This window comes from Notothenia coriiceps, unplaced genomic scaffold, assembly GCF_000735185.1.
Source record: "Notothenia coriiceps isolate Sejong01 unplaced genomic scaffold, NC01 NC01_scaffold00009248, whole genome shotgun sequence".
NCBI lineage: Eukaryota > Metazoa > Chordata > Actinopteri > Perciformes > Nototheniidae > Notothenia > Notothenia coriiceps.
The window spans coordinates 415,202-552,767 of record NW_011341949.1 but is presented as its reverse complement, the minus strand read 5'-3'; the positions used below and the strand labels follow the sequence as shown (position 1 = coordinate 552,767).

Sequence of the window (137,566 nt, the reverse complement as noted above, 5' to 3'; positions counted from 1 at the left end):
CAACTGACGAGTTGAGTGCGTTGGAAAAAAGTCGCAACGAAAAGAGTACATTGGCGTCAACCACCTGGGCTGTCAAATGTTTCAAAGCGTTCTTAAAAACCCAGGAGAAAATGGTGGATTTCGGAACAGTGTCCAAACCGTTACAATGGGAACTACTTTCTAGGAACTACTTTCTGACGGATTTAACTCAAGCAGAAAGCGTAGGTTTGGGAGCAAATTAGCCCACATTATGAAATTATTTTACGATATTGTTGATTACATTGAGAGTTTGTGTAATAGAATCGCAATCATACACTTGAGGCCTTTCTTGAACATCATTATTGGTACTCCAGTACAGGCGTACGGACCTCGGCGCTTCAAGAACGGCCTCTCGTGTATGATTGCTTAATTCAGTTTAATATTTAATATTCCATCTGTCACATACTTATGTATATATATAATACCATGCTTTATATCTTGTTATTGTTAATTTGTAAATTCAACATGTATATTTTCTACTTTCTTGCTAATTTCTTGTCTTTAAATTGTTATTGTACAATGCCATGTCTTTTTATGCTGCTGCAACACAAACATCTCCCAAATTGGGATCAATAAAGTACTATCTTATCTCATCTTATTATGTACCTGTTTTTATTCTGTATAATTTCCTGTATGCATATCTTAAGTAATTCAAAGCTAACCCCGCCTTTCAATTCAAAATCCCACTTGATTCCACGCCTCATGTCGACACAGTAAGAGGAAGCCAGCAAAGCAAAGCCATTGACCTCTACGGGTTTGGGGGTCTCAAAATTATAACCCCCTTTGGTTCTTCACAAAGCAGACCCCTGCTGCTGCCGCCTTGGTACTGCAAGGCCAACACCATTGCACTAGATTGGATTAGAGACACAACTAACTGAGATGGAGCCCAGGCTCACCACCAGTCCCATTTCTCATGTAAATGCCACAACAGTTGCCATGTGGTGCCCTGGATAATAGCATGGATACAACACAGCGAAGGATTCTTTGTCTGCAAAATTACAGACGGTGACATCAGTTGGTGTGATCTTTTCCTTTTTTGTAAAATACTCAGAGTGTCTGGGAAATAACCATAGGAGTGCGTCCCTGTCTCATGTCACAGTGTGTTACTCTTCTGGAGGTTTTCTTGGAGCGGATTTGTTCTCAGTTTCCTTTTTCCTTTCCGTCCTGGATTCGGCGGTGTTTGCTTTGGAGCTGACATTTGACGTTTGAGAATTCCGGAAATCAGCCCACCAGCAGCCATGAAATCTTAACCTGTAACAACAAAGTCGCTATGATCAGCATTTTCACTAATGGCAGCAATGACAACCGGGCCCATGGAAGCTAAAAACATGTTGGTATGTTAAAAGTTTAAACGTCTTTATTTCTAATCAGGATAAAGCGTTTTGCAGCTGGATTTCTCCAATGCATGGCTTTAAAAACAGACGTGGAATGCAAATAGCGCAAAAACGCTGAATAAACAGAAAGAATAAGTGCAGAAAGAGCCAAAGAGGCTCAAGCACAGGTCATAAAATCCAAGAATTCACACCTCATCACTTCAGAAGCCATAAGTCAAGAAACTAAGTCTCCAGCTGACAGAGGAGTTAACTTCCACTTAAATATTTATTTGTGTTTAGGTGTCTGCATAAACCTGCTGTTCCTTTCCAGACGAGGTTTGTGTAAGATAACGGCGGCACATCTTCACATGACCCCTCGTCACTCAAGACCTTTCTCGCATTTACATAACAAGGTCCACCTGGATCCCATCACCACAAGTCACCAGAGCGCTTTGTCAAGGAAAAATGTAATTAAAGTTTGTGGTTTCACGTGTAATTATCACAACAAAGTCTTGGCCTTGTGTGCCCTGAGTACTTTCTTGAAAAAATAAACCAATGTTTGTGTTTATCTTTTCGAATTAGCTTGAACCAACTTTAAAATGAGCTTGGATCTCTGAGTCTTTTTTTTTTTTTTAAATCATCACAAATCCTCTCACATGCCTTCATGCTTCATCACATGACTGTGGTGAAGCCTTTCTAAATCCTCAAAAACTTGTAGATTGTTTTAAGTGAGGAGCAATATAATAAGACGTCTCCTGAGAGACGGGAGTGAGCTGCATGGTCCCGTTTCAGTTAAGTGCAATGGTGTGTATTAGTTAAGCTGGTTTTGGACCATCTCAAATTTGCCCCTTGGTGTCAGATAAGCATACGCCATGCCCCCCCGCCCCTCAACACACACACCCACACACACTGCTAACCGCTCTCCAAACAGCACCCCCGCACAGCTGTCTCCCTCCTCTGGGAGACTGTGAAGGCCAACTGTGCAGCCACTGAAATGAGCTGCTAATCCCTGTACAGGCTCCCAAGCATATTACAATGCACAGAGCCGCCGGTCCAGCAGCCACTGTGTGAGTGTGTGTGAGTGAGTGTGTGTGAGTGTTTGTGCTGCCAGTCTATGTGCATGGCTGTGTATGTTTAGGCATGTGTCAATCTGTTTGAGTGTCAGCCGCATAAAGCAGTGTGTGTACATGAGAAGGTGAAAATGATTGTTGTTCAAGTCCTGCATGACCTCAGTAATAGCTATATATCCACTTGCAGTGTTTTCTAAGAGCACAACCAATTGCCTTTGCAGCAAGAAGATCCCACTTCTCCCTAACAAGTGTCTCGGCCTCGTCTCTGTCCCTTTCGAAGTCATTACTGGTGCTTATGAAAGTGAAATGAATGAGAGCGTAAGGGTATGGATGGGGGGTCATGGCCCTGGGGCCTCAGGGGAGTGAGGACACATAAACTCATCACCTGGTACTGATGGAGGACCACTCACCTAGACCGTCATCTCCATCTGCCTGCCTCATCACCTCCACCAGTTCTACCCTTACTGCACAAGCATACACCAAAGGTATGAGGAAGGAGCCATTTTTCTACTCAAGTAAAGTTCACAAATAACACGTATAAAGGGCAACTCAGTGGGAACACCTGAAATCAACGTGATAAAGGAAGTGAGATGTTGCCTGAATACATCAGCCAGAGCCAGCATGCCCTCGCTTTGATATCCCTCCTGATTGGTGTAATTGCAAATGTGAGCCTTTGTTTGAATGGGTTAATATTGTTATCACAGAGCTGTTATAAAATCATGCATTTTTAACAAGGAGAGCTGATTTTAGTCCCCAAATACAAATTGAAATGTTAATCAGAGTGACTGCGGCTGAGTTTTTTTTGTTTTTTCAACTGTTCAAACTGATGTTTTGGACGGAGAGTGTAAGCAGCTGCTGCTTCAATTCACGCAAACCTATTCTGCATCAAAAGAGATCTCCCTCGATAGAAACTTGTCCTGTTACAGGAAGGTCACATGTTCAATACCCAAAACAAGACTTTGTTCTTTCAAAGTTTCCTTTAGAAAGGCAACGAATATATGTTTGCTTATTAACTGTTAGTCTCAACGAGGTTGATTTATGATTGGACAGTTGGCTTTTCTCTCAAATAAATAGACTTTGGACAACCGAGGGGAAAAAAACAAGCAACACCTAGCAGACCTAATATAAACCATTGTTACCTCCACTAAGGAGGACAGACTGTCAAAAAAGCCTGCAAGGACTTTTACCGCTTTGAATTCCACAGATACCTTGACTGTCTCCTGGCATAACAAGGGCAATTTTTCACAGTACCTGTCTGTGACACATTGTCCACTTATCCATCAGCAGACCTCAAAACGAGGCATTTGCGGTGAGTGTTCATCTTGTGCCTGCGACGTCTTGCCGGTCATATCTCCTTGGCCGCTCAGTCTGTTCGAGACGGAGGGGTGTAAATATCTCACTAAACGGGTCAGAGCCAAACAAATTATGCCATAAAAAGAAAAAGGACACAATTTGCTGGAGAAATAAGAAGTCAACAGCCTGAACAATCTTCTTTCAGGCCATTCATTCTGAATGTAAGACGACCTAGTTGTGGATTGATGGACGTCTGGAAGAGTTGGGTGAGACAATTGTGCGCGTAATCAGCAATTACGCTAATGACTGTGCTGACATACATTGTGGTGTAGGGTTCGAGCGTGTGTGTCAGGGGGCTGGTGTGGGGAGAAGGGCCGGGGAGGACGGGGGTCTGCTGAAAGCGCTGTCGGGGTCTCAGAGTGATGGCTTGTCAACGAAGCACTCCTGTTTCAGACGGAGTCAAGGCTCAGGTGGCTCCAGCGGGCCCTCCTGCCTCCACATGGTGTTCCTCAGGTCACGCCCGTCCAGAGCACTGGCACGTTTCCACACTCCCCTCCATCTGCAGCACATTTGGTCTCCTCTTTCCCTGCATATAGTAGCCTTAATATGCTCATTTGCCCTCCAAAACTCCTTAGTTGTGCAACATAAATCTGGAATATGAATGCTCAAGGCTTTCATTTAGCTTGTTGGTCACACCCAAAAATACTGTTTCCCTCTATTGCTTCAGCTGTGCTGTATGCTAGTCAGGTATTAAATACGGAACCTGCTTTTTATATGTTGCAGTATGTGCAGTGGTAGAATAAGTATTTGGATAATATTCTAACAGTAAGAATGCTACAAAGTGAAAATATTATGACAATTGCATTTGATATTGTAGTTAATTAAACTTCACTATTATAAACATGAACATAAAGAATAACAACTCAAATCAGTTGTGTGAATACAAAATGCTCCTGTTGATCAATTACTTTATATTATGTTATTTGATTTTTGTCTGGTGCATGATGACATATCCGGGGGGAAATGAGCTCATTTATTTGGTAGGAAATCAAAATTATTTCTGAAAGAATGGAATAATATACTTCTCCGTGCCTAAAACATCTAAATGGACCAATGCAAGATGTTTTTCTAGTGACAACGTCTCGTTGGTAGATCTGAAAACAACGTATAGACAGGGCTAGATTCAAAGTGGGGAATTCATCTCGTTAACATTTAACTTGTATTTCCTAAGCTGAATATTATAATTTTTTAACTAAAAACGAAGAGCTACAAGTAGCTAATAGACAAAGGTAGTGGAGTAAAAAGTAGAATATTAACACTGATTGATGTAGTGGAATAGAATCTTTTTTGATACAGCCTTTATTATGAAAATAGTAAGCACCTTCAAATTGTACTTGATTAAATGTATTTAGTTGAACATTGCATTTGTACAGACACACACACTATGCAACAAGGTCTCTAAGAAATGATGTATACTACTAACTACTTTTGATTTTGTAATGAATACAAACATAATTGCTGCCCAGCTTAGGTTTGCAGTCAGTGTTTTTGTTCAAGGGAAGAATTTGGGTGGATGGGGTCAAAATTGATTTGTGTTCTGTGTATGCACTTTGGTAGGATATAGCCTACAGTACATTTTATTAAAAAATATATATATTTGACCAAGACTGCAATCTTTCACTAATATTAAGGATAGACTGTATAAACCTTATCCAAGTGCTACAACAAGACCAAAAACATATGTAATCATGTTTTAGCTGCTCAGGTTTGAACTGCATTTTCAGTGAACATCTTGCTAATACATTTAGTATTTACAGATCAAATATACTATTTAACAACATTTCCTTTTTGTGCTGATAGTAGATGTAATCAGTCAATTCTGTCAAAACGTATTTGCTATTGCAAATTAGTTTTATATGAACGCAATTTCTAGCATAACGGGCACATGGGAAAACTGGAGGTTGTTATCTGTTCATTGTGCAATTCTTGCTTTGTATTGGTTATAACAGGTTTTAGCTCAAATTAAAACATTACAGTTTGGATATACACTCATTCATTGTTAGAGTAGTCGTTAGGCTGAATTTACACATGGTGAACTACTCTAGTAGACTGTATGTAACTATTTTGAACCAAAAAACTGGTAGATATTGATAAGAAATACTAATTGGTGGCTCATATCAGCAGTGTGCTGTTTGCTGATCAAACATCACATGGTTAAACACATACATGACAAAGTATGAGAGATCTATTGGCCTTAAAAAGCTCTTGACAGCTAAAGCATAACTATTATCATACAGACATGTGTGCAGCAGTACTTCCAATTAGTACATGTAAATGAAAGGGCCTAATAACGGCTGCTGAATTATTCAGATGTGACACCAGTTTCACATTGATTTGTTCATACCAAGAGTTGTGATAAAGCAGCCTCTTCATAATAAATGACCACTGGAATACTCATTTGCGTCACATGCCTGAAGAGTGATGCGGGCTTCAGCATAGTAAGTACTCATCAAGTTACATCCGACCTTCAAATTGTATCCAACAGACATAAGTTTATTTACTGACTCGCAAGGAAAGTATTTGAATATCAACAAAATAAATCCTTGAGTCCATCTTCCCAGGTAGCTGCGATGTGTTTTGTTAAACATACAAGCAGTCTTTTGAGCTGTGTGTTCTCGTAAGCCTGTCCCTGCCGTGCATGCATTCATGATATTTTTGGGAAAGTTAGGATACAATTGCGGTTGTTTACCATGCTTTATGCCGATAGCTTTTTCATATTGAATTTAGCCCGCTGAGTCGGAGCCCATTCGAAAGTGCAGTGTGCTGCAACAAGAAATGAGGGGATACTGAACCGAGCTAATGTGCATTTCTATTGGCCAACGCAGTGTAGCAGTCTTTGACTTGATAACATCATTCTTCTGCCTGTGCTTCACAAAAGAAGTCTGCATGCCCCAAGGTACCCAATCCAAGGAGATCATTGTGTGGAGGAAGAATCCGAGTGCGAAAAACACAATGAGTTGTTTTAATAAAAAGGATGTCGTCACTAAAATATAACCTCACTTTGAAAAAAAATAACAAGATTCTGCTGCTGATTCTGATGTCTCACTAGGAGTGTGTGTGGGAGGGAAGTTGTCAAGCTTTGACTGTGACAGAATTTAAATAACAGATTGTTTCTGACCTAATTATGGTACTTCTGCATTAGTGTGTAATGTGCCTGAACCGGCGGAATGATAAATTAGCAGTTTGCGTGCTGACTGATGAGGCTGCCTGAAAGCCAGTCGATTAAAGAAAAAAACACACATGGATAGTCACTTCGTCTGGAGCAGAAATAGCTTTGTTAGCCAGTGAGTCCTCACAGCTCACAACAGGGGAGGCGTGTCATAAGGGTTCATAGGGCTGTATATGTCAGATAAGACGAAAGTGCTTACTGGATCATGTAGTGTATTACACGCTACGAAGCCACGAAAACACCACCGAAGACAGGATGCTTGGCTGGGCAATTCTTAAACCTGGTAAAAGTGGAGGAAGAAGCAGAAGAGATATAAAGCATGAACCATTGGAAGGCAGAAAGAAGTGCTGGAGGTGAGGACTGAAGAGAGAGACAATTAGAGAGAGAGAGAGCAAGAGCAAAACCTTCCAGCATGAAAGACCCTCACCACTATATCTCCTCCCTGATAAGACTTCAGAAGCTTATCAGCCAATGGGTAATTTCAATTAAAAGGGGTTTTGCAAGACAAGTGGTTAAATACCTCAGAGGAAACCTGTCACCACAGGAGAGATGTCAAGCTGCCTCCACAAGTCAGGGGGAGAGAGGAGAGGAAGAGGAGCAGAGTGCTGCTTGAATGGCTGGACTTGGCCCCGGTAGCGGCACGTGATGAGCGTTATTGCATTAGCTCCTCGCCAATCACATAATGAACTCTCTGTCAGACGAGACAAAAGTCCGGCCACACCCCTGCAGCACGGCAAAAAGCTAGAAGAATGCGATCGGTAGGATTAACAATGAAGGAGCCCTGAAGGGAGGCAGAGAGAGGCCTTTTGCCAGGGAGAGATAGGAAGATTCAGGAGCTTAGCGTTGTCAAATGTTTTATTCAGCCATGACCGTGAGTGCTGCCAAACAGATTAGCCTGTTTACCACAGGTTCTCATTTAAGAGATAAATCTTTAAATGTTGGATTTGGCAGGGGGAGGTGGCGAGGGGCAGCATCTATGTTATACTAAGTTGAAGGGGGAGGGGGGGAGCATCTAATGCCACTGAGTAACAAAGAAGAGGCCGGAATAAAACTTCTCATTAAGCTCTGACTTGTCTGATTTAATGACAGCTGTGAGTAGACTATGATCAATATGCCTCAGTATATCTCTCTCCCAGGGTGAGATGAGGATCGAGCTATTTTCACGGCAAGCATGTTGAACGGCTGCCGTAGTCGGTGTGAGGGGGGTGAAGATTTGACTGTGTTCTTTGTTGTGGCTTAGTGGAATTCTTGCCTTTCTCCTCTCCTTCGCTCTCCACTCCTTTTGTTCTTGTCTATTACAGCGGGGGTGATGAGGCTCCCCTGGGTGTGTTCAGCTACAGAAGCCCGATCGTAGTGGATAATCATCTTCAAGATACATCAACAGGGCAGTTGTAATTTTGAACGATTTGAGAGAAACAAAAAATCTGGAAGGAAAACAGCAAAGATAGAGAAAAAAAAAATCCAACAAGGCAGTATATTCAAGACAGCTGCATGTACAACTACCCTATCAAACTAAAATGATTTCCCTTTTTCATCAAACATTGCACATTCCCCTCACATTTGCTTTCCTCCCTACTGTGTCTGTGCTTAACGCACCCACAGTTTGGCTGTGAAGCCTCAGTTCTCAGTCAACTTGTTAGAAAAGGACCATGCCAAGCATTCCACACCATTTCCAATTAATGATGCTGCTCCTGGCAGCAAAGTAGTAAATGACTACCAAGAGGGTTGCTTTATTTCCCAAGATGAAGCATACACAGCTTCCGTTCCACACTCAAGAATTGATAACTACAGGATCCTCTACGACCCACTTTCTTACTAATGAGAGGTCATCATCACACACTGGGTGTAAATGTCAGGGGGAAATGCTGTCATTTCTGTCGGGCAATTCTTTAGTGTTTTATTGACCTTAAGGGACGGACCAGGTATTCCTGGCAAGTGTCAGGTGTGTGAGTTAGGGACCGAAAAGGACAAACTACTGTAGGGCAACTTTTAATGGAACCAATGGGACCCATGAGTGTTTCGTGTGCACGTGTTAATGCTCTGTCCCAGCATGTGCACGTACACACACTATAATAGAGACGGCAACTGGCTGATGATAACAACGGACAATGATTGACAGATGTATTGTGATGTTGATGAGCTGTGGATGTTGCTGACCATTCTTGATTCAGAATATTAATGTGTCCACTGTCATTTCTCCAGTGACACGAGAACTGGAGCACAATATATCCATGTGCAAAACAACAGCATTCTCTGGAAATCCCATTGGCCACCTGGCTATCTTGTTCAAATCAATAACATCTCAAGCTATCACAGCTGTATCCTGAGTGACCCTTCAGTATGGCAGCCATATGTCCGCTGAAGCAAATAAATAACTTGGTAAATCCACACTCTGGATGTTTGGTATATTAGATGAGTCTTGCAACTAAATATTTTCATTTCGGCATGGCTAAGGTTGTCAAACTGGCTCTCAAGAGTACTCAACATTTGAGGTAGTGAAGTTAAAGAGTTTCAAGCAGGCTCAAATGTGCAAATCTTAGAATTAACATAGGTCTTGACATGGAATAGCAGGGAGTTGTCATAGAGGATCATGAATATTCAAGCCTGTGACCTAGTTTGATACGCTAGAGCAGGACAGTGGGGTGCAGGGTAAAAAAAAATCCATCTGAACTCAAATGTACTACAGCAATGTGGTAATAAGAATCAATGTGGGAGGCGTTCCATTTTAATTACTCAATCAACTGTTGAGCTACCTTCTGCTTTGAAAAAAAGGCTGCCTATCTTTGCTTCACATCTTTGCAATTCGACAATCTTGAGCAGTGAAGTAACAAACAGTAAAATACATTTTGGAATTAGGACACAAAACGCTGCGCCTCTCAACCCGGTCCACCACGAAGAGAGATAAGTCCCTCTAAGACAAAGTGTGAACACCCTTCCTCTGAATCATGAAGCAACATACTGAAGTACACAAATGAAAAGTGTTTCATTCTTCCCAGACCATAAGTTAATAAAAAATCCACTCTGTTGGCACCAGACTGTCTGACACAAACTCAAATTGATTCATAATTGAGTTTGTATAGATTTTTATCCAGCTTTTGCTGGTTACATTAGGGCTTGACTAGTCTCATTTTGCAGTGGAGTGTACAGCAAAATGCAACCTATGCTCCAGGCTCGCTGTGCACCGTGCATCGCAATAGCTTGCTCAAATAATAACAGGCTCTGAAGGACAAGTTTGCTTCCTTCCACTCATCAGCGTGCAGACACTGAAGGATGTATTTAGGGTCACCTTTTTCCACTGACACAAGCCTTTTCTGACGATTAGGATTTCCATTTCGCAATTCAGTGTTAAACGGGACTCCGAATAAAATATGATTTTCGAATCAAGTACTGTAAAGCTTTTCTCGAAAACACATTGCAACTCTGGGGTAAACAAATAAAACATATAACAATAATTTCACATTTATAAAAAAACTCAAACATTAGAATTGTAAACGGCAAGACTGATTTTGATCATTTTTTATGTGTACCAATACTTTTCCATAAGCCAATTCATTGCTTTTTAATTTGGTCTATTCAAAATACTGAAACAGCTAATCACTTTATCTTTTAGCAAACAATTTCCAGTCAGGAATAAAACATACATTTGTCAAGGACACTTTTCCAGCTTGGCATTAAAAAAAAGGCCTTGCAGCGGTTAGTATGTGCAGCAGCGGGAGAGTGTATGGGACTGACACTAACGTTCTAGTAAACACTATAGCAACAAAAGAAATGTGTTTTTCGGCAAACATGGCGCAGAGGAAATCAGATTGACAGTTATTGTTATTACAATTAATCCACTGTTGGATTTAGTTCGTTCATGGGTAATATGGAATAAAAATATCTGAACATCACCAGCTTTATCCAGTAAATGATTTTTTTATATGGGTACGAAATGAAAAAAACTCAAATAGGAACGTGGAGTTTTTAAACTGACTGAAGGGGACTGGTCATTAAAAACTGTGTTCATATAGCACAAAAAGTCAGTGTCACCAAAGGGATAATTAGAACATTGTACTTGCCTCATGCTGCCACGCCGCTGGTGTTTGTTGGTGTCTCACTCGGTGCGAGTGCTTTCTGATTAAGGAGGAGGCGGGTCATTCATCAGACACCGCTGTCCATTCAGTCCTCTGTGGGGCCTGTCATATAGCTCTGTATCCAGCCCTGAGCCATGGTCAATCTTCAGCCAGACACCAACATCCCTTTGTGATAAAAAGAAAAAAAAGAAAAACCAAGTTTAGGATTTATGGTCGATCTGCAACAGGCCTTAACATCTCCTAAGGGAGCACATAAAACACTGAGGAAAACAGAGTGTGAGCAGTAACACACACATTTGTCTTTTATGGCTCGATGTACTGATAATGATGTTTGATTTTCCATTATGTTCCAATGAAAGGTGAGAGAAACCAGGGCCGGTACTTTGATGTCCTGACCCATGCTGCAAATGCCCATGTTCACAATGTAAACTTTTCCCATTAGTTCCAACAGGATCAGACACCCTGAAAAAAGATAGCCAAGTCATACCAGGTAGGTGCTCATTAAATCCACCTAGTGAACAATATCACAATAATCAAAAGGATGTGGGCATCTTATCTGTATGCAATGCTGTTGTTTTTCTTATGAGAAAGGACCCAAGGCGCTTGAAAGCAGCTCTTGGGTTGTAAAAGGCAAGTCAGCTACCATCACTTACCCATCCTTTTTATAATATGTCTTTGAAGGATCTTTTGCATATTTAAATAAGGGCATATGTGGTTCACATTGACAGTGCTTCATTAAAAGGCTGAAATATTCCCATTTCATTTGGTGGATTCCCCCGTGCTGTATTTATTGGTTGTCCTTGGCAATACCGGGGAACATTAATAAAACACACCAATATCATTCAGCTCGTGGGATAATTAGGCAGCCTGTCCCCGAGAAGACGGTATATGGCACATAAATTCTATTAATAAGCTATATATTAGTTTAAGATCTAGAGGTCCCGGATCTAAACTTGTCATGAGAGTAGAAGAACATTATAGCACCTTTGGTTCTGTGGAGACAAGAATTAATGGATTATGTCCTTAATTAAAGTTGAAATAGGTAAACATTCCCCTCCTTACTGTTTCATTTTACTGCTCAAACATATTTAAATCATCCACAAATATGGAGTCATTCTTTAATATTATGTTGCCTTTAAATTGATTAGCCTGGTTTTGTACAATTGGCTATGTAAATAAGTCCTGTGACTGCTCCGCTATAACAAAGCGTAATTTCCATTCAATGTTTAATATATCTGCTATGAACAGCTTGTTGCAGCAATCATTACCGTACGATTTTGTTTATTGCTATTATTGTATTGTTTGTGTCTACTACTTTCCATGCCCTTCTACCATCTTTGCATATAAAAATGCTGATAACATATTGTTCAAAGGCTATCATTAGTCATAGCACTACAAGGTTTATGGAAAATTATTAACACCCACAATCGTGTGAGTGGTAAGGCAAAAAAACAATCACTGAGATATTTTCATATAACTAAATTTAGCTACGGTCTATCAGGCAATTATACAACATATTAGTAATTCCACCTACATAAACTGATATTAAAAGTTCATAGGAGAAAAGTACACAAATGACTCGAGCCAAGAACAGCATTGAAATATATTAAATGTATTGCTGTTGACAAAGGTGGACTTATTTAGGGGCACTTTTGGCTCACTTTTGGCTTGGTCCATTGTTTCTGAAAGACCAGGAGCAGGGTCATTTACAAAGCTCAGGAGACGGAGAAGGTGGTGTGGCTCAAAGGTTCGAGGCTAGCCCTCCGGCACTGACTCTCTCTCACCGCTCTGGTCATAATAACCTCGCTGACAGAAGAGGTAAGAGGCAGGATGCAGGATGGCACTGCAGCTGCAGCACAGAGGCAGGGAGCAGCAGAGAGGTGGCTAAGTGGAGCCAGGAGACATTCAGAGGTAGCCTGAATCTCATAAATCTCCAGTTTCTATTCCCCCTCCTAATTGTTATTAAGTCCTTTTAAATAGTCTGCCATTTGTATGTTGTGATTATCAGACAAGGACATTGGTCTATGAGACAGCTTTTCTAAACGTCATTGTGGTTTGGACCAGGAACACTGCATCCTTAGTCAAAACTGATCCCGGCCATCACAGTAGCAAATGGCTGCATATAAACAAAGGCTGCCCACAAATTGTTAAGCAAACAAAGTGCTGATTTTCTAAATGCCTCGACTGCATCCTCAAAGGAAACTGCTGCCACTCCCATGAAAAATGGCAAAACTCGGTTGATTAGTGGTCATCAGTTGGAAATAAACGGAAATTAAAATGAGATGTACTTTGGTGGATTGGGGCTTTGAACCAGCAAAGGGGTTTTGGATATGGCACTTCCTTGAAAACATTCAAATAAATCAAAAATAAGCAAACAGACCTAAACTCTTAGCGAGAAGCCACATCGTTATGTTTGTAAGTTGGTTTAGTCTGTATCTATCTTTGTCTCGCCCACACACCCGTGCAGACACACTTATTCAAACCAAGCTATAAATAAGGATTCTCTATTCCCTTACCTGCCTGGATTGAGCCTTTCCCAGCATGCATTAAGCAGATGTTTCATGGAAACGAACATGACCTGGGTTAAAAGAAAACGAGACAATTATAAATATCTACCTAGATAAAACAGATATCACTTATCTTTTCTTTTACATTTGCACAAGCACATGAGGGTGGTCGAGAAATGTAAATCGATTAACAATGAGTGCCGTGCCATGCATACTCATGGGCTCGTCAGAGAGTGAATAATATGCTTTCTGTGTGACCCACTTCATCTCACAGAACACTTGCAGAAATACTTTTTCTTTTAGTGAATGACTATTGATCACTCGTTAGCTTTCTAGCTACAATTGGCAAATATATAAATGTCTGTTTTGAAAAAGATCATCTCGCCTAACTTCTTATTTTAAGATTGTGTAAACATTTTCCACCAATTGTTTTTTATTTTGTACCTTTACCACGGGTAACACTATAATATGATCAGTATTTCTTCAAATGAAAGCTTAAATGATTAGTCATTGATTAATGAAGCAACAGAGAATTATTAGGCATTTGTATTAACTTGATAAATCGGATAACAACATTTTTTATTTTCTTCAATATTTTAATTGTGAGGATTTTCTGCATTTCTTTGACTGATTAATCATCTCTGGGTTGATGGAGAACACTTTCATGAAATGTTGTAATCTAAATGATGGCTTAATGATTAGTCAATTAGTGTAACAATAAATATGAATATTAATTGAAATCAGTGCATCAACATCCACGAAACATTATAATTTGGCCTTTAAAGTATCTGCACTCAATAGGCAAAATTATATATATTTGATAGTAATAAAATATAAGTGAAAATAAGTCCAGTAGTGATAAACATTTTTTAAATTCTATGTTATAATGATGCCTCTAAGCCTAAGTATAAGGCATGACTACAACATTACAACATTTAAAACCAAAGCTTGGGAAAACCAACAACTTGCATTTCCCTTAAATTCTAACAATATTTCCATTAAGTTGTTAAATTCACTGTTGGGGGAGGAAATTTTTTTAAATGTCATTGTATTTATTAACAATTGGAAACAAATACATATAATGTAAAAAAAATAGTAATGTATCACACACATATTATACTTCAAATTGAAGTTTCCTAGTCAGTGAGATCTTCAGAAGGGAAGCTCCTAGATTTCAGTTAAAAATAGTGAAACGACACGAGGCTTTGCCATGATTTGGCTCTCCCTCTATAACTGGGCCGTGACAGCTCCCTGCTGAAGAAGAAGTGTCCTGTCACAGTGTCCCCAGCTAACACGCTGAAGCCCCTCTTACTACAGGTGTGCAGGTTTCTGGATGACCATACCTTCTGATCCCTCAGGAGAAAAACACAGCTCGAGGTTAGAGAGACATCATAATCTCTCAGAGCCATGTGAAGACAGAAACCCTGAGAAACCATGTGAGTAATGTGGTAAATGGAGTGCTTTCAAAACATTCCTAAAATGACTGCAGAGAAGTTTACAGTGACGGGATTTGCTTATTGCCTTCACATCAGCCTTGACGCAGGCAGCAGAGTCACGTCTGGCTGCCAAATGGGTTACTATCAGCAACAGTGAAGTGGCAGAGGACCCACTTAAACACAGGCAGAGCCAAGAAACTGATCTCCTGTGTGAAGAATGTCTGGCTGTCTTCCCATGTCATGCAGTGGTGCTGATGGGCTGATAAAGGTATTGCCAAGTGGATTCTTCCTCTTCCTGTGACACTCCTGATTGGCCCAAAGCAGAGAGAGAGCTCCAGGAGACACAAGTTATTTTTTTTCTCTCTCTCCAATCTGGAAGTTAAAGGACCTCAAGGATAATTGTGACAAGCTGCTGACCCCCGTGCCCAGGTCAAATTACCCTAGGACGGGGGCCACTTCCTGGCCAAAAACAAACTACCCAATAAGGATTCAAGCCCACTCCTCCATTTCCAGACGACTCGCTCCCCTGAGACTTATTTACTTATCAGTTTCCTCAGTAAGATAAACGTTACACATAAACTGTGAAGACACCGACTGACAAGGCAGTGATACCGCAGGATGGGCTCCTACAAAGTTGTTTGTCATTCGAATACCTGATGAGATGTTTGTTAGTCGAAGCTACTGCTTGCTGACTAACTGTGTCAAAACACACACTCAAAATATAAGAGAACTACTGTTTTATGGCAATATCAAGCTCAAATGGTTCCTAACAAATCAGAAAATGCAGATGTAAATACAGGATTGTTTAAAAGAAAACTATTCTCTATGAAAAATGTGATTTAAAAAAATGCGTAGTGGTTTATGGGCGATATATACGTATCTGGCAAGGACAAATAGCTTTCCATTATAGCATAGTTAAGAATAATGATGGTCACCAATTGATTTAACAGCAGGGCACCCTCTGACAACGAAAACCCAGGCAGATTTAGCCAAAAGCATGACTTTAACAAATGATTTCCCAGGGAATGGTTTGTTTAAGGGCCTAATGTATCTGAGCTATGTCAACAGCTAGTTTCACATGTCGGCAGTGTTGTATATTTAAACCTTTTTACACGTTTGATTGATGATGCTAATGAGTGATATACAAGGCTTTCATTTGTGTAGTCTTTATGTCACATGTCAAAACAAGGGAGATACACAGACCATAACACATCTGGAAAATTAGACTGACCGACATAAATAATGTAAAACAAACTGTTCTTTTGTGTTATATGATACACCTTTGTTTAAGTCACAGCAAACAGTGATAGCTGTGTTAAACAGTTGTAGGTGGATACAATTAGACTGCATCCACCTAGTGAAGGCCTTTTGGTTGCATTCACCTTAACTTCAAATTTGATTTGGCAAAATCTGGACTCTTCAAAGAAATGCAACCTTCAAACTCTCATTTGGTAATTTCAACAGTTTTGTAGTTGATTTGATGCGACAACAAAAACGTTCACAAAGGAATAACATTACAGACCTGGCCTGCCAGGAACACAGATGGTGAAAGCAATTTTACACTTATCCCACAGAGACTGTAATTCTAATTTGAATAGCTGTTTGTCTAATTTATTTGCTTCGGCCATTTATTAAAAAGAAAAGGATCATTGGGGTTTGGTGAATGTTAAGGCAAGGGGAATAGAAAATAATACTAATATAAATAATAGTGCAACTTGTTTTTTATTGTAATTTAAAATAAAATGTCCCTTTCCATTTGATGAACTTATTTGAGAAGTGTGTGGATGAAAGCGGAGAATGAAGGGGATTATTCAAAGGTTACTTAGAATTCTAAAATAAGTGATAAAAACATCAGATATATTAAAAGGTCCTTCACAGGCATCGTTAAATTAAGAGAACGGGTTGAGAAAAACAAATACATTAGAGCACAATTACCACCTTCTGCAGATGTAAACAAAAGTTTTTGCAAACAAAGAGCGTCCCTAACAATTTCTACAACCCACCGCCTGAGAGTAAAGTCTGTTTTGTTTTGACGGGTTCTTTCAGTTAGTTGCCCCAAATTTGATTAGATGCATTTTTATATATATATATATACACCTGAGTTTAAGAGTAGTGATACAAACATTTAAAAAAGGTTCAGAACAGAAATATGTTTGTTTTTTCCAATAAAAGTTTTTCTCACCCGTCTTTAAATGAATACACACAATGTGTATTAACATTACAGTTAGTTAAGTGTCACAGAATTCTCACAACCATGCCAAATGCAGTAATGTTGCAAGCTTCTACAGTATGTAAAGGCTTCATTATGTTTAACTTTCTTAAAGGTGCATCATTAATTCCTTTTAGGTAGTTGGTGGAGACCAAAACGGAGCTAAAAGAAGAGTTGTTGTAATTCCTAATTTGAATTACGGTACTATGATTTTCTCCCAGCATTATTTTGAGTCACAACTATAGTAAACGTTTTAAATGTGTGTTCATACAGTATAGGAACAATGAACATATCAAGCAAAAGGGCAAAGCAGCTTTCTTACAGCGAGCATTCTTGAAAGTACTGCTGCTACAGCCAGCACTGAAGAGAACATCTTTTAATATGGTTTGTCTGTGATGGATGTTTTCTAAACCTCCAGTCGCTGCAAGTACAAAGCACGACTTCGCTCTTATGTAAACATTTGAGGCACAACAGATGGGTCTGAATCCAAAGGTCATGTTTTCATATCACAAACGGACTTGCTATGCAGACATATGCGGCTCTTCAGAGCTTATTAGTCATGTTTTTTTGGGGTAGCAGCTAAACGTTAGCCTTGCGTATAATCCACGGCGCTCAGCCTCTTTTAGGAGGAACTACAAAGTACCTTGTCGGAGCACATAAGCACTAACCCCAGCTACACATGAAGTCTGTTAACTGTACTCTTAAGGAGGGATGATTCTGGCTACAGTAGCTGATTTAGAGAGGAAATCTATGCTAAACTAAATCTAATCTCATGCTCAGCCACAATTTAGTGCTTTTGCAATTCATTGAGTAAATCCATCCGCACCTTTAACATTGTAAAATAGTAAATAACAGAGTCGGTGGATTATAATGGGTTTTCTATGCTTGGTTGTCATGTTCGATCAACATTTACTCAATTCTAACCTTTTTTCCTCAAGACGCGAGTTTAAAAATGTTCTATGAAAAGTATTGATAAAACTATTGAGGTCTAATATTCCAAGGACTCAGAACATTTTCATGGTAAAAAAACAAGTCTGATGATCCTCAGCGTGGCCCTTTAACTCTGCAACCAATATAAGAAACTCCAATCACCAGAATGTTCTTCCAAATCTCTTGCTATGTATTGACATTAAGGATGTAATCCTAGTCTACAAATATTATCCTAAATCCTTTTTCACAAGATCATTAAATAATCTGAAAATGATGCAAAAACCTACTTTAAGACAAATCCCGTGGTAATCCCATCATATTGTCATGTATGGTTTTATATTAAAAGTGAAAAACTATCTGAAACCTTCTTGTAGTTGAAGATTGAAGATAATATTCCTTCATATAAATCATTGACTACAACTTGTGAAATAAAAATTATTTTTATATTTACAGTTTGAAAAATATTAACAGTAAAGGAAAGAATAATTCATGTTAACAAATGAATACTCAAAACACCTGTTACATTTTTTTAAATGCTCATATAATTACTAATTCATGTTTGGTTTGAAAATGAAATGAATAAAGCATGTTTGAGGCTTCCTCGAGGGATGTTTTAAAATATATTAACAACACATTAACCCCCGTGCCAACTCTATTCACTGATGAAGACCATGAAATGCAATTGGAAGATAAAACAAAAAAACTATGGCCATTATATCATCACACAAGACATTTTCCATCTCGTCTCAATGTAAGCGTGGCTTCAAAATGACTGATTGAGCCTCAATGGTTGAGTAAAAGCTCTCTTTTTTTTTTTCTTGTGAGGGAATTAATATATCCCATAATTTGCTCCTCCACTGAAGAGACATCACTACGCCTTATGGAGCTGCTGCCATTAAAGAATTGCATTAGTATTGCCCGGCGGCGGCTCAATGGCACTGTCAATTTATAGAGAAGTTCACGAGTCTGTCCATGTTGCTTTCTATTTCCTGCAGGTGCTCCAGTTTCCACACAGTCCACAGACATGCAGCTCAGGTTGACTGCATAGCCTAAATTGCCTAAAGGTGTCAATGTGAATCTGTGTGTGTGTGTGTGTGTGTGTGTGCGTGCGTGCGTGCGTGCGTGCGTGCGTGCGTGTTGGCCTTGTGATAGACTGGCAGGTGTTTTCCTGTCACCCAGTGCGTGCTGGGAAGGATTCAGCCTTGCGTGTAGGATGTTATAATAGATATTCTTAATGTCCCATGATGGATTTAGTCATGTTTCAAGGGTTTGACTTGAATATTTGATATCAAAATTCCTCCAAAGTATTAAATAGAAAAGAAAACTAGGTTCATATCGTATTTCAGATTTAGCGTCCTTCACCAGAAGTATGTGCTTATAGGATTTTAATCTTTACACAGTTATTTGCCCTTCAAAGTTGAAAAAAGTTACTATTTTCTGCAGTAAGTGTCAGCAAGCTTTCTACCACATCACCATAGAAACGTAACATGGTCTTTAATAGTAATGAGTATCATGTGTGGTGATGCCGGGTAGCTATAAATGCTGTAATGTTACTTGTAGGACTCAAGGGCTTAGTAAAAGCTATCCTAAAAAGGTGTCAAAGTATGTGATGCCCCTTCTTACCAAGAAGACAGCAATATTATAATAAGTGTACTGTATATAACAGACTGATTATTAATGTTTTTTTACTTTTATCTCGCAAGAAAAATGTTGAAGAAATACTTTTGAAGCAAATTGGAGCACCATGGATTCTTGTTTTTTATTATAAATGATAATATGTTTATTCCTCAAGTACAAATTTGAAACAATTTTGTTTTGTTAATTTATGCTGATTAATTGATTCCCCGGTAATTGTTCTCAAGTAATTACTACATTAATCTCTTGTGTGTCAATTTCTCGCACAAACCTCTCAACTAAATACAGATTCAGTGACACGAAGGTATTAAAAAGGAGAAAAATGTTTTTAAATTGAAGGAAATACATCTTAATGTGTAATGTTGCTGTGGGAAACTAGAATTACTGAAAAGTGATGGGGTGAAATGAGGGCTCACCCTCTCCTAAACCACCTATGATCAAGAGCTCAGATGGCTATCTTTAGAAAAAGGATAAAAAGGGGGGTCTCTGTGTGCAAGAAACCATCTGCGGGTCTATAAAAAAAAAAAAACAAGAGGTCTGAGGTGAGCTCATCTACATTCCCCTGACACCTTGGGACCCCTGGGGGGGCGGACAGGACATAAGGAGCCAAAAATGATTTTCTTAGCACCGCAGGTCTTTACTGTGCTCAAGGAAATGACCAGTGTCCGAGATAAAAGCTAACTTGCTTCAGAGCCCCAAGAGTCGGTTTGACGTGAATGACAATATAGAGGTTTTAAGCTGAAGGAGGGGAGGGAAAACAATGAGGAGGGGGAACAGAAGCCACTGTGGTTTCATACAACTATTTGTGTATATGTATTGATGCCTAGGTTTAAGAATATTTTGAGAAAAAGTTTTAATTGATGAATACCTTCTTGACTGAAATTTTACAAAAAGTAATTTCTCTATTTATTATTAAAACAAGTTATAGACATATGACTTCCCGAGGTATTGACATCCGCCCCGCTTCTCCCCTCCCCCCCCTCTAACTCAACAAACCTAAATTGGAGAATCGTTGAACAAACTTTTGCATGTAATCATACACATATTTTATTCATGTAATGATATGCAATAATACCTCGATCCTATTGCGTCAGCAGTTCCTGCGTGCATCCTGTAGCTGAATAGATAAACAGTGTGTGCCAATACATACCAGAACCAGACTCGAAATGTAGGACACTTAGGAGGGCATATTTCTCTTTAGTTAAACTCACTGCACATTTTGTCCAATTTAATTACACAGAAAGTTGTGCCCTACTTCTATCTGCACACTCCAGTTTGTGTAGTAGGGGACCGAACGGGCAGTTATAATACATTTCAGACTCTCCTCCTTGACAGACGACTTATCTAACTTTGAAGGCAGTAGCTCCAAGATGGCTAAGCTGCTCCAAAAAAGTGGAAACTGTCAAGTATGACTTGTGTGTGGTGAGGAACGAGGTGGAAACTGAATCGCACTGCAAGAAAAATATTTCACATCCACTGTATCGGATTCTAATAAAGCACATTCCCCACCAGTGGGGGGATTATGACTGTCCATTTGTCTTGGCTTGGCCACCACTGATAGGGAGACACTCCCTCTGCGTGTCTACACCATTCAAAGTTAAAAGCGACGCAGGCGACTGCTGCTAGTCATTTGTCTCTTACATTGGTTCGTAGGAAGCTGGGACCTCAGCTCTAGTGGATGATCCATTATTGCCTTTGCTTGCCCCTTGTTTAATTACATCCATGTATGGGGTCTGGTATCATATCCTTCAGAGTTAATCCATCATGGGAAACTTAGACCAAAGTCTGCATAATTCTGTGATGGACAGAATATGATAACAAATATGCAAGCAATAACTTAAGAAACAGCTTATCCATAGATACAGTTTATCACATCCATAGAATACACAATTAATTATTTAGCCTTTAACATATTGATCTTTCTTTTAACAGCTTTTTAGTTTTCTTTGACTGACGCTGATTGTAATGAAAGCCCAGTGTTTATTATCAAGCCATTCAATATCTTCACACTGCCTTCATGTTATAATTTAACACTAAATCCAATCATTTCATATGGTACATATAGATGAAAGAGAATGTGTTAGAAATGCTCTTGGCCTTAAATCTGAGAACATGTCAGATGATATCAAATCGATATGCAGCACACCATTATGTATGTGTTACCTCTGTATGTTTCATATTTCTCGGTATCTTTTTTGAGGTGTGGGCTTTGAAAAGACCTAAAGGTGTATTGATACAAATAAAATAAGTAATCCAACTTCAAAATATATATAAAGGAACTGGATTTAATTGAATTTGGTTATACATGCTTTTGCAAACCTTGTGAAAAGAAGTAGGGAAATATTTTCCATTCACCCCCAAATAATGCAGACGCTGGGGATTGTCCATTGTGTCCGTATTCAATTTCTATTCAAGCTCTTCATTCTGTTGAATTTGGTTTATTTTTTGTATTACGTGTTGGCCTGGTAAGAATTATTTACGTTGTATTGCCTTGGACCAAATAAACATACATTTAAGGTTATACCATATATATCAGTATTTGTGTGACAGTTTGTTAGTTTATATAGCATGAAATATTTGTGTTTGTGTTTGTGCTTATTCAGCCCCCCCCGTAGCCCATCAAAACACATACACAAACAAACTAAAGTGAGCTCTGCATTAAGGCTGATACATCTTGCTTTATACCGCTGCTGATGGACGATTGATAGTGCTTAAGAGACTCAAAACATTTCTAGTTCATGGTAGCTTTAGCATTAGGCTCACTATCATGAATAAAAGTGACTCAAAGTAAGCCACATATTTGTCTGACATGGCAACGCTCTAGGGAACACTTGGTGTGCGACAGGGAGCTTCTTTGTGGTTTACATAATCTGAAACTAAACAATCCGAGATATTCTCTCTCTGTTAACAACAGAGATATGTTTGGAGAGTTAGGCTCTTTCCCTACAACTGTTTCATTTTATTCACATTGCCCATTTTACATTTGTAAACATTAACCATGCAACAATATCCTTCTGTATTCATACAAGAATGTACTCTACATTCAGCAGCTGCAATCTTAAGTCTGGGCTCTTTTCTTTCTTTCCCCTGTTGATGGATTGAATAAGAATATCCCTCATCGTTTCCCCGCGGAAGATATTTTTTCGAGTAGCAAAATGCAACGAATCCACAAAGGAGGATATATGAAATCAATCTCAACTGATACTCTTCCCTAATATCTGCTTGAGAGAGTGAGATAGATCTACATTTTTTTGTTTGCCACCAAACTCGATGGCTCCCTGGATGACTAATGTGTTGCTGCGACAGACGCTTTGCAATGTGTGCTGGGATCTCCCAGGGGCCTTTGTGGCTCTCACATGCTGGACATCCCCATTGAGACAGTAAAGAATAGGTGGTCACTAGGTAAGGACACAATGAAACAGAACTCAGGGACTGGAACAATTGCTTGAGCTGTCAGAGGGTGACAGAAACTGTAATTAATGGTATTTTCTATTTTCACGGAAGAGAATGAGCATCTGACAGAAGCATTATTAATGAGCACAGCCTTGTTGGAGGGAATAATGGCAGTTTATTAGCAGCAAGACAGATTTAACAGATCTGTCTCGAACAAAGAGTTTAGACACTTTGAAAAATGGAGACAATCTGCCCTTAAGATCCAATGGGAGAAACTGTTCAATACAACTAAAATGTTGGTATTGTTATCATATTCTTTTTTCCTCTCGAAACCATCTGTTGGCTGAGATGAAAATAAAAGAAGACTTTTTTCCCAGATGCTTATCTCTTGAAAAGCAAAAATACTGATTGCAAAAGAGTATCAAGCTCAATATTTATCTTACTACTCACACTGCTGTAATTTATCTGCACAGACTATTGTTTGACAGGTACATCGATAGATATTCTTTGCTTTAGATAGAAAAACATACATGACTTTGGGGTGAAAGGATGATTTATTTGTCCGAATTTTAACAATTGCTTTATTGGTTCCACGCCTAGCTAAGGTTTAAGATGATGACCATATATTATACAATTGTATTAAATAAAATATGCGTCCTTTTGGTTTCCTTCACCAATTAAACATCCATTGTATGGTTAGTTACTTCAAAACATGTGGTATTTCAGGTTGATAATTAGTCCAACCTTAAAAGATATATTGAATACACAGAATTGATTGAATTAACTAGGGCTGCACGATTTGGGGAAATAATGTAATTGCGATTTTTCTGACAAATATTGCGATCGCGATTTGATTTGCGATATTTGTTTTTAAGCGACCCAACGGATGTTTATTGTAAAATGCGGCCATATCTCCGGCTAGGAAGGTCGCATCAACATGCTCCCGTCTCTAGCACCCCTGCAGCCCGAGCTACGAGTGAAAGAACTAAACTTACANAGCACCACCTGCAAAAAAGTCTGACATGGAGTTCATGGAGAGCTGTTTCAAGAATTGCACTTTTAATTGCAGCATGAACATCCACCTTGGGTTCAGAATGAAGGTGGATGTTCATGCTGCAATTAAAAGTGCAATTCTTGAAACAGCTCTCCATGAACTCCATGTCAGACTTTTTTGCAGGTGGTGCTGTGGTGTTCACGGGTCTGACTACGTTATAGGAAGAGCTTTCCTCCAGTGGCCGTTTCATGGCGTGTCCCGGACCGGCAAAAAGCGCGTTGCTCCACATCTTTCTGTTGTCTAGAGATGGAGCCCAGTAGCTGCGAAGCGATAACTCGTTTTTATGTCCGCTAACGAGAGACAATGTATAACAGTGTAACAGCTGTGTGTCGCTAAACGTCGCTATGGAAACCACACGATGTAGGCTCATGGAAGTAATTTCGGTAGGCTAGTGGCGTGTGTAGGCCACTGGATACTTTGTGATTAGGCACGTTCTATTTGATCGTTGTTTGATCGTGGAATCAAACACGCCTATTGACCAATCAGAGAGCTTGCTCAAACCTATGTGTTATAGAATATATAAATGTAAAATGTAGTGTGATTTAATTCCAAGAGAAACTATGGAGTATCAAGTAAAGTTTTGTCCATTGATTCTGAACTTGTCTATTGGACAGGTGGAAACCTTCCTGTTTCTAACATTTGTGAAACTCGAAGATAGACTTTTAAAAAATCTGGAAATCATACAATGGATGTCTCCCATATGTTTTTCAGAGCTATCGTGATGCTTAAAGTGGGAGGCTCAAGCTGTCGCCATCTTTTCAGTGCAAAGGCAAGCCCAGTGTTGAATCAGAGCAGATTTCAATACGCAACTTTAGGCCTTATTATGATGTAATCTGGGTTATATAAGAATTCCCAGTTGTCATGTACAAGGAAATTAGCTATTGAGACCAAACCCTTTTTATGAGACCGTAAACCTTTTTATACATGCTGTAAAGTTGGGAATTTTAACACTGGCCTCTATGGAAAATCACTTTTGGAGCCAGCCTCATGTGGCCATTTGAGGAACGGTTGTTTTTGGCACTTCCGTGTTGGCTTCATTTCCAGCACTGGTGGTTGTTGCTTGAAAAAAACTCATAAATATTTATGAAGTCTTTAGAGACAAAGATAAGATACAATTACTTGTTGCCATACCTCCACCTATTGTCCCCCCCTCTTTCTACAGCACATCCTCAGCTGAGTTTAATGTTTGGGTGCTGGAGAGGTTTGAGAAGAGTCCCTGCCTCATTGTTCTGAACACAACAGCTGTGACTTAATGAGTCCATTTCAGAGTGCTCACCCTTTGCCCAAGTCTGAGCTGCTTCACTGCTGCCTCCTCATTGACCACATGACTATTGTCACCAAGGTATTCACTGGGTCTTAATGGTAAGACACACAAGAATGCAGCGATGGCTGAGCCTTTGCCACCTCGGAGCGATGGTGGGAAAGCTCCTGAACTCAATTCCAACGGCTTATGTTTACCATGACAAACCACTGACCTATGGGTTCACTATAGTAATTTGGGGAGAACCTCCCACACACACCAACACAGACATCACCAATCTCTCTCTCTCCCTCTCTCTATGCAGGTCTATAAAAACGCACTCAAACAGAAACTGGGTCCTCTGTGATCTTGGCGGCTGCAGTTTGTGTCAAGCTGAAAAGGAGCAAGACATGTGATGGAGTACAAACATGCAACCAGACAGGGGAAGTTGGGATGTTGCCATAGCAATTGAGATGAAGCATCAATAAGGTTGAAACTCCATCATTAGACACATTTTTGTGGAACCATGCAAGTCAATGCATTTTACTTCCACACTGAGGCGATTTAACTGGGACTGGAAACAAGCTTTTCGTGAATGAATTATTCACACAGATGTTTTGTTTTTAGCTCATAGCGGAGGTTTAAAAACAGAGTCTAACATGACCATAAACCCTTCAGCTGAGTTATAGTTGTGTTACAATGCTAATCGTGCTGAGTGTTTGGTTCCCATTTATCCTTTTGGACGGAAAGTAGCGCCTGTCAGCCCGTCTTATATGCATACAAAGTGGTGTGCTTCTTTATTAAGGACTATACAAACACGACTGTATTAAGAGCCGTGAGCAAAGATTGTGTTGAAGAGCCTGGAGCTACACGCCCTTAACCCCAGGAACAACACAGCATGGAGCTGTCATTCGAGTCAGGTATCATTATCGCGGCAGGTCTGACTTCTTATTAAAGGCTGACAGCTTTATGATTTGCTTCACTTGTGCTATCAAGTAATTAAAAAGGAGGGGAAGCCTCGGAAAAACTCGAACATGAAAAGTAAACGACTGAAGAGGTATTAGTGCATGTCCGTGTTATGATCTGTGCTGTAAATGGATGTCATGACAAAAAATTCATTGAAATCCCTTACAGGAATCTGTTCTGTTACACTTACCTAACATTTTAAAGATATATTAATTAACCATGCCGGTTTTCGATCGCCATCGTAATGTAAGATCATGCTGTGGATTGTATTCCAGTCATGTGTTCTCCATGCATACTTAGAATTAGCAGGGGCAAAAGTCAGGGTGTTTGACCCTCGACACGAACCTCAGGGAGAAAAAGCTTGTTGAAAACCAGACAGGCCAAACTCAAGATAACCTTTCCCCCCTCGAGGTTGTTCCTGTGAGGTACTTCTCCCTGTCCCCCCCGCCCTTCATCTCCTGGACATGCCATGCAAAGGGAATGACATGATATTAAAGCACTCACTCATCAAGATTGAAAGGCGTACATTATTTTTTTGCCTTCGAGCAGTCAATTATTTGACAAGTACACATAATGAACAATGCAAGACTAGTCAGAATTTAATCAAAAGGCAGAGACAGGGGCTCAGTGCAGATGGGAAATGATTAACACAGTTAATCAAACATCCCAGCGTTAGGTTAAACATGGCAAGCCTATCCCATCATCGGGGAAAAAAGGGATGGGTTCCATTTCCATTTTTCCATTTCCTTTTGCCTGAGGAACAGTTATTGCATTTATTATGTTGACCCCTATTTATTCTGCGTCTCTCATGAAGGTATTTATGTTAGTCCTGACATCTCTGACTAATTTCCTCTCTTTGGGGAACTCTAATGCAGAAGAATGTGAGGAAGCGAGCTTTGAAGAAAAGGAAAAATACCGTCTAATCCGAGTGGTACTCCTGTAAAGGTTGTTTGATTCTAAGATATTGTGACTGTTGAGAAACTTTTGTGAAAAACCACCCACAGTTTATAACACTAGCTCTTCTATATGAGACATTTGTCTTTCATTCATAATTGACCGCAAATTAAAACTATCAAGACCTAGGTATCTTCCCAGCTAGCGGGGAACGTTTTCACAACTTTGGCTAACGTTACCTATAGGTTCTAATAATGTTTTAAAGAAACTTTTTAATCTGATGTTCAAAGAACCTTTTTAGGATGTTTATTATTTCAAATAATGTTCCTATAAGGTTTAAGGTTAACTAAGACATAACGTTTTAACTGCAACATTCAGAGGATGTCTTGAGGATGTTATCAAGGCCTGAGATGACGGAACGTTTTTTTTATAAAACGTTCCTTTAGTGTGATATGTTAACAAAGGTGGAACGTTTTGCCTGCAACATTCTAAGGATGTGTTTTGGACGTTGTTGGGGTAACACATTAAAGATGTTCTTTATAAAACGTTCCCTCAATGTTACATGATAAAAAAATGAAGAAAATTCTCCAAGCAACTTTCTGAAAATATTTTCAGGATGTTATTCTTTTTTTATAAAACGTTCCTGTGATGGCAAATATTAACACGGTCATGGTCATCGTCAGATTTATTTGTAGAGCGCTTTAAAAAACAAACTTTTCCCATTTGTTTGAAAATCATGTTTTAAAAAATCTGATGTCACCATATTTTCCTTTTGAAAAAAACAAAACAAGCACGTAATTCATGATAAGTTGTAAGCAGATATTGCATGTTTGTGGTGGCATGTGTGAGTTCCCAGCTAGACATTTTTGGTTCTCAAAAAATGTGGAGAATGTTACCATTCATTGTTCTAGGAATGTTTTCAGCGGGACGTTTTATTTTGGTTCCCTGAATGTTCTTCTGAAAGGTAGGATAACGTTCTTTAAAAACATTCTTGAAATGTTTGATGATAGCCTTCTTAAGATGTTTTTGATAACCTTCTTAAGATGTTTTTGATAATATTGTTAGAACATTATGCCCTACTGTTCTTAAAACGTTTTCAGCGGGACGTTTTATTTTGGTTCCCAGAATGTTCTTCTGAAAGGTAGGATAACGTTCTCTAAAAACATTCTTAACATTTTTGGTGATAACTTTCTTAAGAGCACATTGAGACAATGAATAGGACGTATAAAAACGAATTTTGCATGCCAATATTCACTCACATGCACTTATAATCACACTAAGGTATGGAGGCCCACAGTATTCATAATATCATATGTGTAAAATATCAGAAAATAAACAAACTTTTTTCTGACTATAAAGGTTGTGTCTTGTATGTAGGTTCTAACTGTTGGATAAGCTATCTGGCCGTGTGTGGTTTGTGAGGGCTGCGTATAAACAGTGTCTGCTGTTTATGCATATTGGATCAAAATCGTTATTGCACCCTTTAGATTTGAGACCGACAGATATACTGTNTTTAAGTGGGAGAACTTGCACAATTGGTGGCTGACTAAATACTTGACAGATATACTGTATAGAAGAAAGGACTGACTGTCACTGCCCGTCCCTGAAACCCCTTTTTGTGTTTGTATGTGTTTGTTTCTACTGTGTGTCTCTCTCTAAGATAATGTTCGAACAATGTTATCAAAAACATCTTAAGAAAGTTATCACCAAACATTTTAAGAATGTTTTTAGAGAACGTTATCCTACCTTTCAGAAGAACATTATGGGAACCAAAAGAAAACTTCCCGCTGAAAACATTCCGAGAACGGTGAATGGTAACATTCTCAGAATGTTTTTAGAACCAAACATTTCTAGCTGGGTTATCACTGTTTCAAACCGGCAGTGGTTAAAAACATATACCATACAATCGAGTACAGTACCAAAGTACACATTTGAGGTAGTTGTACTTTAACGTAGTGTTTGAATTCCTCGCCATCTATTTCACATCTTCTTTCTTACAAGCATTCTTTTTACACAAAATATGAACTTAAAAACATGAGTCACTGTTATAGATATAGATACAGTTTAATTGAATGGTACAGAAAATAGTCTTTTTGGACAATAAATCATAAATGTCACCTACACTCTGATGAATTGATAATAATAATAATCCAGAAATAGAAATACACAGCAGTCCTTAATTTACTTTTAGCATGAATACTTCCTACTGCACATTAATATATTGAATGTTTACCAATAATTGACTGTCTGGCAAATTCCCGAAGTGCAATTGTACTTATCGTGTTGTTTTGAATATCAACAGTTAAAAATGAACAATTCAATGAAGATGTGTTTTTACTTTTCGCTCACTCTCAGGTGTTCTGTAATAGAACATTTGTCAATATTCAAACTATTCCTTAATTTTGCAAGCATGAGTAAAGTTTGAGCAACGACTATTGTTCCTTTCCCACTTTACCATGCAACAATAATTAGCTGTGATTACAAAGTATCTCTTGAGAAATTGGGACAGAACAATTTAGTTCATCGTCCTCAGAAAATTAAGTTGCCCTTCCTTTCCCTGTCTCTTTTCCCCCTATTGGATTCATCTGTTCTTCAGTGTGCTAGGAAAAACACACCACTAATCAGGCAAACTATTTGATTGGCTTGGAAAGATTTCATTCTGACTAATTTGGCTTAATAAACAGTCATCAAATGATTTGGACGAGTGCAATTCCAGTCCTATTAAAGGGTGTGTATTAAAGGATGTGATTTTCATATTGGCAGTATTTACATACGACCTTGCAGATTTTCTAAAAGCTTGTGCTTCTTGAGGCATGTGACTAGAAACACACATTTAAAAGAAAAAAGTAATCAGCACTCAAGGAACAAGTTGTTTAGTCATATGAACAAGTTGACGAATTGAAAGACATTCAGAGATTGTTGTTGACGCTGTAATAAGCATCTACAGGACTAGCCAGGCCATTTGTAATGCCTTGGTGAGCAGCCTCTGTATTTAGAACAGTCATGTTTTATGGAAATAAGCTATATGTATTTAAAACTTATAATTGTGTTCTTTTATACTAGCACAAAGCAGTTACTTTTAAATTAGTGGAATTAATCGGAATGCGAAATTGAAGGGAGGAATGTCTGTCCACAATGATGAATGCTTAAGTGAGATTTTGGTTCAATTAAAATTTCAGGCAATTATTATAAAAGATTATTGACCTCTAAAGGGACTGGTGAGGTCACATATTTCCCTCTGTCTTCGCAGGATAATATTCATCTTCATTAGAGAGAACAATTGAAGGCGTTTTCCTCTCGTACTAGAGGGTATTAACGCAGACAGATTATCCTCTGCACACTTCACTAATAAAGTTGATTTCTATTGTCTGTCCAGGTAAAGGCCAATTTTGAAGCATTGTCCTCTCCACACTGACCTGCTCCTCCTTTTCATCAGTGCTTTCAGACTTTCTTTTTCTTTGCCAAAGGAAAGGCATTTTTGTTTTGGTTGCTATGGGGTTGTTGCTTACGGAAGGTCATTATGTAGGGCTCTATTGAGTTAAAGTACGACTCTGATTATATATCCATTACTTTATTTATAGGACTATTGAACATATTCAAAATTGGGTCATGTTATGAATCTGAACTACAGAACCAATCTTTTATTTTCATTTGTAATGCATCTGATAGATACTATATTGCATCTGACCTAAAATGACTAAAGTCTTACACTCTCTCAGCTCTTTGGGAATACAATGATGATATATTAATTTTAAATCTGTGTAAGACAATTGTAAAATAACAATGATGGAAAAAAAACGGTCGGCTTATTATTTCAGACTTCCTTGAAAAAATGATCACAGATGTTCTCTGCTGCCGCACAACTCGTATTATAATCCATCAACTTGATGGATTATAATTGTGATAACATTGTGCTTGAGAGAAAACCTGTAGTTTCAAATGTGTTGCGACCCTGAATAAATGGATCCTTCTTTCAACCCAGTCATTTCAGAGTATTCTGAGCATTCACTTGGTTTACACTGAATGCCACATCTTTTGCTTGAAAAATGTGTCTGCATTTACACAACACAGAGCACAACATGGCAAAGTGAAGCAAATTGGAACCGTTGGCCTCTGCTGAACCGTATTACTTGTGACCATAGATCATTTTTTTATAGGTCACAAGTGAGGCACATCTGTTTCCACTTGGCTAAGTTTCCATACAAAACATTTGAATAGAGATTCTTCACCTATATCCGCTGCTCCACTATGCTTGTTTAAACCAACATGTGTCTCATACATCAAACCTCAGAAAGAGCAAAGGTTATATACCAGAGAGTGTATTTCTGAAAAAGGTTTGATTACACAACACACTTCAGAAAATTCTTTAGTGTTTACTCCATGATACCATTTATTTTTAAAGGATATGTTTATGTAGTGTAGTCTTTTAACACTCAACTTATTTGACAGTTGTGCAAGCCAGAGCCCAACATGCCCACACTGGACCTTGCTTTTTTCAAATTTGATCTCAAAGCCCCTCATGTGTTTGACTTCTTTTTAATTGTTTCCTGTCTGCTGGGTCAATTATAAGTCCTGGGCTTTTTTAGGGGGGACCGACTATGGCAGCATTTTTGGACAGACGGAGTGATTAAATAACTGAAATTTGAGCAGAATGATGAGATCATTCATTGGGACTTGATTTGATAATATTGTACTTGGTGTGCATGTCGCAGCATACATATGCTGATATACGGTTAGACAAAAGTTGATGGAATGGGCATACCTTTCTTTTTGTTTAGTGAGGAAAATAACAGAGAAAAAACAACACAATATTACTCTTTTATCCATTATTGATTTTGAATCAGGTTCATACGTGTGTAAATACCCATTGATATTTTTATCTACATCAAAATATGGGATTTGAGACAAGCTCAAAAGAATCACCAGTAATCAGCAAGCAAATTAAAAACGCATACAACTATTTTTATTTACATACAGTAATCCATTCCTTTCTACTTAGCTAAACAAAGTAAAAGCAACACAATTTCCGTGTCAACCTAGTCTCTAGTTTCACTTGTGAAAACAGTGACGGTTTATGATAGTTTTAAAAATACTTTAATATGCAATCTTCAGATATTACAAACTTTGTTATTCATCCATCCATCCATCTTCTCCCGCTTATCCGTGGTCGGGTCGCGGGGGTAGCAGTTCAAGCAGAGAGCCCCAAACTTTATTTTCCCTGGCCACATCAACCAGCTCTGACTGGGGGGATCCCAAGGCGCTCCCAGGCCAGCGAAGAGGTATAATCCCTCCACCTGGTCCTAGGTCTACCCCTTGGTCTCTTCCCAGCTGGACGTGCCTGGAACACCTCCCTAGGGAGGCGCCCAGGTGGCATCCTAACTAGGTGCCCGAACCACCTCAACTGGCTCCTTTCGACGCGAAGGAGGAGCGGTTCAACTCAGAGTCCTTCCCGGATGACCGAACTTCTCACCTTATCCCTAAGGGAGACACCAGCCACCCTGCGGAGAAGACCCATCTCGGCCGCTTGTATCCGCGATCTCGTCCTTTGGTCATGACCCATCCTTCATGACCATAGGTGAGGGTAGGAACGAAAATGGCCCGGTAGACAGAGAGCTTTGCCTTCTGGCTCAGCTCCCTTTTCGTCACAACGGTGCGGTAAAGCGACTGCAGTACCGCTCCCGCTGCTCCGATTCTCCGGCCCATCTCACGCTCCATTGTTCCCTCACTCGAGAACAAGACCCCGAGATACTTGAACTCCTTCACTTGGGGTAAGGACTCATTCCCTACTTGGAGTGGACAGTCCCGGTTTCCTGCTGAGAACCATGGCCTCAGATTTGGAGGTGCTGATCCTCATCCCAGCCGCTTCGCACTCGGTTGCGAACCGATCCAGTGAGTGCTGAAGGTCGCAGACCGATGAAGCCATTAGAACCACATCATCTGCAAAAAGCAGTGTTGCAATCCTTAGTCCACCGAACCATTGTTATTCAATGGATAACATATGAATGTCAATATATGAATACAATTATTTATGAATAAATCCTTTTGGAAAATGCTAATATTCAGCTGTCCTCTCCTGTCAAAATCCATATTTACAAGCAAGACTAAGAACTGAATTTCAGTCCAGAGCTTAAACTGGAATATTATTTATTATTTAGCTTCATGCAGAACTTGCACAAAAACTTTTTTAAATATTCTTAAACTTATAAAAAATGTAATGTTTTACACAATGAGGCTACGTTTTTTTTTATAAGTCTATGCAAGCCCTGTGGCTTCCCTAAATAAACTCAACCAGTTAAACCAGTGCAGAAACATGGCCGCTGCGAGAGGTGCTGCCGAAGTGAGGTCAAACTTCACACTGCACGGTTGCCCATGGCTACATAAATATTAACCAAGCCTCCACGGCCTTCTTTGATTATAAGTCTACTCCCAGGGTTTGATATCCAAGGAGACCGCCAGAGCCAGCTTGAGTAAATTAATGAGAGAATACGGAGAAGTCGGTTTAGTAGCGATGTGGCGGACTTTCACTTGGTAAGGAACAGATCAAGCTGCTGGATTTCATGCAAACGAGGCAGGGAACGAAACATCACTAGTCTGCAGTTTGCATACTTGAAGCTTCACTTTGAACTTATGTGGCTGGTAGAGATGTGAGAAAGAGAAAATAGAAAAATGAAACCCTCTTTCAGAGTCCTTAAGATGAGTCTCTGCGCGCTCACAACAACATTAAGTCAACTTGATGTTTAAATTATGTCTCAATTACAGGAGCAGTTCAACATATTTTGTTTATTTTGGTCATGTCAATAAGTAAATGGCACAGGCAAACTCTGTAGGTGTATATAGGTCAAGCCGAGTAAAATTCAATAGAGCTTTAATAAAAGGTCAACAACTCTTAATGAACAAATGATTGAGTGATCAAGGTTAGACGTGGCTTTGTAAATTGTGCTCTGAAGCATATAACCTGGCCAAATCTGTGTCCGTCATCAGGCTAAAGGACTCTGATTTGTTGGGGGTCAGCAGCGGTCCTGTGACTGGTCATGTGTGCCTGAAATGTCAATCATGTGCAAATATTTTTGGAAGGAACCAATAAGCATTGTTTGGTGAACAATTGAAGGTTAAGAAGCAGGCTCAGAGCCACATGGGAAATGGGGAGACATGTTTGCTCTCACCATGGATGACTGAGGTCTGTCTAAAGCATCTGCCATCTTTTTCAACTGATATAAAAACTTAAAAACACTGAGGTTAAATTTTTGCAATTTTATTTTTTTGGGGAAAGTATATATATTTAAAATTCTGCCATAATTCAGTTATTGTTTTCACCTTTTTGAATGTTTTCTGGACTGCGCAAAAGAGCCAGCATTTATCTAGCACCATTTGGTGAGCGATTACGTGCAATATTGTGCCGCCTATGCAAGACATGATTATATCACAGTTTATCATAAATGCTTGCACATTAACAATTTATGTGTAACCGCTGTGACTCGTCAAAGAAAAGACTGCAAAAGCCTGGGTTTTGCACACAAGGTGGCCTATAATTTACAAAATAGTTGTAATTACCCTGTGAATCAAATGGGTATCTATGTCTTCACCTGCATATATTGAATCTGCCTGTGAATTTTACAGTTCAATGATTTATGTTCATTCAGAGAACAGCAACACAAGTCTAATGCCCTCTGTTGACAATCTGAGGAAGCAGATTCAAATGAATTCATGCAAAATGGCTGTTTAAGCTGTTCAACACTGCAGCCATATACACCACATGTGTTTTTAGTCTGGGCTTATAAATAAACATTTTCTCCACGTTTTATTACATCTGTTTTCTCTTTTTCTGTCCCGCAAAAGAGATGGCTGTATTATTATGTAAAATTATGCTTATGAAAACATAAATCTGCCCCTCTGCTGCGTTCACCTTCACCTGGCAAGCATGACTCAACTTCACATTTCCACATTGTGGGTGAAAGACAGATTTTATTGAAGCCAGGTGTGTACCCACGTCCTGCCTGATAATGTTTCTGGACAGAATTCCTCAGCCAGATCATAACATGCCCTGAGTCTTCCCCAAATGCAAAAAGAAAACTGCACGTTTTGTTTATGTCTAGATATTCTGATTTAAAGATAGAGGCCCTAATGAAAACATTTCTTTAAAAAACAGCAGCTGCTTGAAATTTGGATTTTTTTACTTTGAGAAGAATATTTGAGTTTGGAGTGTTTTAATAAAAATGTGAATCCCATACTTATATTGCACAGACTGAATTGTAATCACCTGCATTGTAAAGTGAATATGAATGGTGGACCACCAACGTAACATGCAGCTACAGTAATGAGTCAAAGGGTCAAAGCCACAGCAGCCTGACAAAAATCTGCTTGACTGCCGAATGCTATCATGAATCATGTAGAAGCAAAGTGCAGGGAGAAAAAAAACACACCCACAATTTAGGAGAGACTTGGTTAGAAAAACTGCTTGGCACTACACACACACAATTGGCTCCACGCACCAGCAGCAGCTTGACCACCGCTGCCCGGGCCAGTGTGTTATCCTGTGGGGCCAGTTGAAGTGAGCAGGGGGGGTGGCGAAAAAAAACCTCTCCCTGTACTTCCATGTTTCTTTTGAAGCTTGGTAGTATTACAGTAGAATAAGTCCTCCGTCATTGGTTGAATGGGCCGGACTGCCTACTGTGACAGAGCATGGGCCTCTCATGCCCAAAAGGGAAGCAGTGATGCATTTCTAAGCAGAAAAAAGGAGCAAATAGGAGAGGAAATTATTGATAACCTCTCTGTATGACGTGGCTAAATATTCTCTTGAGTTTAAGAAAAATACCTGAACTGAATTCTATCGGGCATGATAATAAGTCGATGTGATTAGTCTCCTTGCTCAGAACTAGACTCCGAGTCAGTGCGGATTTGGATTCCATGTCAGGTTTTGGTGGAGTCCTCCGCTCAGACTGCTCTGCAGACGGCAGCCTGCTCTGCACTGGCGCTGTTTACTGGAAGCCCGCTCCGCGCCGCTTCCACCAAGTGAACACTGTGAGCGGGATCTCTTCCACAGGCGAGCCGCTGAAACTTGTCTACACACTCAGAGGAGAGCAAGAGAGCAGCGTCGGCGGTTAAAGTAGCGGAGAACGGTGTTTTCCCCCCAACAGACACTGAAATCCCCACACTGTCCCTCTCAGCCACTCTTTTTTTCACCTAGTGGGTCCCCGAGCTCTGCTACTTGTTTGTTGTCGCCGCTTCGGGAGGCACGAGACAACCGAGAATAGCCGAGCCGCTCAGAGGCGCGGATGAGTCAGGACTGAAGCGCACCTTTCTGGCCATGGAAGTGTGTGTCCGGAGCAGGGGGATGTACGGGCTGAGAAGGGGACCTGCCAGCCTCTGTCCCAGATAAGGAGAGCATGCATCAGAGCTGCAGACTCAGTCTCTTCGCTGCAGAGGAGTTCCCATCAGACTGTCTTTCCACTATCTGACATTTTTACTTTTCACATCCCTTCTGACTTCATTTCAGCGTCGCTGCTTTTTCAAGAAAGGTACGTTCTTCGTTTGCACCTTACTCTCATCGACACTCAATTGGACACGGCCATCAAGTTGTTGGTGGCGTGTGTAACAACTTTTCTTACGTCTTGCATTTGTTTCCAGCACTCATTTAAATAATAGGCCTCTCTAGACATCATGCAAGTCTCGCAGTGTGTTTTAACTAGTACTACTTTTGAAAAGTAAAAAAAAAAGTGTCATTTTTTATTAGGTTGAAAGTCAGTTGGTTTGATCAATGGACACAGCTTCAAAACTGGACACCTCTGTATATTGTAGTAATTTAAATGGTCCAAGAGATAACGTGATATTGAAAAATGGTTAATCAAACATAACCAGATGTGGATTGATATGTTCGGCCGCCGAGTTTGGCTGAATAGAAACTATTATAAAAAGTGGAGAGCTGCGCATTTTTGTGACCCAGAACATGTAAAGCACCATTTAATTGGTATGTATGCCCCCAGAGTTGAAGTGTAGTTGTTGGTGGTGCTGGTCACCGAGGCTTTTTTTTTAATCTACTGATGGTCTTGTTGGTCTGAATAGGGATTTATGCTGGAAGCTTTGACCTTAGAAGCGATGTCGGTGTGATTTTAAAGAGCATTCACAGGCTAATCCATTATAATTGGGACCGAGCTATTTGTCCAAAGAAAGAAAATCAGTCAATGCTCGCCTAGCAATGTTATAATTACTTTTTTTTGCCAAACAGAACTCGTGATGCAACAAGCGTTATGGAAATCAATCACAAAAAAGAGAACGTGTCACAAATGCGTAATATGTGGCTGTTTGACTTAACTCGAATCAAGCCGTCGCAGAGTAGCGGTAAAATTAGATCCTTTTACTGCACATGTATAATTTAGGCCCACCGATTCCGAACGCGTCTTGTCAACCATGTGTTAAAGAGTAGCCCGGGCGGCAGGAGCGCACATGCGGTGTGAGAGGCTCCTCTGGCCCGGGAAACACAGCGCGGACAGCCGCTGGTGCATGGCAGCCCGGAGCTCAGCAGCAATACACAGAGATCGATCAGCGGATTGCGAAAAATGTATTCCCAGTCTTCACATGCTCATTTTTTTGTTGTATGTTTGATTTTAAGAGAGAGCGAGCTACGAATTCCTGCCTGGATTAGAGTCCATGAATGTGTCTCACGTCTCTGTTTGGTCTCTAATATCCTACAACACATTCATCATAGGTGTTCACCAGAGGAATTTACACTTACACTAAAATGTGATATTTGTTGAGCTTTTTTAAATGTAATTGTATTTCAAATTAGCATTTAAAGTCCTGATTGAATAGGCACAACCTTTGAGTATTTTCTAACAACAGTGGTTGGAGGATGAAGTGTCTTTATCTGTCTCTCCATGCATTACAGCTAAATACAAAGGCTATTTGTGTTGAGTTTTCAGGAATGTGTCAGAAATAAGCTAATACACACTTTAATCAGGCTCCAGGAGCTGAACTTCCTTTTCAAGCCTTTTCATTGGGAACTCTGTGCAAAAAAAATGTTTAAATTAATGCAAGTGCAAATTCCAGCTGTTTGTAAGGACTACATTAGCATATCAAAGTGGTCAGAGCCCTTACACAATAGAACGACGGGTTTTTGACTGAGCCTGAAAGGCTTGAGAATGAGTGTGAGATGGTAAAACTGAGAGACTTGTGTATCTCCCCCCTTTCTTGTAAGTACGTCCGTGTGACATCTTGTGTATAACATAATCTCGCTTGTATTTGTTTGTGCGTTGGTGTGAGAGAATATGTCAAAGCGTTCACACAACAGGGTAATTGTATGGTGACTCACAAACAGTAAATAGTGGGGGGTTGAAAAACCGTTTGAATAAAAAATAACACAAAATTATAAATTCTTAAACATCTTTGAATACATTTTTCATAATTAACATAGTAGCAATCGTATTTCTTTGTCAGCGCCTGTAAAAAACAGGTGCTCATTGGAAAATGAACAAAAATAGATAGCGGAATAAAGAATGAAACTATCTGCTCGGATGTCTTGGTGTTTGATTTCTTCAGCTCGAGCATGCCATTATGAGTCCCATGTGAGAGAGAGTACCTTTTTCAGTCTATAGCCTCGTTTCAGTTGTAGTGCGTCCGGTTTCAAAGAACTGCAGCTGCTCTTGATCTGCCAGAGCACCAGATTGCTCCTCTTTGCTTGTGCGTTCATCTCTACTCGTAGATCAATACAGCCCAGCACACTTCTATATGGGTCTGGGGGGGACAAAGTGATACATTTCACTGTATTCTCAACTCTTTATTAGACACTCTCGCAGTACACAGCACTCTAAAGGCTCAGTCAGTGTGATTGGGTGAGTAAGGATGATCACATCTGAAAATGTGTGACATTGCGTGTTGTTTAATTTCTCGCTGCTATATCCCCCACCCTCAGATCAGCAGCTGAGGTTTTGTGCAATCTACAAATATTTGACTGATGCATTAAACAGATCATAACACAACTTTTGTATTTCGAAATTATAACAACAAGCCAGGCACTTCCACTCTGGCTTTATTAAGGTCATTTGTTACTGAAATAATTCACTAAGAATGCGCGCACATTGACCGTTGGCCACATTTGCTCACTTTGTTTTAGTGTCGCACTCTCTCTCTCCAGCGTGGATTCCTTGCTGTTGTCTTTGTCTGAGCAGCGATTGTCAATATGACTGATTTAAAGATGGCACTGTTGCAGAGTGGATTGTTTGTGTCGTGCCTTTATTCATGGTGAACATCACCATAGCTGCTCCCTAGCAAAATCAAGCAAATGATGGAGGTTGTGAATGCGTCAGAAGTAGAGGATTGCATGGAGTTAAATCATTTAGATTTACATCCCATTTCTTATTTGGCGTGTAAATTGTGGGTTTGTGTTTTCAGATGCAATCTATTCTGTTGCTAAACCACCTACATGGAGTCGTACTGTGCGGATAACTGCTCGCCATTAAGGGGAAAAAACAAGGCAGTAAAAGAAAGCTATGGCAAATTTGATATAATGGGCAGGCCTTTGGTGGGCCAAAAAACCTCCCCTTTCATGACTGATTTTATTTTACGATTGGCAATCAGTAAAACTGTGCGCCAGTGTGTTTCCCTCCCTGCCATTTTGTGAAACATTTGTTTCCACTTGCCAAAGGCCTCTGGTGCGGCAGGGGATTTGGTGCCCCTGAAATGGCAGGTGAAACTTTCTGCTTGCCTAAATAATTTCGTAGCAGAACATTACACAGCAAGGACATAGGCAGCGGAACGTAAGGGTCAATTCAAACTCTGGTGACAAGAACAACAGGGATATGAGCCGATGGCTCTCACTGCTCTCTGTGCTGGTTAAGTGGCAGCGTCCCTGAGCCTATCTTGCATCTCTTCTTTTTTTTGTGCGTCACTCATTTTATGCTTCTCTGAGAAGTGTTTAGAAGAAAAGGAAGTGCATAGTGCAAAACTATGTCGTAAAACGGTCCAATGGTCATACAACAATTGGGTGTAGCCTATTGGCCTGGTCGTAACTCTGTATCTTGCTTCGTGTTGAAAACACCACCTGAGTTTATCATAAGATATGCTGTGTGTTCTTAGCAGTGTTTCGGGCACTCCCCCCAATACATATTTCAATAAGGTGTTGTGCAAAAAAACATATTTATCTTACAAATTAAAAATCGAATCTGCTAAAATGTGTATTTGTCAGTTGGATAATTTTTAAACTGATGGAGAAATTACAAATACATTTGTAATCATTGAAACATAAAAAAAAATATGATTATTACATTTTTCTCATGATCGTTTTTTGCTCTCCTTTAATTTTTTTCATTCAGTATTTTTATAACTAAATTGAACCATACATATGACACACACAGACGTACAAACTCACGTACATGCATACACAATGACCCCGTCTTATTCTTTGTGCTATGTGAACAGGACTTTTCCTTATCTGTGCGCAGCTGCAACCCTATTTGGAAAAATATTCAATTTCTGTGTGACAGAGAGAACCTAGGAGGCAAGTCTCTAAGCAAACAGCAGTTATTGCGGCTCTGCTATAGCAGCCGAGAGCAAGGCCTGGCTGGGAGAGAGGGGGGATCTGCGGACGTCTGCCAGGGGAAGGAGTGATGTCTCGGCTGGATTATAGGAGAGCGAAGCACTTCCACACTTAAAAGCCCCTTTTCCAACAAGACAGGGCTGTTATTTAGGGATGGGGAGGGTAAACACACCAGAGCAATATATTTCCTCTATACAGGCTGCTGCTGTCCTTGACAATTGGGACTGAATGCAAGTAAGATAGGCTTTGCTCCTCGTGGCTTTTTTTTTTTCAAAGATAATTTCATGTTGGGCTGTGGATGTTCTTCAGTATATTCAGAAATTGTTCCAGTGAGGTGCAAAAATGGTAAGCCGTTTTTCAACATTACAGTATAATTGTATTTTGTTCAAATGGCAGTGTTTAAAAGGAACTGTAGGCTATAAATTGATGTACGTACCTTTGTTGAGTTGCTTACTATATGGCCATCAAGCGGGCTACGGCACTCTTTCAGAATACTGAATGCAAAAGAAGGAAGTAGCAACCACCAACTAAAATACATCCATTTTTTTCATCCACCAATAGTATGTCTTCCAATGGGTGACATTGGAACTGAGAGTGCGTTGTGATTCGCTAGTTCTTCTTACGTGTGTGCATATTCAAATACTCAGCGCTTTGATTCAGAAAGCTACAGTAACTGCTCATTTATATTCAGGTCCATATATGAATGTAGTTTTCAAAGCAACATTGATTTTTGAATGATCAAAAACAGTAAAGTCAAACTGTAATTAAATAAATAAGCAACATGCTAAATAAATGCACTGTTTACTGGTTACTTTGCTGCTGAAATCCTGCCAGAGGCATATACATCTAATGTTGATGCTCACTTTTTGAACTATTTGCATCGCCACATACTTTATTATATATGCTTATTTGGTCATGCGGTTGGTTTGAAAGTCTGAGGCTTTGGAAAATTATATTTTATTGTACTCGATTTAGTTGGGAAGTGTGGAAGCTTTGTTCTTGCAAAGTAGTTGCCAAGTCAGATGGAGTTGAGCGTCTGGCCTGGGAGTTTCAGAGGAATATCACAGGCATGGTAACTTGCTAAAAACTAAGCTAATCAACAAAATAATTGTCTGTTCAATTGCTACCATGCCAGAGACATCAAACACAGCCGAGGTTGAAAAAACAATCAAATTATCTCTTAATGATTGCTCACGCTGACAGATGAGCGCTTGTGTGTTGGGTTTGTTTGTAGGAGACATATGTGGGGAAGAATGCACTTTGTGGTTGCTCGCTCATAAATTCTGTGTACATTTTCATAATCTGCATAGATATCCATCATCACCTGTAATGAAAACAATTTTATCTTATTATGTGGTTTTTGGCATTGAAACAGAGAGAACTGTATTAGTCTATTAATTTCCTGCAGAGAATCATGATTCCTGCTGCTTTTTTCCTCGCACTACCCTCCATGTGTGGTCCAAAAAAAATGTTTCTGTTTCCTCTACAGACTTAAGTTTGGCCCCTATGTCTGCTCTCTCTCTCTCTCCCACTCACTCTATCCCTCCCTCCCCATCTCCCCCCTCTCTCTCTTTCTCTGTCTTTCTCTCTGTGCGTAGATAATGTCTCTGCAAATGATTTAACCGCCCTCGTTGAGGCTCCTTCCAGTAATTGAACAAGCAGAGACTGGGTGCTTTACAGGAAAACAATAGTCATATTATCTTAGATCTCCACTACACCACCTTGGATTTGACTGCGCAGACTACATGGAGGGTCTCAATGGAAGAAAGAAATCAGGTTTGCTTTCTCTCTACAAAATCAATGGATAAATAAATAAATAGGATGCCATTCATTTTGTGTAGGCGGGATATTTTGAAAGTGTCGCATGATTGGAATGCATGTCTTGCGAGAGGCACCTGGGGGCAGAGTGCAGCATTGGGTGGTACTTGGATGACTTGAGAAGCATGCGCGCACGTGATGCTTGGTAATAATTATTCAGGAAACAGAGGCAGATGTTGTTGCAATAATTATGAACAAAATGTGTGATAAATATGTATTATTGAAATTATTCAGTCCTTTTTAAATCAGCACATTTACATTTTTGTAGAATGTACGCGCAATTATTTTTTATTTGACTATTTATAAAAAATAAAAATAAATGGTAAGACAAACCTTTTTAAATGAGAATATGGCTCTAACCAACATATTTCAGCTTGATTTATCCAGGTTAGAATTTGTTTTGTTTTTTGGCCGAGCAAGGGGCGCTTTGATTGTGTTGCTGTGGAGCAGAATTGACCTTGTGTCTCAGAATGAGGTTTCTCTACGCCTTGTTTCATACAGAGCACTCTTAGACTGAAATGGCCTTAGGAGGAGTTGTTCTTGACAGAGATACATTGTTTCAGGCAGCCAATAAACCACTGCACTGAGTGGCTACATCTGTGAACCTCATCTTGACTACAGTGAGGGGCTAGCAACAACACGGCAACTGTCACAGCTGCACCTGCTGCTGTCTCAGTACAGAGATCCCCTCTCTGTTGCCCGTAGAACCGTATCACTCTCCTCTCCGTGACAAGCCAGAGGCAATGGTCTCTGCTTGGGTCAACTGGAGAGAAGCTTCTTGGGAAAACACTTGAAAACAAGGGACAAAATGTCAGTCCCGAAAAGAGATGTTAAAGTAAAATTTCTGCCCTGAGGGCCGGGATTTGGCTTAGTTGGAGCTTGGGTATAAAAATCTTGTCTATGAAGCGATGGTTTTAAGAGCGCTGGCTTAGTAAAACTGACCGCCACTTGAGTGTTCATTCTTCAGTGAATTTGTCGAGCTACAGAAAGAGTCAGGTTTGATATGACGGCGAGTTGTCTCTCCCTAATTTTATAAATGATGAATAGAGATAAATGGAGCTGACTCTTCTGTACAGACACAACCCTGCTTGTGTATCAAGGCCATTGAGAACATGATCTGATCAGCTAAGAAGAGATTCAGGAGCATTAAAGGATTTTAAATCTCATATGTACTCATATGTGCTACACTGCTGATAAGTCACACAGCTAAGGTTTGGTATTAGCATGGTTAAACCTCTATTTTTGCATACATTTCATTGGTTCCAGTAAATATCTGAAAGAAGAAAAACAAGAGGAATTAAATATATTGCAGAAGGAAATAATTATTAGATCATCACGCTCATCTCAGAAAAAGATTAGAGGAGGGGAACAATGCCGAGAGGATTCTTCAGCAAACAGAAGTGATGCAACATGCCCACTCTCCTGCCAAATTGAACTTAGGAGTGTGAAAAGCAATGCAAGGACATGAGTAGTAGGGCTGACGTGAATGCAGATAAGTGTGGGATTAACACAAGGGAAGATTGAGCGACAGTGGCCGGTGACGTCTCTTTACAGCTTTGCTTGTACAGCTGTGCCAGGCCTGGCATTCGCTGCTGCCTTTTGGATCCAACTCCTCCTCCACTGCTGGGGCGGTTAGTAATGAACATCTTAAATACTGCAGATAAGGTGTGTGTGTGTGTGTGTGTGTGTGTGTGTGTGTGTGTGTGTGTGTGTGTGTGTGTGTGTGTGTGTGTGTGTGTGTGTGTGTGTGTGTGTGTGTGTGTGTGTGTGTGTGTGTGTGGAGACATCAAATTATTCATGTATTTATAATGAAGATTGGACTGCTGAATATTGACACCTCGGTGTGTCTGTAAGATTTGATCTTTTTGGCATTTGAACAGGAAAAATAGCGTATACAGGCTGCCTTAGTAATTCATCATGCCTCCTTCTAAATGAGGTGTGAGGCGGCTCTGCTGGTGTGAATTCTGCCATAAATCACACATACCCTGACTGCTTTATCCATTAGACCGACCTGTTTGTCTTATTCAGCTACTCTCCAGGAACTGGTTTTAATAATTAAGACGAGTGTTAGAACTGCAGCTTCTACTTCACACCTGGTTTGACACATTGATGTGAAGAAGGAAGAAAAAATGAAATTAGCCACAAAATGACAAAATTACAATTCCGTTGAGTATAAACTTAATTATAGATTCTAGCAAATCAGTCTTAGAGGAAGGTCATTTATTACAAGTCTTGACTTGCTGGTCACCTTTATTTCATGACAGTGATAGTTTGAATTTCAAAGATATTCTTTATTTAGTAACTTTCCTTTGAAGACCAGGTAACTCCACAATGTTGGCTTTTTTCATGTTTTATTTAGCTGGAAAAAAGGGATTGTTTTCCCCAATACAATAAAGAAAACTGTTTATCTGGAAAAGTAAATATCCCCAAATGTTACAATACATAGTTTTCTTAGGATAGCAAATAATGTATCACTTCATTGTTTGTCAAACTATTTTTTAAATAATTATGTGTGATCGGTCACGTTGCGTAGTGACCCTTTTAATGAGCAATAAAACGAGGTTCTTTACTCGTACTGCTTTAAAATAAAGTCAGGTTTCAGGTTTAACAGACTGTTTTATGTAGCTGACTGCAACTGCATAAAAACAGTCCATAAAAACAGAAATTAGTTTTTGAAGAACCTTCGTTCTTCAAGAACATCGTCTAACAAATGAAACATCGAAAAGCCAAACTCGGCACACAGATATGACATTTTAAACTTAATCTGCAATATACCTGTTTACGCTCTCGTAAAAAACAACAAATAGTCCCATTGAAGCTGGGTTAAGTGATGACAGCGGGGCTGCTCGATTATGGCAAAAATCATAATCTCGATTATTTGGGTCGATAATTGATATCAAGATTATTTAAAACGATTATCCATTCACATTGAAAAAAAATGTGAACAGTATGTTTTTAACAGTTGATTACCCTGAACTTTAAGTATAATTCAACTGAAAAACCCAAAAATAATTAAAAAAAATAATAATAAAATAATTATCGTTTTATTTCGATTACGTTGTTTTTGTAATCGTTGCAAGCCGTAATTGCGATTTAAAATACGATTAATTGAGCAGCCCTAGATGACAGGACAGGGAGCTCTGAGCAAGCTGCACAAATTCTCAAGTACTGCATCTGAGCCCGGCAACACGTTTCATTTTTAGCTTCAGCATCAGCAGCTGAACCAATGTGATAAGTGCTCTTCTCTAGTAGTTCATGGAAATAGGGAAAAAAAACAGCGTAAAGAGGACAGTCAAATAAGGAGGGTTTTTTGTCGTTGTAAAGAGTGGACCTAGTTGCATTTCCGTCACTCATCAGCCCGGGCTGATTACACAGAGTCTGAAGTGAGCGGACAGGAAGCGGCTCCGGCAGCCATTACCATCAGAAATAGGTCCAGCAGGCCCGGAGGTAGACGAGGAGCTGCAGCTCGAAGAGGCCGAGACCTGCCTAAAGGATACAGAAAGTTTGCCATGTCTTGCCTGAAAACATCCATCTATAAAGGTGAGGTAGTACATGAGATATTGGCTCTAAAAGATCTGCCGATGATGAACCCTAGGAACCGATGCACTGTAAATGGTGCTGTTGAAATGGAGCTAGCAGAAACTGAGTCTAACAATCAGCCAGAGATGGTGAATGTTGCAGACACCGCAACGCCTACTCGCATTACTGAGACGGCCCAAAAAAGAGATCTTTTATTCTCTCACCTGAATAGGCTCGTAGGCTTCTGTGCATAATGGAAGCAGTGTAGCTGAGGGAAGAGTGTGAAGACTTCACTCTGGAGCGATATTCTGTATTCTCTGCCACAGGATACTCTCTGCTGCAGAGTTGGTATTTAAACTTTAACAGAAGTCAAACATTTTGTGCCAGGACAGAAATGTGTAATGAAGCTTTCCTAACACGATTCTTCCAACTGGAGCATGCAGTGATCGCCCCAAAAAAAGTGCTAATTGACGCTGAGGGTATTACGGTGTATAAAACATAGAACGATGACAGAGATGGGAAATATTCACAGGACTGAGCTAAATATTTATAAGCTAGATAAGAATATCTCCTTTGAAGTTCCAGTGAATCACTTCGTTTAACCTATGGTTGTTATTCATGTCTTTTTTTTGTTGAGTCACATTTTAGTTAAAGTTATCTTGAATGTGAAAATGTGACTAACGGAAGGCTTATTTTTGCTTTTAAAGCTGATTTCTTCATTTTTTAAACCCAGTAAATAATTAATTTTGACCGTTTTACACCATTGTATTTGAAAAACACATTGGGTGCTCCCCGTATTGGGAATTGTACATCCACTTTTTCACACATTTTGAGCCTAAAATATAAAATGTTTACTTTGTATAACACACAGTCTTAACACACAAGTGCGTTTTCTTATTTTTCAGGATTGCTTTTCAAAAAGGGCGGCAAAAGCTTTAACTCTGACTATGTATAAATCAAAGTGTCTTTGTATAACAAAACAATGTTCATATTTTGTTAAACTCTTTGGGCATGAGGTTCTCCTTTTTATCGACGCGGCTTTGAATGCAGCATAGTGTTAAGAAACCTCCTCACAGAGACGCTTGTTGTTCAGAGGAGAATGTCCCTTCCCAGCAAGAGCCCTTGTCCAAGTATTACCTTCTCTTTCAACATGGGACTTTGTTATCACACTCACTTCATATTCATAGTGAGCCTTCTTCTCCTGTCATTATTTTGTGTAACTTAGAGCTGTAGCAATTACACTTCAGTGGATTACCTATGCAGAGATATAGAGATTAAATCTCTGCTTCATACTACCTCCAGTGCGACGGTTCAAAGGTACGACCCGTACTGCAATGCGCTATCGTTTAGCAGAGCACGAAATTGGTCAACCTTTCAGAGTTTGTTTGGGGATTTGAATCCCTTTGGTATTCAAAACAGGAGGGCCTTATGACAGGGAGATAATTTCCTAGTGAATGTTTTATCGCAGTCTGCTTGACAGTCTCCTGTATCCGTATGCTCGCTCTCCTGGTGTCTTTAGATTCCCTGACTTTGGTCCAGCTATTCAGAGAAAGAGAGGGGAAAAAAGGAACAAAAAAAGAAAACCCTGTTTGTTCCCCCCCCCTTTTGTTATCACAAAAGAGCAAACACATATTAAACATACACAAGGTGCAGAAGCAGTGATTGCTGTATCTGCTGTCCCACTGTGGGTGGCAGGGGACGATAACATAAGCCACAGACCCATTTCCATATTTTTTTTCAATTATGTCAAGCCTGAATCATGGTCAGTTGGAAGCGGGCATATTCTTAAAAATAGATATTTTGACTATGACACATAATTATATTTTGTAACCTACCGTTTTGATCATATTTCTCCTGTGGCAAGCCATATGCTTATATTTGTGCAAACCTAAACTAAAGCAGCTTTCGCTCTCATCTATTGAATGTAAGCCAAGTGTTTGCTTGATGACATATCTGACATCAAAATTGAAGTTAAGACTTATTTTAGGAAATGTTCTCTATCTCTCTCTCTCTCTCAGTCCCAAAGAGTCTGATCTATTGTACAGTGAGATCCAGTGGCACCTTAGTTATTAAAAGAGGAGGTTGGAATGAGCCAATCTGGGTTAGTTTGCATCACAATCCCCCACACTGTTCTGATGTTATGCTAATGAACACTATGGAGAAGGCTCAGCCCCAAAACTGTCCTCTCTCTTTCACAGCTGAAAGTGGGGAGAGGGCAGGAGTAGTGACACCGAAAGTCTAATGATGTAGCCTTGAAAATTCAAAGCAGCTCAAATGACACTATTTTGTAATGTAGCTGTGTATGAATGTAGTATTATATGCTTGGCTTTCTTCTTTCTTTTTTTTAAATCACTTTTCGTTCAGAATAAGTTTCATGTTATTGTGCAGCCTAGCGTGTAAAGCCTTCATTCTCTGAGCAGCGGTTAAATGCCTTTTAGACATTTTCTCTGTCTTTGAAAAACACTAAAACCATTGCCAATATGCCGTCATCAGGTTGAACAAGCACCATTACCTGTCAAGGCAGTAATGATTGAAGATTTAGGGCTGACAAGTGATTGCATTCAGGAAAGGACTACACCCACTTCTTTTGTCTGAGTTTCTTGAACGAAACACAGTGCTAGTATACTTTGTTTTAAGTTGACATACGCCGCTTCCCCTGTCTCACAAAGGCATTCAAGCTATCTGTTAGATTGAAAATAGATACGACAGCGCATGGGTAGAAATGTGCTACGGTGAAGTAGGCTACAGATCCACTCTACTGCGGAAATAATTTGTGTAGGGTTGCTTCTGCTGTAAGGGTAAGGTCCTTGTGCTGTTTTCTATTTTAGTGAGGGCTGAGATTGTGTCCCTTATTTTGGCTTTGTTTGTCCTTCCTCCGAGCCACAGAAAGGTTAAAAGCCTCAATTAGACACTGAGCCAAGGTTGGCCACATTATGCACAATGCCTCTAATCTCAAGGAATTAGCCCCCTTTAAAAATCTAAAATATACACCACTTTAGAAACAACAACCACTGTTTTCCAAGCTTGTGCATCTTAAGCATTATTCCGGGTGATTTAAGAAACATTTAAAGAGCATCTTTCTCGATGCTTGAATAAATGTGTACTGAGAAAAAATATAAAATGGTGCATTGATGAGGTGAATCCTGTTTACAGCGAGTACTAAGCCATTGTTAAATATACCAGTCACAAAGGAGGAGATATAACTGAACGAGCAAAGCAAACAAAGAATAAAAAGGATTTTGGAGCTTTTAGAAATTGAGATGTGGATTGTGCGAAACAGGCTCAATATCAGAAGTGTACGTTCAGCGTAAGCCGAGGATTCACTTCAGGACACATCTTTTATTCAATGTGGCGTTAGAACATTCCCTCGATTTCTTGTTCCAACAGATAATTGCTCAGTTTTGTTTTTGTTTTCTCATAGCCAACACCACATGACATGGATAAATGGTTATTTCTTAACGATTTTGCTCCGTTGCCGCTTTAAATGCATCTCTTCCAAGTCATCGTCTCCGTTACTTTCGTCATGTTTTGTGTTGTTGCCCACTACCTTAAAAATTAATCATCCTGTTTATTAACGCCTCACGATCACAGTGCATTATTGATGGTGAGGTCATTAATAGAAGGATAGAGCCGGGTTTTTAACCATTCGGCTGCTCATTTTAAAAGGGGGGAGGGAGTAGGGTCACAGAAGCTGCTTACTGGTGCGTATCCGAGTAAATACAGCACATTATTATCGTAGAGTAAAACCACAGTGCATCCAAAAGGGCTCGGTGCCTTTTCTGCAAACACACATTGTTGTTTTAGATGAATGGCAATACTCAAAATAAATAAGTGATACAAGCTGCTGAACTCAATCACAGTTTTTCAGTGATTGTGACCTCGCAGAGCAAATCTCTGACCTCAACTGTTTATTTGTTCGCCATAGTACAGTTTCAAGCATGTAAACACCATGAATGGCTCGGACACTTTTACCACACACGTTGGCTGTGTGTTGATGTGAATGTGCAGTGGCTCATTGCCCCCACTGCTTGACTTTACTTGGCCACATTGTATTATTTTTGCATGAACGCAACAATGATCATACTCATGCTGAAATAGAGAAGATGAGTTTGGGAGAATATCTGGGCCGACTGCCGAGCTCAGTTTGTATAATCCCTGATTTTTTTTTTTTACTTATTTAGTCATGGCAAACTGGATCACACAACAAATATTTCCTTTTCTGGTGTCCTAATGTTCTCTCAGACAAACAACCCTGCAAAGTATTTATGTGCACGTACTAATTGGATTGGGTTTCTGGACTGGGGAGTATACGCTACATATTGAATGCTCTCTGAGTATTCCAAGGTGAATCTATATCGTGTCAAGGAGTTATTGCACTTGATTGGCAGTTGCTATCACCATGAGATGCCCATATAATGGCAGGGCTCCCATTCCTGACCTTCCTATTTATCTAGCTGTATTAATGTCAGCCTATTAATTCCTAAGCGGAGGAACATTTGGCAAAGACACCGTTTAACGGCCCTGGCTGAATCATTCTTATCTCAACAGACCTGAAAGGAATAGTTTTGTGCTATCAGCTAGTGGAAATGACATTTTGAAATTTCATTTGAGATAATCCACTTCACTTCCCAGTAAAACATCAAAATTACAACTAAAAATGTATGGAACCTGTATTAAAACTTTGTTACCGTGGCAAATCATCTGGCTATAATCCATGTGGACAGACAGGTGTAGGTATCTTTCAGCGCTAATAGGATTTGTGTTGCATTGCTAAAGTGATTATGATCCTAAAGATTAAATATATATTCAGGCAGAGGGCAATGTAGCACTCAGTGCCTGGGGTTACAGTTGATAAACAACATGTGAGACTCAAAACACACATTATTGGCGTTTTTAAATTAGGAAATATCCACATAAACATGGGATTCTCTGATTTAAAATTAGACCTGAAATAATTATATATTTCATGATATCGTTTTTGACACTGCTTCCATTTTTGTTTCCATAAATGTATTGACGAGTGTGAGTGTTCCAGCGTTTGGCTTGTGATTGCTTTATTTAGTAGCCTTATGTCCTGAGGGGTAGTACTCTAATCGATTAATTGAGTGGCTCATAAATATGATCAATGGTGCAAACCCTAAGAGCAATGAGCATGACAGCCCCGCGCTTATGTCACACTGCGGCTCTCTTTTGCTTGCTTCGTATTTTCTTTGAAAATGTGGCTTGCCTAAGAGCTACACTAGGTAATGATTCATTAAATCCAAACATTATGATCCACAGATTCAAAAACACTTGTTTTTATGTACTCTCAAATGTTGAAATGGGAATATAGTCAAACAAGGCATATTTGTCCTAATCAGACATCTCAGAATACGGTTTATTACCAAGGAGGTTTTTATATACAAGGAATTTGCTTTGGTGTAAAATGGTGCAAACATGAACACAGTTACATTAAACTGTCAAATAAAAGCAAATATTAAACAATCTATTATGAAATCAAGAAATGTGTAAAAATAAACATTAATATATAGAAACAGAAAAAAGGGTTAAAACTACCAATTGTTTTGTGAAGCAATGTGAAAATTAAAGTATGCTTGACAATTAGGAAAACACTTTTTTTCCCCATTCTCCCCCCTTTACCTCCTACACCACCCCACCCTCCTTTCCCCCCCCTTTCCCCCCTCCCCCCCCCCCCCCCCACCCCCCCCCCCCTCTAAACTCGCCCAACTGTCCTGCTGCGCAGCATGCATATTTGACCTGGTATTTCTCTGGCTGAGCCCCCGTCAGGGTCATGGTCTGCGTCGGGGGCACCAGCAGTCACACAGGGTTAGGTTGGGTGTCATTCAGCTCCTCTGGCCCGGTGCTGCTCTCAATCATTCCCTCAGCCGAGGGGTCATCCTGTGATTCCTCCCCGCCCCACATCTGACTCAGTGGGGCTCCGGACTCATCCCATCACCAGCCCAATCTCTCCCCTCTGGAGTGCACATTTTCAGATTTACGCTTGCAAATTGTACATCTTCAGCAGTGTCAAAGTAGGAACACAATCTCTTTTGGGAATATATTTCCTCCACAGCTGAGGCTGAATGTTCTGTGACTGAGCCCAGTGTCCCCAGGTATTTCAGCTTTTCCCTCAAAGTGGGTAAGAGAAACAGAGATAAGAGGAGTCTTATAGTATGTATGAATTCATGTATGAGTATGCTGTTGGGAAACCCAACAGAAACTGAGTGTCTTGCTTCCATTCAACATGTGGTGGTCTGTTGGTTCTGATTTACATTTCAGCGAATCTCCGGCCCCATATTTCCCTTCCTTTGCATCCCTGTGATGTTCCGTGACAATTAACATCCCAACTCTTTCTTGAGGTTTGTTGAAAGCTCAGGGGCTAATTCAAGGGTCAAGCAAGACTTGCAAGCTGTCAATCTCTCATTGTAACTCAACTCCCCCTCCCAGGTTCTTTATTCTTAGCCCCCCCCTCTATTCTCCCAGACTTCGTTTTATAGAATGGCCCGACTCTTCTTCTATTCTCCTGTGGCCCTCTAGCAGCTAGAGAGGGACAACCAGGAGCTTTGTCTAAGGAGCCTGGCATTCTTTGACATCTGCCTCTTGTTTTCAGACCCCCGCTGCATTCAAATTTCAAACTGTCCTTTTCAATCAGCCCCCCTCCCCTTCCCTCTAATAACCCCCTTCCTCCCAGTTACCCAGCCTTTTCTTTTTTTTCCTTAAGAAGTCCAACTGGGCTCCTGCAATTCAAAACTTCTGCCACTCACTTGTCGATTATAAAGCATTCTGTTGTTTTGCGAATATTTAACCCACACATATGTTTACCGCCTCTGGGCCCAAGCCCCTGTGGCTTCTCCATTTTTAGAGTACTTAAACACATGTCTGCAATGACTTCATATTTAGCCAAAGCAGTGCGATACATTTTAGCAATCTGTGCTTAACAATCACGGAAAATTGCCTTCATTATCTGTCTGGTGCATTAGAAGCAGCCATGTTGAACATGATGCGCTTCATCATCTGTCCACCCACTCTCCCTCTCTTATAAACTCCCAATCCCAGCACAACAACACATTTCTGCAGATGCTAAAACCTGTTCTAAGATCACACCCAAGTCGAGGGCGATGTAAGAAAACAGTCGAGACATGATCGCCGTCGGTTTCTGTTTCAAGGCGGAGAGAGAAAAGAAACCCCCAGCTGAGAGGGGAGACCTCGGCACGTTTAATGAGAACGGCAGTCTTCCTTCAGTGTGCGCCTTTGGTGTCTCAGCATGTTAAACACTCACAGCATGATACAAAATATATTAAAGTTTAGGACTGTTATCATCGATTTACAGAACAGCCGTCCCCACGTACTAGGGATCTACATTCTGCATTTCTTCTTCGTAGCAGGGGGTCTCGACTGCCTGGGAGGCAAAGCTGTGTAAACGCATTTCGTCTTTGTCTCTACATTCTGACACACAAGGTCCGTAGAGCACGTTGCCTCTTTTTTTACACTATGATGACAGGCAAGCAAGAATAATCATAATGATTTAACACTATTATCTCGGGATAAGACTTATAATAGTTTGTTTACATTTGTAAACCCAAGCCCCTGCAGCCACCGAGAGACACACATGAAATGCACACTTTTTCACCTGCTCCTAATATAATTAATATTGTAGGTATAAGGTATTTCATTTGCAAAATAAGAATGAAAATACCACCTCTTCTAATGGTTTGGAGGTTAAAGAGGTCATGTGTTTTGATGGAAGACTTTTAATTGTTAAACAAGTGATGGGCACAGCATGCATCTGTATTGGGACTATCAGTGTGTGTCTGTGCACTCTAATCATTAGATTACAACCAGAGCAAGGCAACACACTAATTAATGCAACTACCATTATAGACCTTAACCAGGTTATCTTACCCGGTGTCAAGGTCGTAAGCCGAGCAGGCGTAGCATCAGTCTTTGAAATTGCACTTGGCAGGTATATCTGGAAGTGCCTGTGTTTTGATTCTCTGCACGCTCCACAGAGGTCACAGAGTGAACCTGATGCAAAGTGAGACTATATTCGATAAAAGAGTGACAAGGCTAGGGTTGGTGGGAAAATGGAAGTAATATTTTTGAGTGACAGTGATATAAATTGTATGCTGCTAACACCTAAGGTGCCTGTAAACATGTTAAAACAATGATTACAGAGTATATCTCTTCATTCTTTTATTACATTGCTTTTTAATGTTAGCCTGCTAGTAAATTTAGTTTAAGTAATTTAGTTATGCCTTTGGAAATAGGGTTATTGTGAACCAAGTAAACAAACTTTTACTCTAAGGTAGTATATTATTTTGTCCATGATAATATAAAGAGCACATTTTGTCATTAACACTTAAACGTATGGGTGATCTATGTATTGTCTGTCTTAGTGGACAAAAGAGTAAGAGCTAAGACTTTGTGCGCACGGATGAAGCTACTTAAGCCTATATGTGCACGATACAGCTTATTTGTGGAGACAATCTGCTTAGATCCTTGTTATACTGTATGGACCTGTGTAAGCTGTAGGCTGATTATTTGTAGCCACTTGCTTGATGAACTTAACTTGTGACCTGTGCACTGATCAGCCAAAAGACTAGGCTTAGGGTTTTGTTTGGTCTCCGTGATCAACTTTGATTTGTCGAGTCTCATGACTGCATATTATTCCATTTAGGCTAAATACATTGTGACTGTGTGTGCTGTGCTCCTGTTAACCTTTTTTAAATGGTTCTAAAATTAAAGGTCTCAGGTGAGGCCCAATGTCATACTAGATGAGCTGATTATGGCAGGCCTAATTATAACTTTGTTGGCTGATGTGTTCGCCCTGCATTTCTCGGCGATGAATTATCATGCTGTCTGAGAACTCAGACAAAATAGATCAAAGACTCTTCTGGCCGTGGATCATCTCTAGAGTGGAGGAACAAGCCGAAGCTAATTTGTGCAGGTCTGGCTGTACATGACATGAAAAACATAATTCCTCTCCTTCTTTTCAGTTGAGTTCTCCTTTTAACTCCTACTGTGATGGAGTACACTCTGTCCCTTGCTTTCTAACAAACATTTCCAAGCTGAATGCAGAAAAGAAAAAATGGCATGTTGTTTTTGAATGACTAAAAATTATTTTAAAAACATTTTCTAATGGGGTCCTATGTGCCTTGTTGCCAGAGTGATGCCAAATCCCATGGTGAATGTGCTAATGGTGCATGGGAGTGAGAGAACTGAGCTAAGCCCAGCAGTGTAAACATGCAGACAAAAGGGAGCCGTTAGTCGTGTGAAACGCATGCCTGGGCGAGCAGGTAGGCATTAGGTTTCACCCTACACAGCCAGAGCACTGTATCCGTGACTGGGAGGAGGCCATTTGCTTTTGTAGCAAAAGAAAGCAAAAACAAACACTCAAACAGACGAGTACTAAAGGGACAGGTATGGATGAGGTGGGGAGAGAGGAATTCTGGGGAGTAGAGTTGTAAGGGAGGGGATTGAGGAGGGAAGGGGCCGGGGAGATAAGGTGGTTTGTGGTCAGTCACAACAGAGAGAAATGACCATTTGCTCTGCAGTGTCTCTCTATTTGTTTGTTTGTTTGTTTGGCTAGGGCGCGGGGGTGGAAAGAATCACAATACATCAGTCAAATAGAAGGACTGTTACATTTAAACCTCTGCTGAGGGAAAGGTAGTTGGAAAGTCTACTTAAATAAACAGTATCATGTAGCTAATTACAAATGTTGTTGTTTGATTGACCATGTCTAAAAATAACTAAACTACAAAAATGACATCAGTATTTGACCAGACAAGACAAAGTATACATCCTCCGCTGTTATTAAAAAGTTTTTCCTTTTATTACTCAGACATCAACAAAGCTAATGCAGACCAATGCAGGATGAAAAGCTTTTTGGCTAATGTTCACCAAGCTATTACCATCGATACTTTTTGCATTTAATGTTGCTGTCAGTTAATTTAACATTTCCGCCATGTGGTTGGAGAGTTTTGATGCCGTGTCAATTTACAGTTGTTCAGTTCCTGAAGCAACTCTTCTGGCTAGTTGACAAAACTTTTTCTGTAGGGCTGATTCCAATCTGTCGGAAGCTTTGTTCTACAATGGAGGGACTTTTGGTGATTGCAGTATTAATAGATGGAGATCTCCAATCAAGATCACTTTAAAATCCTTACTCATATGTCAATTTGTTTTACTGGTTAGACAATTCCTACATGTTTTAGAAGTTCTAATCAAGATACCTCTTTGTATAAGGTACAGAAAATGTAATTTGACACAGCACTGATAAAGTTAGCATCACGAGGAGACGGACAGGGCCTTATCTGTTTGATGACAGCGCTGATCCCGCCCCTCCCTGCCAGTGAAATGGTTAGCATTCAGCAGCAGCCATTAAGGGATTTCCCTTCTCAGGATTATTGACCTTATGGGCTTATTTAGGTGGCTTTGCATTGGTTTGTAGCATTTCACAGCTTAAGGTTTGTCACATTTCTGCAGTGGAATGCAAATGCAGCATCAAGTGTGACAGGATGGTTTCCTGTGTGAAATTGCATAGGGGCAGAGCTCACCACGTGGAATACATTTCACCCCTGAACTGAACGTCTCTCTTGTTCTGCTCCACAGGTGACAGGATCAATGATGAGCATCTCTGAGACCGGTTGGCTTGGACTTTTCTAATCAGAACCTTTTTACTCGCAACACAATCCTGCCACAAACCATCAACCCCGGGCGCCATGGCATGCTCCCTGTTGAAACTACAGACCTTCTGCTGGTTTCTCATCACACTAGCACAAGTGCACTCCACAGAGGGTAAGTACTCATGAAACTTTTTCCTTTGTAAAACAGATTTTTTTTTCTCACATGCCACTGTTCTAAAAGCATCTTTTCAATGAGTGTCTTTTCAGGCTTGACAAAAGCCAACGCCGGCATATTATTTGTTATTGTCTTATTTAGAAATATATAATGAGCAGTGAAATTGTGACTGAAGCCAGAGCTGCTCCTCTGAGTGCAGGCGGTGCTTGTGTAACTAATGCAGCTCTAAAGACAGTGGGCACAGGCGGATGGGGGATAATCTTGAGTGGTTTCATTAGTTGGTAAATTGTGATTTGTCTGAGATTTTCTGCTTGATAGCGTCAGTTGTTCCCAGTGGCATCAGAGCTGGATCCATTTGTAAATTCCTCTCTGGAATGTCTCATGGCAGACACACACAGATTTCACACTTCGAAAAATATAAAGCTTGAACGTGTTTTAATCATAGTGCATTTAACTTTGATTAAATCACTCTCAGCTGTCTCATAATAACAAGATGTATGCAGCCAATCCATATCTTATAAAGTGTATCCTGTACATGTTAGTGTGTAATCACGAGAATAGAGGTGATTTAGAAAAACTAGAGTTGGCATCTTTGCAATGCAATACATCAAAAGCATGATCAAGGTTGTTGGTGCCAAATGTTCACTATACCTGTTTTACTGATTTTTAAAACACTCAATAATGTAGGATTATTGATTGAAGTTTGAAAAGGTAGTGATTCATCAAGATGCTTAATTTACACTGCAGCAAGTCCCACTGCCATGATGTGTTTTACCATATGTTCTCTTCTATCATCTGGCTTGGATCTTTCATATAAGATTTTTTTTAGCACGTGGTTTCTATGGGCTTCAGTAATACACATTATACAGTATGTCTGCACCCTGACATATCATTTTAGTTACCTCACGCAAAGATAAGAGTTTGCCATTTCAAAGCCTAGGTATCTATACGTAAGCGTATTCAGGGGGCAGGAAAGATAGTCCCCACCCTAGAGAGTTTCTGTGCATTGCAGTGCTCCTGGTTTCACCCCACATACCATAAAACTCAGTGTTTTTAAAGATGGAAAGCCAGTTTGGGATCTATATGTTACATGACTAACTCCCAGTGATTGGTCAGGGCGCATACTGCCAAAGTGGATGAGATAAGGTTAATCTCTGTATGGTATGAGACTGTTTGCTGACAGGTTACATGTGACTCACAGGGGACACTCCTCTGGTAAACGGAGGGAGTTAGCAATCACTGTCGCACAAGAAGAAACGTTTATTCCAAATCAGGGGGAAGGAGAAAACGCAACAAAGTAATAAAGCAGGTTATTGACGACATTTATCATTCACCTGTTCCTCTTGTTGGTTCCGCTCCGCCCTCACCTCCCTCCCATTCCCCATCCCAGCCACAGAGATCAGCCCAGAAACAGTTCATTACAAACAATATCCCCAAGTTACTATGCTTCATTAAACTGCGTCTACCCCTAATATCTTTTTAATGCATTTCTATAATTGAATTAAATGGGTTAGTAGAATGCTGTAAATAGTCCTAAATTTAGTCCTTTTTTCTCTCTTCGCTTTCTTTGCGTTTGAAGGAAGATATACACAGCCAAGATTGAAACTGTAGCTGTGGGGGATTGTGTTTCTCTCTGTTCTCCTTCTATTCAAATCATGCCTCATCCAGCACATTTTACTGCATCAGCCCGACAACTTTACATGACTCTGATCTGTATTTGTTCAGCCTACTCACTGCCATTCCAGGCGTTTCATCTCCCATTTTACTTATTTTATTCACATCTGGGAACAGAAAGGCTTGTATGTATCCACAATGGAGGCAGCCTAGTCAGTGACATTAGTTTCTAAAATTGATTTGACTTATTATTCTAATTATGCTATATATAGATGAACTGCATATATTTCACGATGTTATACATATCAAAGGGGCCCTGGGTCTCTGAACCATATAATATAGAATTAACCATGCTATACTGGAGATATCATTCTATGTTTCTGTCCCTTATGTGAACAGCTTCTCCTTAAGTGCGACATTGTCTACAGTCATGGTAAAACAGCAAATATTATAACAACTATTTCAAATACAGGCCTGTTTTATACCCTGTGATTGGATCTGGGAACATACATTTGAGCCAGTGCTCTCGCAGTATGTCCGTGAAACTGCAAAATCCCAAGAGGGCCTTGTTGTGACATAGATACTGTAATCAAAATCAATATCAGTATGGACATAATGGTTTGAGAAGAAACACTATATGGGATTCCGGGTATGACATGGAACTCAACATATTCCCAGTTCTAAGGGGTTGTCACATTTAAAGTCTAAAATTCAAGAAGAAATGTCGTTAAAGGACACATGAAGTTCAGTTTGCTCATTATTAATAGTAGTAAACCCAGGCTGTTAAAACAGTTGCATCATGTCTTCTGTGGCTCTGGAGGGAGATTTCCAAAGTCTAATGATGCCATCCGAGGTTATCTTGGCTTGGACTTGAGACTTTATTCTTCTTTTTTCTCACAGAGTTAGGTTTTTAGTAGAAACTGGGGGCAGGAAGTTCAAGGGAAATAGGTATTTAGCAAACAGGGAGAGTCTTAGCAAATATATTATTTGTTGCATTAGTCAAGGGGCAGAAACCAGTTTTGCCGAAGCTTGACCCATAATATAGACTAAAATACAAGATATCTTGGCCTCTGCTCCATTGATTTTTCTTTTTAAATGTTTACCTATCGGTAAAGCTGCTTATGAAATATTGAATGTTTGGGAGGCCTCTTTCTCAATGCACTACTTTCCTCTATTGAGCAGTTTTTAACACACATTTTTAGATGAGGAAGTACAAGACAAGTGGACAAACAATCTACTAACATCCTGTTTTTGTCTTAAGTGGGAAAGGATTCTATTGGCATTCATTCCTGGGACAAATCACTCTCAAGTATCACAGGCAATAGTCAAAGATTTCCCTGCGTAAAAAAATCATATACACGGTTATTTTGGTTGAGAAAGAGAGTATCACTTTAATCAGTATGTTTTACTCCAACCAGCTTTGATATTGTTTGCCCTCTGGCATTCAGAGTGATCTTCTTTGATGCTGCAGGTTTATTTCCTTTTGTCCTACTAGTGTCCTCTACGGATGTCACCATAGCAACCCACCAGAAATGAGATGAAGGTGTAATTTTGCTTTTTTGCAAAAATGTAAAAACTTTGGTCATTGCCCCCTTGCAACACATGGTTAAATTGGCTCACATGTCTTCCAAAAATAATTACGTGAAGTCTGGTTGGGTTGGAGGGATTTGTCTGTATCAGCAACAGAATAACAATTCTCACCAAGCTCAGGCACACGCTCTGTTCAAAGGATTACAGGGACAGATTTAGAGAGCAGAGCAAGATTCTTTGTCAAGAGGTAAGGAGGGCAAAGTGTGCAGCTAGCTGGACATGCTTCAAAAAAAAGGAGAAAATGTGTGTGTTACATTGTTTATGTGTTGATGATCCCCATTTTACTGGGATGTTCTTTACTGTTTTGAAATCAGTGTCATTGCTGCATGGCCTTTACAGTATGGAAGCTTTACAGTTATTATAAAATCAGTCTCTACAATAAAAGCGAGGCAATGTTAAGTAGGTAATGGAGACTTAATGAAACAATGATTCAACGGAAATTGTTTTCCCTAGATTGCATATTGTCATTCTATTACAACGGAGCCTGGGGTGGTTGTATCTGTAAGGTTTGGGGGGTACATGAAGAGTTGGCCATGATATAAAAGCTGCGTTTCAGTGGCAAGACTTGTTTGAACAAGTCTGACACTGAGAATGTCTGTTCCGTCTGTACACCCTAAAACCACACTATTGTTTCTCCTCAAAGCTTGAAATGTTTGAAGTACTTGAGATTTCTCAAGGGCAACAGGGAAGGGCACCTTTAAAAGTCCTCTTTTTGTACCGTGTGAAAGGGAAAGAGAAGAGACTTAAAGCCTTCATCTCAAAGTGAATGGAGAGAAATAGACAATCAAGGTGTTCTGAAAATGTAATTACTGGAAGTAAAAGCCCAGGGCTTATTGTGAGACAGAACCTACAAGGACAGGACCGGCACTTCCCAGTGCCGCGCCAACACCTATTTGCTCCGGTTAGCCTTTTCCTTTAACCATGTAAGCATATTTATATAATTTTCTGAAAATGGCCAATCCCTCAATTTTTTACACTCAAAAAAAGACCTTTGCTTTTTTCAAAATGAACTGTTAAAGGGTTAATACCCAGCAGGTAAATCCAATCAGTTCAACATCCAGATATCACAAGCCTTCTCTTCTGAGGCAAAGCAGTATCTATGCTTATAGGTGATGTACTTTTCATTTTCTCCACGAGGGGCCTTTTTCTCAGCAATTTGGCTTGTACATGTTATCTTTAAAAGAAAGAAAATCAAAATACTATCTGTCAAGTGTCAATGTGAAACCACGGGCAGTAGGCCTGTTCTTTTGAAGTACTAATTTGTGCCAGAGTTGTGTCCGTAAAAAAATCAAATGAAAGCACCCCACTGCGGCACCACACGCCACTTCCCTGACCTCTTTGAAAACGCTGGCCCATAGCTCATTTGTTAATACAAACAAATCATTTATTTGGTAATTATTTTACAAAATGGTTATTTGCCAATTCAGCTAGTTTTTCTACAGCTTCCAATGTATTTTATTTTGGAAAGGGCACTAAAACAGTTAAGGCTAAAGGGGTGAATCTTTCCTTTGTCTCATGTGTCTTTAGTAAACAACTTCTGTCGGTTTTGTATTTCAACCTTCCGCTTGATGTCATCCTGGTTGTTTGCGGCAGACTTAGGAATCTGGCTTCCCGTGGAGCCAGGCAGGCGTGGAGCCTGTGTACGTAGGCCCACCATGCTGTCATGTCTCTTTTGTCGCCAGCCAGGCTTGGCCAACAAGGAGACAATGACAGGGAGAGCAAGCAGTGGCAAGGTGTAACCACAGCCCCTGGGTCTCCTCCCTGCCGAGCACTTCAAATCCTCATTAGGATTTTCAGCAAAGGAAGGAGGGATTTTCAGGATTAGGGCTTTGTCACTCGTGGCTCCAGGTTGGTGTTTGTCATGCAAGAGCGTGGTGGAGCTCTTGACATCTTGCCACCCTCCCACCCAAACACAGACCCTCCCTTCACCCGGCTACTGAGGCAGTTAAAATATGTTCCACTAACCCACAATGTATGAATCTCATAATTATTGACTCAGTGCCCTTGGCAAATGTTTTTTAATGCCATCCTAGAGGCCTATGTTTTGTGTCTGTGGGTTGCTGCATCAGCATTCTTCTTAATGGTTATTTATGCAGAGATAACCTTGGAAAGAATCATTAGTTTGTTGTGGTCTGTCGCCGTCCATAACTCATGCTGGCATCTCGGCCGTGACACAGATACGACTATTCAGACAGGAGGCACGGTGCCTTGTTGCAACTCCAGTTGCACTCCTCCACTTGCTGGTTATATAAGGGATACTGTATATAGTATTTTATGAGGCTTTTTATCCCTTAACCTCTTACTTAATGGAAGTTTCCTCTGCTGTTTATTTTTTACTCTTGCAAGGATGTGGCCATTTGTTTAATTAAGTCTTGCAGACTTCTCACACAAAACAACAGGACTGTGGTGCTTGACATGGCGCTCAAGCTCTAACATGCTCCCTAATTGGGTTTCAGAATTGTCTAGGAGCGTGTTTCAGCGTGACAGAGCCTAAGACTTAGTGTGAAACCTACCTTCTCCCATCATTCTCGGTGCTGATCTTTGTGGATAATGGGCATTCACACGGGTCTCACGAGGCCCTCGCTGGGTGGGATCTCACGCACCCTAGATAAGTCATCTACCCACATGTCCCAATTTGCGTGGTATTTTACCGTCATGCTTTGTCTCACTTTGTTTTTGCTCAGGTAGAAACATGTGGGCCCCTAACAAGTATATCCCAAACAATCCTTCAAATATGTTCTTATAACCCATTGAGTCTCCTCTGAATCCAAAATACAGATAAAAAACAAACATGACTTATCAATCTCCAGTGCACTGGTCTATAACCAAACAACTATTCATTCATAGTGTTGTTCACTTGTCTCTGATCGAGCCATGGCAGATGTGACTAACAGTATGTGGGCATCTTTTTGTAAGTAGGCTTCAATTTGTCAGAGATGTGCCTCAAGTTTTAAACTTTTAGTTTTCTCTTATGTTCTATATTTGTAACTTGCTGAAGCAGAATGAAAAAACAGTGCCGTTAACTTGCTGCATGATCAGATTTGAAAGGGGCTGGTATATGTACCATGAAAGGCATGTGTATTGAGAAACTACCAGTATGATTATAGAACAAGCAAAGGCTCTTTAGTTCTGATATATCTTCATGTTGCTAGAGCCTGTGTAGTTGACATCAAGGACTCCAGACAGACCTCACGCAAGGACCGCTGATGAAGTCTGGAGGGGGCAGATGAGGAGAATGTTTTTGATTATCCAGTCTAGATGTTTTTTTTAAACCAGGAAGCAGTGTGTACCCCTATGCCAGACAAATGAGCAGGCTCAGCTGGTTTGCTTCTGTAATACTTTTGAATTTTAAGGTGATTAGACTGCAGTGTTCAGGTCACACGGAGTGCAATATTTCAATTTCTACATACATAGGCCTCAGCTTCTTCTCTGAAATGGAGACGGATGCCAAGATTGTAAACTGTTATGAATTAACTGTTATTGTGCACGCTGTGTCATACTGTGAATAACATGTTTTATCAATGTGAGCAATTCAGTCCCTCTGCTCCGTCTGATTTGAGCAACAAGCGCAACAGAGGGATGAATGCATTGAAGTGGAGTGGAGAACTGCTATTTATGAAACCATTGAATCATGCCAGTGGGTTTTCCATCCCATATCTGCTGAAATATCTAATGTAAACATCAACAATCTGCAGGTGTTCAAGGGGTATGTAATCACGTTTTCATTGTGAGGGTGCTGTTGAAAGGCATGTTCTCTGAAGCTCAGGAAAGAGTGGTTTTGGTTGAGACGTCATGCAATGAAAACCGATTGCGGAACTCGTAATGAAAGATTCTGTCAGGAAGGCAAAATATATCCAAAGGCTTAAGATTTTACAGTTCACTCTAGAGAGTCAGATGCAAGATATCCCTGGCTTGCCCTTAGTGGAATCTTCTTTGTCCTCGTGCTTCAGTCCTGATTTAGAGCAGCAGTAAATCCTGAAGAGGCTCCTGTAAACGAGGGTTGGTGAATCTACGCCCATAAATATAAAGGATTTAGAACCAAGGCCTTTTGAAGGAACTCTGAGTGCCCATTTATGAAGCTTGTTAACTTAAAGAGCTCCACTGGTACATTCAGTATTTTCCACTTTTGTTGAAACTTCCTACATCCTTTTCTTTGCAGTAAAGCTTCCCCTAGCTTAAGTTAAAGATGGCGTATGTAATTTGGAGAAACCAGCTCGAGTGCGCTAGGATTTGAAAGTACACAACCGGAAAAAAATCTGCCTCTTCCTTCAGACTTCCTTACAGAGCCCCTCCTCCAACACACACAAACGCGCACATGACCAATGAGGGCACGAGATAAGTTTGTGCACAGATGGAAGGCTGACAGGCAGGTAGGCCATCCAGTTATTTTAGCCGGGCCGGCTAAAATGATTGGTTGTGCTTTTTACAGCGCCACGGCTTCCACAGATAACATTTTTCTATGTATTTATTGTCAAAGCATTTAATATATGTGTGTGTGTGTGTGTGTGTGTGTGTGTGTGTGTGTGTGCTATCGGGATGTTAAGAGCATTCCATGGAATATAACAAAAAGTGTTTCTGAAATAAATTACATAACCCACCTTTAAGCAAGGCTGCTAATACTTCAATAATAAGATGTTACAGCTCATTGCTCCATTTTTGTCGGCCATCATTAAGTTATGAAGTGTGGGTTTACTTGCTGACACACATAATACACGTCAGGTCCAGCCCTTTAGGGCCTGGTAAATCACCCCGACTTGACCGTGAGTGACTCGGCTTTTGACCTTCTGAGTCATAATGACCCCTGAGTGCAGCCATATGTCAAGGGCTTGGGCCTCTGCTCTTAAGCCCACCTCTCAATAAATGATGGGGCTGAAAGAAAAATAGTCTTTAAAGGCATGTTTACTTGGTGGGAGATGTTATAAATCAATATGTGTCCACACTTACTTGGCCATTAAGCTAATTCTGATTCTGGATATCCGTCATTTTGAATCAGCCCATTTTACTATGTAAGGATTTCTCAGATTGACTATTGCCTCTTGCTTAATTGTTGCTCTTGTTATTTTCACTACCCCTCCTCCCATTTCCCAACAAACACACAATTCCCCAAATTATTTTTTAATGGCTTACAAGCAATAATTAAGGCCGATAAGCATGAGGGACATCTGACAAGTCTTTAAATGCAAAGTACCCCTGCTGTGACATGTGAGGGCTGGCATTGTATATGGATTGGACCAGTTTCAAGCGAGCTTAATCCACATTTGAACATTTCTAGTAAAAATAAATAAATGGCGAACCTTATTTTGCATGTCATAATAATCCATTCACCTCTAGGAAAAATACATAGAGATAGACCTTTTTTTATATAATTTTCAGCCTCTGGAATGAATAGCTGCCAATCAATCCTTGATGAAATAAAGTAATATAATTTCACTTTGCTTTGCCAGATTCTTCTCAAAGTATTATGGGGTGGAAGAAAAACTCCTTCAATAAATAAATACTATTATTTATTTTTCTGGCCACCGTATCAGAGTACAATAGTCACATAGAAATCAACCTAACCTAGGAGCAGGCAGGTCTGCAGTCTAGTCGGAATAAGAGCTGCATAAAGAATTCAGTTGGAGCAGCAGTCGTGTCATCAGGCCATGACTACCCAGTTGGTCAGGGAATTTAAATGCCAGGTGGGGGTCAGTAGAAGCACTAGCTGAATAATATGGCACAAATGCATACACATGAGGGCCGAGTGTCGGTAAGAGGAACCACTGCTGTGGTCTGCTTGAGGAAGTGCACTTTGGGAATGCAAACCAAGCAGATGGAGCCTTCCCATTTGTGTGTTCTGCCACTGGTGACCCATTGGGAAATGCTTCCTTATTGAATTGAGGAGCATCAAACGCTTCATTGGAGCAGAGAAGTAAGTCTGCGCTACCCAATGAATGTTTGACCATTTTTTTTCATTACTTGAAATGGAAAATGTTGAAATAAAAAAGACCAAAGGAAGAGATGATAGGCACATAGCCATTCCATTATGAACATGCTTTAGAACAAAATATGACTCACATAATGTTTAAACTCTAGATCTCTTGATATCTTCGGGAATTGTGTCAATGATAAGGCTGAGTAATGAGGGTCAAAGGGCTTGCTGTTGCTAAAAGGCAGAGACTGGGACTGCACTATATCAGTTCTCCTGAGCAATGACTCATAGGATTAGTCCTCTGCTAACACACTGAAAGTGCAGGCAGCACAACTTTAAATGTAAGGGTTAAATTATCTATCATAGAACCAAATGTACCCTAAACCAATGGGCACAAAACCTTGACCTATCGTTCATCATTTTAAAATGTTTTGTAATTTAAGGCTCAAATATGAAAGTGATCATGTGTTTACTGTTTCTCAATTTACTGTTTGATGGTCATCGCAGCCATTTCATTACCAGAAGGGTGTCCTTGCTTTTTTTGTGTGACCTAAAAAGCACTCCCCACTTCTCCCTCCCTCGCTCACACACACACACACACACACACACACACACACACACACACACACACACACACACACACACACACACACACACACACACACACACACACACCGCCTGGCCCCAGGACTATCCGATATTAGACAGTGAGATGACATTGTGTGCTTGTGTGAGTGCAGTCAGCCGACATGTGCAGATGATGTGAAGTCAATAATGCATTATGAAAAAAAAACGGATTTATGACCTTGATGATCCCCATAGAGCTTAATTAGGCCTTAAGGTTGATTTACATACAAGTGTACATGGAATTTGATGAGGCTTTGTTTTCATGCTGGTGCAGCGCATTTTCATTTTTTCTCTCGGCAACACTTGATGCTTATATTTGTTCAAAGTCTTCCGGATTAGAAAAGGGAAATTAGAAACCTTTCTTTCCTTTTTGACTGCCAGCCTCTGCTGGTGTCCATGTTGTTTCTCTAAACATAGTAAAATGATAACAGCAAAAAAAATATTTTCTTTTATCTGTGCAGGCTTATGTGTCTACAAGTGACAGTGGTAGATGATGAATAGCGTTAATCTAAGAAACAGTCCCTTTTAGAGAGGACATTTCTGCTTAAAGAAGCCCACTTTAACACCAAAGGAGCGATGCGTGTCTGTGTCCTGGAGAGTCTTTTTTCATTGCGTCTTTTCAGAGAGAAATGACAAGATATTTTTCAGAGTCATGTACCTATATCAAAGATGCTCCTGATAGCCCCCCTGCTGTTGCTATGGAAGTAGCGGAGATGTAAATGAACTGGAGTGAATTGGATGGTGGAGAATACAAATGAGGCTGGAATGCTCGTTCCCCTGCTGCTCTTTGCCTCCTCTTCTCCCAATATCTCTCTTTTCCTGTCTCCCTCTCTCTGTGCGAGTAGGTTTCAAAGACCAAACATTTCTGAGTATTCCACATATTTTGACACTACATAGCTCGCAGCCCTGTTTCCTACAAAAATAATCTCAAAAAAGGCAATAAACTGCATTCTCAATGATGTATGCATGGAATTATCATGATAAAAAAACAACATCACCAACTTATTTCTTAGGTCTAGTAAAAGCTCATGGTTTGTGTTAAGATAATTATGTTTTTTGGTTTGGCTCAAAGATTGGCTTCATCCGATTATCATCCCATTTTCAAAACGTCCCAAAATATTCCAGGATAAGTGCATTTATTTTCAAACGTAATTGACAATGCAGTTTCAGTTTATGAAACATTTTTAGGAGACTGAACTTTTATGAGGGATGGGTGGATCTCCTTTTTATATGATTATAATTTGTTCAAATGGCTAGAATTTCCTTAAAAGTTTTATTATATTAAACAAGACCACTATGGCTTTGTACACATTTTCAGTCTGGTAGCATTTATTGTGCTGATGGATATTGATGCAATACAAGAAACAGTAAAAACTATATTTTTTCCCCCTACAGCACAACTGTGGGTTCTCACTGATCATCTCTGATACAACATGAGCTAATATGTCACTTCAGTGTAATCTGTTCCGCAGAAGTCATAGTTTTAACATCAGTTGTCCAAGCGTTTAATACTCTACAGATGTTATGGTCTGAATTACAGAGGAGAAAAAACCTCTACATAAGTGACTGTCGATTGCTGTTAGCCATGCCCAAAAAATGAAATCAGCTTTCATCACACAGTGGAAAAAATAGAAACACAGTTTTGAGTCAAAGTTAATGTTAGGAAATTCAAAAGAATAATATATGTCGAACCCATAGTGTAATTCTTTTGCAGAACGGCCACGCAAAGTCAGCAGTCTACCTCATACCCTGCTGTTTGCAGGATATATGCAATATTTTCTTTCTTCTCCTCCTCTGTGTGGACCTGACTTTTTAAGAATACATGCTGTTGTAAAGGATGTCTCTGGATTATAGAATCAGCCCTGTTGGAAGAGTCTTGACTTAAAGGTTTCTTTTCCTTCAGACACTTCCTTTGCTTTTACCATAGAGAGGAGGGGGTAAGGGGTGGGGTGGCAGAACCTGGAGGACTCAAGCTGGGTTTCCTGTTGCTCCTAGCTAATGCTATAGGCCACACTTTTCTTTCACCCCAAATCCCCCCAGCAAGCGACCTTGTCGGCTCAGGACTGCAGAATAATGGCGTGCCAGGCAGAAATGCTTGCTCATTTACAAGCAGCTGTTTAGTTCTCATCAGCAAAGGAAAATGAAAGGGGCCGCGTTAACGTTAGGCGACAACCATCCGGAGCGTCCCCGTCACATTTCTCATTGGCTCTCCGACAGAAAAATTATCTGGTTTCACATCAAAAATAATCTGGAGACCTCTTTTGTGCACCAGCCACAATGATGGCAGCGTGAGTGGCTGAATGGGCCTTTTGATCAGCCTCTGCTATGCCCCTGGACTCACTCTTGAAGCATGTGTAATTCAAGTTTCAAAGGGTCATTTTGATTAAAAAAAAAAATGTACTGGAGGCAAGATAGTCCTGATGAAAAACTGAAAAGTTTATTTTTATTCATGCCGCATAAACAGCAATAGGAAAAAGTGGGATGCGTCTTGTTGAGAAAGATTCAAGTTTGTTGCCCTCATTAAACATATGGCTGCATTTTATCAGTGTGTACTCGACATGTTCTCCATGTCTGTTGTCCCTTTGGGTTTGATCATGGTAATGTCTAGTTTCAAGGGACTACATGGGAGAAGGTCTCTGCATGGCTGATGAAAATCCTAATGACACCTCGTTTGTGTGAAATAGGAAGACATTTTGTTCATTAACTCTGCTTCAGTGACACTCATATCCTACCAGATGGTCACTTTCCAATTGATTTGGCTCATCTGCGGAGAAAAAAATGAATTAAAACATTACAGCACCAAAGAGACGGAGTATAATGGATCCACTTTACATACTGGAGTTTCATGCGGTTCTTCAGCTGCAGATTCTGTACGGGTTTAATGTAATCGCAAAGGTTACACATGGTAGTAAATGCCATTCTGGGAAGCTTTAAATTGAGGATCCTCATTGGTGTAATAAAGTGCTATAACCCATGAAAATAGAGGTCCTGTGCACCAATCAATGTCAATTACTATCATGTACAATAAGCATGTGTCAAAAGGTTGAGTGATCATGTGCTTTCGAGACACTAAGCAGCTGCTTCCTAACGCAGAGAAAAGTGTCTCTAATTCTAATTTCAACGTGTTGTTAAAATATAATTTCTGTATGTGGGTGGAAAGAAAGAATAGTTAGGATTGTGCAATGGCACTGTCCATTGCTCCGCTAAATGCTCGCTACATAGAAGATGAAGAGGAATTTAAATGCTATTGTAGTGGTGGTGGGTGGGATGGGTGACCAGAATGCGTAATTAGTATTGGCTTGGCCATGATAAGGATCCGACCAGAAATGTCTCTGGTGCACGATGTTGCCATGGTCACACAATGAGCTTCCCACATAATATTGTATTGACGATGCCTTGATCCTTTTGCTCCCTGGCGTTTAATTAGTGTAGAGAATGTAAAACTCCTCCTTTTCAGGTGTTCGATTGATAAGCATCGCTCCTTTAAGCCCTTGTCATTGGTTCGGATGCACAATCAAAGAGTAGAGGTATATCAAAGCTAGCGAAATAACATCTCATATTTCAAGGAGGTCTGAAATGTGTGCTACCGAGGAGAGGAGGGTGCCGAGTTTCCCTTTGAGTCTGTGTGTGACAAACACAAGTAAAGATTCCTCTCAGTCATGCCGCTCTGTTTTTGCACCCATTCACCAGTGGTGCGCGCCATTTTGTTTGCTCAGAAGCCTCTTAAAACACGCTATAGCAACAAGTGATCATCAGAACGAAAGGAAAAGTGATGTTCCATATTTTAATATCCATCTCATATTGATACTCTTGGCATGGTTGACTTTTACCGTATTGAAAGTAAATAATTTTCATATCATGCATTCATTGATTAATTATGCTAATGACCCCATGAGCAAATAATGATTACTTTTCTGGCTCATTTGAATAATTAATTAATTGTGTTAAGTGAGACAGTAAGTATTGTATTTTGTTTGTGTGGGATTTACTGTGATCACATTATTCTCTTGTAATTGCAATGCCTTGTCGTGCCAAAAAATGATCAATGGTGTTTTTGTGTCTTCATAATGTCTGTATGAAAACTGAGGAAGAGGATTCATATGAAGTTGTCACATTAACCCTCCATTATATAACACAGAAAAACTTATACAATCATTATAGAAGGAGCTGATTTAGATTTGTCAGTGTAGCAGTATCAACTATGTTTGCCTTTTTCTGAGGAATCTCCAAAATTAAATAAATAATTGTACAAAACATGTTGAAAACACCAAAACATTGCTGACTTAATTGTAAACATTAACTGAAATATTGGGTGTCCTGTATAGATTTGTCCTTGTCACTCATTTACCATGGACCAAAAATACCATCCGACACCAGAGTGAAAAGTAGTCCAGCCTCGGGTCTAATCAACGGGGAGAGGCTTTTTGAGGTTGTTTACGAGTGTGCTTTGGTCCATGATGCCCCCACCCAGCTGGCTAATAAAGTGTGCTTAGATGACAGCAATTTAGTTTGATTTCCAGAGATTTGAACACAGAAATGCACCGTTATTACAGGGCCTGTCACGGGCATGGTTGAAAAGTTGCTTAGTGCATTTCAGTATCCTTCAGTACACATTTATCTCCTCATTGCACCAGGCTGTTTTCCTACTCAAGCAGAGAGACCGCATTCATTCTAAATCTTTAAACCAGAAGCTGAGATTGTGAAGGCTCTGCCGAGGAATTTAAGTGTTATAACAGTGTTCCTGGGACGCAGAGCATCAGTGGGGTTCGGCTGCGGATTTGGAGATCAAACTCGGAGGTCTTGCATATGGGCAAAGAACCAGTTGACTTCCAGCCTCAAAATAGGCCAGTGCAGGGTAATGTATCCCACCCAGTCATACGTAACTGCTGCACAATTGATCCATGTAGTGTATTTGACCTCTATAGCAGTACAACAAAGGAGTCAGTCAATTTAATAGAAATAAATGCACGGTTTGTTTAAGAAAATAGATATATTTAAATGTACATTCATTGGTGGGATGTATTATGTGTATGTATTTCACTTGTGCATTTGATAGCTATTTCAATTATTAAAATTGTATTTTTTCACTATACAATGATATGAGTATTACAAATGTTGCTGTGCCATGGGTTAATGTTTTACATAGGTTGCTATAGTTACTTCCTAAACAACATATTGCTCGCTTTTGATGTGCATTGACATCAACTCAAGGTTGGCTGTCAAGTCTTGTTCCAAACATGTGGTGTTTTTATATTTCTCCTCCTGGGTTTTGTTCTCTCGAGACAACATCTTTGATACATTGTGTATCACCTTAAGCGTTTCTTTTTGACTCTAAAGGGAAAAGTTGCTGAAAAAATGAAACCTATCATATGTGAAAGCCTTTATCTTTTCATGCCTATTGGTCACAAGTTTCCTGTCAACATGAACAAATAGAGAAAAAATAAAAACGTTTTAGAGTGTTGTAAGCTCTCAGACAAATGAAGTCTTATGGAGGTTAAATAGGCAAGCTGCCCTCCTCTATGCAGATATATCCTTTGTTCACCCTGAGAGTAAAATGTTTGCCTAGTTGGTGCACAAACGGAGGCTCATGCAATACAAACTGACATTTATCTTCCTTTATAAAATGCCACAGTAGTATTTCCTGACGAGGGATACAATACAGAATGCTAATCTAGTGCCATTATAGCATAACATTTAATCAGACTAAGATAATTATATTGGTAGTTAATTGATGAAGCGTCCAACAGGGGAAAATAAACCTGGCCTTGTTAGGTCGATTTATCAGAGCTGGAGTCAAAAGCTTTAAGTAAACTGTTGTCACACTGAGAGTGTCTCACAACATGGCAAATATAAAAAAAAAAAAAGCTTTGTAATTGGAAAAACTGCATAAATTGATCAGTTTGACTTGTCCAGGTGCCAAACAAATTAGTGCACAAGAAGTAGGTTAAATCTTTTATGTTCTTTGTTGTCCTAACTAGAACCTAAAACTAAACCTCATTCTGGACATAGGCTTTTGAGCATGTTTATAAAGCTGTATTTCATGTATGTAGTTGACACACTCCGAACTCTCAATATCCCGCCCTTCGATTGTCAGAACTGCAAGCTAAGTGGATTGAATTGTAGTCATGTTGAACAGATGCTTGCTGTACTTTTTCATTTATGGTGGAAAAAGGAGCTTTTCAAGATAACCACAAGTCTCTAGTGATGTGCTGTGTGGTCCCTTACTGATATGAAACACAGGACAAATTACACAACTGAGGTGGCAGATTGTTTAAAAAAAAAAAAAAATAAGCACAAAAATAATTATATAGTTATATATTTTTCTCCCCATCACAGAAGCTGTTGGGTTTTCTTATTAGTGTTGTGTCAGTGTGCTTACTGTACATAAACGGTCGTAAGGGGTTACAATGCTCCAGACATTTTAGCCGACAAACTAGACTTTAATGACAATTATCGATTTTTTCCCGGACCAGTTGGGCGCAGGGATGACATACTAACACCATTAGCTCACTGGTGCGGTTGAGATCTGAAATGTTCACTCAATATACTGATGTATGTCAAGCTGGTGGTCCAATCCAAGTTTCACTATCCTCATATCAGCGTTAGTCATCTTGCAAGTAACAGCGTTTTAAATAAAAAGGGTGGCACATACACAAAATGCTGCTTTTTAGATATATCTGGCAAATCCAGCTCTGATATCCTGTGTCTTCTCTCTTTCATGCCGTCTTTCTCTGTGTCAGCTCAACCACACAGCTCCCTTTGATTTGCCCTGATAGAGCTCTTTCTCTCTCTTCTCCCTCAGGGTTTAGCCGAGCCGCCCTGCCATTTGGCTTAGTACGGAGAGAGCTGTCTTGTGAGGGTTACCCCATCGATCTGCGGTGTCCAGGAAGTGATGTCATAATGATTGAAAGTGCCAACTATGGCCGAACGGACGACAAGATCTGCGACGCTGACCCTTTCCAGATGGAGAACATCAACTGCTATCTTCCAGATGCCTTCAAGATCATGTCACAAAGGTAAAACTGCTGACATCTCAGTGCTGTACCAAAACAAATTATCACAAAATGAGGCATCTGCCAAACTTACAGGAATCTGAGAAAATAATTGACGGGGCTAAACACTTACAGTTTCCTAGTTGCCCTGAGCAACCGTATACGGACTGCTGTCAACCATTTCATTTTGTCTGGTTGCCCCTGTTGCCCATCTATCTTTCATTCTCTTAAAAAAATCCTCCACATTTCTTGCCTTTGGAGTCAAATCTTCCTGCCAAGGAGAGTAACACGGCTGCAGCTGGATTGATTTACTCCACCGAATATAGCAAAAGGGAATGTTAGTGTGAAGGGAAAAAAAAGGAAATAGCAACAGTAGACTGTCAGCATCCATAACCTAGAAGACATTAATGTTAGTACGCACTGAGATAGCTCAACATGAGAGAATTAGCTACTGTTTTTGAGTAGAGCATTTTATTTTATTTTTTAAAGAAATCAGAGACCAAAGCACTAAACTGACAATGGACATTAAATTCACATTTCAAAATATGAACATAACAAATTAACCTTTCAACAACATTCACTACAACTAAAAGCTATTTTCAATATTTCACAATTTGACATGACTGCAGATCGGATCCAACTTGCTGGAGGTAATTATTCTGCCCACTGTAATTTACTCTGTTGAATACATTACCTGACAAAAGTCCAATCTAGATGGAGTATGCTAACATTAGTCTATCACTGTTTGACTTACTACTGAAGCTGGGCCACTTGCTCTTAGCAGAATCCATTTACGTGCGTGTGGTGTGTTAGAGTTACAGTGTGTGTGCTTTGTGTATCTGTAACACAAAAGAGATAGAAACCGAAAAAATAGTTTATGTTACGTGAAATATGTTAACAATTGTTTTAGTTATGAATTCAATCATAAATGATTATAACACAGCAGGCATCCTCTCAACTCTGGCCACCAAAAAAACGGATGGCTGTTGTCCAGCTGCACAAACAAACCCTCTGGCACCATGTATAGAAAGTTGACCTATCGTGGTGATGTTGAAAGGATAGTTGGCAACTGCTATAGCTTTTATAGATTAGATGATCAAATGCTCAGGAATACATTGTAGGCATTGTCTTGTTTAATTCATCACATCAAAAATGTAAAACAATTTATCGAACATCAAATGCAATGACAGTATTTACCTAAATCTGCCTTTTTTAGAGCCGAATGTGATTTATTATTATTCGGGGAATGTGTGGTAAAAATAACAAAGCAATTTAAATGAAATGCTTAGGTACCATCTTAAGTAGTTATACTTTTACTCCACTAAATAGATACTAGATCTTACTTTTTAAAGCATGACAAAAACACTTTTAACTGTTACAAATGTAAAATATTCAAAACTTGCTCCAGCTCAACCAACTACAACATTAAAGGACTTCTTAGATGCATATACAAAAATCATAATTTAATTAAATAACTATGAATATAAATTGGCAGACTGATTTCTAGAGTTTTGCAAGCGATAACAAACTTTAATAAGTGTTTATTGCTCCTTCATTTAAGTAAATTATTTGAATACTGTTTTCACTACTGGCTTTCCTTGACTTTAAGGATACTTGTTTTCTACTTTGGTAAATCCTGTTGGTCAGATTAAGGGCAGGCTCTTGGCAGCCCAGATTTAAGGATTGATCACTGACCACAGAAATGGCCCATATTTTAAAGCTGCTGTCTCTGTAGCTAGCACTCGTGTGCAAAGACGGATGATTGATGGTGGAATTGGAAAACAAACCCACGGTGGTGCGTGGATTTGCGCGCATGCCTGCAACTCAGTAGGGTTCCACTGGTCACACCGTATACATGAGACCTTAAACACGAGAACAGTTGTCACATAGGGATGCCATCTGAGCCAAAGTGCACGGGATGGAATGACATACGAGTTCCACAGAGAGAGAAATTGGTCGGTATGAGACCGTCAGCAACTCTGGCAAGCCGCCTTGGGAAATAAAAAGAAATAATGAAATAAAACAGTAAAGCCCCTTGTATTCAGGGGGTTTGTTGTCAAGCCCTATTTGATAAAGTCAGATAGCTGACTCACATTGTCTGTCTTGAAAGGCTGCAGCCCTCCTGCTCTCCGCTTGTGGCCCTGTGTGTTAAGCTGCCCTCGGCCTCGCTCGTACAGAAACAGCCCACTGAAGCACAAATAGTGATCCAGCAGGAGCCACCTGACAACAGGCTCGTAGAAACGCTCTCCACCAGCGCCCGCAGAGGACGGCTGTTCATACTCCGGCTCATTCCTCATATGCATATCCTGAGTGTGCCAGAGGCCGTACATCAGATGTTTTTCTAAATGTGATTTTAGCATTTCAATGCCACTGCTGAGCTATTGTACTTGGTGAAAAAATAGAAATATGTGTTTGAAGAAAAAGTCCTGTGATACAAAGGGTCCCTGTCAGGTGTGTGGGTTCAAAAATCACGCAAAAGAAACCTCATGAGTTCTCGTGTGACACAAAAAAGGCCATCAAATGTTAAAAAGTGGCAGGTTTATATTTACATAGAGTGGTATACATAGATAACTTCTTTGTCAGTGTGAAAGTTATTCTGAGGGATGTCAACATGGACCGTGTATGTTTTTATTTAGCTGAAATCAAGCCATACATTTTCAAATTAAAGTGCAATTAAAAATGCTTTTCTTACCCCTTTAGCTCACACACCCGGTGTTATTGTCCACCATATTAAAAAAATATCATAATCATTTATCAAAATTCTTCAATTAAATGTTCTAAAATAATACTTTTGTAAAACAAAATATAACACGTTTTCATCTAAGATAGTTCCCCACAATTTTAACCAATCATATCTTGACACCCATCGATTGACCCTTCTTGAAACTGTACACTGCTAAGATAGACCGTATAACTGGGGAAACACAGTAGAAGACCTACATTCATATGTAGGTGTTTAAAAAACAGTGTTTGGGTAATCAGAAACAGTTTATTGTCATGGAAATAGATTCAAGGACAGCTTGACAAACGCCCAAGATTGCATGTGGGACTAATTACTGATTTGATTTTCCATCTCTTAATTTATTTACAGGAATAAACTAAAAAAGGAAGGAAATGTAATACCTTTGCTGTCAAAAAGAATTATCCTCAAATGAGAAAGTGGTGATTTATTTCCCTATTTGGATCGTAATGTTTGTTTCAAGGCCCTTTCCTTCTCCACAAGTCAGAACTCCGCTGTGCGCCCTTGATTCTGCTGAGGTAATCCTGCTGAAATATTCCATATATGGAGCAACATACCACACACTACAGAGTGGAGAAAACATTTTGTACTGTACATTCTCTATAAAGAAAGGAAAGAAGAGATACAATTATTTGTTGCCGTAATCACCCTGGCCTACTAGTTTAAGTGTGTGGGAAAAATCGCATTAGCACTTAAACTGTGTTCACTTTTAAACATCCAAAATGTATGTGGTCCTGAAGTGTGGAGAATTGGATGGAGGCTTCACTGAGTTTGATAGATCCCGTTGGCACTCCAAGTTGTTTTTATATCTTGCTGGCATATTATATTCATGAGCACAATGATTTTATGAAAATAGCCGTAGGACAGTTGTGGCTCAATTAGAACGTTCAGCTGCAAGCAATTAGTCGACTCAAGTGGGTGATAATCTGTACAGGAATTTTTCACGTGGACACCTCCCCGGCAGATGTGAAACTGCATGGCAGTACAGTTTGAAATAATTAATTCATTGATAATAATAATCAGCGTGGTGATTTCTTAATGTTTTTTTCAAGATTTCAGTTTTTTAATTATTACATTTAATCATCTGCGCTGAAGATAATGATAATGATAGCCATCACAACACATTCTTGCCACACAAACAACATCTTTAAATTGGAATTTAAATGTATCTGAACATTATTTAGTGACACATTATGTTTTACTTGCAGTGAGCATCTGGTGCTTACTTGTTATTAAAATCCGGCCAGTCCTTATCAGGGAAACTTGATGTAGAAAAGATGACAATGACACATCTTGGCAAATCAGTGTCATAAAAAGAACATATGATGAAATGGAGTATGAATAAGTGGCTTTCATCTATGGATTTCTCCTTGAGTAATGAGCTTACTTGTCAGTATTCGATAACAAGGACATTGATTGCTGTAACATAACATGGCTGGGTCCTGCCGTGCCTGTGGATCATGGGTTTCAGAGGAGCGTATCATTGACAAGAATGATCAAAGCAGAAAGCTCTCAAACACACGATGTGAAATTCATTAGTGGTATTAGAGGAGAGCTGGTTGGTTAATAATTATCATTAAAACGATCATTATCATTCAACATTGGCTATTTGGAAGTGTGTATTTTTTAATGATGTCATCAGCTTCAATGTGACAGATCTTTACAAACATTGTTAAGTTAATAGGGTTGTTAACAACTGACTTGTAATTTTGAAATTATCCAGTAATATTAACATGTAATTGTCAATAGATGTGCGGCGGTTCTGGAGACTAAGTGATGCTACTCACACTATTTATATCAGTGACTGGACTGCTGGCGAGGCTCTCCGAGGAGCTCCATCGCTGCCGCCTGACAGCACGTCGCCTTGTTCTTCCCCTCCTTACACACTGTGTGAGTGTGTATTTAAAGCGCAGTAGATTAAGATTTCATAAAGATCCAGATTAAGTTAGGGGTGTACACAAATTCATGAGCCATGAAACGGCTCTCTGGTCTAGATTAAATTGGTGATGATGTGCGTAATTTAAAAAGTGTATACACCCTCATCACTGATCCTCATTAGCCAAACTACTGCTTACACCAAAATAACACTTGGAATTAATTAATGAAATGTAAAAAAATAAATTAAATAAAGAGACATTTATTAAGGTAGGCTTACCTACAAACATGTTATATCATATTTACATGCCAATATTGTTAATAAATATTCCCGTTTATAAATGTAACAATCATACCTGGCCCATATTTCCCCCAATAAAACATACATGCCTGGGTATTTTATCAATAAACTAAGTTTTATATCTACCATTATCATAATATAAAGTATTGTGTAACCTGACCAACCCCTATTTGACAACAATTAAAGTATAGATAATATCTATGGTTGCAATGTTTTTAAATTGCCTACATACATCGAAATTTTGGTATTTCAGTGTGTTTAAAAAGATTACATACAGTGCCAGTATAAAATATGTATCCCTCTACACATTTTTATCATTTATGAATTTAATATTTGTATACAAGTATTCACCTTTTTTCATACCCCTTACAATAGACTTAAGCAGCAATTTCAGTCTCATGTCTCAATCAGCTTTGCTCATCTAGACATTTCTTTGTCATTCTCAGTTAAACTGCTACAGGACTGTCGGGTTATAGCGGGGGGGATTCATGAGTGAACAGCCCTTTTCGAGTCCAGCCACAAAGTCTTGATCTGGGCTGTGACTCGGACGCTCCAGGACATGATCATTGTTGTTTTTAAGCCATTCTTCTGTAGCTTTGGCTTTATGCGTGGGAGTGCGAGCAGCGTCTTGTAAAGGTCACATTTGGACCTGCAAAATGTCACAATAGTATTTCCATTGACTTTAGTGGCATAGCAATATACCTTTGCTGGACTGAAAATCAATAGGTGAGATGGACGGATGTGAGTCAGACAGCCATCCTCCTGAGTCTGTAAGAGGTCTGAATCCCCCTGTTGAGCCCCGTTGTCAGCTCCAGTAAATATAGCATAAACACAGACATATGACAGTAATTACAAGATTCTGGGATGTCTTACCCGGATATTGGGTCAGACCTTAAGTTAAAAGCAGGATAATAATGGATCATTTCTAAAGACCCGTTTCCTGAAACATTATGGGGCCACCCCGTTAGATAGTAAATGGTCTAAATAAACTGGTATTAGAGTGTGTGTGTGTGTGTGTGTGTGTGTGTGTGTGTGTGTGTGTGTGTGTGTGTGTGTGTGTGTGTGTGTGTGTGTGTGTGTGTGTGTGTGTGTGTGTGTGTGTGTGTGTGTGTGTGTGTGTGTGTGTGTCGGAAGGAAATGATTTAATTTTTCAATGGCCTGTCTGCTATCAACAGGCTTGCCTCTTGAGAGAGATGTCTGCCTTGATAATTGTGGCATGAACCTCATCAGCATTTCAGATGAAATGGAGCTAGACGGGTCACTTTGAGTTTAAGAGACGCTAATTTGATTGAAATTCAAACTGGGAGCACCAGGAAGTAGATTGTGCCTTTTTCTGTAATGTGCTCCCTTCACTCATGTCACTTTTCTCCTCTAGTTACACAGCAATTGTCTTCGCTGCCTATTCTTTTTTTTATATTCTGAATTACAAGTGGCTGCTTAGGCTTCCTGAAAGCTATTGTGTTGAGGGATAGAAAATTGAGCAGTGTGGGCAAAACTATCTAGGATACGACAATTACATTTCTTGCCCTTAGTCTAAACTGGCCGTGTCACATGAGCAACAGATGCCGTTTAACATCATGAGGGACCTGAATGACTGTCTGTACAGGTTCTATTTAAAAGACAACACTATTCAATGTTTTTTTCCTTCGGACATACATATGCGTGTGTGATTAAGTAAGTAAGCCTTTTGCTTTAAAAAAATAAATAGTTTAATTATATTATAGGGACATTTGAAATGTTAACATGTTTATATTGTTATAAAATCGTGACCAAGATGTGTACTGAGCATTTTACATAAAAAAAGGAAGATATGTCTTTATTTTCAGTTTACAGCACTTAAGCAGTGTGTTTGCTTCGCAGAATAGAACACATCCCTTATTGCGTACATTTCATATAAAGTAGCATTTAATTTGAAGAAGGGTATGCATAAAAATACATCTTAAATGAAATATACTTCAAGCTTAAATGTCAATAGGTTAGAGTCGCATTTCAGCAAAGCAGAGTTGCAGCTAAGCTGATCTACTGTACGGAGCAGCAATGATTAAAATGACTTATCTGTACTTCGAGGTGGATTAGTGAGAACCAGATGTAGATTAGTCTTTTATGGTTTAGGCAGGCTTACACCTTTAGCTACGTATGTTAGTGGAATAGAGTTAGTAGAATCTGTTATACTCAAGTCAATTAATTATTCACTTAGCACATTATCTTCATGTCCAATTATTCCTCTGACATGCTTTATGATGGCAGTGGAAAAGGTTAAATTGCATATGGCTACACGGTTTCAGGAGAGCTCTCTGTTACACCTTGTTGGCATCTTATCGGAGCCCTTCTCGCTGTCAGCAGGGAGTGCTCATTTTTAAAGGAGATTTGCATCAAATCCAAGCAGAATTTTCTGTGACACTCTAATTGTACTGATGTCTGCCTCTCCCAAAAGGTCAGAGATGTGATGGGATTACATTTAGAATACTTCAGTGTGATTAACAGGCTGCTAGGGAAATGGAGGCAATCAAAGCAGAAAGTAGTTTCAAACTGCACTTTTTTTTTGTTTTATTTCAAAAAGAAAATGTTAGGACTATTTTTGTCACTAAAGAGTCTGACTACCGTCCATTTATTACCTAAATATACCATAAAGCTATTATTGATCAATACAGCTTTAGGATTATAGCTAATGTTACTGCTGGTGCTTTTAACACAAAACCAATTTGTCAAAAATAATGATAACATGGCGCTGTATATTTCCTTGATACAATTGGCGTACATTTTTTCTTTCCAAACAATTGGGTTATGTCATTGCTTTAAAGGCAACTTGCCTCTTTACTTTTTCATGAATCTCATTTTCTAACTGGCTAATTATTCTTTCTCTTGGATTGTAAGATACATGATATTGTGACTATTTCCACATTTCCTTCCGTCGAATCATGTTGAGCAGTCAAGGTATTTATAGAACTAGAATGTTTCACTCTGGAGGGAAGTGGAGACAATTCCTTTGACTTAATATTCATTATGTACATGATTAATTACTATATAGCCTCAGACTATCAAAAGATAGTCAGGGATATGATATTTTACATGTATTTAATTAGTGTGCACTTTGAGACCTGTGCCCTTGCAGGCCCAAATGCTGAACTTTTTATTGGAGGAATTTCAATTACATGCTCTCTCTCTCTCAAATGGAGGGCTAGGACTATAGCAGAAGTCATTAGGGCTTTTTCAATTGGTCTCAGGAGATGCTCAAGGTTTCACAGATGAGAAGAAATCAGAGTAACACAATCCCGTAGATCAGGGCGCTCCTGCTCCACAGCGGTAAAATTAGGGCGATATATCAGAAAGAGCCATCAACACTTATGTCAACATGGTTTCAAAAGATATATGAGCGTTTTTTCCCTAGTGCTTATATCCTGTTGTTTAATACGTTTGCCTGAGAAACGATGGCAGGCTTATGTCTCATTAGTGTCATGAATTTTATTTTTGATATCATTCTGTTTCATATGCCTAATATAAACCAGGCAGTTGATTCCTGGTCTCATTGGGATCTGTTAGAAAAAGCACTGTAAATTATATTGCTCCTGCATGACATGCTTATGCATGAGCAAGGGGACAGAACCATCAAAGTGACCATATAATATATGGAAAGTGCTGCAGAGTCATGAAATATTACCTAGAAAAACAAGCAGCATATTATGCGCCCAGCATGAGGTGCCTGTTTTAATTCCAAAACAGTAATTCATTTCCATAAAAACAAATACAATATGCTGATTTTCTCATCTGTTATCACACGTGAAGGTCGTTAATAAAGTGGAACGCCCCTTGGGACCCTCACTAAACAAAGATATAGACACAAATATGTGTCATTATGGCTCTGTAGTATAATACACGGCTATAATATTACCAAAAGCAAAAAAATCTTTTGAATTGGCACACAGGAGGATTGGGTGAAAATAGAATAGGAAGAAGAGGGAGATGAATTGTTTCTGTGTGTGTGAAAGAAAACAGAAAAACATAATTCCAATTCTTATTCCAATCCTGTTGTTGCGATTTTATGTTTTCTCTTTCTTTATTATTAGAACACAGGAGCTGTTAGTCTTACTTGCTAAATAATTTGTGGTTGAGGTTGTTTTTAATCTGGGACCTAAACAATTCCCCACCCCCCATACGCCTGTTCAATGCTATCTCAACAGTAAGCGACAGTCTACTGCTCCCCCCCCCCATGCTACCTAATATTATTTTAATAACATTTGGACACACAGCGGCCCAAAACAAAGGCAAAACCCAAAGCACAATACAATGCAGCCAGTAATACATTTTCCAATGATCTGCTGGAAGTGGGCGCACTGGTCCGTGATGAGAAGACAAATATTATCTCTGGTCCCTGCTAAATCAGCAGAACAGACTTATTGATCTGGCTCCTCACGTTGCCAATAGAATTTTAAGTCCCCTTTGTAGCAGAGAGAAGGCTTGCTGGGGGTATAGATGTCATTATCATGATTTCAGTACAGCGAAAGGGCGGTCACCTGCAATTCCCCGGGCTTCAGAGCACACCACAGGCTCAATTAGACTGTCTGCTCTCCAGATGTTAAAGGCAGTCTACGAAATTAACTTTTGACATCGCTTCGCATGGCTGCCGAAATGAAGAATAAAATGTATAAACGTGATATCTAATAAAACCTTAGGTGCAACCTTTCGGCACGAAAGTACCATAAATTACACATATTTTTACTAAACCGAGAGCTGGTTATGATTATTTAAATTAAAACGTGTATTCTTTTTTTTCAAGCTGCTATCTTTGGGTATTTCTGCTCTTTCGGATCGAGAATTACGGAGGCTGCCGTAGAAATCATTAATGAGACCTTTGATGGCATTTTGGGTGCGCATTCAAGAGCCTCATCTAGCCGCTCAGCATGTAGAACCATTCAGAGAAGGAGCAAGCTCAAATCAATAAGACAGGACATTTCAGTGAAACATAGACTTTGTTCATCCCGTTCAAATGCGCCTCATAAAACACAAATTTGGGGTGTCAAATAAAAAAAATCACATGAGGTCCCCATGAATTGTAGTTAGTTCAATGTCTTATTTTATTTATAGTTGTTCAATTGCAAGAAGGTGATGTGTAAACAACACACACCAGGTCTGCTTTGTAGTAAATCACAACTATAAAGGGTGAAGTTACAGAACACACAGAGCACAAACTGTGTGTAATTGCAAGATTCAATGAAAAAGTCTGAACAAGAAATGTAATAAAAAAGTTATTGACTTGACAGGTAATATAGCAAAGCCTTTTTGATATTTTCATTGGCCTATATACATTCAGACAAATTACCCTGGTACACACGGACTAGCACAGCGCAAAAAGGATCTCATAACACACAAAGCAGAGAAGACCTTACAGAAGGCACTGAGTGAATAGTGAGCTACCCTTTTAGCTAACAGACTGAACAGCATCGTAATAGCAGTATTGTTTGTTTGTTGGGAAATGTTATTGTTTGAAAGCAAGAGTTAAGAACACATGCTCTTCTCTCATCCTGCATTTACGCTCTTTGAAATAAGGGATTTATTATGTGTTCATGTTGCTCATTTGTGTTTTTTTGTTTCTCAGATGCAACAATCGGACACAGTGCATTGTGATCACTGGTTCAGATGTCTTCCCTGACCCCTGCCCAGGAACCTACAAATACCTGGAGGTCCAGTATGAGTGCGTGCCCTACAGTAAGTCTGACCCTTGTGTCACAAATTGAAACTCTCCCTCCTCCCTTCCCCCACACTCCCATTCTCTTCTTTGCCCTCTCTCTTTCATTAGTATCACACCATATCCTGTCTCATTTCTTCCTCTTGCCTTGTCCAGACAGTCCGCTCTAACACCTTCCAGCACCATTTTTCCTCTATCTCTTCTTCCATCTGTGTCACACCATGAACTTTTCATGAAATATGACCTGTAAAACCCTTTGGTCCTCTTTCTGTACTGCCTTTATTATTGATGTGCTCACCGTGTTTCCAGCCGACCGTGGTATCTTGTTATGAGGTAGCAGAATAGAAGAGGAAGGGTAGAAGAAGACAAGCTGACTCTCAATGATGTTTCATCACTCCAGTCTTGCACGGAGAAGTCTATCAGGCGCTAAACAGCTCACCTTGATGGCTTAATACACATCCGTACAACAGGTGTTGAAATATGTTAACAGATGTTTCATTATGTAACAGAACAGAATGGCTCTACTCGTAAGTCAACAAGGTAATATTTCACCTAAAGAGATAGTGTTAACATCGTTCTGCTCCTTGGACGCTTAAATATTCATAGCTCCCAAACAATCTTTGGATTGCCCTTTGAATTAAAATTCCCCTTTGTCCTTTAAGCTGCCATATTCATTTGCAATCTGCGAGGGGAATTCCCCCCATTTAAACTTTACAACCTGATTAATAACAAAGATTAAGATGAATTGCCAGAATCACTAATCAGTTGTACATAAAATAATGAGATTGCGGATCATTGAAGATAGTATTTTGCAGATGTCCTGTAGATTCAAATGTATTGTGTACTCCGATGTCTTTAGATGTTTTTATACTCTAAAAACACATTTCCCAAATATAGCCCACATTTAAATAATGCAAAGTTAATCTACATACCACATATTTTATATTCAACACATTTCATCTACATTGCTAATTAGCGGTACAGTATACCTGTCCAAGGCGTCCCCTCAGTGTTGAATCTGAATGCATTAGCGAGCATCATTAAATGGTGAATCCCATTACAACTTAAAGGTTAACCTCGTCAAGGCTTTAAGGACCTGTAATTAAAAATGGAATAAGCAATAATGAGTCGTTGAGTCCACCTTATTGAACAAAGACAAATCCTGTAGGTTTTACCCTAAACACCAGCTTGTTTTTTCCCTTCACCTCATAGTTAAGTGAAGTATTGATCCTATGTCTTGCTGTGTTACCTCAAACCTCAATAGGAGGATTAGCCTCAAGGTGCACTCTTTTCCGCCCACTGTTATGATTGTCTTTTACCTCCTTCTTGCACCAAGGAAACAGTCAACAATGACGCATTGTGGTGAAAAATAAACTTCTGCCCAAGGACTCTCAGTCCTGGCGATGTCTATCAAACGAAATATCCCAACAGGTCGTCACTTCACTCTCAGCCATTTCAAAAATGCATATCTGTAGCCCCATCTTTTTGCTTCTCAAGGTCCATGCCCAAGCAGAATAGGACCAAGAACACAGAATGTATCCTATCGCGACTGCCCTGGTAAGTGCTTAGTGTTCTCCCAGTCTGATCCAGTCCACACAGCCCAGCCTTTCCCACTCAGCCCTCATGTAAACTGTGATAGATTGTGATTCATAGGCAATTTCGTGTCATGTTTTTTCCCCTCTGGCCAATCCTTTGTCTCCTCTTCCCCCAAAATAAAATCAATATACATTTCAGCGTCAGAGTACTCCAGAGAAAGGAACATTTTAGTGGATTTACTGAGCTTTTCTACACCAGAGCTAACCCTTTCTTTAGATGGGAAAGCATAGACCCTTCCTACAGTTAGAATAGATCATATGCCAAATTACTAGATTTGTGATTAAAAACATTGCAGTGGTTCAGGAGCTTAGGATCCCCTGGATTTGCTGGGTTACAAGACTTTAGAAGTTGTTTTGCAAGACAACATATTAAATCCCCATTAAGCTGATCAACGACGGGACAGTGTCCTCATTTTGACTCGTAGCCGCTGCCCCTCAAAGTCTATTTGTGCCATGAAATATAACCAGCAGCTTAATAACACAATATGATAAACAGCTGTTTTCCGTCTCTGTCACTGACTGAACATAATGTGCTACTTAATTATTTTTGCTCTATTGTCTCAGCCTATGCATAATTACACAGGCAAATTTGGAATTGTTCTCTTCTGTGCAAGTGGCCTTTGCAACAACATTTCCACGTTTCATCCTCTTGGCTTCATAATTTGGTTATTTTCATGGACTGCCCTCATTAGCAACATTATATTCATGTTCCAGCCAAGGGTGTACATTTCGCCTTCACCTGGCACTGAGTCACCCTTTGAATTGGCTTTAGTAATTGCTTGAATCAGGCAACATAAAAGTAGACCATTTTTTATTAAGACTGCTCTGTGCAAGCTTTTTGGAAAAATGCTTGGAAAAAAGTTGCTCTCCCTATTCTCACTTGCTAACAGAGGGCAGCCACAGTCCTCTATGCTAAAGTTGTCCTTTGCTTTCCTTTCATCACATTGTAATGCAGGGAAACCCCTCGCTCCATGTGACAGTGCTGGAAGGATTATGAAAATTGAAGTTAAGCTGTAGCAGCATGATCTTTAGGTGTCTTCGCTTTTGTGTTCAGATGTTCTCCCTTATTAATTCAGTGTAGCCATCAAAAGGCGTTAATTTAAATGAAACACGCCGAGTCGGCAGGTGACAGCAAACATTGGTTCAAGTGAAGATGTAACATTTGATTATCTACAGTGATTATTACAAGTTAATATAATTTGATTTGTAACAGTTATAGGAAGCAGAACATCCTTAGAAATGCTGTACTATGTAGTGGAGAAAGTTTAGGGTCTTAGGGTTTAGTTTGGGATGTGTCTCATGTTTGTTTGTTTCAATGTTGCTATATTAAAAGTGACTGACTCTCTTCCCTTCCCCTGTGCAATCTGCAGGAAACCTCCTTGGCGACCTGACTCATTCTCTTCATCCACTGACTGATTTCTGATCACACTGATTGCTATTTTCAATTTCTTACATTTCTACTAACATCATCAGGTCTTCGTGTTTTCCTTTTCCTTCCAGGTTTCCTTCACATCGTCTTTTATGTCCTCTTCTTTCCTCCTATGTTTTATTTGGCGTTGGTGACTTCTGAGAACTCAACTGTTGTTAACTTGTTTACCTCCTATTGTGTTTGATCTCTTAGTAAGATGCAACAGACGCAGAATGCCGTGAATTAATTTACAGGTGTTTCAGATTCTCTAGTTTCAACTGTCTTTTGAAGCCTAGGTCAGACTCAGCAATTAAAACTGATCCGAACTTTGATATGAATCTACACTAATTAAAGCTGGAGGGTTTCAGCATTCAAAGGAAAGCTAGCTTATGGTTGCTCACATCATCCCAAGCTATAAAAGCTGAGTCAAAATATATACATTAGGTATTTCAACATTGACCCTTGCAGGCTCGCTGTGGCGGATCCTTTGTGTAGTGAAGCCCCTTGAGACTGAAATCTAAGAAAGACATTCAAAACCAATAGAAGTGTAAATCAAGGGCAAGAGAACTGATGCTGTATTTGGGAGATTAAAAACACTACGAGTACAAAGTTGCCCTGTTTTGAATGAATGCATTTTAAATTAAATGTTATGCATTATGCTTCTGCCTGTACCGATTCAGTCATTACATAAATCTCCCTTTTCAGTTTCATACTTTTAGACTATTCATATAATAATGTAAGTGGAGACAGAAAATGTAAATACCTACAGATGTAATGCACAGTGCAATGTGCCTGAATCAGTTCACATTTTAAAAAAATTTTTTTTTAACTCAAATATCTTTATATTTATTACATTTTAAGCTTAATTGCCCTGTTTTCTTTTTTTAATAATTTATTTTAACATTAGAGTAAGGAAATCAAATCAACCAGATTTAAAATGTAACAGCGAGCAATCTCAACTTTTGCAGATTGGAAAGACAATACTTGTGAGCATTCTTGCAGTCTGACCTAGGCTTTAAAATAACAACTTTTTCTGATTAATTTGAGTAAATTTGTTATAAAAACATTTCTAGAAATATTCCATCTTGTTGTTGATGCATATGGCATTCTTTTCTAATTTGTAATCATCATATGTTTTATAATCAGACATTAACATCAGATGAATGCTTCTCGGTGCCTTGTTTCAATGAATTTAAACTTGTTGGCTAATTTATTGCGGACTTCTGCCATAGATCGGAAAGCACCAAATAACAAATGAAGTGCAGTCCTTTATTGTGAAATGTAATACACGCTCCGACAGTGAGTGCACATAATGTATTTTGCTCCAGTGACTTACACTGATTACCTGCTTCCTGCATAAAGCCAAAGTTAGTTCATTTATTTGTACGCTTGTGGCTTCAAAATTGTGAAAGAAGTAAAGTTCAATGAGAGTTTCAGGCCATGACTTTTTAAAGATATTATTCAGATGTCGAATGATGAAATGGCACCGTAATTGTAATAAAATCGGCATGTTTGTCAGTAGAAATAAAAAAGTTATCATACTGCTTTAGTTAGCTTTATTTAAAAAAAAAAAAGTATAAAACAAAAAGACAAATTACACTCTCTTCATTATTGATTGTGTTTGGTGGTGGGTGGATTAAAACAGGCCAGAGTTTAAAAGCAAAACAAAACCAAAGTCATAACTCAATAAAATGCTGTAATGATTTGCATTTTACAGTAGTTTTCACTGGCTGGCTTTAAATCTAAGAAAATAGTTTAACTAAAAGGAAGATCATTCTTGTGTGTGAATCACAGAATTGCCTTCCAGTAAAACAATCTAAAGATGTTTTACTTGTAAATGTCAAAAAGTTATGCCAGCACATAAATGCAGGCAGTTGGCAGTGAAAGATAAAATCCACCCACCACTGTGCCATTAACTTGTTGTGACAATTGATCATTTGGTACTAATCTAATCCTTTTTCTAAAACAGGACCTAAGCGGCTCTATGTCACCGTTCTCACGTTTTTCCTGCTTTCTCTGAATAGGTCTTCCCGCCTTTGTCCGTGTCTCATAACGTGTTTCTGCATGTGTAATCGTAGCGATGACAGTTAATTCATATTAATCTCTTTTTTTTCCCCTTGCACCCCTTTCATTCTCTCTTCCAACGCTTAAAATAGAAGTGGAGCAAAAAGGTAAATAAAAGACACGATCCAAACCCTAGCTCCTTGTTTTGTGGCATCTGGTTGTAAACTACCTATTTTCCCATGGTGGCCCCTACAAACACATCGCAAACGTTATCTTCAGCATCCCCCCCCCCTAGCCAGTCTAGTGGAACAATGGAAGCCCTGATATTGGCCATAAAAAAAAGACAGCACATGAGCTGCCATAAGATGTAAATGGGCTGTATTGGCTGCAGTCCACAGGGGCTCTCTCTCCTCATTCTCCCTGGGTGCTTAAGCTACTCAGCAGATTCTCATATTGCCTGGCTTCCAAACCCTTTTCCATAGCATGCCATGGTTACAGTGTATCTTGGCCCTTTTTTCCAAGCTATTGCTTTCTACTGTCCCTTTTCTCTCAAGACCCCCCTCCTTTCTTTTCACGATTCTCCCCATTATTCTCACCTGACCACTTGCTGCTCTTTTCTCTGTTGATTCTTATGCCTCCTATGCCTCAGAGCACCAACCATAACACCTCAAGAGACCCTTACTGAAAGTTTTTTAAATGTTAATGGCTGTGACATTTGTACCACATCGTAATGACAAGCCACTCGGGTATATACCGTAGAATAGGTGGTGTAACCCAGACACGTCTAAGTACACACAAACATTTTGCAGACTGTGTTGACTCCTGCTCTCTCATAACCCGTCTGTTGCCAAGTGACTTTAGTTGGCTGCATTTTTTTTGTTTACAGGACCAATTGTTTCGTTAAGTTTTGTTTCTGTTCTATTTTGTGTTCTATTTGTGTTCTACTCCCAACAGTTAATGACTATGAGGCCCAGCTTCTTTTTGTTTCTGACTACTTTATATATTTAAACATTATGCTTAATAACTTTCCTATTCCTTTTTTTCTTTCTATGCACAAAACCAAAATCCTTATTCTGCTTGTGAATATTGGCTGTAGCTGTTAGTTGTGTTTTGGCCACTCTTTAATGTTTGTCTGTCCCCACTCTTCATGGACAACCTGTAAAACAAAATGAAGACATTAGAGATGATATGGATATTACATATATTTTTGTGTGGTTTTTATTTTTCACATGTTAACCTGTGTCCGTTTTTTTTATTCTACTCTTCTCCCATTACTAGTTTTTCTTTGTCCTGGGACTCTGAAAACTGTCGGTGATCCTTCCTTTCTATTTGAAGCGGAGCAACAAGCCGGCGCCTGGTGCAGAGACCCGCTGCAAGCTGGCGACAAAATCTACGTTATGCCTTGGACTCCTTATAGGACAGACACTCTCATTGAGTATTCCTCTTTTGATGACTTCCAAAATGCCCGGCTAACCATCACCTACAAGCTGCCTCACCGGGTGGATGGGACCGGATTTGTGGTCTACGATGGGGCCGTGTTTTTCAACAAGGAGCGTACCCGCAACATTGTGAAGTTTGACCTGCGGACTCGAATCAAAAGTGGTGAGGCGATCATCAATAATGCCAACTACCACGACACATCGCCCTACAAGTGGGGTGGCAAAACAGACATTGACCTGGCCGTAGATGAGAATGGGCTGTGGGTGATCTACGCCACCGAGCAGAACAACGGTATGATCGTAATCAGCCAGTTGAACCCCTACACGCTGCGATTTGAGGCTACCTGGGACACGACCTATGATAAGCGCTCAGCCTCCAATGCCTTCATGGTTTGTGGAGTACTGTACGTGGTCCGCTCCACCTATGAAGACAACGAAAGTGAAGTCAGCAAGAGCATGATCGATTACGTTTACAACACCAAACAGAACCGTGGGGAATACGTTGATATCCACTTTCCCAACCAGTACCAGTACATTGCAGCTGTGGATTACAATCCGCGAGATAACCAGCTCTATGTGTGGAATAATTTTTACATCCTGAGATACACTCTGGAGTTTGGCCCACCTGATCCAGCACATGGTAAGAACCTAGCCCCGCGACAATTTATTTTTCTGACAAAATTATTAAATTGCATTCCCTGAAATCGTGATTTTAGTTGCTGTCGAGGGCGCTTTGATATTCCTTTGGTATTTCCCATCTGTGTATGAGGTGTCAGAGCTGACAGGTTTTTAATTTAGAATCTTATATGTGCTAGATATGTTACGGAAGCTTTGGAGTGTAGGAAAGCATCTCAGGGGGTGAAGTGAGTCAGACTCTGTGGTAAACAACACCTCGCAGCCAGTTACCATATCATAAGGGATCAGTATCTTGGGGATTTGGGGAGGTTTACCATCCGGGCATTCCCTGAGTCTCTGGTGCTAAGGCTCAAGGGAACCCTGCTAGCATATCTCGTGTTTTAAAGAGAGTATGACAGGGAAAGAGATATATACTTTCACCTCTGGAAACATACATGCCCGGACAGGTGCAAAGTCTTGCCTGGGGCAAGGTTAGATCATTCCCCAAGTGCAGCTGAACTCCAAATCTCCATCGGCCATTAAAAAAAGTATTTCACTCTGTCGGCAGAGTGTGAGGATTCAAGGTTCGGTCTAAGAGAGAAAGAGATGGTAGACACAAGGGAGAAGGATCAATCATCCGGGGTCACATCAGCAGTGTATGTTTTTAATTTAGCTGTCAAGAACTGAGGGGAAGCTAGCCTAGGCCTCTGATAGTCCATACCCTGAGAATATAACAACAGTAATTATCCTAATCCCCTCTACACCCAGAGTCCTAAGTCCACGTAATGCTCAACGCAGTCAGTGATGAGCCGCAGAGGTCAAGCAACTTTTCCACAGATTATCCCAGAGCTCAATATTTATTAATGTGTTTGCTCGTCCACTTTTGTATTGATAAGACGTGGGCTATGGCTGCTAAATAGGGTTCAGCCAGTGGAGCAGCATCAATCCGGCCAAGACAGGCTTAACTGTGACAAGTAACTTACTGTAGTGCAGGTTGGAAAGCGAAATGAATATGCCGAGGGCGCATTGAGAGCTATACTGCAACAATCATCGGGAACAAGATAAAAACATTTTATTTTATTTTCCCAACTCTGAATAACATATTTGAAGTTTCTCCACTGCCAATAAGACAGATAGTAGCCAGATTTTTTAATTAAATATTTGCATATCACAAGCACATTTAGAGCAATTGTGGAATATGCTTCAGCCAAAAGGTGTTTGCTTATTTTAGTCATGCCCAAAACATAATGTCACACAGAGCAAATTCAAATGAGCTGTTTCCAAGCAGCACCTTGCAGACAGCTGCTGTAAAAGTGGTCATGATATCACCTTTTCTGCTATCTAGTACAAATAAATTGGAGCATGTCTTTACATGCCATCATGTGTTTATATAATAAACGCTAAACTGATTATAAGGCAGTCAAGCTACAGCCTCCGCAACATCCTTTATTTTCAGTTTGGCTGTTATGGATTCTTGGAATAAGCAGCGTACAGACAGGCTGCATGCTCAATTGATTTATTCATTTGCTGAATGAACACTGATTAGCGATAGAGAAATCAGAGGCTTTAACAGGATTCGCCCTGAAATAAGAGTCAAATGTAGTTATTGAGTGTGTTTGTGTATTAGGGCTATGTATCATATTTGAATCGCAATTACGATTTTGGCTTGCAACAATTATGAAAACAACATAATCGAAATAAAACGATTATTTTTTTATTTTTTATTTTTTATTTATTTCTTATTGGTTTTTCAGTTGAATTATACTTAAAGTTCAGGGTAATCAACTGTTAAAAACATACTGTTCACATTTTTTTTTCAATAAATGGATGTTTTCAAAGTAAATCGTTTTTAATAATCGTGATATCAATTATTGACTCAAATAATCGAGATTATGATTTTTGCCGTAATCGAGCAGCCCTAGTGTGTTATGTGTGTGCTTATTCAGACAGTCAAGCTCCCAAGCACCCTATGGATTCCCTTCCTGTAGATACTGTTTGGACACATACACTGACTGACATACTGCATTTGCTTCTTGGAGCTTCTGTACTCACACATCTTTATTTTAACCTCAACAAGGACTCTGTTCTCTCTTCTTGACAAATGACACGTGAGCCTGCCCGGCGCTTCTGACTAATGTATGTTGAGTTTCAGTCGATGAGCGCAAGGGAGAATGGTCCATGATGATCATCAAGATGTCAATAAACTTGTCCTCCCACATGGCAGATGTTGACACATAAATGATGGCACTTTTTCTCTGGCTGTCACTGGATGCCCTCTCTGTGATATCTTGATGTTCGTTTCAGAGCCTGCTTCACTAGACACTGAAACAAGCTATCAGAATGCTTTTGTAATTTACAAAGTTGAAGGCACATGTTTTGAACAGCAGTAGACTAAAAAAAGAAAAGAAAAATGAAAAGAACATTTCAATTTTGCTCAAGTCATCGCAAGCACATGTGAAAGCTTAACACATGCAGGAATTTGTGTTTGTACAACAGAGCACGGCTAATTATTCATGTAGATGCTAGAGCTGTGTTAATTGTTTGACTTTTTTCAAAAGAAAACAAAAGGATCTGCATGTTTTTCATTTAACACAGTTTTTCAAAGCTTGTACGCTGTCCACCGCAATCATACTCCCTTTTTTGACAAAAGTGCACAAACAACTCTTGTCACACGATTCGCTCCGTCATGGAACGCAATCACATCAAAGTGATGTTTAGACCCTGTGTGGCAGACAGCTGGGTTCTTGTCAAGTCCAATAACATTGCTCATGTCGGGGCAAGATCATCTCTTGTAGGATTATGGGGCAGTGGATGGGGTCACATCCAACATGCGGCTCCACTGGACGTGGACATTAAATGGGTCAGTAAGTCCCACTCTTGGCTTTGACCAGCAGAGCCATAATCCACTCATTTAACCATGACTCCATGCCTGTTTTTCTTTTTGCATTCAAGACCTCATTAAGTACATATTCCTTTGTCGCATCTTGTAAGTTAGATGATTAAATTGATTTAAATTAGGTATTCCCAGAGAAAACTCATTATGCCTCATTTCTATGGACCTTTTATTTATGCCAAGCTCTGATATTTGGCCTCAAACCACTGAGTAAGCATCTCGAAATCTGTTTCTTAGCAGAAGTATGCACAAACAGACTTTATTCACTGCCTCAATGGGGCACAGGTGAGACTCACAAACCTTTTTATTTATCCCCAGTTGCAAAATTAGATCCTGCATCGCTTCCATATAAAAGCCCCCGGTGCTGCAGTTTACACCCACACAAATCAAGGCCTGCTGTTTAATTGTTGAAATGTCAATACATTTGCATACAATTTCAATCATTGCTGCCCCCTCAAATTATACATTTGCAAGTGGGGATCATAAGGAAGGGAATGACCCAATTTGTTTGAAATTATAAGGTAGGCCTCACTGACACAACTTGCCAATTAGCCAACAAAACGCTGCATGTGGTCAAAACAATGTAGTTTGTGTGTCATGAAAGTGCTTTGCAATGCAAAAATGCTCAGCTGTTACAGATGCTTGTGAGTCATGTGCATTAGCAGTCACCCCAGAGAGCCTACCTCTTATAGTCTGATGAATATACGCCTCACTATAAAGCTCCCCTATGATTCATTCCTGTCTTCTGCAGTGCTTACATAGAGGTCAACTCGTGCATGGCAACATTTAGAGAGACAGCAGAGAAAGTGGGGAGAGAAAGAGAAGGATGGATACTTTAAACGTCAGCATCGAGCTTTCACAGCCAACTGAGGTGCTCAGGTAAAATGGCAGAGACGTCTTGTTCCTACATGCTCAGCAGTGGCGCAGGGATCGGGATGTGTTAAAAACGGCCAATTTGTTTGTTTGCCTTGACAACAACCCCCCTCCCTCTCCCCAGCCCCCTGTCAGCTGCCCAAGTGGACACAGCGATTTGATCGGAGACTGTGTTGACGTGGAAAATCACCCTTTTTGTTTTCCTGTCCTCCTGTCATATTCTCGTTGTTTCTTTTTCTGCTGCTGCCATTTTAGCGTATCTCTTTTTTCTATTTCTCTATTGGATCAATCTGTTTCTTTCTGTATCTCTTTGCCAGCCCCATTACTTTTTGGTTCATTTTACTCTTGCTGCCAGTAGTCTCTCACTGTTTTTGTAGTACCCTTCATCCATGAGGATCCTTGAACTGTGCCTTAAATCCAGATATTTGCATTTGTGTGCGTGCATGTCTACACATATAGGCCTCTGTTTGGCTTCTCTCCTGAAAACAGGCTAAAGACATCATCATTCCCAAAGAGAGCAGTGCACACTAAATGACAGGATTTGAGTAAATCCTCATCCGTGCCTTCTGGTAAACTGTACACACATAACAGCAGGACAAAGACGGCCATCGCGCACATGAAGATCAGGGATCACAGACTACCCAGTTTTGTCAGAAATATTTGTTCACCAGAGGAACAGTTTGTATCAGGTTTTAGATGTAACCATAATTATTATTTGAACAAAATGTTTTACGAAGCTTACTGTATTTTAGCTGTGCTTATATACATGTTGGATTGATCCACATTTAGCTGCTGATGTAAACCAGCTTTTTGATTTAGGCTGTTGTTAAAAGCAACTGATCTGTGGTTCTTTCGCACGTTTATTCCTGTTGACTTAAACTCCTGTTGGCTGTTGTCTCGATCACACTAGTGTTGACCGACAAAACAATCCCTGCCAGACCAAATCAAACACCTCGCTGTACACAACAATCTGCAGAAAACAGCTTTGTAAAAATCCCCAAAAGGCACATATAGCCTAAAATCTGTGCGTTGTCCATGTTATGGTTTAATTCCACTTGTCCCTTATGCTCTTATAGCACTTAAAGGTGTCCCTAGATCCCCAAATTGTGTCCGTCTTAGTGATAATGTTTTGAACTCGGTAAGCTTGGAATCATTTCTTCTGAGCTGTTAGTGCACTACTGGGAGTGTTGCTTTATTTAAAGGCCTCCTTCTTTACTGCTGGACTACAGGATCTCCCTATATACCTTGCTTCCATTTGTATTCCTCCAATGAAGGTTTTTTAACCACGGTTTTATGACAGACTGTGACGTTATTCCGTCTACATCATAACCCAATGGTCTCATTCTTGTTTATGATATAAGGGTACATTTAACCTGGGGCGATAAAAAGGGGTGAAATCCCACGAGGGGGAATTTACAGTCTTGTTCACAACGTCTGATATTTCATCGTGGGATAACACCTAACAACCCAGCGTCTGGTAGCGTTAAAGGCCATCCAGCTCATGATGTCACGAGGTCACCGGTTTCTTTCACCCGATCTCTGCCGCTCGTCTTAAAACGCGATAGCCGTGCGTTGCAAAACAAGGAGGTACATTTCACCCCTTATCCACAAACACATCTTGTATTCCCAAGCTGATAGTTACCTTTTCTCCTGATGTTAAACTACTGTACACAGCCGAATGGTATCCGCTGACAGTGTACAATTATGTGGGCAACAAAACCCGGGGTTATGATTTAGAATGTCACTGAGATGTTTTACATAAAAGAGAGAGAAGGGGTGATTATGCTTACACTGAGCCCTATGTAGCCAAGGGGATCCATAGTCTCTTGTTTGATTACAGTCTGACTGTGGAACAAGGCGTATTAAAAGAATTATTACTCAGACATCACAATGGTCCCCCATCACTCCCTGACACACGCCTTTAAGGAGATTTATTTCGCACAGGCCTGATTATTGTGTCTGTGTGTTTCTCTAATCTGTGTATATGCACCGTTACACAGCTGTGAGCGTGCTTATGGAGTGTATATGTGTGTGTGCGGACACCCCTGAAACAGACATCCTCCTGTGCGCACAGCATTAAATATCAGTCTGCTCGGCACACTTGGAGTTAATGCTTGAAATTTGAGGCACGTACAGTACAGAGAAAGCTGCGAGGAGGGAAAAAAGCAGGCTCTAGTCTGGCAGCTGCTGTGTCTGTTCTCTATACTTTGGTGTCATTCTGTGTTTGAGGGTGTATATGAATGTGTACATGTGTTTATAATCTCGCTTTCGTGTGTGTGTGGGCCTGCCGTTGTCCATAACAATCAATGAGTTTGTATTGTTTGAAAAAGAAATATTGCAAACAGCAGTAAATAACATAATCCAGCTATTAGGTTTTGTTCCCCAAGACATGGACGTATACTGTACACACCCTCACAAGGACGTGACACATGGGAAATTATCCGAATTTTCACTCAGCTTTCTTCATATTTACTGCCGATACCCAAGCAATCATTCGCCGTGTTCCCCCCCCACAGCTACAAATGCAGCGCACGGTGAAAGACGTGTAATCCAATTTCCTTTGTGTATTATTGTTATTATTGGTAGATATCAAAATGCATCACAAACGTATTGTAAATCATCACACTATTTCATACTCAAGAACAGCTCCATTTCCATATGAACTCAGAAGGAAGGCTGCACCCAGAGAGGACTGAGTGAAATGCATGTTTGTGACTGAGACAGCATTTGCAAAGGAAATAATTTACACTTAGTTTTTTCGCAGCCTGACACCTTATTTCAATTAACCTACGCTTTGTTCCAAATGACTTGAAAGCTGATGGGTTATTCATTTATTTTCCATCCTCTAGATTCATCCTGTTCTGATGGCCTCAAACAGACTGATGTTAGACTGACTGTCTATTCCTCTTCCATTAGGAGATGATTGCCACCTAGGACCCAAATGTCACACTGTACTAAAGAAGACATGATGATTTTACCTTGGCAAGGTGTACATCTCCTACAATATGGGAACAAAGAGCTAAACCTCCTTGCTCCACATCATTATGAGATTATGCCATGACAGATTAGGGGATAGAGCAGAGGACAAGTGAGATCTAATAAATCCTTTAACTTTTTACTTGGTAAATTAGCTGAAACAAGTGCTAAATAGGTGTTCACTTACCCCTTCTTTCCCTCCTTCGCAAGAGAAACAGCACCTGGTAATGTGTATGAAACATTACCCTGATGAACAACCATGCGGTGCCTACTGAAAGTGAAGCCATTAAGCATAATATAAAAGACACACATGCTGTCGGTTTTCATTTGTCACCACGCCATTACTACCGAGTCTTGGTAAAGAGGCTCATCTGGGTACCGTGTGTGTGCATCTTTGTGTGTGTGTGTGTTCCTTAGTGCTCACGACGTGTATGCATATGCTCTGACAACAGTCGGCAAGCCGAGCCCCCCTCACCTTTTTCCTCTCCTGGATTCCTTTTATCATTGTCTGTCATCAATCCCAGACCTATAACCCCAGCGGTACTAACAGAACCACTGTGATACATTCAAGTGCAACAATGTGTAGGCGTTGAATCATACAAAGAGGTTATGAATATGTCTGTCCAGACTATTGGCAGCTCTTTGGAGAATATCACTCCATGCGCTCACAGTGTGTGACAGCTAATTGAAGGTTCCCTTGGGCTTAGTGCAGCAGAGACATAATAATCAAGGATCCTGTCCTGGTTTCCATATAGGCCATATATGGGATTTGCTTCTTCTGTCATAATCAAAGGAGTATTGCAGAGTGAAGGCATTCAGTTGTGTCAGCCATGTGCTGCCACCGTGGAAAATTGAAATATTTAGTTCATGCGTTGAATCACAGAAAGTATGGAAAAGGCTGCTGCAGCACTATACTGTAGCAACAGATCAATACCCATCCCTCACTGTGGCTGCTTATAAACTTATCCACTTAGACATCTCTGTGAAGAAGTGACTGCCTGAGAAGAGTGTCCATTGTAATACCTATGGGTTAATTCCTCCCAGCTTTCATTGGATCAAATTAAACCAAGCTATGGCATAAAGGTAATGAGATTATTGTGTTGCTGGCAGGATTAGGGGCTGACACGCTACGTACACTGGAACAGCAGTGGACAGAGATGCCGCATTGTTTATGCACGAATCTCCCTGGGAAGTACAGCATACATTCATATTAGCCTCTTTTGCGCACAGTAAAGAGGATTAGTTCGCGTCATAGACATGACATGAATATCCCAACAGGATTATTATAGCCTTTTACTTATCTCCTACACATACTACTTAATGTTAATGAAGCTCTTTAGTGTATATTCTATGACTGTGCTTGCCGAGAAAAACAAAGCAATGCCCAGACTTCGCCTCAGCAAATCCACCCCACAACAATTTTCCTAATCCCTCTCCAATGGAATGCTTTAGGAGAGCCAAACACATTAGTTGTAGCCTGGTATTAACTAGGCCTGAAATGAATTACTGCCACAATTTCACTGCTGATAGTAGGTAGCAACAACATAAATACAAACTTCAAAGAGATTTAATTGTACATGTAACTAGAACATGGAGCTCAACATCCCTGCAAGCCATGACACGCAGCCCTGTTGAGTGAGGGGTGTAGACAAGATACAGTTGTTAGTTGACATGCTAAAGGAATGTGCTTGGATTACAGCAGATGCGTCTTTGATTTATTGGCTGTAGTAGCGGGCCTTTTATCTTAAATCATTCTGTCGAGCGGTGATTCATTTTCATTTTATTTCTGTCTGCATTCTAAACGCCTCATAGACGGAGACTGCTATCTTATCTTTATCATCTTTCATACTTTGGAAATGAGAAACCTATAAAGGGCCCCACAGTTTCTTAGGAATCTTCTGGACGTTTGCCAAGCAACCCAGACGCTGATGCTTAAATAGAAACAATGATAATTAATTCACGAATTATGTCGACACATTCATTTTCTTTGGATTTCAACATTACATGCTTTCGTTTTCAAACTCAACTGGAAATTTGCAAACGCTTTCTTTATGGTTATTACTTTCACCTCTTAGTCTTCTCCAGTGAGTCATGAGAAAATAAGCGTTGTAGCAATAGAGAGGTATTGGTGCAGAATGGAGTCTGGCATTTCTCCCGGCCGGCTAAATGCTAGTGCTGAAAAGGCCACTAAGCACAGGTTGTCTCTCAACCGCTGTGACAGGCCGTGCAGCGACAATTTCACTGTGTTGAGTAAAAGGATACAGGTAGGGTGGGAGGGACGGGAGAAGAAGAAGGCTGAGTTGAAATCAGCCGATTCTGTCTTCAGCTCAGTGTCAGAACAGCCAGTCAGCTGTGTACACCTTCATGCCACCTGCTTGTGTGTGTGGGTGTGTGTTTGTGTGTGTATAGAGTTCTAAAGCCCTCAACAGGAGGGAGCACAGAGTCATCTCCTCTGGTCAATAGAGCCTAATTCGCCACAGGTAGCAGCCAGCCTCAAAGCCGATTTCCCTTCAGCTCGACTGTGCCGAAGCCTCTCATCCACACCGGGGGGCGTGTGTGTGTGTGTGTGTGTGTGTGTGTGTGTGTGTGTGTGTGTGTGTGTGTGTGTGTGTGTGTGTGTGTGTGTGTGTTTTGGGGGTGCTATCAGCTAGACCCATTATCCAATGGCAGAAATAGATATGGAGGTGTTGCTTCCGGGGGTCTGGCTGCCTCTCCAATGGAATACAAACTTTCTCCTACCTCTCCTCTTCAGTCTGTCCCCATTGTTTCTGAATCTTCTTGCTATTGTGTTGTGTGTGCCTTTTGTTTTCCAAAATCATCCCCCCTTTCTCTATATTCTTCCTCCTCCTGCCCCTGACCTGCTATTCTCTTTTACTTTCTGTAGCTCAGCCTCTTCGATGTTTTCACTACTGGTCGTACTGCTGAAAAAGACTGTGCTCAGCTCAAGCAGTGTAACAGCACCTCTTCACATTCTCTGCATGCTCTACAGGCAGCCTAATGGAGGAAATCAAAGTACTCAAATGCGATTAGATTCAGTTTGCACATTGCATTCCAATCGGTGCGCTTTTGATAAATTCAACCAATGTTTTTTTTACAGAGGGGAGGTCATGTTTTCTTTTTGTACTCAGTGGATGTGGACCAGATTTATATCAAATATTTTATGTGTATCAACATTTCATCTATAAAACTCCCTTCAGTTTGACTTGTGTGAAATGTAATTACAGTGCTTCTCACTTCTCTGGTGTATCACATGAAAAATGTCTTCATAGTTTTTCCTTAGTGGCTCATGTTAAATGTAAAGAGTGCACTATTTTCTCTTTTCCTGGGACTGAAACATATTGTTTTTGCCTGGGGCATTGCATGAGTTACTGCACACCTGCTTTATCAGAGTATGAGTTGTTGCAAGAAACAACTGCAAAATGAATGTTCAGGCTCCATGGCTACACATACAGATTCTGTGTTACTCTAGTGAAACTTAATCAGCCATGCCACAAAATCTCCCAGCCAGGAATGATTGCCAGGCAGGGGGATGTTACTGTAATTATTGTCTTGTTCATTGCAGACTGAGTGCCTTGGATAAGACATAGTCAACGGGAATGCAAATACGCTTGTTGCACAAAGCACTTAGCTGCAATTTACACAACGGGATACATGTGATGTTAAACATTACATCTTTAAACATGGTCAGAAAAGAAATGAGGTATGTTAGTTACAGGGGACATCGTTAGCGGTATATGAGGGCATCTGCCCACCAGAAGGTCAAGTTGAATAGCTGCCACAGTTTTCTCAGCTCAACCCTTCATATATCCATATCATGCACCCCAGGGATGCCACGCTAATTAGCTAACCTTATACAACAACCACAGGTCCAACTACCATTTGATTTGAATTCCTCGTATATATGTTATTCCATAGCACTGGATCATGTGTTCATTAGCACCCATAATAAATGTTTCCTAGGGAGAATCAAGCTCCATAAATCGTGGAGGCGATAATATCATCACGTAGCTGTTATCCTCATCAACATGTTGCTTCTTTCTCTTCACAGCTCCACCACTTTCAGAAGTCACCACGACCCCTCAGCCTCAGAAAACGACAACCACCACCACAACAACCACGGTGCACTGGGGTGTGGCCAACACGAGCTCCACAACAGGGCTCAAGGACGGCAGCAGGGGAGCGCCCAAGCCTCCTCCTGTGATTCTGCAGACTACTTCCCCTCCGCCCCTCGAGTCCTTCCCTTTACCCGAGCGCTTCTGCGAGGCCATCGAGAAAAGAGACATAATGTGGCCTCAGACCCAGAGGGGCATGATCGTGGAGCGACCTTGCCCCAAGGGAACACGAGGTAAACAGCACTTCTGTTCCTCTCAGGGCCGTGTGCTCGCTGCTTTCAATATGACCCGAGGCGTCCCCGGAGAACATCCCAGAGTTTGTTCAGATGTGTGAGATAATCTTGCATACAACTTTTGTATCTATAACAGGCCTCAGTTGAAGTCGGTGTTAAGGGAAAACGGGGACGGCAGATTATAAAGCGGTTAGGTTTTTAGCTGTGTCACTCCAGGTCGGAACATGATTTAGCAATCTGTAACGGCTGTGTTGCGGAGCAGTCTCAGCTGTTCCTCCTGCAGCCTGCGTGGAGACGTGCCTCCCTCCTTTGATTGTGTGTGAAATCGTGTTAGTGCTCAGAGTTGGTCAGGCACGGGATAATTAGGACGAGGAAAAACATGTTGTCGCTCTGAAGCAAAAATAGGAATGAGCCGTTTAAAACATTTTCTGAATGAATTGCAGAATGTTCATCTGCCTGTCTGTGAGTTTCCTGTATCCGGCTATTTTCTTTCCTTTAGAGTCTTAAAAAAGAAAACTACATTCTGAGGCCTTTGTTTCTGAGTGAACCACAGGCAGTCCTTCTCTGGCTTCACTTTCATATGAGATTTATCAATTTGCATGTTTGTATATTTATTGTTCGTGTGCAGTTATCTTATCTGTGTCCTTGTCCTGTTTTGCCCTGTCGAGGACTTCCTGGGAAAATAAATCTGATATGACTTGATTTAACGTGAGTCTTCTGTGCTTGTTTTCTCTTTCAGGCACAGCCTCTTATTCATGTGTCCTTTCCACTGGGGCCTGGCACCCGAAGGGCCCTGATCTCAGCAACTGTACCTCCCACTGGGTCAACCAAGTTGCCCAAAAGGTTTGTATAAGCTCTGCCTCGATGTTTTCCCTATGTCACTGCAATGTGTTTCTTATAAACATACAAAGGGTAGACAAATAATAGAAGCATGTCCTTGTTGCTAAGATGGCTGCAAAGCTGGCTGAGATTTAACAGTTGCATTTATCAGATAGGAAATAGGTCTGGAAAGTTGTTTATGTTTTCAGAAAACAAATATAAGCTATAGAATAAATCAGAGGTGTCACAGCAGTAAATGTGTATATTAGTTGTAACAAAGGGCTCTGTGTGTTTTTCTATCTTACCACACAATTAAAACTGCCACCATGGCAACTTCTCCTATGTGTAGAAAGACAAATCTGGCATTTCACGGACTCATTCAAGTCTGATTTGATGCCTGAAACAAGGCTGTAAAGAAATCTTTTTTCAAAGTCTGTGTTCTTGCATTCCTGTGAACATTATTCACTCCCTCTCCCTGCAGATCCGCAGCGGTGAGAATGCCGCTAACCTGGCCAACGAGTTAGCCAAGCACACCAAAGGGCCCATCTTTGCCGGGGACGTCAGCTCCTCGGTGCGCCTGATGGAGCAGCTGGTGGACATCCTGGACGCTCAGCTGCAGGAGCTCCGGCCCAGCGAGAAGGACTCTGCCGGACGGAGCTTCAACAAGGTATATTAGTGTTCCCAAAAGTAATGCAGTAATGTAGAGTAGCTGTTATTTTGTCACATGCCTTTCTGTATTTCATCTTTTCAAGTTCAGCTAAATTATGAGACAAACAGGCAAAAAAGGTTGTTATATTATTTCAGACTCTGACATCTATCAGAGATCTTAAGCACTTTGAGCTCCAGGTAAGCAGGTCTGCGGCACATGAAAAGGGGAGTGGCTGGATCATTCAGTAGTTACTTTGTAAATCGACTGATTCAGTCAGGGCTACAACGCCTATACTCTTCAAATTGTGCAAATTACATGTCTCTATTTTTGTGTTCTTTTTCTTTTCTAATAAAAAAGCTTCAAAAACGAGAAAGGACATGCAGGGCATACATGAAGGTACTGAAGCAATGCCTCTGCCCACTCTGCTTGCTGCCGTCCCCTTTATTTCCTGTACTACTGTATCTGCCCCAGCCCCAGTTCAGAAGCATGTCCCCTCTGCACTGTGATGTTCTCCCTCCTCCCTGTGCTTCCTGCTTTTTTGAGTAATTGCCTTACACACAGACACAATCGTAGCTTAAGTGCTCTCTAAAGTCAAAGAAAAGTCATCTCCTATTACAGAGATGGCTTCTTTACATGGATGTGTCTCTGTGTTGTTCCCCCTCTATGCGTTGGCAGCAATGGTGTATTTTGTTTTTCATTCTGTTATTCCCTATTATATGTTTTCTAAGTGTTGACTCAAGATTGCACGTCTGGATGCATAACATGCAACTCAACAAACATCCTGTTCCTACATCCCTCTCCTTATTCATTTGCTGAAGGATTTGCTGCTCTGTTAAATGTTTTGCTTTTATACCACCGCTCCATTCAATATAAAACCCTCTTGAATATTGCATCAAACACAGCTCACTTGTGATTTATTCAAATCCTCTTTTCCTTTTTTTATCAAGGACCATTACCTGACCTTTTACTGCATGTCTTGTCTTGTTTCACAAGGACACAAGTTTTAGGTCATACAAGTCATTGTTTCTTAAATTAAAGTTGCAAATCTTAAGCTCTATTTGGTTAATAGGGTTAGACGGGTTAAACCATATTCTCCCCCTTCTTCTTGAAAGCTATCGGCCTAGGTTCCTACATCATAGTATTTTGGCCATATATATCCCTCCACCATTAGGGAGATCAGTGTCCTCCTCCACCTGCCACCAAAGTCACCCCCCTCAATCCAAATCTCTCCTTCGGGACGGTATTAAAATGGATCGGGCTAATTAACCAGTCAATGGCAGTGCGCTCATAAAAAGAAAAGAGGAAAAGGGAAATAAATGTCTGTAGTCACACGAGCTCCCTAAAGATGACTCATCATCATTTGTTATTTAACGTCACAACATGTAGATTTGAGGTGAGAGAAGTCGGCCTTGTTAGAGGGGTGTGTCGATGTTAATGGTGGCATGCGAAGATTTAGGACGGACATCGTTGAGTCAGCATTATCTGACATCTGCCATACTTGACGCAACATCACTAACAGCTGCCCCCCAACCTTTCCGCCAGCCGTGCCGACATTGATTCCCTGATTAGACTCATTGATTTGATTATTTCTACGGAGAAAACTCAGCCTGGATCTTATGCCTAATTTATCTGGTGTTTTTGCCCTAAGCTGTTCAGGTGGCAGAGAGTGAGAGGCTGGAAACATTTTCGCGTGAAGGATACACATCAAGTGAAATTCTTACCATATTTATTGTTGAAGTGCTTTTTGCCGGGTGTCTTAATGACATTTATACAGCTAAGTATACGGCATTGACGACTAGAAGATAAAGTGTAAGAAAAAGTTAAGAAAAAACAAAATCTACATACAGACTAATTTGTAATTAGAGAATTTTAATTGCAGCTTTTGGCTCTTTAAGCGTGCCATGTCTTATTATCCTGTTATTGGACTGAGCTGATAGGCTGTGACCCTAAATGTCTGCCCTGATGCCGCGTCCTTGAAAAAGAAATTGAATCCGCACCATCTCTCGTGATGCTCCTGTTTTTCCTTTCATGCAATTCATCCTTCTTGATCATCGCACTTGCAAAATGTTTTTCTTGTTCTGTAAATGGCTCTAATTAATCTATCATGTCACACTGTATACACACCCAACAAACAGTGTCCTCTATGACTTTTTTTTCCCATCACATTGATTTATTTGAATCCTCAGAGAAGTGATGCTTCTCCACAGCATCTCATCTATTCAGTGTCTGCATGCTCCTGCTCCTGCTTGCACAAACTGTGTTCTTTTCTCAGAGTTACTCAAGTACCTTTTGTTTTTTTTGTGTGTGTGTTTGTTCGTCTGCTTCGACACAGGCCATTGTGGACACGGTAGATAACCTTCTGCGACCGGAGGCCTTGAAGTCCTGGCACGACATGAACAGAACGGAGCAGACGCACGCAGCCACCATGTTACTGGACACTTTGGAGGAGGGGGCGTTTGTCCTCGCCGACAACCTCATGGAGCCTGCCATTGTAAAAGTTCCTGCAGACAACATAAGTAAGTAAAGCAAGAGTTTGTGGTAAGCAAATGACAAGAGCTCTTGATTGATGCAAGCTCAGTTAATTTGATTACTTCCAATTCATTGAGAGAGTATTTGTTGTGATAGGAAAGCAAGGCCGCCACATAAAAAGGGACTTTGTTTTCATAATAAGCATTTAAACCTTGGGGGGAAAGGAAAGCAACGCATATTAGGTTTAACGAGTCGCTTACTGACAAAGTGATGAATATCAGACAATTAAATAGACTGGATTCTCTGATTACGCACGCTTAGTTTATAAATGTATGAGTCTAGACCTTGAAACTCTATACAATAATGTGAACATTAGCCTGCTGTGGAGTCAGAAAAAAGACATTGTTTATCCACAGCTTCCTTTTTTATTTTATTCTGCTGTTAGACCACATAAGGACGGCTTTTCTTTAGTTCTTTCTTTCCTCAGCAGAGTTGTTTTATTCATATTAGTAAGAGTCTCTCAGTGATGAAATGATCACTTTGTTTGACATTTTTATACTATCTTTTCTTTTGTGCCAACATTTCAGTTTGTGAAGAAAATATCCGGTCCTTTCTCTCGTCCTTTCACCTTTCATCTCTAACCCATCCTCTGTCTTTCTGCAGTTCTGGATGTGTATGTGCTCAGCACAGATGGCCAGGTCCAGGATTTTAAATTTCCACAGTCCAGCAAGGGCGGTATCTCAATCCAGCTGTCGGCAAACACCGTGAAGCTCAACAGTCGGAATGGTAAGCTCACTAAGACATAACAAAAACAAAAAAAAAGTAAAAGAAACTTTGTGCTAAATGTTCTGCCCACTCTCAGAGAAAACTGCTTATTCAAATGTGTTTAACTATGGCTCTCATTGTTTTTGTGAAAAGCTAAATAGTTGGTTTGAGTGTACAGTATAAGCACAACAATGGAGTTTATCTCAAAAACTCCAAGCCCTGTGAATTGAGCTGAAAATGACAGGCTTTTTAAAAGCGTTCTGTCTCTATCTCTCACTCATCTTTCACTCATTTCTGCCGTTCCTTTGTTGAATATTTTAAATGGAATTTCATTGGAATAAATGTAGTTTCTCAACCTCTGATGTCTTTCTTCGTCTTTCACTCTTTACAGGAGTTGCCAAGCTGGTTTTTGTGCTCTATAAAAATCTGGGCCAGTTCCTCAGCGCTGAAAACACAACCATCAAGATGGCCAACGAGGCTTATGGCAGCAACGTGTCTGTGGCTGTCAACTCTGACATCATCGCTGCCTCCATCAACAAAGAGTCCAGCCGCGTATTCATTAACGACCCGGTGATTTTTACCCTGGAGCACATCGATGTGAGTCTCTCTGCTGGAGTGAATGGAGAGGTCATATTAAATAACACCAGGAGGGAACATTGAGAGTAGACAGAGATCTGCAATTTGAATTGTAAATGTCGGGCTAGGTCAGTCTGCAGTTTATTTAAGTCATTGAACATCAAATTAAAGGAGTCTTTAGAACCTAAGTGAATTCTTAATGAAAACTAATTCTTTAATCAACATTGGGATATAAATGATACCCATTTTATTTTATAGTGCGGGAAATTAACTCCTAGATTAGCCGTGCGATCTAGGATGAAATTACTGGAGCACCAATTATCTTTCGTCTTTTAAAGTTGTCACTAGAGTTCCCAGAGGGCCATGCGTGACTCCATTCTTTATCAGAGACATTTTGCAATTCCAAAGACATGCCGTCAAACAATTATGCTCCTCTGTTATTAAGGCCTCATATACCAGACTATGCTTCGGTTGATTTGGCAAGCATGTGCCAAATGAGATACAACATATGAATTGCTCCATGAGAGCTGTGAAGTGAAAAATCCTCATCTATATCAGTGCGTGACATACTTTGTATGAGTAGGGGGTAAATGTCCTCCGTGTTCTACATGTACTTCAATTTCAGACAGTCAATTATTTGGACACTTAACCATATCTCTTGTTATCTGCAGATTGAGCACTACTTCAACTCCAATTGCTCCTTCTGGAATTACTCTGAGAGGAGCATGATGGGCCACTGGTCCACCCAAGGGTGCAAACTCCTGGACTCCAATAAAACCCACACCACTTGCTCCTGCAGCCATCTCACCAACTTTGCAATCCTCATGGCGCACCGTGAAACTTCAGTATGTCACATCATTTTTTTTAAATCAATATTTTAACTGATTACTCTTTAAAACTGAAGTTTAATATTCCTAACATGTTTTCCTTTCTGTTAAGCAAAGCTAAAACCCCAAGCATAACCATTTCTAGATTAGCAGGATCAGAAAATAATAGTGGAAACAAAAAATGTTTCAATAATAAATAGCTGGAATCTTTTTTTATTAATGAATAAATAATTATAATAACATGACTATTTTCCGTTTTTGCAATGCTATCCCCGTAGATTTTTTTGTAAAACACACATCACATTTCCTACATTACCAAAAAATATGCATTTCCTAAAAAGTACAAAACTTAAACCAACCCTACGGTTACAAATATGGAATACAAGAATCTCAATATAAAGTGGGTTACACTTTATTCAAACATAAAACTCAAAGTAAAATGTCTTACCTTTTTGATTCCTAAAACTTGCTTGTTATTTTGTAAATTGAAAGGACATTGACTTTTCAAGTAAAAAAACGAAATCACTTAATTTTGATGAATCCAAGCTATTTTTTGGCTTCGTTTTTTTTTTTTTAGCATAATTGATCATTTTGATGTATTAGCAATGCTTCTGATAAGGTCAAATGATTAAAGACAAACATAACAATAAATAACAACAAATGAAGTATTTATGGCAGCACTGAAAGAAAACCATATTGTCATCTTTCTTTTTAGAAACTCATTTCTAAATGTGTTGCTGTTTACCTTTTGTTTCTTCCAGATTCACGACAGAGTGCACGAGCTACTTCTGACGGTCATCACGCGCGTTGGGATCGTGGTGTCCCTCGTCTGCCTCACCATCAGCATCTTCACCTTCTGCTTCTTCCGGGGCCTGCAGAGCGATCGCAACACAATCCACAAGAACTTGTGCATCAATCTCTTCATCGCAGAGTTAATATTCCTAATCGGTATCGATATGACGGAACCCAGGGTAAGCTGGAACGATTTCACCCCATTGATTTGAGTTTGATTCATTCCCTCTCACTTCATCTCCTTTCGCCCCCGAACAAAACAATAGACCCTTTCAGGGGGAAATTGATGAGTCGTTAAGCATTGTTTGTTTCTAACCTTCTCTGCCTGTCCTCAACATGACATGAGTGGGACAGCAACATTAATAGACATTACTAAAGGGCCGTGTCTTCCACTTGACAGCTCTTTTTCCCTCTTTCACTTAAAGCCAGCGTTGCCATGGCTGACCCTGCATTCATACTATTTTCCTTTCTTTTTACCTACACTGTCTCTCACGCACAAAAAAAGGTTTTTTGCATAAAGCTGGGAAATCTAAGCTTGAAATCCTGAGCTGCATGATTAAATCCACTAAATGTAACCCTACATCCAAATGGTATTTTAAATTGCTGCCGTACTGAAATCGAAGCCTGTGCATAGTGAGAGTCCATGTGGTGAATGAATATTCATTACTTTTTTCATCAATTTTCGCTGAATGGGGGCAGCAGTGGTGTGTTTTCAGCGGGTTTTAATAGAAGACATACGGTTTATGATATACAATTTTCAATAAAGGAACCGCTACGAATATCCCTCTTGTAATATATAATAATTGTTCGACTTCAGGTTAACTTAAAAACCTTTTATTTTTTAAATGGATTGCATTTTATTTCTTAAAAAAATATTCATATGATCGTCTAAATCTGTGTTGTTTTCTCTCAGATTGGATGTGCCATCATCGCGGGAATCCTCCACTTCTTCTTCCTGGCTTCCTTCTCCTGGATGTGTCTTGAAGGGGTCCAGCTGTACCTCATGCTTGTGGAGGTCTTTGAAAGTGAATACTCTCGGAAGAAGTATTACTACGTGTCTGGTTACCTCTTCCCTGCCATCGTGGTCGGTGTCTCCGCAGCGATCGACTACAGGAGCTACGGGACCAAGAAAGCGTAAGTGCAGCTTTCTGAACACATCCTTGGAAATGCAGAGCAGACACGCTGCATGCAAACTGTGTGGGCCTACCTGCTGTGACTGTATGCGGTAGCTTTTGAAAAAAAATCTACTCATCATTCCTGCCAGGGCTTTTTTTGCGCATCCCTGTAGACTACACCAAAACATTTGAGCTCTTTTTGCCGGAGATGGGGAGCTGTTCAATTTTTTATGTCATTTGAAAGTGGCTGACAGACTCAACACTGTGGTTTCAGGGGGAGGCGGGCTACATTAATGCCTTTCTGCTTAAAGACCCTCCTGTGACCTCTTGTTTGTAAATGGTCTCTTAAAGAGAAGAGCACTGTGCCGAAAAACCTTTTACGTAGATTAATGGCCATATCTCGGCTAAAACCCATCTATCAAGAGAGGTTACACGGGGTCTTCCCTTTGTTTTGTTCAACTGTATTAATGTTCAACCTGTGTAAAGAGCCTTTGAAAGAGCTCCAATTGAAGCTAGCAATTACACACTCAATATCTACAGACAAAGTAACCAAATATTAATTTCCTTGAATATATTTTTGGCCATTAAAGCAGGAAGACAATGCTGATTTAGTTTCTGTACTGTGTGCTGAAGTGTGTGTTTCTTTGTCATAGGTGCTGGCTAAGTGTGGACAATCATTTCATATGGAGCTTTATAGGACCTGTCACCTTTATCATCATGGTAAGCGGTTTTATTTTTCTTTGAATACTGCGACTGACAGAATGAGGAAGGGACTGAGAGGCTGAGATGAAGGAGGGAGATAACGGAAGTGAGAGAGTTGAACTGAAGCAAAAGTCAGCAGGATTTTTGCTCTGCAGCGATGACAGGTTAATTTTGCGCCAAAGACAGATTTGGAGGCATCCGACAATTCTCCCTGCCTCTTACCACCTGACAAGGATCAGGATTTGTCAGTGTACTTTCACCCCACTTTCGCACGATTCCCATGAAGTCTCACATCACAGGCATCACCTAATGGCCTTCCAGTTACACTTTTTATGATAAAGGAAGAAAATAGATTAAAAATTGCCTCAAGGAGTAATTTTTACAGCACACACTGTTAGATGGCAATGTGAGATTATATAGGTCCTGTTTCCCCCTCCTCTGCATCTGCCGCTGTGTGTGTGTGTGTGTGTGTGTGTGTGTGTGTGTGTGTGTGTGTGTGTGTGTGTGTGTGTGTGTGTGTGTGTGTGTGTGCCCACAGTAAATAGCAGATGACAGTGTTGGGGAGAGGAAGAAAAAGAAAAGACACCTTTCTATTTGGTGAAGGACCGTCAGGGGTGAAGGACATATAGCATCATTATGACATATGTCCCATTGAGCCATGCAATTATTTACTGGTCATGACATTATTATCTCCCGCTCCATCAGAGAGGCTCAGAAGAACGAGTCCTCGGGGATCCTTCCCGCCTTGATCAAAAAAAGAAATAGCATTCCTCCGATAGGTCCTCTCACCATGTGTTGCTTTGCCCTCGTGCATACCGAGGGATGTGGAGGCCCTGCAAACTTGTCTTGCTGCTGTGCAGGGAGGACGGGCGGTATTTGTTCAGCACTGTGTTCATTATCCAGCATAATGGCTGCTACTGTATCTACAGATGCAGTGACCTCTGTTGAACATCAAACTGACCCTGAAAATATACCAGAGCGAGGGGGCACACATGTCAATTTCCAGCGAGTCTTTGCACACCATTGGCAGACCGCTGGCAGCTTTCAAAGTAAAGCTATGGTACAGCTCTTTGTCTGTGTTTTTACAGAACGGATAAAAGGCGAATCTCCTCACTGGACTACATTTCACAGTTTCTCTCAAAAAGAGACATTGCCTCTTGATGTAGCATTTTTAAAAATGTCGGAGGAAAAGCACAGGCAGGACTACTGTCGGCGTTTGATTGAAATTGTTTTTGATTTAATGGTGAAAAGCCTGGCTCTTTTTTTTTGTTTTCATTGATTTTCCTTTTTCCTCTCAGCACCCGCTTTGAATGTGTGAGCTTATAATTGAGGTGGAGCTAACATTGTATTAAAACAAACACACATTTCTCTCTGTCTCAGCAAATGCTCTGTCAGCCCCACAGGAATATGTTTCCTTTCCCTAAATTGGGCCCTCATTGTTTTCCAATCTCGCATTGCCTTCATAATGATTTGCATGAAAAATGCGTCTGCAGTGGAAATGATGATCAGGATCCCGGTGGTGATGACCGGAGAGATAGAATCATGACCCTGTGAGGAGCTAATGTATTGTAGCAGAGCTAATGTGTGACAGGAATGAGCTTTTTGCAGCAGTGGCTCGCGCATCGCACACTGCTCCTCTGATTCCGTGCAACAATTGACTCAAAAAGACAAAGTACTGTGGAAAGGGGAATCTCAGGGGAGCATGCAGGAGCTAGGTTTGTCTACACCATCCGTGACCCTGGTTTCTCTACAAATTGGCTTTGTCCTTGTCAATGAGGGAGAGAGAAAGGAGGCGAAAAGCCGAGAAAAACTACTGCTTTGGCTCATGTCTCGATCCCCACCTGCCGCCCGGGCCATGTTTGTGCCAAATAACATTGTTTTCGAAGAAGGATGGGAATGCTTTGTTCTCTTCCGTTTCTTTCTCCTCCCTATTTCTTGCTTTCCTTTTCTTTTCTTTTTTTCGCTCCCGTCTGAAAAAATGCCCTAAATACTGACGGGAAAAAAAAGCCGGTGGAGGGTATTTAGATCCTTGCTCTCCGGCAGAGGTTGCCCTGTCTCTGGGCACTGGGGGTATTAGCTCCATGAAAGGGGAACATGGAAGTAATGAGTGGTGGGGGCAGCCATTAGTATGCTTGAGATAGCTTCAACACAAGGCCTGTTGGATCATGACACGTCACGAGCAGTTCTTATCACCCGGACAGCTCCATCTGCACCTTTAATATTTTATCCCGTGCAGTTCATCTGGAGTTCAGACACACAGTCCACTTCAGAAAAAAAAAAAAAAAGCTTTCTCCTTAGTCCCAGTGTGGCGAGGTGCTTCTGCATGGCTTGCAGTGATGATTCAGAGACAGAGTGAAGGATAGAAGTAAGGCAGCTTCGCTCAGGCACAGGGGATCCCCGAGGAGGGCTGCGAAAGCATGTCGGTGTGGGGGGGGTGACGGGGGGAGACATTGCTGCCGTAGGCTGCCTAGGTAACTTTAAATGGGGGGGGGGAGACATGTGCCGTGCTGCTAGGTAACTTTAAAGTACTGTGTCCCTCTCCTCTGTCTCATTGGATCCATGTCACCACTCAAGGCTGTGTGAAAGGGTTTTTCAAAGTCCTCGCCCTCCACCCCTCCCCCACTGTCTGACTCATGCAGGCAGCTGATAGAAATAATGGCTGATAGCTGCGAAACAAAACATAGTTTCAGTGCCATCTGTGATATAAAAGAAGGTTCATGATTCAGGATTTTCTTTTTTCTCCATTTGCCCCTCTCCTTGCGGGGCCTGGGCTATTGTGAGCGGCTCCATGAGTTGATTGCATGTGGAGGGGGTGATGTATTGATCACAGGCAGTCTTTTGATAGCAGCGTGTAGCAGAACACGGACAATTTCTGTTCAAGAGTGAATGGCCACAGTCTGAGTCCAGCTCCAAAAGGCCACTCATTTATTTCATGCCCTTGTTCTGGGCATCTCTTTCTCCTGCCAACGTTTTGCTGTTTTTAAGGTAACAAGATAACACTGAAATGCTCTGCTTATAAGGCTCACCTGGAAAAGACTAAGGTTACAGCAAATGCTATGTGGTTCTTTTGTTGTGTTACTCACCCTCTTATACAGTATCTGCTGTTGTTTTGGTTTGTTTCTGATCCTTTGATATGCTCTACTGGAGATACACGTTTCAAATTCAGTTTTTTTAGATATTCTTTGACATTATTTATACATGCCCGGCTTGCAGTACAAACGCAGTCCAGTTTCTCTGCTGTGAGTGCATGTACATGCTGTGTTAGGGACTAGTTTGCCCCAGAATAAATGTTTTCGAAGTAAGCCTAAATTATTTGTAGCGGCTCCTTGCTGGTCCACCCAGCCTTTGTGTCTCTAAATCACAATATTGATTTTTAAGGTAGCGAATAAATGCGCTCAGGAACGAAGCACAGAGTATCCTTGTATGAACGTGATATGTGCCGCCGCCTCCCTTAAGATTTAATACATTAAAACCAGAAAGAAACGCCATCTCCTTCCCCCTCTTTGTCTTTCTCTCTTTCCATCTGTCCACACAAGAATCGAACGACATATACCGTGTTCCCTCAAGCCTTTGTAGCTGCTTACACCTTATAATATTTCACTATGTGCATAAAATGATATGCAGTTGTTTTGTACAACAAGATGGTCTCTGATTTCTCCTGCTACTTTTCATTCCCCTCTGACTTCTGCCAGACTGCTGTTTCTTTTTTTTCTTTTCACTGTGATGGATTTTAATGCGTTGCCATGCTCTTATTGATATAGAATGACACTAAATTTGGCGCCAGTCGGCCCGTCTGAGCCGGCTAGAACGATAGATGTTTATTGGATTAGTCTGTGGACATGCAGAGATTTGAAGGCTCTCCTCTTTTAATACTTATAGACAAATTAACAGGTTTTTTTTCTCTCTGTCTGCTTTATCTTGCGTCATACATCTTCATGTATTAACACTGCCATTACTCTGTTTTGACAGCTCAATCTCATCTTCCTGGTCATCACAATGTACAAAATGGTGAAGCACTCCACCACCCTGAAACCAGACTCTAGCCGACTGGAGAATATAAAGTAAGTAAAGGAATAAACGCAGAACCCCGCTTTATTCTGCTTATCAGCAATTTAACACTGGTGCTATTTTGGAACAACCCCCAGGAAAACTAAGACTATTTTACCTGTTACTCATTTTTTTTATCTTATAATGTTTCATTGCAAAATGCATTACCTCCCCCACCTCCTAACCAAGATACACGCTTGGACTAGCAAGTGACGTTAGAATACATAAAATGTTTCTCAGTGTGAAATTATCCAGTTCAAATGGAACTTTTTTTCAGAAGAATTCATTATTGTGACTCTGGAGATTTAAAATGTTACGCAGTTTTTTTAATGAGACATTTGGCATGACTTAGCTGTCATGATGACTACACAGACTTTGTGAGTCGTCTTTATATCCTTTGTTGTTTTGCTCGCAGCCACTGGCCGCAGAATTGCACAGACATGACACACACACACACACATATCACTCTACGGCTGCAGCTTAACTATGCGCTGTTAGCTCTGCTAGGGCGGGGTACAGTGGAACAGCTACCATGTGTGTTTGCCGCTGGAACATGTCGAACCTTTTTTTATAGATCCCAGCGTCTAATCCCAAAAAAGAAAAATTCCTTCCCTACACAACCGCCACCACACGACCACCACCCAGCACCACCACCCCCATCAAGTGTAGGCTTCCTCAGTCGCCTCAACATTTATGACGTGTTCGGTTTTGGGAAGGGAAATTATGTTTTTCTGAAGCACTAATTGTTTTGTTGTTTTTTTGCACTTCTGTGAAAACAATATTTATTGCTGTTCTCTTACATGTGGGGTTATATGGTTGTGTTGCTCGCAGTAGCACAGCCTCATGTCATTTTGTACAATTATCTTTCGTATTTTGACTTCCACCACGTTGTGTTGGAGCAGCTATTTTCAACCAGTGTTTGTTATTTCTCCTTTTTCCTTAATGAATGTTTGCAACATAACAGCACTGCGGTGAAACTGCGATCAGGAAGAACAGTCAGAAAAAAAGCTTATTTAGACTTCTGGGTTTATTTGTGATAGACTACTCCCTCAAGGAAACCACAAACAAACACATTTACCGAACATGGTGACATTCAACATGGGGTTATTTGTTCTTGGATGTTAGAAATGTTTAAGCTTGTGTATACTGCAGAAATACATTGTGTATTGATAGCTGTTTTCTTTGTGGTCTTTTTGTGTTTGTTTTTTGTGCCAACGTTTGGTCTGAAAGTCAGTTTAGCACCAGTGTCACTGCATGTTGCATGTAAAGGCAAAGTTAACGCACAGCCTGTCCTTTCTCCTCTCCTCCCATCCTCCTCCTCTCTCTGTCCTGCGATGCGCACCAGTAATTATCGCGTTTGTGACGGCTACTATAATACAGATTTGCCTGGGTAAGCTTCCCCCTATATACCTCAGATTACTTCACCCACACAACACCACCACCCACGCATACAATAGCATAAATGCAAATTCAACCACAGACAATATGTTCTGACCAAATGCTGTACACAGACATTTTAATTGAATCATGAACAGCAACACATACAACTCTCAGTTAGACCTTTAATAATTTCATTGCCTCAGTGACTTCCCTTGGATCAAAGACATCTATACTCCACTGCCGTCTAACCCCGCTGTGATGCGCTCTGATCTAATTGTGTTTCTCTTTTCCTGCTTATCATGCTCTCTAGCTATGAAGATAATAAACGGTTTATCAAGTAAGGACATGTTGCCCAGAATTCTCCTCTTCAGCTTGCAGTTGACCCTCTCTCCTCGTTTATTCTTTCTCTCCTTTATTTGCCTTCCTTTCTATCGCCGGTCCCTCCTCTCCCAAACTGCAGCTTCAAAGCCACTCATCCAGTGTCCATGTGATTGTTCACTTTCACCGTGTCTTTCGTCTTGAAATCCAGTGTTGTTGTTGTTGTTGTGTGTTTGAGCGCTGAACTGTGACCGCTGCTGGTGTCTGAAGGCTCCACAGGACCTTCAAACACCAGGCGGGGAGTCTCCTTCTTTTCCCTTGAACTCTTTCCACATCTGCTTAGTTCTCCAGCTCTGATAACACAATCACTAGATAAATATTGACTGTATGATAGTATCAAACGCCTTTTTTTTTTTTAGCCTATTTTGAATCACGCTGTGCTTTTTGATTATGCTGTTCTCTATGTTCTAACACGTAAAAAGTTATTTACAGAAAACCAGATCAAGGCTTTGCCTCCTTCCTGTCTGTTTGACGACAGGAGCTGCATTGGCCTCTGGGCTGAGAGTGTGTGTGGATGGAGGGGTGGGACATGTGTTGATGATGGCATAGGTGTTGTTTCTCATTTTATTGTTTTCCTCTTGCCTGGTTTACAGCTTTTTTTCCTAGTTTCTCATAGTAATGGTGATTATAAACCCACTCATCATCCTCTCTGATAACTAAATGCCTCTCATGCTGGATTTGTCCTCTCTTTGTGTTTTTTATTATCTGTCCTTCAGATCCTGGGTCATGGGAGCGTTTGCTTTGCTGTGTCTGCTCGGACTCACGTGGTCCTTCGGCCTCTTCTTCATCAACGAGGCCTCGATTGTCATGGCTTACCTCTTCACCATATTCAACACCTTCCAAGGAATGTTCATCTTTATTTTCCACTGCCTTCTCCAGAAAAAAGTAAGTCAGCCGCAGTCACAGTGTTCAAAGACAAAGTTATCTTTCTCCCAAGGTGAAACGCTGGCGTGGAAAAACCTTTGCTCCTTAATGCAGAATTCACAGAGCACCACACACTGATAAGAAGAACAAACACTGCTGGCTTCAAGATATTGGTTAAGTCATATGTAAAGTCAACAATGTGCTGTAGGTAAACATTCGGCTGTTTGCTCGCACAGGTCCGCAAAGAGTACAGCAAGTGCTTCCGCCACACGTACTGCTGCGGAGGGCTTCCGACTGAGAGCTCCCACAGCTCTGCGAAGACCTCCACCACCCGGACCAGCGCTCGCTACTCCTCTGGTACCCAGGTAGACCCCCGCTTCATTCACTCAAAGACTCCCTGAGCACCGAACCAGAGGAACACAGTGTTAAAACTGTAATACTTTCATCATGAGCATGACCAAAGAAAATGCAAATCCTGCATTTTAGCTTCAGTGGTAGATCAAGTGACACAAACATTATACCACACTTTACAAGCAGCATCCTCTGTACTGCATGAGAACCTTTCTTCTGTTCTGCCCCCTTTAGCACTTGCTTTTATCTTTTTCTCACTAACGTCATGTGCATGGGATACAGTACTGCACTCTTTAAAGAGCATTGCAAGCACATTGCAGGAAAAGCCTGAAATTCCCCCCCCAAAAAAAAACGTTTGCTTTATGCCTTACTTATTAAGGAATAGCCCCTATGAGACAATACGTCTTTGAGCATTAGGAAGAGTGCAATAAAAATCCAATGTATTATTATTATTATTATTATTATTATGAATACCTCCAGATGTATTGGGCTTAGAGAGAAACATCCCAAAGTCGTTCAAAAGTTGACTTAAAATGATTAGTTTGAAAACAGACATACATAGAAGGCGAACATTAGCACTGCCCTTGCTTCACTGGAGCAGTGGTAAATCAGTAGTATGTACATAGAGAATAATGAGAGTTGGTCTGAAAGGTGAGCGGGCTTGTTTGAAGTCCTAATGACTGTCCCTTGTTGACCTGACAGAGTCGTATCAGGAGAATGTGGAATGACACCGTAAGAAAGCAATCTGAGTCCTCCTTTATCTCAGGTGACATCAACAGCACCTCCACCCTTAACCAAGGTCAGTTCACACCTCATTTCTCTCCACATGCACACCTATGCACACATTTCATCATCCAGCTAAAAATACCTCCTTCAAGTACAAATGATCTCAACCTGCCGTAGAGGATCCTAATCGTAATAAATGCCTTCAGCTTGAAAAGACAGAGCTGTATGTTTTTATCTCTAAAAAAAGATGTAGACTTTAGTCTAGGCTCCCTGTGCTGCCAACCGAGGATTACAAAAATCCGTCCTCAAATACTCTGTGCGATGTCATTCTGGCTGCTAACGTCAGACTCAAATTGGGGCAAGGCTAGAAAAGCGTTTTTATTTAAGTGCTGGCTGTCAAAAAGTCCATACCCAGGCTCTGGGGAAACATAAACACAAGTAAAAACAGGGAGGGCAAAAAAAAAAAAAGTAAATTATATTTCAGGAAAATCTTAACACGCAGAGAGGCCATTTGTTGCCTGGCATGTAAGGTGACCTCTGTTACTTTACAGAGGGATTTATGAGGGCGGGAGAAAAAAAACTGTCATTTATTATTTAGCTTGAGCACAAATATGATGATGAGAAGATGATGTTCAACTCTGACTGACCTGGAGTGCTTAGTGTTTTGTTAGGCTTTCTGCTGCCTCTGAAATGGCTTTTCAAGCATGCTAGAGAAAAAAGGGTTTACACCCCTTCCTCCCTCCTCTGACTGCTGTCGCTACAACGCTCTCTGCCTTCGCCTCGCTTTTTGCTTTCACTCACACAAGGCAACACATTACACCTAAGGTTTTAAAGCACATTTTTGACTTGCCAACACAACTGTACAAATAAAGAAACAGGGTTTGTCTCTCCTTCAGTAACACTTCCTGGCGATGTTAATGTAAAGGTTGGATATTGATCACTCCAGGGTGTATTAGCCTAGTTACCCCGGAGAGTCAGTGCACTAAAAGAGTGCTCTATCTCCTGGAAGCACTTCCCTGTCATTAAAAACATCCCTGGAGACTTCCCAACATGACAGATGGCATTTAACACAGGTGATAAATGGCAGTGGAAATACTTCACATCCTTAAAACACACCGCAAGCTGAGGAAAATAAAACGTAATGTTACATGAGGTTTGGAAAGAATAGTCAAGTCTAAATAATGATTTTGATATGCAATCTGAGGAGGATTCTGCTCTTCAGCGAGATGTTAAATGGTGGCGTGATTCAAATAGTCTAACCTTTGTACCAGGTCAGTTCGATTTTGAAATGTTATAAAAAAATATAAGTAAACATAACCAGTGAATACGAATTGATGGGCTTTAGTAATGGTTGAAAAATGTGTTTGTAGTTATAAAAGACCTGCAACACAATTAGAAGTTGCCTTGAAATTTGAAAATTGGTACCTAAACCTTCTTAATCATCTGAACAAAAAGGTTGAATAGTTGTTTCTTTTTGCTCCCTGGTTGCCTCTCAAACCTTAATCTGCCTTCTCAACTTCCAACTAAACATCCTGGGTGACACCATACTCCTCACATGCACAAAATTCATTTCTTTTCTCCATGAAACGTTCAATCACTGTCCACTGACTGCGCCACACTAAACTGCTCTTCTGTCTTGCCACTCCAGGAATGACCGGGAATTATCTACTAACAAATCCTCTTCTTCGACCACAAGGCACTAACAACCCTTATAACACCTTACTGGCTGAGACAGTCGTATGTAACACCCCCACGGCTCCAGTGTTTAACTCGCCAGGTGTGCTTACCTAATACTTTCACCTGCTTTCAGGCTTTTCTTCTCCCTTTGACTATTTTCTTTTCTTTCCTCTGTGTCTCTTTATTTGAGTGTACAGCAGGCCAAATTTAAAAGCAGGATGTTCTGCAGTATCGCCTTTCCTTCTGAATCATTGTCTCCTATATACTTGATGCAGTACATAGTGTGCGCGCACATGTTTTCATGTAGAAAAGAGATTTTTGTGGCTCTTCTCGGCCCACCCTTTGTGTTCTCGTATTTCTCTTATCCAAACTCTAAACGGGACATAATGATTGAGATGGGAAAGAGATACTACATGTTCTGCCTTGAGATAATGTAAACATTGGTTTAGACCTGAAGCTGTAGTATAAACTGCATGATTATTAAGATTTATGCTCCTGAATATGCCAGGTGATTAGTTTTGTTGTGTGTTTTAGAGGGAGCTTTCCCCCTAAAACATGTTCAAGTGCAAGCACAATCTATGTTGCCTAATGCAAATTGACGTAAAGCAACGTTTGCATTACGTTTTCTGTGTATAGATACATTTTGTAATAGCTGATAAACATTTTTAAAAATCACCACATCTCAATAACACATGGCACTCAAGCATTTCTCACACTGTAAAGACTTTGCTGCAATCATGTTTTCTATTCTACTTTGAAACTGAAATGGCATCTTTTGTCATGTGTTGTGCTTTTCCCCTTTGCTTCCTCTAGTGACCTACAGAGAGACAAGTATGGGAGTAAAACTTAACTTTGCCTATCAAATGTAAATTTATTTCAGCATGCTTTTTAAAAACAACCGAAACCCTGGCACTATCACTTGGTTTACTTTAGGCCATTAACACACACTCAGTGAGCAAGTGGTTCACAAACTTATCCAACCAAATTCGACTCTGATCTGACGACTAATAAAAGATGTATGCATCCATTTGAAGTGATCTTCAAGATCTGACAGCTTTATCGAAATGCCCATTACTCTGCTTCTCTCTCTCCTCTGCCTAATTTGTGATGTTGACAGACCAAAAATGTGTTGCTTTTACCGACACAAACAAGCATTTATCAGAGAGGTTTCTCTTTTCTTTCTTTTCTTTTCTTTTCCCCCAAATTATCTGTCGTCCTGTGGCTTTCTGGAGTCTCAGTGTCCAGTAGTATTCACCTCACACCTTTGCAGAGAGTACCTGTCTGGACACTAAATTGCCTCCTAGCAGGCCCAAGCACTTGGATGTCATGGCAGCAGCTGTTTAATTTTCCGTTATTCCCCTTTTTTCTTTCTTGTCATTTTCCCCGCATTTTCAATAGAAAAAGTAGAAACTCCAATTTTCACATGCCTCCTACACTCTCGATCAATCCCCGTTTTTTTTTAGAAGAGACAAACACCGCTGTAAAATATCCATTAGTCTTCTTTGTAATTTGTTACGTCTGTTGTTCTTCAAGGAGGCATGTTATCCATAGCAGAGCACATGTTCCTTTATCAGCTCGCTCCATCATAGAATAGCTAATATTTATCTTTTTTTCGGCTGTTTTCCATGACCTCCATGCTTTGAGAAATTCCTAACATGACTGCGCGTGACCTCTGCAGCGGCTGTGTTATTCTTGAGCTGTTCTGCTAGTGACCGGGGTCTCCCTGGGAACTGTCACTGTGACGGATGCCAAGTGCTGGGCTGCAGGCGAGCTCTGACCTCTGCCAGCTTTGGGTGCACAAGCTGCCAACTTATGGATAGAAAGTGTACCAACACCAGCAGAAATATCTAAGAAGAAAAAACAACTACAAAAAAGTAGCTGTTGGCTAAATTCATAAAAGTAAAAAGCTATTTAACGCTTGTTTGTTTTATTTGCTGAACCCTTGCTCTTGCTAAGTTGCAGTTAAGACTTTTCGTTTTTTGTTCTTTTCAGTGATTCTTTTTCATGTTACAATAAATCATTTTACTTTCTTTTGTACATCAGCTGCTCTTAGACCAGATAGCCTGAGCAGACAGACATGATGTGAGTTGTATAAAGTGAGTCTTTTCACCTGCTGTGTGTGGTGATGGTGGAGTGCTGCTTGTGGGCTCCCCTTGTAGTGAGAACAAAGATGGCTGTCCTATGTTGATACATGACTACTTCCCCTCTGTCTGTGTCATCTTTTTACCCATCTCTGTCCTTTCTTTCCCTTTGGCACATCCAACCTATTAGTTGCTAGAACAAACCTGTAAGTGTTGTAGCCTGCCCCTTTGTGGCTTCATACCTGTTGACATCTACTTTTGCCCGATGTGTTGTGATGGTCATTACTGTTTATTAATGTTGTTTGGGATCTTTTTCATTGCTGTGTCACTTTTGTGGCAGACTAAAAACACACAATGCTCTGCTTAATACAAAGCCATTTTTAAAAGGGAAAGCCAAAATGTACCTGTGAGAGAGTAAAATGATTTCTGCATGCATACGTTAAGGATTGTGCCTAACTAACGGATTTATGGCATGGCTTGATTTGACTTGAGTTTTCTGTGTGAAACTGCATCCTAAACAGCATTAAAGTTGTTCCTTTGTTTGATAGTTTTTGGTGTTGACTAATGTAAAATCCCCTCACATCTCCCTCTCTTTGCAGGGCACTCACTGAACCACGTGGTGAGGGATACAAGTGCAATGGATACACTACCGCTAAATGGTAACTTTAACAATAGCTACTCGCTGCGCAATGGGGACTTTGGCAACAGTGTGCAGGTAGTGGACTGCGGCCTTAGTCTGGACGATGCTGCCTTCGAGAAAATGATCATCTCTGAGCTAGTACACAACAACCTGCGTGCCTGTAACAAAATCCACCATCAGCAACAGCAGCAGCACCACAGTTTACACCACCCACCCCACCACCAGCAGCCCCCGCAGTACCACCATCACCACCACACGGAGCGGGCTCCGCCCAAGGTGACGGTGGTAGGCGGCAGCAGCAGCGAAGACGACGCCATCGTGGCCGACGCTTCGTCTCTGGTGCACGTGGGCGAGGTGGGCCTCGAGCTGCACCATCAGCTGGAGGCTCCGCTCATCCCCCAGCGGACTCACTCGCTTCTGTACGCTCCCCAGAAGAAAGTGAGGACGGATGGGGAAGTGGAAACCTTTGTCAGCGAGCTGACCCCCACCGACCCCGACGACAGTCTGCAGTCCCCCAACAGAGACTCCTTGTACACTAGTATGCCTAATCTGAGAGACTCTCCGAACGCCGAGAGCAGCCCTGACGTGTTGGAGGACCTGTCCCCCTGCAAGGGGAGCGAGAACGAGGACGTTTATTACAAGAGCATGCCCAACTTAGGGTCCGGCCACCAGCTCCAAGCCTATTACCAGATAGGCCGAGGGGGCAGCGATGGTTACATTATTCCTATTACTAAAGATGGGGGCATCCCTGAGGGCGATGTACGGGAAGGACAGATGCAGTTAGTGACAAGCCTTTAAATGTATTTAAATCATCCCCAAATCTCTTCATGCCCTTTAGCAGTCCTGTCCTCTCTAATGAAGTGAAGGGAATTGTTTGTTTTATTTTTGAAGAGAGCGTAGAAGCCCCATCATACACACTCTCCATTTACAAACATCCTCCTCGAGCTGCATTGCCATCTCCTCCTCCCCAAACACGCCACTCCCGCCCGCCCCCCTCCCTGCAGACCTACAGACTTGGTGCACAGTGATGGCAGTGCAAAGTTTTAATGAGACTGTACATAAATTGCAGAGATCAATTTTAAGAGACAAGCCAACTATGTATTTAAATGTGCTGCTGCTGTTAAATAATTGAGACAAATTTAAGGTACGAAAATAAAAAAAATAAATAAAAAAAAAGCATTACTGGCTACATCATATCAGCAATTTCCTGTTCAAAAGGTTGTACATACACTCCCCAACATCCCCGTTGAAGCCTGTTTTTTTTTTATTATGTAAACAATACAACACCCTGGACCAGGATGTGGACTCAATGTTCCTGATCAGACTGTTGGAAAAGGAATATAAGGTCCTGCGTCGCTCTCCTTCACCATGAAGTTGGATTGTATAACCACTAGCAATCAAGCCCCTGGCCTTATATTTTCTCAACTGTACATTGAACTGTTGTCAAGGAAAATGGCTAAAATATATATTTTGTTGTATTGCTAGTGTAAAATAAAAAATCATGGGAAAGCGTAAATATGAAGAAAACTTTTAATTGCAAATTTTAACGTTTGAGAAACTATTGTGTAGAAGTTGCACATATGATATACAGTGTGTTTATGGTTCCAACACTTCATTCATGGTAGTATGTTTGAACGTCAAGGCTTATAAAAAGAAAGGAAGATTCAACAAATTACAAAGATGCATTCTCACTTTTTCCCACTTGTGAACAGTGTTTTTTGCTTAATGAGTTCCATTGATATCGCCCATCAAAATATGTCTATTTAATTTTTGCCAAAGTGGCATTACTTCAGTAGTATGGGGATGCAAACACCCAGGTAAAGTGATTTATTAATTGCACATTTTGGTGTAATTCTGAATGAAATAGATCTTTTTTTGTGGTAGATTGATGGGCAAGCGCAACTGAATTGAAACCGACTTTTGACAATAAAGTTTCTATCATAAACGTAGTTGTTCCGCCTGGGTTTGGACATTTTATTTATTAAAATCTTTCCAAAAAATGAATGGGAAATGTGTAAATATTTCCCAGCACTGGTAAACATGCTGTACTGTAGCTCATGTTTTTTTATGTAAACATGTTACCAAGGGGCTCATCACTTAAGACTGATGTAAAGTTCAACACTTGTATAACAAATAAAATAAATGTGAGATTTTTGGTCAAATGCCAGTTGCTTTTTAATGTTTTGTGTTTTTGGTACTATTTGAGTTAACAGGTTTTAATTATTTTAGCTATGGACAAAATACACTTTTGACTCAGGTTATAAGTAAGTCCCAAGCACCTTGAACGATTTATTTTCTGTTCTGCTTTTTTCCTCAACCGCTGCAGTAGAGAGAGCTCATTTCAAAGTCTGTGTTAGAGAAGCCAAATCTTTCCATGTGATTCAAAGATGAGAAACTCAGGTAGGAAAATTGCATTGTAAATGTTCCTCTGTGTGGTTGTAACACTAATAAAGGTTCAAAAATGACACTGGTTCACAGCATTGTCCACTTAGTATATTTTTGAATGAGCAGCATAGTCCTGGCTCCATTAAAAAAGCCCGGCTGTAAGAAATCTTGTAAGATGTTGGCTTTAATGCCGCGTGGGAGTACAAATGTGTCCACGGACCTTATAAGGGGTCAATGTTACACATGGCTATGGTTGTAGAAATATATTACATTATGTCCGAGTATGACACGTATTTGCTCTAATTAATGTCTGCTGCTGCTGAAGCCCACAACACAGTCAGTTCCTGTACCGTTTATGCCTCAGGTAATGCTAATTTACGAAGCATTTTAATACAACACCAGTTGTGGCGGAGTGACAGCTCTCAGCAGGGTAGCTGGAAATTGCAGTGTTTACCATTTGGCATTGAAGGAAATGACTCAGAACTTAGCGAAAATGCACTTTATGTCAGAGCCAGTGCACATAATGCTGTGTGGGATGCATGTTGTTTTGACTTTTCCACAATTATGTGACATTTTGTGCAATTATCGGAGGCTACAAATTGTCAGAGAAGAATTATGTTCTTTTTTTGTGATCTCTTGTATAGACCCCTTAAATGTCAGTTAGGCATCAAGTGTTGAGGTGATTGTTGACTGTTGGAAATGGCAGACATAATGACGTGCATAATAATGAGAAAGAAAATCATATTGATTTCTATCCTGCGTTTTATCCGTGAATGAGAGCCCAAAAGTTTGATTTTCTTATCCAGAAACAGAAAACCTTTGTTAATATTAACAAATATTAAAATATATAGTTTGACAGTCACACAAAATAATTATAAAAATCCAATTGATGTAAACAACTAACCTGCGGGGCTTATCCAACACAACAACTTTTTTGTGTGCAGCATGCTGTGTTAAACTTTAAAAGCCTCTGCAGTAAACAAGAAAAATAAATGTGTCCTTGTCACAAGTTATTCTATCCTTAAAGTTTATCTTTGTTCATTGTTTTTGAGAGCACAAATAACAGAGGGTCAATTTTCACCAGCATTTTCTGTTTACCTGAAATAGAAAAGATAACTATTCAGTGTGGGGTTCAGTTTAAACAGTCAAATATAAAATCCACATTAAAACGCAATCTAACGTTTCGACACCACAAGGTATTAGGTAGTCAGTCTCCTCATATATATATAGACAAACAAATAATTGCCAGACCTTTCCTCACCCCTGTCTCTAACTGCAGTTTGTTTATCCTCACACCGTGACCTCAGACGGGGATACACTCTGCTGGTAAGCAGGTTTATTTTCATTATTAAGGGCTGAGAAATATGAGCTCGGATTGGCTATTTGTCTGTGACAGGGAATGTGGACTTGGCACCTTCTAGCTTTGCGTGTGGCCTTCTCTCCAGGCATGAGCCTCTCTAATTCCCCGTCTCTTGCTCAGAGAACGACTCGCCCTTTGTCAAACATTGATTCAGAAGTAGGCCAGGAGCCGAGGGGCTGAGGGCCCGGCTGCTCCCACAGAGGGGCGCGTCGGCCCCTGGACACCGAGGAGGAGAGTCCCGTCAGCAGAATCGAGCTGGAGCAGCTAGAGATGGATGTGTTGTTGAGTAAACAGAGGCATGAGACTAATGTGTGTCCAAACATGGATATTTATGATTGTCGAGTCAGAAGTAATTTTCAGCATCTGAGAAATTTCAGTAGGATGTGATGCAATTACATGAAAGATGTTCTGCTTGATGAACGATTTTTTTTGTTAATCCTAGAATGCACTGATGGTTTTCAACTTGTTCTCTGGGAGACAGAACGAGACTTTTCTTTAAACCACTTGGTATTTTGTTCACACAGAAACTTCCTAAACATTAAATGAACTAATCATCTGTGTAATACTTTTTGAATGTTTTTTTTTTATAAAAGTATGCTGTTCCAAATTATCCAATATTTTATTCAAAAATGTGCAGCGTTCATAGTTGAAAGTGGAGTTTAAGAAGTTCCATCTCAAAGATTGTTGTGGGGTTATCAGTAGCCGCTGCAGTAACTCCTGTGAACAGAAAACACAGCGCCAATTATAGATGCCATCAACGTGGATAAAAGTGATTGTGTACATGCAAAGGAAAACCTCTCAAACCACAAACACGAACTGGCAGCGCAAAAGTAACTTCCCAAACTCTTGAAGTCAAAGGGGACCCTTTAACGGCTCACTCTTTTCTTCCCTCAGCCTCTTTTGTCCTGTCCCCAACTTCAAATGTGCAGATTTGCGGCCCATGGGCGACTTAGATCCAGTCTCGTCGAGGTGAAAAATCCAATTAACCTGCAGCTCCAGCTGCCTTCGTTATAATTCCCTCCCATAATTATGAAATTACCAGATGCAGGATTTCAAATGAAAAAAGGATGAGAGCGAGTGGATCAGAAAAAAAAAGATGAAATAAACTATTCCCTGCCAGTACACAGAGTCCCAATCTACCTCAAGGGGGAACAGCTAATTTGTACGACTGGGTTTCAAGGTGAGACCTGCAGAAGCTCTTGTAATCAGAATAAGAAATATCTTAACAAAGGAAGAGGAAGGATGGATCTTGAAATAGCCATTTAGATTAATGTATAGACCAGCAAGTTATATGCATGTGTACTGTGGCAGTTTATAAAAAACGTAAGACACATCACATTTGGTTACCCCTCAATAATGCCCATACTTCTGTTTTTTTCAAAGAGCTACCATGGTTTTAACTCACTAAACATTAAAAACCTTGAGCTACTGTAGCACACAAGCAAATGCCATTGATTCCTCTGCTATTCATTTAGGTGCTGGTTTCCTCCAAAAATAAACAATTTAACTCCTTTTGTAGTGATTACATTGACTGGTCCGTCCGACAGGAAAGAAACAGATAATGTTGAAAGAATATTTCAAAAAGACTCATTTATCAGAAACATATCGTACTAATGTATGCAGCACATTACACATCAGGAACAACCAATAGAGTATAACTCAATTTCCCCACGTAATGTTATGAGTTATCACGTTGTTTCTCAGTAAATAGGCACGATGCATTCTTTACTCGTGTTCAGTTCCGTCGCAGCAGAGAGAGAGTCTGTCTTATCAGTAAATCTAACCATCGTCTGATAAACTCATTGGCACTCGCTGGAGGGAAGCCTCAAGCAATAACGACGGGATCTCCTTCTGCAGGCCAATATAGATAACTCCCACACTGCTCCCCTGTATGCCCAGACTCATGCACACTAATCCATTATGCTGCTTTATCACACAGCATCAACATCTCCATTCATCATTCAGCAAGAAGAGAAGGAATAAGTAACAACTCAATGGCCGCTTACCTTCACTTTTTGTTTTGCCAGGGTACCCACTTACGTCTTAACACTCAAAGTGCTGCTGTTGTTGTAATAAGCAAGTTTGGAGTCATAAGAAAACACACTTCAACTTAAAATTGAAGCGGGCCAGCAATCTCAGATATATACATTTGAACAAAGCCTATCACAGACGCAACAGAAGTTTGTTACCTTTCCTCACGGGAAGATATGATTGTTCCATTTGAAGATTAGATTAAATGTAACCGGGAGTGTCATGTAAATGGTAACTCAATAACCAATGGGTATCTTTCATATCAAAGAAACTTTGAGCAACATGCTGAGCCTCTGTCTGTTCTCTATGTGCTCTGAAAGCCTTCATAAGAGCAGGTACTGCTTAAAATGTGTATTAACAGATTCATGAACGAAGCAACTGTACTCCAGAGCTCTGAATAACATCGCCCACCATTTGAATCGTCCTGAGGAATGGACAAACCTTAATATGAAGGTCACTACAGTGCATATGTTTATACTTAAGCAGAAATAAAGGAGAATCAATAATACAACAAACCTGGCCATGCTCCAGTAAAATATAATCATAAATTATTTTCTAAAACAGATTGTAATACTTTTAACTGCAAGCTAATAAAAAGTCTAATGAAAACATGGATTTGTGAATTGTACTTATTAATGCAAAAATATGCATCATATTTTCTCTTTCCAATGATTAAGGCATCGGGATCTATTGACTGGAATGGCCATGTCTCATCAAGCCCCGCGCCTACGAGTCGTTCGCAGTGGGACACAAATGAGATCCACAAATCCGGCGAGGGGCCGAGGTACGGTGTTTATAATTGATAAGTAGAGGGAAAACAGTTGACCTTGACTACAGGTGTGCATTGCAACTGAATATTGATTCAGAGTTTCCTTGCTGGTGGCGAAGGTGCAAGGAGACTATTAAGACAAGATATAAAATATATTCTGAATGTCTCAGTTGGACTGTTTCTCATTAAGATTCAGGAGGGCCTTTGCTGGAAGAACCTTGTCATGCTAATCCGGGCCAAGTGGTCCCACAGGGTCCCGCAACTGTGAGCGAGCATAGATCTCCAAGAAACATTTTTTTTGTATGTGATCTTTCTCATATTGCCTCCTTCGCCTTTGTGTTGTCATTGTCCTATTTGTGTAGTAGTTTGTCTTGTTTGTTTGGTTTGTCTCTGTTAAGATGCCAAAATGCAAAGCGCGCTCCACTTCTATTCTCAGCCTAAAGAGAGAAATCATTTTCCCAGCATGTATTCTTTTGAGGATTAGCATGGATTCAACAAGTGTTAAGAATGACTCTTGGTTATTAAATCATTTAGGTAGAGCTTTTTTTATATAATGAATAATAATCTAGTTCACATTCTGGACCTAAAGCAATGAAGGAGATAAACCCATCGGAGAAAACAAAGAGAAGAAAACACTGTAGGTTTGCATTTTAATTTAACGCCTAGAGCTGCAGGTCACTTTCAATATAGCATGAGTGAAGCGTTGTGAGATCTAATCTGATTTCATTTTATTAAAATGAGAATGCATCAATGAATCAAATACACTTTTTCGATTCATATTAACAGTTTATGTCACCCATGGCCGCTCTGCTGCCGGACTATTTGTGCGTATAGATTTAATTGAAGGTCTGCGAATTTGAAAAAAAGCAATTTTGAAAATATAGATTTGAGAATCAGCTTTGAGTAAAGATTTAATACTGATCATACACTAAGTTCTTGCTTTCTGAAGCAAATGTGAGATTGATCCAAGGATGTTATAAGTATTATACTTTACGTGTCATAAGCCAAATGATCCTGAAAATCTTCCTGCATTTGTTGCATTGTTAGTGGCAAGCCCTGAAATCTATCCTCAGTACATTTCTGAGCTGATGAAATTACTGGCATGACCTTTAAAGCTTCCTGTTTAAACTTTGTGTCTGATGTCTTACAATTGACAATAAGATGTCTTGCCAATCATGTAAATTACATCTCAGATTCAATGGATCACATTGCAGATAGGAAGAGGGGAAAAGCATTATGTTGACCGAAAAAGGGAGGACAAGCAATTAATGATATCTGAGCTGGGGTTTCATATCCCCAACAATCAAAAATAGATCTAAATGATCAGGTGGTCTGACGTCAGGGAAGCTTCCGCCTTCCCAGACATTTCTCTGCTAATACTGAAAAGTAAATTGCTTTGAGCTTATTTGTGATAATCATAGTATTGACACTCAGCGCTATGAATGGTGCCCATTACATGTTCGAGCAGAGGCCCTGGAAATAGACTTTTAATTTGAATGTATTTCAATAACGTTGAGTGTAATGGATTATGGAGGCGCTGCCGCCTGATTGATTGCTTTCACCCTTTATGTACAGCACAAGTCGGGCGGCCGCTGCAGATGTCCTTCCTGGGATAGCTTTTTAATGACGGGCTGTGGCCTGACTTTGCAACTCGATGCAGGAGCCTACGGTGCAGTGCAGTCATTATGCTAAATGAACATAGTGCTGTCTGTCTTGTGGGGACCTACGATATTTCCTCCCTGCACACGCACTGTTCAAACGCAATAAAGCAGAGCCAGGGGGATCCCAACAGATGTTGAATGGCTGTTTTGTCTTGAGTACATCGGGGGCTTTTTAACTTGAAGGTGATATCAAGTAGGAGTCACATTACGACTCACGATGATGTTATAGCTCACAGCTGTGGCTGGCAGATCAGTGAAATTAGCTCTTTCGTTGATATTTCGAAGGACCATCAGATCTTTTGTTGTTGTTGTGGGAGGAACTATGTTTGAAATCAAACATTCGTATAAATCTGCAGGTCGTGTTAAAGGGTTAATTGGGGTAGGGCAGGAACAAAGTGTGGAACAAGACTAACAAACAGCTTTTTAGCCCGGTAGGCATGTGAGGTTAAGCGCCTAAATTCCAGGGACCACCGAGGCCAAAAACCAGATGCTGTCACTTCCCACACAGAAAAAAGTGTTTTGGTATAAAAGCAGTGAGTGATGGGCATAGACTGTTCACGGCTGATCCACAACCGGGCTTTAAATGGGGGCATTTAATAGCATAACTGCCAATGCACCTTCTGCATTAAGCTTGTAAAGTTGCTGATGCCATGTTGAGATTTGTTCTGGGATGGAAAGCTAAGCCACTTACATTGGTATTCACAGGGCAGCCGCTGTATCTGCAGGGTCCGTCTTTATGTGGCCAGTGTGCCAGCAGCACTGGAGGACAACCAAATGCAGAGAATCACAAGTTGAACCCAGGCCACAGCCAAGGTATCATCATGTGTCATCTGGGTAGACGTGTCAATTGAAGTGTGCCGCATGCAATGTGTTGTGCCTTGAGCAGCACTCCCTGCATTAATTTCCTGTTGAGTTCAAAGTGTTTGTCACCCTGTGTCAGTCACATCGCCGGCTTCCTCCTCTCTGCTCAGGGACCTCGTAGCGATTGCAGGAAACGTTGTTTTCCCTCAACAGTACACTGGGTCACTTGGTCGATAGTGGCAGAGGTCCACTGGGGTCAGGGCGGCTGACAGGGGTGCCCACTGTTACCACGGCATGATAAAATGCTCAGAGGACTTAGGACTCTCTAAGGAAGGAGAGATGTAGAGACTGATGAGTGAGGCAGGAGGTAAAAGCAGTCAAGTCTAACCAAATCTCCTCTCTGCTGGGATCAATACATAATGGCCATGTGAAAGGGCAAGGCTGGTGGGCAAACTAGACGGCTGGACGAAACAAAAGTCCACTTGATTGAAACAGCACTGCATATTAACCAGACCCTCTTGTACATATTTGCTCAAAGGCATTAATCAACAGTGGATAGTCTACTCTGAATAATAAGCAAGGTGATTATGCAGCATTGAAACGCCGCTCTAGTTGGTGATTCTTGGCATGAGCTGGTTTACAAGCCACTTGTTGGTTGAAAGTGATATAACAACACCAATTGTAAAACACAATTGTAAATCAGTGAGCAATCAGTGTGTTTCATATACCTTGAATGTTGTACCCTTCATGAAAACGTGATATAATTAGTGGCTTTATTTAGAATCTGCGAGAAATCAGAGATTGATGAAATGAATGAAGCTAGAAAACAACATTTTAGTATTCGAATCACTGTTTTGAGAATTTTAACTTCATCAATATGCCAAATTACTGTGTCATTACATTTGTCTAAAAAAAAAGAAATATCAATGATATCTCGGATCTTAAATGTAATGTTTTATTAATATTACCATGCCCCACAAACTATAATAATCATTGCATGATTTATGGAATGTGCTATTTTCGTAATCACTCATTGTAAAAATGATTTTGTGCCTGACAATACTGATATTATTCTGTCTTTCCTTGTAGCCACTGAAAAATGTTCCTCAGTTGACAGTCAATGCAATGATTTATTGTGTATTCACCTTCACCCAACAGCTGTCCCCACAACTCATTTTATCTTTTAACACCCAATGCAAGCTGATTCACAGTGAAAGTACCCAACAGTAAATAAAACACTGTCTGACAGCAGACTCGGAACAATTTAGTGTACTTGTAAAGCACCTCAGTTCAATAACAGCACAAATCTGCCAACCTCAGAAAAAGCATTGACTCGTAATATCTATATAATTGGCACTGATTTGTAATCCGACACCTTCCAGTGCCATTTGCTATTCGACAGTGGGCATGATAATGAAAAGGTATAATTTTAACACATCCTGTAATTAACCTCATGAATATATATTGGTTTGTTAGTTCTTTCAGCATCTTAGATTTTCACCTTTGCATCTAATCAACACCCTCAGCAGCAACTCAGTGTTATTAAGCCACCACCCAGGAGAAGAAACTGCTGACTTGTCTTTTCATAGTAACACCACATTTCTCTGCATACAAAAATGACTTTTTATTACGAGTAAGCCAAATCTCTCAAGATAAAGTTGACGGACTGAGACAGTGTCATTCTCAAAGTTCCTTGACTTCTCATACTGACTGACAATGATCGTCTTAAATCCGCCCCACGGGACATCAGCGCTCGAAGTAATGGAGATAAGCGCTAATTGGGGTCATATACTCCATGCTTAATTCCCCAGCCTTTATAAAATCATGTACACAGTATCATGAGTCTGCTCGGAGACAATCTGGAGAATCCATTACATCATTTAGAAAACGTTGAAAGCAGTCAATTAATATTATAACAACCATGCTGTGAGCAAGCCACCTAAAAAAAATCGAAAATGAAAGTATTAGCAGGGATTATGAAATTAATTTTGTAACAGAGCAGGATGGTGACAGGTCTCTCCCACAACTCATTCCTAGAATATGTAAACTGGTGATAGATGATTAAAAGAAAAGTTAGACTTTTTGTGTTTCAGTGCACATAACCTTTTACAAAAAAGGAAATATTTACATGTCGGTGAATACATATCCATCACTGTTTTTATTCAACTTGATGGTTAAGTGGGAAGTCATCAACACTTGGCACTGGAGAAGGGTGTTAGCTTGTCCTGTCAATTAATGCAGATGCTAGCTAGGGAAGAATAATATCTCTTAGGAGGGGTCTCTCTCTCAGAACTGCAGGCGTGCAATATATGCTGTGTGTATACATTAAACAACATGTGAGAATTATAACATGGAAAATCCAAATAATACATTATTATAGCTAATATATTTGAAAAACATCAAACTTGTGTTGATGTGTTTTCCTGCTTCATTTCAATCAGGAAAAAATCAGTTCAAGACCAACAAATAGCATATTTGCTTGATTATCCAACTTTATTTCTAAACTTGAATTCAAATTAAGAAGACATTTACTGTAAGATTCTGAGTATTTCTTTTCTTTATTGCATTTTGTTTTTAAGTAGATTCGGTTGGCTCATTGAATGTTGTCAAATGAATAACCACTCTATGGGTTCTGGTTCTACGTTGAACCTGATTTGACTCACCTGTCACACACTATGTAGGTCAGTCAGATTGCTAGATCTGAAAGTGAAGTAGATTGAGTCTAAGTAATATAAACACCTTAGAAGTGGTATGTGATCTCCTTTTTCTTTTTAAACTAAATTATAAATGTAACTCTTATGTTAGCTCAGTTCAGTTTTTAGTTCCTTTTTACCTATGACTAATAATAAACCCTATACCAAAGCATTAACATTGAACAAACAATAAAACTCAACTTATTTAGTCAACATCAAATGACTTTCCCAGTTTCCTTCAGATTTGACTCTCTGCCCCAGGTAGCTCCTCTGGGTCAGTCAGCGTCCATCTGTGCCCTCTGCATGTCCAAAACCTCCAGATTCTCTGGCTTGGTGCCTTTCAATCACTGTCTCATCATGTTATCACGGACAAATGGCTCTGTGGATACCACAGGATACTGCAGGTTCTGCTTACAATAATTACCACTGTCGTCATAAGGTATAGAAGTAGAATCTAAAATAAGAGCAAGCCAAGGATTGAAAAACGTGTGCGAGATATTGGTAATATTACATTTTTTTCATTAATAGAAACATTTGTGGCTTTCATACAGAAATGTATTGAAATGAGGAGTCATTTGTATTGAAAATAACTTCTGGTGATATTCTGTGTTTGACTTTTAAACAAATCATATGACAATTCAAACCAACAATGAGTTCAGCCTACAAACATTTGTGTGTTCACCGTCTGATATAGTTGAAGTTACATTTGGAGGTTTGATCAGTCTCCAAAAATATAGATCATCAGCAGCCTTACCCTTCAATTACATAGAAACCCAGGCTAATCAAACTACTTCAAAATCTATGCAAAAAAAAGATAACCTGCCAATTATGGTAAGTAGCAAAAATGTCACAAAATCAAAACTAACCCTTTTTAAGGTTACAATTAGCATTAGGTGAAGGTCAAGGTTAGAACCTGCACACATTTGCAGGTGAAACACAGCAAATCACAAGTGAAGGCATTGATTTTCATTAGAATTTGCCTTGCAAAGCTTTGCTGCTTTCATTTGCATTGCTGGAAAGAAATAGCTGGGGGGGTGGAGTCTCTTCTATGTTGCATTGTGACACTGCCACAAGCCGGAGCACAACCTGAAACCAAAGGTTATATTGTTTTTAAATTAAGGGTTATAGAATGTGACTTGTTGTTTTAGTGCATTTAAGCTGCATATGTCTGCATGATTCTGGATAGCGAATAGAAAGTCCTCGTAAGTATATTAATAAAAACGTGTGTGTGTGTGTGTGTGTGTGTGTGTGTGTGTGTGTGTGTGTGTGTGTGTGTGTGTGTGTGCGTGCGTGCGTGCGTGCGTGCGTGCGTGTGTGCTTGTGTCTGCAGCCGTCACAGGACACAACTGAGCGGGGGGTATCGGGTCACTGTGAACCCACAGAGAAAAGTGAGGAGAGGAAAGAGGGAGGCTAATGTGGAAATGAAGTGTCATTGTAATTCACCTTCATTAGCCAGAGTCACCACACGTTCTCACCCGGCCTAAGTGTAGTTAACCATCTCAGTTGCCGCCGTGCATAATGACAAAGTGCAACACATGGAGAGAGACACAGAGTGACACTCGCCTTGGGAGGGAGTGACTGTTGCAGAATATCGTCCCTCATCAGTCATTTATTAGCAGTTTTATCACTGCTGTCAGAGGGGAAAAAACTACAGCAACTTTAGTTCTTAAAGTTTGTCTGTTCTGATTCAGACTCGAGGTCACAGTGTACTTACTGCAGTTAAATATTTGTTAAGATAATGAAGGAGCTCTTTGGTTTGCATTTAGTTTCAAAATATAGTGTCAACCAGGGTTTTAATCTTTACGGTGTGTGTGTGTGTGTGTGTGTGTGTGTGTGTGTGTGTGTGTGTGTGTGTGTGTGTGTGTGTGTGTGTGTGTGTGTGTGTGTGTGTGTGTGTGTGTGTGTGTGTGTGCGTGTGTGTCTACAGTTAAAGTGTCCTCTCATCCGTCAAAGACACGAGGTCCTGGGCTGAGGTGTTTTCCTGTCCATCGACTGGATTAAGACAGGTGTGCAGTGGGTACAACCCTGAACAGGCATAAGCAGGTAGAGACAATGTGTGAATGGAATGATAATGAGTGTGTGATAGAAACTCCCTCTAGCATGAACGTGATATTATCCTTTGCAGGCCATTTACATGAAACAAAGTCTCACAGGGCCCCTTTAATGCAAAATACAACAACAACAACAACAACAACAACAACAAAAACAACAACAACTGTATGTCACATTTGCTGTTAGTTTGTCATTCATAAATCAAAACAAATCAAGTTTTATTTATAAAGCACATTTAAAAGCGATTTTTGGTCGAGCCAAAGTGCTGTACATGTAATAAAAACAAATTACTACAATCACAATAAAAGACAATAGTTTACAAGAGAAATATAAAAAACAAAAACAAAGGGAACAGTCAGGTGTCATGCTCCGCTCTGACTAGAAGGCCAGGGAGAAGAAGTGTGTTTTTAGCGAGGATTTAAAAACCCCTAGTGTCTGGGCCGACCTCACATGGAGGGGCAGAGTGTTCCAGAGCCTGGGGCCAGCTGCTGCGAAGGCTCTGTGCCCTCGGGTTTTGAGCCTGGTTTTGGGCACTATCAGCAGCAGCTGGTCAGCC

At 40.3% G+C, this 137,566-nt stretch overlaps 1 protein-coding gene across 4 annotated transcripts; it reads left to right on the top strand.

Moving 5' to 3' along the window:
- The first annotated feature begins 36,217 nt into the window (after positions 1 to 36,217).
- adgrl2a (adhesion G protein-coupled receptor L2a) lies at positions 36,218 to 125,712 on the top strand. 4 transcript variants are annotated; one of them, XM_010770832.1, is made up of 24 exons: positions 36,218 to 36,775; positions 56,734 to 56,919; positions 73,464 to 73,677; positions 84,163 to 84,272; positions 89,412 to 89,426; positions 90,538 to 91,338; positions 102,104 to 102,400; positions 103,140 to 103,243; positions 103,701 to 103,886; positions 104,226 to 104,264; positions 106,201 to 106,384; positions 107,001 to 107,123; positions 107,494 to 107,699; positions 108,350 to 108,523; positions 109,267 to 109,476; positions 110,211 to 110,431; positions 111,066 to 111,132; positions 115,084 to 115,175; positions 117,636 to 117,804; positions 118,020 to 118,148; positions 118,837 to 118,933; positions 120,509 to 120,637; positions 121,351 to 121,368; positions 123,218 to 125,712. In XM_010770832.1, the coding sequence occupies exons 2-24, from the start codon at positions 56,844 to 56,846 to the stop codon at positions 124,054 to 124,056; spliced, it is 4,500 nt and encodes a 1,499-aa protein (XP_010769134.1). In that variant the 5' UTR covers positions 36,218 to 36,775; positions 56,734 to 56,843; the 3' UTR covers positions 124,057 to 125,712. The 4 variants fall into 4 exon arrangements, with proteins under 4 accessions (XP_010769134.1, XP_010769133.1, XP_010769135.1 ...); XM_010770831.1 differs by lacking the exon at positions 89,412 to 89,426 and adding an exon at positions 85,750 to 85,809; XM_010770833.1 differs by lacking the exon at positions 89,412 to 89,426.
- Positions 125,713 to 137,566: the final 11,854 nt, after the last annotated feature.

What these genes read in the sequence shown, in the direction of transcription:
- adgrl2a (XM_010770831.1), top strand. Translation starts at nt 56,844, where the DNA reads ATGGCATGCTCCCTGTTGAAACTACAGACCTTCTGCTGGTTTCTCATC. An exon ending in ACAAGTGCACTCCACAGAGG is followed by an intron (nt 56,920 to 73,463) that starts GTAAGTACTCAT and finishes CTTCTCCCTCAG; the next exon opens with GGTTTAGCCGAGCCGCCCTG. An exon ending in TTCAAGATCATGTCACAAAG is followed by an intron (nt 73,678 to 84,162) that starts GTAAAACTGCTG and finishes TTTGTTTCTCAG; the next exon opens with ATGCAACAATCGGACACAGT.